The sequence below is a fragment of the Etheostoma cragini genome, chromosome 7, assembly GCF_013103735.1.
Source record: "Etheostoma cragini isolate CJK2018 chromosome 7, CSU_Ecrag_1.0, whole genome shotgun sequence".
Taxonomy (NCBI): domain Eukaryota; kingdom Metazoa; phylum Chordata; class Actinopteri; order Perciformes; family Percidae; genus Etheostoma; species Etheostoma cragini.
In genome coordinates, this window is record NC_048413.1 from 22,934,278 (window position 1) to 23,056,564 (window position 122,287).

General features: G+C 40.1%; 6 protein-coding genes across 12 annotated transcripts in view; 1 reads left to right on the plus strand and 5 right to left on the minus strand.

The window, feature by feature from the left end:
* ctnnbl1 (catenin, beta like 1) overlaps positions 1–27,932 on the minus strand; it is an 87,043-nt gene extending 59,111 nt beyond the window's left edge. For 3 of the 4 annotated variants that reach the window (XM_034877113.1, XM_034877111.1, XM_034877114.1), the window contains exons 1-7: positions 15,808–16,006; positions 14,261–14,494; positions 12,165–12,271; positions 11,178–11,317; positions 10,354–10,451; positions 5,889–5,982; positions 230–321 (exon numbers count right to left, since the gene is read on the minus strand). In XM_034877113.1, coding sequence (XP_034733004.1) covers positions 230–321; positions 5,889–5,982; positions 10,354–10,451; positions 11,178–11,317; positions 12,165–12,271; positions 14,261–14,494; positions 15,808–15,837 — 795 coding nt within the window. In that variant the 5' untranslated portion in view covers positions 15,838–16,006. Of the gene's footprint in view, positions 1–229; positions 322–5,888; positions 5,983–10,353; positions 10,452–11,177; positions 11,318–12,164; positions 12,272–14,260; positions 14,495–15,807; positions 16,007–27,919 lie in introns of those variants that run through there. The other variant, XM_034877112.1, reaches the window with a different exon arrangement.
* A 6,891-nt stretch (positions 27,933–34,823) lies between these two features.
* Positions 34,824–35,590, minus strand: LOC117947823 (WW domain-binding protein 11-like). Its single transcript, XM_034877120.1, has 2 exons — positions 35,279–35,590; positions 34,824–35,183 (listed from the first exon to the last, which is right to left on the minus strand). The coding sequence occupies exons 1-2, from the start codon at positions 35,453–35,455 to the stop codon at positions 34,863–34,865; spliced, it is 498 nt and encodes a 165-aa protein (XP_034733011.1). The 5' UTR covers positions 35,456–35,590; the 3' UTR covers positions 34,824–34,862.
* A 23,191-nt stretch (positions 35,591–58,781) lies between these two features.
* LOC117948156 (protein-glutamine gamma-glutamyltransferase 5-like) lies at positions 58,782–70,082 on the minus strand. Its single transcript, XM_034877668.1, has 15 exons — positions 69,947–70,082; positions 67,226–67,420; positions 66,529–66,765; positions 66,313–66,431; positions 66,083–66,211; positions 65,307–65,484; positions 63,999–64,137; positions 63,566–63,669; positions 63,098–63,337; positions 62,520–62,576; positions 62,328–62,381; positions 61,563–61,775; positions 61,193–61,353; positions 60,410–60,549; positions 58,782–59,045 (listed from the first exon to the last, which is right to left on the minus strand). The coding sequence occupies exons 1-15, from the start codon at positions 69,972–69,974 to the stop codon at positions 58,889–58,891; spliced, it is 2,151 nt and encodes a 716-aa protein (XP_034733559.1). The 5' UTR covers positions 69,975–70,082; the 3' UTR covers positions 58,782–58,888.
* A 1,577-nt stretch (positions 70,083–71,659) lies between these two features.
* On the minus strand, positions 71,660–81,497 carry e2f1 (E2F transcription factor 1). Its single transcript, XM_034877478.1, has 7 exons — positions 80,073–81,497; positions 79,679–79,778; positions 78,047–78,266; positions 77,571–77,723; positions 77,349–77,463; positions 76,772–77,054; positions 71,660–75,449 (listed from the first exon to the last, which is right to left on the minus strand). Exons 1-7 carry the CDS (start codon positions 80,322–80,324, stop codon positions 75,208–75,210), a joined length of 1,365 nt encoding a protein of 454 aa, XP_034733369.1. The 5' UTR covers positions 80,325–81,497; the 3' UTR covers positions 71,660–75,207.
* A 391-nt stretch (positions 81,498–81,888) lies between these two features.
* On the plus strand, positions 81,889–94,078 carry znf341 (zinc finger protein 341). 2 transcript variants are annotated; one of them, XM_034875631.1, is made up of 16 exons: positions 81,889–82,111; positions 82,938–83,066; positions 83,777–83,967; positions 84,522–84,671; positions 85,357–85,797; positions 86,604–86,787; positions 87,205–87,298; positions 87,407–87,497; positions 88,210–88,387; positions 89,446–89,678; positions 89,978–90,186; positions 90,432–90,528; positions 91,418–91,550; positions 92,172–92,283; positions 92,506–92,576; positions 93,211–94,078. In XM_034875631.1, exons 1-16 carry the CDS (start codon positions 82,081–82,083, stop codon positions 93,798–93,800), a joined length of 2,934 nt encoding a protein of 977 aa, XP_034731522.1. In that variant the 5' UTR covers positions 81,889–82,080; the 3' UTR covers positions 93,801–94,078. The 2 variants fall into 2 exon arrangements, with proteins under 2 accessions (XP_034731522.1, XP_034731524.1); XM_034875633.1 differs by having other exon boundaries at positions 81,890–82,111; positions 82,938–83,048.
* A 629-nt stretch (positions 94,079–94,707) lies between these two features.
* On the minus strand, positions 94,708–120,220 carry itchb (itchy E3 ubiquitin protein ligase b). 3 transcript variants are annotated; one of them, XM_034875634.1, is made up of 25 exons: positions 120,051–120,220; positions 115,701–115,792; positions 115,020–115,161; positions 113,136–113,260; positions 110,660–110,794; positions 110,474–110,522; positions 110,174–110,355; positions 109,527–109,773; positions 108,511–108,606; positions 107,194–107,368; positions 106,737–106,806; positions 106,021–106,105; positions 105,745–105,873; positions 104,722–104,794; positions 104,525–104,596; positions 103,698–103,786; positions 103,037–103,196; positions 102,789–102,922; positions 101,300–101,440; positions 100,269–100,389; positions 100,023–100,127; positions 99,511–99,607; positions 99,187–99,259; positions 96,817–98,587; positions 94,708–96,364 (listed from the first exon to the last, which is right to left on the minus strand). In XM_034875634.1, the coding sequence occupies exons 2-24, from the start codon at positions 115,768–115,770 to the stop codon at positions 98,488–98,490; spliced, it is 2,670 nt and encodes an 889-aa protein (XP_034731525.1). In that variant the 5' UTR covers positions 115,771–115,792; positions 120,051–120,220; the 3' UTR covers positions 94,708–96,364; positions 96,817–98,487. The 3 variants fall into 3 exon arrangements, with proteins under 3 accessions (XP_034731525.1, XP_034731526.1, XP_034731527.1); XM_034875635.1 differs by lacking the exon at positions 108,511–108,606; XM_034875636.1 differs by lacking the exon at positions 115,020–115,161 and having other exon boundaries at positions 120,051–120,206.
* Between the last annotated feature and the right edge of the window lie 2,067 nt (positions 120,221–122,287).

Genomic DNA, 122,287 nt, shown 5'->3' on the forward strand with positions numbered 1-122,287 from the left:
ATCTTTTGATCTTGGGGATATTTGACATCAGAAAAAATCCAATTACAATTTCTTACAGTCCATGAAATCTCGTTTTGCCTGACTGCAAGGAAGAAAAAATAATTAAATACTGTATTTAAATAATTTCCCTATTTATCAGGTTAATTTTCTGTCACTTGGAATATTGATTGACTGATTTATCATTGCAGCTCTAAAAATAATATCATCCAATACAATGCCACATTCTCACCTTGATTCTCTTGAGCAGCCACTGCATGAGTCCCTGCTGAGCTGCCTCTGTGCACAGGCCTGGTCGGAACTCTGCCATGTTTTCTACGATAGCTGTGGAAGATGTAAATCAAAAACAAATAAAAATTTCAGCCTTCACATTTGGTGTCTGCCCTGCTTAAGTATCCTCACGCAAGTCACTAGAAACTTACCGGCTCCAGGGACAGCGCTACTGCTGACACCTTGAATTTCCTGACAGAGATCAAATAAGTTGGGATGCCCAAATCTAAAACGGTGGATCGATATTGGAACCGATACTGATCTCCTAAGTGGACAGGTTATCAGGAAGACATGACTAATCCCTATTAAATGCAGTTCTTTTCTCACTGTCACGGAAAACAGGAGCACTGATAATGAATTAGTAGCAGCAAATGCATTCAGCTGAGGTATTGGACAGAAAATGTATTCGCTCAAACACACTACTAATTAGGTGACGGACAAATACTGTACGTTAGTCTCCGGCTGTCACACATGACATCTCAACTAAAACACAGGTGGTCGGATGTTAGGGCATTTTCAGCATTAGTGACACACTGATTGATCCAAAGGGGAAAGTCAAATGACAGGTTGAATTGACATTTGTTAATTACCCAAAAGCAGATCAGAAGAAAATTAAAGTCTAAGGCGCATGCTTTCTCTATGTTGGTGTGTCTGCCTCAGTACATACTAGCATTTTTGTGTAGTCTATAATCAATGTTAACGCCACACTTTGAAGGACAGTGAAATACAAGTTTGCTTTTTATAGAATCATCTCTCATATTTAAGCCCGCCTCTGCCAAATGATATCTCTATCAGAGCAGACTGTAGCAGAAGGGGTCAGAGAGAGAAAGAGATTGTGGGGTGGTGATGAATGGAGGGAATAGACGAAAACTAAAGGGAATGGAGGGGAGGAAAAGGAACGGAGACAAATGAATGGAGAGGAAAAGCAGAAGAGGGGCAAAGGGGTGGGAGTACAAGTCAAAGATGAGGGATGGACAGCAGAGGGAATTAGGGAATATAAAAAGAGCACAACAAACATGGTAGAAAGAGTTGGGAGTAGGGGTGGAACGGTACATGTATTTGTATTGAACCTAAGTGGTACGGGTGTCACGGTTCGGAGCATGACCTTACACGGAGAATGTATGGTATCAAAAAATTTGCTTGCAAATTAATTAAAGTAATGCAGAACTAATGTAAGGCGGAACTACTGTTACATACGCAGGTTCTATAGGGACACCTAACCTGCAGCCCCGCATTAGCTCTGAAGCTAGTATCCAAGCTTCGCCTATGTATGGCGACTGCCAGAGAGTGGTGGATAAGAAGTGAGTGGAAACACATCTAACATGCTAACGGATATCCAACACCACCACCAGAGAATAAACAACAAACTTTGTATCCAAGAACACTTAAATCAGTGTTAATTACGTTGTACAGGACACAGACCGCTGTTGTGGATTAGTGTTACATTTCCAGCATCACAGCTCCAAACCATAACGATAGTTGGGACAGATGCATTGTTTCTTCAGGCTAACTATATTAGCTTTAGCCAGTCAGGGAGCAGCTTTCATCGATGAAAAATAGCCGGGAGACAAAATAACGTTGCATTAATGAGGTAATTTAGTTTGTCGTTGCAGAGAACAGAGATGCTTCAGTTTTATAGCTGATTGTCTTAATTTGTACAGATAATTAAAGATACAGATGGAGTCTGGAGATGATATGGGGTACTTATTGTTTACTAATAACATCTAACTTTACACACTTCAGGGTGTTGCAGCTATCTCAGCCGAGAGACTGGATAACACTAGCTGGTCCAGCCTGAGATATGCAAAAAAAATAAAAATTCCTTCTGCATTTTTGTTTTGCTCATACCAAACTGAGGTATAAACCGAACCGTGACTTCTGGGATATAAAGGACACAAGACAAACAAAATTACAAAAAAAAACAACAACTGGAGAGAGGGGCAGCTGATGATAGAGAAATGGAGAAATGGATGGAGAGGGAGGGTGCTGAGGGAGAGAGAGAGAGAGGGCCTTTATCAGTAATTCAAACAGAGCAGACAGACAGCATCCTGGTGGACAGCAGGCTCAGAGCAGAGCAGCCAAGGCAGACAAAAGGCTTATTCAAGCTTGGAGAGCTCCCTTGATAACATAAAACACACACACACAAACTTGAATAGAAGACGCACAGACACTGCTCCCTTGATATAACCCACACTCGCACACAAAGCCAAATACACACACCTAAACAGCCCTCCTGACACTAGGCCTCAATTTGGCAAGAAAAAAAATCATCTCAGTGGACTCATTCAACACAAAAAGAGCTGAGAGGCAGAAAAGTCTGATTCGTGTGAGGCTAAATACAGAGACCATGACTTCTCAAAGTATCTGTTGGCCCATGCAATATCCTCACCCTGATGTCTACATTTAATGACACCAACACAGATTTTGAATCTCCATAACTAAGAGTTTATACCTCAGATTACAACAAAACGGCTTTCTCTTTGTCCAAACATTAAAACGAGACACTGAAAAATGGGTTCAAATATCCAATTTTGTGTCTCTGGTGCTTCCACAAGCATACAAACTTGAAAAAAAAACAACAACATCCACGCTGTTTTAAGTGAGATACAGGTTACTTAATGTAGGGCTACAAAATTAATCAAATTTAAATAACGACCAAATCTGCATGATCGAGCAATAATTTAAATGCGTCATTGCATTCTTGGAATGCACCGTTTTTTGTATTTTGCCAAAAAAAAGCCAATCTACTGCTCTGTAAACTACTGTCTGATCATGCACCAGTCAGAGTTTTTCCCTGCAACGCGCACCCGCTAGATTCTAGATTAGACAGTCACGGAGGACAGAGTAACTTGAGGAAAATTCCACAACATTGCAGTCGGTCAGACGTTGGTCATAATGTTTACCAGTTTACCCTTTTGCCCTGTCTGTGTTGTTTTTCAGACAACAGCAGTGACCAGTGCTAGTTTGTGTCTGTTAACTCACAGGGCTCTAGGGTGCAACAAACATTTTTCCTAGGTCCCTCCGGTGCACCTAATGTCCTCGCATCCGCAGCCTCTCAACAAATGAAGCAATGTTGATTATATCGACTTGGTCTAATGTTGCGTTACAGGACCCATTTCTTCTGTAATGCCGTACCTGTGTTTGGATATCTCCTCTTACTCTCCACACAGACCCGCCCCCATTCACACACACCCGGCAACATGGAGAAACACAGCAAAGACAGCGGCGCTCCACACTTCTGACATTTGGCTACAGTTTTAATTGTTATTAACACTGCTATATATTGTTAAGCATGAGAGACAAACCTGTATTTATACCAGTGTTTCCGCTGGTAACTCTGCTATTGCGGCCGCCACAATGAAAAACATGGAAAAAGTTATTGAATGAAACTAACTTCAGGTCGTTGAGTAATAGCGTGTGAGATGGAGCCTGCTGGAACTGGGCGAGAGATGTGACCCATGGCTAGAATATCATAGTTCCTAAAAATGCAGCGCAGTGACGATACAGACATTTCATACACACCACGTTTGTAACTCCGCTGACCTGCCATTCAACCTGTGCAGACCCATTCATAATGAGTCAGACATCACTCTGTGAGTAGCACACGCTTCAGTCCATCACACTCCCCCTACCTTGTTTAATCAGTCTGTTCTTATTGTTAAAAAAGTGAAGGAGCTTTCTCAGAGAAATATATTTTTAGATATATCCTAGGCTATTTATTTCAGATACTCTTCTAATGTAAACAGCTGTATACTGTAATTTCAATCTGGAAAGGAAACCGTGCTTTTGCATTTAATTTTAATCCCAGTCTATTGTGAAAAGTGGCTTTGACCTTAAACTGAACATTTAGCTTACTTTGTAAAAAACAGAGGAATATATTGTTCATTGCCATTCAGCCGCAAAATCCAGAGATTTGAATATTATGATTTTTACTCTTGGACTAGCCAAGACTAAATCTCTAGCATAATATTTATGCACAGCATGGATGTGAAAGTAGTTATTAATAGCCTATGTGACAATAAAAAATGTTTTGGTTAAAATCAACAAATAATCGTGATAATAAATCGTGATCTTAATATTGATAAAAAATAATCGTGATTATCATTTTGGCCATAATCGTGTAGCCCTAGCTGAATGTATCCTGCCAACACACATTTTGTTACTTGGTCAGTACAAGGCAAAATTAGCCGGAAGAATTCTTCTAAACGAAGTCGCACCTCTAATTTTGCGTGGAATACCTGCAGACGAGTAAGTAGTTCTATACAATTTCTTTTGTAGATTAGGGTGAACTGGTGTGTGTTAGAGCAGTGTTTTGCCATTGAGAACAAGGTGGCTAACCTCTAGCAGTATTAGCTTCTACCTAATCCCTAGCTACTGCACATTTGCGACTTGCAGCATAGATGGAATAGAAGTGTGATGCCTCACTCTGTAGCTGAAACAGAGAACTCAACACACAGGGTGAAATGAGGAACTGCAGCAATGTGCAGTACAACAAAAATATGTTTTTTTCTAAACGTATCCTGGGACAACCTCAAAACATAATTATGAATCTGAAAATTAGCATAAAATGGGCGCTTTAAATCTAATTTAGTGATGTTGAAAAAAGGCCAGTGATGTTAACATGTGTGATGTTTTTACCATAGCTACAATAAGCTACTGCACTAAGCATGGTAAATCAAATCTCTGTGGTGGATGTGGTGGTGTCAGGTTATATGACCTTCTCAAAAATTTGAACGTGTTCCTAACTTTGAGAAATGTATAGCAGGCCATGTGAACCGATCATGAACCAAGACTTTTGACTTCTGTTTACCATAGCCGACAACAGCAACGAGAACACAAGACAGAAATTGAAAACAAAAAGAATGTAAAAATAGATGGGCGCGATAAGACTTAGAAGAACTGTGAATACAGTTGTCAATACCAAACTCTGATACTATTGTGGATTTGTACTTGTGTTCTTTGATGGCTAACACAGAACAGACACAAAACTGCTGTGATGCTTTCTTTTCTACACCGACTAACTTAATATACTTTTAAACCTTGCAAAGTATGTACAATATGTCAGTCTCCATATTTCATTTCTAGCACCTGCATTGTTTGTTAGTATAACTGGTCTTGGATTCTCCTCAAAACATAATGCATTTTTGAAAGCAGTATGCCAAGTTTTCATCTGTGTGATTCAGATGTATTTTAGCGCACATTGGGCAGGTGACAGTGGAATGACTGTAGCTCTGTGTCGGTCCTACACCCTTACGTTTCTGGTCAAAGACTCAGTTTGGTAGTATAGGGTGAAAAATTAAGCTCATTTTTATGAAAAGCCAATAGCTGAAAATGTACTGCGAAATAGTCCACAATACATTTGCTGTAGTTCAGTCCAGCCAACCTGGTCAAATCTGGTTACAGGTTAAAATAAATAACTATGTCACTTAAACAGATATGATATGAAATTATGGAGTGCTGCTTTTATTATGTCTATAATGAGTCCAGTATATGGCAATCAAATTGTGGGATGATGAAATTATAAACTCAAATCAACATTAACTGAAATACAATTTCTGTTTATGTCGATGGCAGTTTGCTTTTGGCAACATATGTCAAGGCTATTGTGTACATCTCCTTACCCAGTGTGTTATAGATGCCATCAGCCTCCTCCTTCACCTGTTCATCCAGCCGCTCCATATTCTGCACCAGCAAGGCCACCACCTGACCCTCCAACTACAGACACAGAAAGATCAAGTTCAGTCTTCTGACACATTTTTACTAGTCCGACGTGGTCATACTCAAGATTTAAGTCAGAATATGAGTCTGATACTGCTCCATTGGGGTGTGATTATGGGGCGTGTTTCAAACAAAAGAGATTCTGTACCCAATTGGATAGACCTACAACCAATCAGAGTAACGGAATTCAACTTAACTGTCAAGACCGAGACAGTGTACCGTCTCCATTGCAACCACTCTTTGCACAAAGCACTTCCATCAAAAAGTCTGACTTTTAGACTTGTTTGTAGTTGGATATATCATTTATTTTGTGTAAACATAAATGTGGATAACATTAGTGATAGTGAGATGCTTGCTACAGTTTCATTTCTAAAGATGATAACACATTTTATTTCTCTGATTCGCGGCTTTGTTCTAATGCCACTGGGCGCTCCCTCTCTACAGTCACTCTCTCTCTTCAAAATATAACGTCATCGTGCTTTTAAGCAGTTGTTGAGGCTCCCTCTAAAACTCTGCCAGTTCATACAGCATACATACATTTATATAGTTTATAGCTGACTTTACCAGCTGACTTCTCTATTGGCCGTTGAAACAGGTAAAGTCTCTAATACCGGCCTCTGTGACTTGACAGCTAAGTCGCAGCGACACCATCAGCTGCTTTGAGTCGAGCTGTGACAGGCCAGTTAAGGATTTTAAAATGAATGTGCTGTTGATATCTTCTACAGGTAGGTCCAGAAATATTTGGACAGTGACACAATTTTCACAAATTTGTCTCTGTGCCCTAGCACAATGGGTTTGAAAAAAATCATTGAGATGAAATTGCAGTGAAGAGGGTTATATATCACAATTGGAGGAAGGGTTTAGGAATTACACATAGTCCACTCATTTCAGGGGACCTAAAGTAATTGGACAAATTAATATAATCATAAATTAAATTTTAATTCTTAATACAATGCAGGTGATGACTGCCATAAGTCTGGAACCCATAGGCATCACCAAGCATTTGGTTTTCTCCTTTGTGATGCTTTGCAGTTCTTTCTGCCTTGAGTTTTGTCTTAAACAAGTGGAACGAACGCTCAATTGTATTGAAAACAGGTGAGTGACTCGCCCATTGTAGAATATCCCACTTCTCTGTATTGAAAAACTCCTGGGTTGCTTTTGCAGTATTTTTGGGGTCATTGTCCATCTGTACTGTGAAGTGCAGTCCAATCAACTTTGTTGAATTTGGCTGAATATGAACAGACAGAAGGTTTCTATAGACTTCAGAATTCATGCAGCTGCTTCCATCTTCTGTCATTTCATCAATAAACACTAGTGACCCAGTGCCACCGGAAGCCATGCGGGTCCACGCCATTACGCTGTCTCCACCATGTTTTATAGATGAGTTGCTGGGCTTTGGATCAAGAGGCGTCCCAAGCCTTCTCCATACTTTTCTCATCCCATCCTTCTGCTACAGGATGATCTTAGTTTCATTGGTCCAAAGAATGCTATTCCAGAACTGGGCTGGCTTTTTTAGATGTCTTCTGGCAAACTCCAATCTGGCTTTTCTATTCTTGAGGCTTATGAATGGTTTGCACCTTGTGGTGAACCCTCTATATTTGCTCTCGTGAAGTCTTCTCTTTATGGTAGACTTGGATAATGATACGCCTACTCCCTGGAGAGTCTTCTTCACTTCACTAGATGTTGTGAAGGGGTTCTTCTTTACCATGGAAGAGGACCTGCAATCATAAACCAATGTTGTCTTCCGTGGAGTTCCGATCATTTTTATTCTCAGAATGTACCCAACTGTTGATTTGGCCAGTCCTAATGTTTCTGCTATCTCTCTGATGTATCTTTTACCACAGCCTAAGGATGGCCTGCTTTACTATCATTGAGAGCTTCTTTGACCGCACGGATTTGCAGCCACAGCTTCCAAACTTTTTTTTTTTTTTTTTCCCGGCTCTATCTAACACATTACTGCACTTTTAAAGCTCATCTTGCATTAAAACGAAACCTGACATCAGTCAACCCACAAACATGTTTCCCCATCTCATCTCATCTCATCATGGCTACTGTGTACTATGAAGTATATTGGAGTTGGGCATATGGATAAATACAATCATTTTATTATCTTTATAAAAGGAGAACAGAACACTTTTCAATTGTCTCAAGTTTCAATGTTTTCCAATGCCTTGGAAGTATGTCAACTGAATACTTATCTTTATATTTTGCAACATTATGTGATGATTGAGAAGAAAAATGAGAAGTTTGTTTCACAAAGATAACACAATGCAGAGGCAGGGATGGCAAAGTGAATGTTCACTTTCAAGCTTGAATCTTGGCAGAAGAAACTTGGTTCCTGCTTCTAAACGTGTCTAAGTGTTATCAGTCAAGTCAAGATTGGAGAATCATAGCCTAACAGAGCTTGCGGGGTGCCGACTGGCTGAATAAAAGTACTATTACGGATGGAAGAGGACAACAGTCAACACAGATTTATGAGCCACAAGAGACCATTGTGGATCATTTTAATTCATCTTATCAAGGATAACACCTGGCCTTCTGGCAACAAGGACAGAGGAGCTGGCGCTTACAGCAAAGAGGAGAGAGAAATGGATTCAACCAAGCCCTGCTGCCCTGAAACCGTTTCCCTTGGAAGCAGCTGTAAAGAAGAGTGTGGTGGCGCTCCATTGCATGGTAAATGGTATCCATTTATATAATACCTTTATCCTGTGAGCACTATGGTGCCACCTGAGCTACTATCTCACCCACTATCACATCACAGCCGAATTCACACACACACACGCACGCACACGCCAGGGGATTTGACACTTATGCAATTGTCCCTACAATTGCTCCTGTCAGATACTTACCAGCCAACTAGTTAACAAAAAGAAAAAAACCTTATGATGTGCTTAGAAAGATTTGTTTTTTGAGCCCTTATTCCATCTTTTAAGTCAAAATTGACATTAACTTATTTCAACTAACGACATATTATACTATAATGGAAAGGCAAATCTAATTAGGTGCAATGTCATTGCCACTACAATGTCAGATGGTCTACTGCGCTAGCTACATTCAGAGTTTTGCTTGCATCCTAAAGCACATTTAGGTTGAACAGTCCAACAATAAAGCGGTGTATAGATGTGTTTTTGGAACTGGTGACAATTAGTGGAGTGCTGTGGTTTGGAGCAAACAACTGCCTACACAGCAATACACTATGCCTCTTCTTTTCTGTGTCATTTAGTCCAGGTCACAACTGCTAAACTAAAAGGCAGAGATTTTCTCAGCTCTGACAACGCTCTGCTCAGTCTTAAAAGAAGCCAGCCATTATTATACAGGTTATTGGTTGCGGTTAACGGTTAAATAATGTGTCACCTGACATACAAATCGTTATTTTTCTTATTCATATAATCACTCTGTGCCTCAATGTATTGTCTCTACTATGGAATTAAAGAGTAAAATATATATAATTACACTGCTTAAAGATCCTTGAAACATCATGTAAAACAGATCAGTCATTGTAGCGAGAAACAACTGCCCTGATGAATGCCACTGGGATGTGGCCTGGCTCAAAAACGTTCTACGTTCAAGCCAACAGATTCTTTGATGAAGTGTCATAATGATGGCAATGAAGGAGCCGCTGCACACAGTTCTGTCCTCTATTAAAGGAATATCTGCACATTATTGCAGTTTGACCTTTGTCTGTGTCACTCTAAATGTCAGCTCACATAGTGGGGTATCAAATATAGTCCCTGGTTCATAGACAGCACGACAGGCTCATCGACAAAACAAAATACAGAATATGGCTAGAAGTACAGAGAGGACAGACAAAGAATATGTCAAACAAAGAGCTGATGCCAACAGACACAGTTGGCGGGGGGGGGGCTAAAGATAGATAACTAAAGAGCATAAAGAGGAGATGCTATAAGTATATGGTTGACATTCCAAATTTAAAAAAACTTTTTTCTCCCTTTGACCATTTCCTTGTGACTTTGTAAAATCTCAAATCTATTTTATTGCCACAACAACTCACACTGGTATATAGCTAAAAAGAGTGTCAAAGATACATTAACAAGAATGTAACCATGACAGAAAGCACAAAGTTAGTTAAGTTACAGTAAGTTCCCAATGTCTAACAATTTTATTTTAAATTATCATAATTCTCCATTTAATGATCTGTTAGTGATGTCTTCGGCAGAGAGAAAACAATGATTATACTACATCAATCAATATATCAAAAAACAGACAGACGCTGGCCTTAAATGATTAATAGCATTAATCTATACCTTCTTTCTGGTTTGGATGCCTGAGCCCAGGAACTTTAGTATTGACTACACAAATAGCTGCTTCATCAATACCATCAAAGAATGATGTAAATCCTGAACTCACCAGAGCATCTATGAGTACCTCAGCTCCCTCCTCGCTCTCTTGGAGCGTGTCGATATCTGTCAGCTCCTGCAGTAGGTCCACCACTGCTATGGCAACATGTAGTTCAGGCTAAGGACAATAAGCTTGTGTTGGAATATTCCACCGGATATCCAAAAATCGCCGGCAAAGATTAACAGGCCAGTGTTTTCCCTGCCAACATAAAGTTTGGGTGCAGCACCCAAGCAGTAATAATTGTATTTTGTTCCTAATGGACTTTCTTAGCAAGTTTAGCCTTTAAGATTTTTGAGTGATTTTTGTATTATCTGCTCTAGCTTTTACAATGTTAAGACACAGATCTGGTGATAACAACTGTCTAACATGATGTGAAAAAAAGAAGCAAAACTACCACAAAAGGGACACAAACCGACACCAAATGACCAGGGACTCAAACTAACTCCACAGGAAACAAAAATGACCAAAAAGAGACACAACACACCAACAAAAAGACGCAAAAGCCCACAAAAAGACTAAATTACCCAAAGAGACACAACAATTATTTTTTGAGAATGAGAATTATGTTTTGAGGAAGGACACCTAAATCCACCAGCCAAATATGTGCACTTAAGTCTTCCACAAAGCTTGGGAAAACTCTGTACGCTATTTCAGGCTTTGTCTGCACAGGCACTACTTTGTGGTCATTGTTGGTCTCTCATGGAATTTGTCTACAAGAAAACAACAGAATATCACCAGACCTATTTTTTGAAGGCCGGTGTGTAATACCAAACGCTATTTTAATTGTTTAAAATTGACGGACTGTCTGAATCCATCCACAACTGAAAGGATATCTGTGTTTTCATGACTGAGAAGGCCCAGCAGTGAGTGGACGGAATTAAGCTCCACCAGCAGGTGGTAGAGGTCTGGCATTGTGGCGATCACGTGCATTTCCTGGATGATGTCATTCAGATCCAGCTCCGACTCCATGAACCTGGTTTAAGGAGCAAGACATTTTGGTTAGTATCTCAGAGTTGTATGTAACCATTCATCTTAAACCATTAAGTGCAATAGAGCTTTGGTTATTATATAATAAGACATTAGGGCTGATACTAATGATTATTTTGGTAGTTGACTAATCTGTAGATTTTTTTTGTTCCGATTAGTCAATTAGTCAACAATTATTTTTGCCACGCCCTCAATCTCTGCTTCCTTTGGGCAGGGCTCCTGTACCGGGATCCAGTGCATGTCTTACCTCACCTGCTCAAGTCTGTGCACCTGTGAATATCACCTAGTTGTCCTGTCTATGCCTTAACATAACTTCAGCTTCCATAGCAAATTAGATGTTTTGTTTACAATGAAATAGCCATAACTATGTAATTAGACATCCAAGGAAAGGGGGTCTCTAACTATCTAACAGTATGATGTTACCTACCCAGGCAGTAACTAATCAGTGACCCTCTCCCTCGCACACACATTAGCCAACTGTGGCAGACTCGCTAACTCCTCCTTTTCAACATAAAATAAAAAAAGTTTGCAGGTCGCTCAAGTCCAAGTAGTTTTAAAAATTACTCGCAAAAATGGTCGTTTGGTTGCAGTCCAAAGCCTGCCCCTTAAGAACAAATCTGGAACAACAAGTCGAAAATTACATTTTGCATCCACAAATTTTGTCAACCAAGCGTTGCAGCCCTTTGAGACACACAGTATAAATTTACCAGACGTGTTAAAGCATCTGAGAAAAAATGTAATAAACATAGTTAAATCCTCATGAAAAGCTGTCTTAATTCATTCAATATGTCAATCCTCAGCAAAACATTGTGAACTGTCAGTAATGGGCTTACTTCTCTGGGTTGTCCGGAAACTTAATCCTTAGTTCCTGATTTTTGTACGACCTTTTCTCAAAGGTCAGGATCATTTTCTTCACTGAACTCTCATCCACCGGCTCCGCCTGTTTGATTAGTGGAAGGAGAGAGAAGAGAGGAAAACATGTATGGGAAGACAGAGAGAAAGAAAGAAAAGGATTTAATTGAGGCGAATGCTGAAATAAAGAGACATATGGGTCACCCTAATTACATGGGGGTGCAGTGGAATAGCCAGAAGTTTCCTACAGTCAGGGTGAATGTGAGAGGTTTTTAATGGAAAGGGAATGTATTTGACCTGTTGATGGCTTAAAAGCCTGTAAAGTGTTGGGACACATAATGGCAGGTTAGGAAGTTACAATTGCCTGAAATTATGGAAAAGTGCAGCACTTTGCTCTGAGTAACGCTTGACACAGTGAATACTTGAAAAGGCTGCAGTCTCAGGATAATGAGAACATGATAAAAAATGTTCAATTTTCTAATGGTATTAATAATATAGCAAGACTGGTACTGACAACGGGTTCGTTTTCCCCTGAAACAATCACAGTGGAACTTTCCTGGTACAGGCGTGTGTCATGAATCTTCCATGACCTTTTCCCTATCTCACAATAAAACAGACAAAAGGTATTTATGTTAAGGGTGGGAATCACCAGAGGCCTCACAGTATGTCACGATATGATTTTATTGCAATATAAAATGCCATGTATTCTCGAAACTTGGGAAAACAGGCATTGCATTTTGTTCAAAAGGCTGTCTATAAGCAGTGATTGCCAAGAGTGCGTGTTGGAGAATAGTGCTGACACACGCTTCACACCACGAGTGGGCACGTGCGCCATCCGACAGAAAAGTGAGAGAAAGAAAAAAATTAAAATAAAAAGACTTAGAGGGATAACTAACCAGTGGAGATTGTGTGTGTGTACATCCGTGTTAGCTGCTAGCCTGCTGCTACTTAGGTTGGACGTGGCTGTTGATTTAATAGAATGGCGATTGCTGAACACCCTTGCTCACATTTGTATTTTATGTGCATTATTTACAACATGCTAGAGTAGTTACACTGCATTAACATAATGTAATTTATAGTGTTTTTTTATATTATTGGCTAGCCTATATCTAATTACTTTGTATTGTGTGTGGTGGCCTTAACAATGGTATTTTTTTACAGAATTTGACCGGCCTAAAATCAGCAAATGTCAGACTGACAGGCCAGTCATGGCTGATCAAGTGAAAATCAGCCATTTCCGGTCACCAGCCAATCAATCGGTGCATCTCTACCTCTAACTGCGTGTTTCGCCGTCAAAATGGACGCAAATCTCCCGAGACGACATTTAAGGTAAGCACAAATTAGCTGAATTGAGGTTAGAGAGACACTGGAGTAAAACTTAACTACTTGCTTTTATCAGTATTTGTGGTAGTCATTTCTGAAAAGCAGCACATTAGATAATAACACAAAGTTCTCTGGCATTCATTCTCTATATGTTTATGTTTTCATGTTTCACAAAGGGTTTAACTTAAGCCAGGCAACATAACTATGATAGCAAAACACACTGGTATTGGATTGGTACTCCTTATTGGTCGATACAAGAGTTGAAGTATCGAAATTGGTATTGGGAAGGAAAAATATATATATATATATATATAAAATATTGCTAACATATTCCTACATAAAGGTGCAAAAGTAGCCCAGTGCTGCATTAGATTTGGTGATATTTCCTCACTAATGAATTCAACATTTTGGACAGTGTCAACAAAATACACAGTGACATATAATATCCAGTATGTAATATATTATCAACAACACCTGTAGAACAACACCTGCAGACGCATTATAAAAGTAGTTATAATTGTATAAATGCTACTTATAGCTATAATATACATTACTAAGACATAATCAGAGTGAAAATAATGTCAATAGTGTGTGCTCATGTTCATTTTTTGTAAGATGACAGTGACAAGTAATTCCTGTAACAAATTGTGCTGCTCTTCAATCGTGAAATACAGTGGTTTACAACTATGAATAAAAGAGGAAGACATTTGCAAATAAAGGCTTGAGATAGTATCATTTAAAAATGTGTACCCACCTCAGGTTCTTCTTCATCCTGGTCCATCAGTTTCTCCAGGATCTTCTTCTTGTCCAACACAAGATCCTCCGACTCTCTCATGTCACCCCCTACTTCCAGTCCTAATCCTGCTTCCCGGTATCTGGCCAACTCCCTGGCACTTAGCCCTTTCTGCTGCTTCCCTCCTCTGGAGTCCTCATCTCCGCCCGCTGCCCCTTTATCCTCCTCCTTGGGACGCTTTGCTCCTCTATCAGGCTGAGAAGAAAGGAGATGAAATGATTGTACACAGGAATTTGGTCTGTTTGGAAAAGTATATCATTTACATAGAGCTATGCTGTGAGTTCTTGAAATGTCTAAGCTCATGTAAAATGATGTGGAACTTTAAAGGACAGAAGCTCAGTCGGCAGGGAGTTGGGTTGGGAACCGGAGGGTTGCTGGTTGAAGTCTACATATGGACCAAAGTATGGTGGTGGACTGGTAGTTGGAGAGATGCCAGTGCAACTCCTGGGCACTGCCAATGTGCTCTTGAGCAAGGTACCAAACCCCTAACTGCTCGGGGCGCCTTTCAATGGGCAGCCCCCTCACTTGGACATCTCTCCATTAGTGCATGTATAGGTACTGAGCTTGTAGGTGTAATTCAGGCCTGTGTGTAATAACAAAAGAGGGTTAATTGTAATTTTCCCTTGTGGGACTATTAAATAATAGATACATAAATGTAATGTATATTATTTAAAATTTTCAACCACTATTATAGAATGCCTATTGACAACAGGCTGGGACTAGCTAAAGTTGCTCCATTTACTGTACAGTTAATTGAAGCGGACTGTCCACGACATTGTGAACTTATAACTAAACTACACATTTCATACATAAAGGTTAAGTCGAGATAAGTAATAAGATGCATCGTTGTATCCCACAAGTATTTCCATGAACCTGAAATGACCGAACATATCAAACAAGACCACCAAAACTCAATAAGGTAATTGCATCCGGACCTTTTCAATAAATCATTTTGTGTTAAGTTTGTAGCTAGGTCTAGTATGTTAATAAAAAAAACTGCATCAATTACGAGAATGGTTTTTGGCACACAAGAAGGGACGTAACCGAACTGACCCCCCCCCCCCCCCCCCCCCCCCCCCCCCCCCCAGACAGTGTACAAATGCATAACGTTACGTGTTTGTCTTATGATTCTGTATATAAACTTAATGTATGCAATAATAGCTAGCACCAGTGTAACTTAGTGTTGAAGCCTCTTTATTCATTATTTCCTGCCACACAACTTAGCTATCAAACTGTCCAGCTAGCACGCTAATTGCTAACGTTATTTATCGATAAACGAAAACTAGAATTACTTTGCACAAAGGTAACTTTATGCAATTCACCGGCGGTTAACTAACGCTAACTGACGTATACAGACACAACAATGTAAATAATGGGACTAACTAAAGCCTGCTAACAGCAACCGGTAACGTTAACTGCTAGCATTGCTATCCCTAGCTAGCAAACCAAGAATGAGACAAGTTAGAGTTCCCCAACATCGGTAAGCGGACTAAGATGTCTAACCTTACCTGATAATTTAGGAGCTCTCCAACATCCATGTCTCCGGGTTAAAAACCTAAACGTTAGAATGTTTTTCTTAAGTTTACGAAGTAAAATCAGAGTGTACAATAGAGCAGTTTGCTTCACGGATAACACAACAAGCTTTCCACCATACACATGCTTGCCGTAAACCAGTAAACCAGCAACAAGGTTTCCTGTCGTCGCAAGATACTGCCGTAAATGTGTGATCATAATTTACAAACTATTACCGTCATTTATTTTTGCAAAGCTAAAAAAAAACATAAAGTGATCCACCTAATAACGAGTTCATCTTTTCATCCTATACATTTTAATAAAAATGTTGCAACATATGCACAGAGGAGCTTCAGCAAGATTTCAAATCAGAAATGTTGGTGAATTATCAAAAATATGTGTAGGTAAGGAAGTAGCCTAAGTAAGTAAATAAAGTGTATTTAGTATAGCAACTTTCACAGAGCAAGGTCACAAAGTGCTTCACAAAAGCTACTTTAAACAAAATTACTAAAAAACAGAAAAAACAAGACCTGAATACACACAAGCATATTTGTGAACAAATAACAATGTAATTAATTTGGGCTTTCTTCAGATTTTCCGGTCCAATTTTGCTTCAGAGGATACCAGCTGTTACAACTCAAAAGTCTGTGACACAAGGACGCACACAAGTATGGACAACAACAGCTCACATTTGCATTTGTTTCCAATAGTAATTAAGTGTTATACAAACCACAAGTCTGTGGGTCAAGTCACAATAGCAGGTAAAACAGATGTGCACAGATGTATCTGATGCAGGCAGGGGAGAAGAGGTTCCTCATGTGTTAAAATGATTCATACTACACAGTACAGGTGTGTAATGTTATTGTGTCCAATCTCTGTATTGGTTAACACTTTCAGAAATCCCATATGTCTATGTATTGACATACTATTTAATTTGTCTGCAGTATAAATAAATTAGTTTGACACAGCATGTTGTGCTCAAAGTATTACAACCGGACAAAAAAAGTGTTTTTTCCTGCAACAAAATCAGCTTATTTGCCAATCCTGAAACAACCCCCCTTAGTGATACAATCCAAATTAGACCTCGTATATAACATCCTGGTCTTAAGGGCTCAGTTTTGCTGTATTCATTTCAGGAGAGCTTTATGTGCCGAGCTGTCTTATTCTTCCAGACAGGCAGAAAATCACCTTTTCAATGAGCATCATTGGGAAATGTATGAGTGGTGCGTGGTGTAGAAGCCTCCGTTCCCGGTCCAGTCTCTGGCCATTGATCTGTGACAGTAGAGGAATAGAAACACCATTTAAAAAGAAGGCCACTGCCAAAGAGTCAAGCTTGACATCCCAGAAAACACAAGGGGATAAAACACTTGATCAAAGAAAAGAGAGAGAAACAGAGTGAAATGGAATAAAAGGGTAAGAGGGGTAAAAAAAGAAATGTATATGGAAATCATAGACAGGGAGGCTGCTACAGATTAATACAAATCCTTGAATGTGCAAACCGGAGAGAGCTCTTTTTGATGACTTTGACAACTTAATTTGGATTAAAAATAATAACTTTGTCATGTCTTAAAGGTGCGCAGCCACACACCACCCTTTTTAATTGCATTTTTTGAAATAGTCCATATGTGTTGGTGTTATGTCGTGAATGTGAAAAAATGAACTGCTACCTCTGTTGAAAAAAACAAGTGGAGAAATCAGGCCAATCACAACAACTGGTCAGTCTGGCGTCATTTTGCCTGAGCTCATTGCTAATCATGAGCTTGCCCAGTTGCGCTTGGTAAAGGACACTGATAGCCAGGCTCTCATTGGCTAGCTGTTAGCCAATCAGAGTAAGCAGCTTAGCTTGTTGAATATTAATGAGAACTGGCACAAATTGAATTAAGTCTTCTTGCAGGCTTTCTATACAACACTAGAATGGCTTGAAACAAGGTAATCAAGGCATTTTTTCCATTTAAAACGTCACAGAGTCCATGGTAGAACTTCAGACATTACCACAAAGTAATGATACATGTGTGGCAGGGCGTCTATAACTTTGAAGTAGAGCAACTAAAATTAAACTAGGTAAATGTCATCATTTTACAGTGGATTGTGGTTGTTAAGGAGAAATATGTAACATATTGGCTGTCTTAAATCATAAAATGACCATGATATGTTTTAAGATATTAAGGGAAACATGGTTATACTTATAAATCTGACAAGAATGCTAAAGCCAATGTATCCATGGAAGCCATATGAGCACCAACCAAACAAACTGGATCAACAGAGATAGATTATACCTGACCAAATAAACCTTGGCATCATTTTTAACAGTTGCATATGGTAAACGTAGGTATACATAGCAGACGGACACACAAAGTATTGTATATTTTCATACAAATATGTCAAACAGCAACCTGGGAATCCATTATGATTTCCTCTTTCCTTCTGCTGCAACTGCATTGAAGCCTTCATTATTACAAATCCTTTTTGTTCTACACAATGATTAACACACTCCACATCCCTGAAGGAGCCAAACGCTTTTCATACACAACCGTCTGCTTAATGACATCGCCTCATCATTTCCCTGCAGAATTATTCTGGGGCGACGCTGTAGGATCATTTCCACAGAATTATACCCCATTTCCTTAGAAACAGAACTAAATAATTTTACACAAGCTGTGAGGGCTGATTGCATTAAATCACATGAGGTCAGTGTGATTATATCATGCTGCGGAGGCCAACATAACTGCGCTCAAAGTGAGTGGCATCATTAAAAAAACAGATAGAAAGAGATGATGAGGACCGATTGCACTTATCATTCCCCTCATGTCAAGTGGGGCAATCAAATGATTTTCTCTCCTCTAAACCACATTTCCTCGGCATGGTACTCACTCTTCATTGGTTTTTGATTATCAAACGTTGTCAATATTACCTGGTTCCTTTTTTTGGTACAAACGCAGTCAAAGTTCCAACCGAGCTGAGCCGATACTAAAAGGTGGAATTAGAACACTGCCGGCAACTGATTGTGAATGAAGAATCGTCACTTGCACTTTTTTTCTTTCACTCAATCTAGATTAAAAAAAGAAAAATAGAAAGGCAGACTGCAAAACTACATCATAATCCATGGCGTACAATTGACAAAGTCCAGACGTTCCTCTGTTTGGTAGCCAATGAAGGGATGGAGCCAGTGTTGAGTTAAAGATGATGTTACAGCAGTTCACGCATTTCTATGGCAATCATCTGATAATCCCATCTACAATGGAAAACAGTGCAAAACCAAAATAAAGAAAAGTACCTGGTACCAAAAATGGGCTGAGTTTAATCAAGCCGAAATATTATTATTATTATTGTGATTATACATGTGATTTGAGTTTAAATCCCATTTGAGCCATGTCCCCCAACAACACACAACTCAAGATAAAGCACTTTACTTTGTGGGATTAATAAAGTATACATTATTATTAGTATTATTATTGCTATTATTATTTTTACCTGTATTTCCAAAACAATAAAGAGCCAATAAGTTGTGTTGGCCATTGAATATAATGGCATTCTGTAGATAAACATGCAACCTCACCTGCTTGATAAACATCTGATTTGGAAAAAGTTTAAAGTAACAAAAAAAAAGATTTAATCCGTCAGAGAAAAGTTAAAACCTTGGCACTTGACTCCTTTTTTTCTGCCTAGTCTTTCCACAAAGGTTTAACTATCTCTTTTTTCCCTATTGCAACAAAAAGTATACACGGAGGAAGTATTAATGAAGGAAGTTGATTCCACCGGCTTTTTACTTTATTTGGTCAAGTCGTTCTGAGGCGGTATGACATTAAAGCAGCATTATATATCTGCAGCTTAGAAAGGTCCAACATTTTTAGTGACCGTTGGGTTAACTCCGGCTTTTTTAAGGACCTAAAGGACTATTTGGCAATTCAAATTCCTAATAACTGTAATATATTGTCTCATTCTTATTCAGCTCTTCCTATACCTTAAATGTTAAACACATAATTGGCAAGCATTTTGGATAGTTTGCATAAGGAAAATTCACCTTTTTACGTTGTGCTAACAGAATGTAATGGATAAATGGATACTGTACGTGGTAGCATGGTGCTCTCCAAGAACACAGACAAGATCACAAATGTTTTCTGTAGATGCTTTCAAGGAAGCCAGCAAGTGTTCATTTCAGAGTTTGCTGCTTTAACATTGCAACTCAGACAAGCAAGAAAAAAAGAGTAAGAGAGAAAGTGGCAAGAGGTAGGATACACAGAAGACTTAAGCTCTAAATGCACGTAGGAACAGTGTAGGAGGGGAGAGAAGAAGATAGAGAGAACAAGAGATAAAGGAGGTGGAGAGTGGCAGGCAGAGATAGAGGAGGGGAAAGCACATTAATATTATCTCCATTATGAAAATGATGGCTGTGGTGTACTGGCAAACCAGGGGTGGCTAATAGGAGCAGCCTGCACACACACACAAACACACACACACACACACACACACACACACACACTCCTCTGAAACATAATTTAGAACAAGATGTAATACAAAAACTCTCCAATGAAACCAATACTGATAAAAGTGTGTTAGGTGGATTAGCAGCTCCTTAAAGGCATGAAAAATGATTAACTTTAATAATTAATTTGCTGACCCTCGTGTATAGTAAATGGAAACCCGGTTTATAGTCACGTCCACCAAACAGGAAGCGTCCATTTTTAATTGCATCTTCAGAATGTTTATGGTCTTGAAGAGTTCAGAATTCACAAGTGAATCCTGCTGTGTACTTGTTAGATTCCCATTGGACAATAAGACGTTGTCATATTAATATACACAAATCTTACAATTCAGAGGAACTGTGCTTGCACTAAGAGAAGCTTTCTGTAATCTGCCTTCAATCAATTAGTCACGTAGGAGTTTTTCCTTCTGATCTGAATCAGGGGTCTAAGAATAGAAATGGTCATAATTATTCATTGTCACACACAAACACCCTTTTAAATCCCTGCATTCACATATAACTCTGCTCTTGAAGGTGTCTTATGGAGTTTTCTTGTACAAACCAAAGTTGACGTTTACATTCAGTGTTATTAACCAAAACACACTGGCCTTCATTTATCAACCTTACGTAGAAACCAGCGCAGATGTGAGCGCAGAAATCCTCTTGCAGTCAACATTGTTTCCGTAAAAAAACGGATTCCAGCTGAAGTTTATTTAATTTATACATCTTTGACATATGTATACTCCTAATAGTATTATATAGGCTTGTATTGCAATCTCTTAGGGCAACATGGAGGTGTACCTATAAGTAAATAAACACAGGCTAGCAAAGTTAATGCAGTGTTTTTTTGTTTCACTCGTGATTTTTTGAGTCAGAGCCAGGCAACAGCTGTGAGGGAGAGCTCGTGTCCTCCGTCCCCCATGCTGGACCACAACCCTGACCCTGTCTCCTAACAGCAGAGGGCCTGTAAAAACAAGCCCAAATAGGTCACTCAAAGGCAGAAAGAAATCGTTCATTTGTGGCCATTAACGACACTTTAAAAGACAAATCTGAATCTGAATGAAAAAATCTGAAGAATAAATAAAAATGTTGTTGTGCATGTTTCCTGTATTAAATATCATTACCAAACATAACACTATACCTTTTGAAAGCGAGAAGTAATATCCTGTCTGTCCCTTTGGTATAGCCAAAGGGCTGTGCTCTCTGGGCATTGGGTCAGCTGGCATTCTGTTCTTTTCAATGTGTTATAAGTTAATAGAAGTGTGAGTTGGGCTCATGGAAACAGATGTGAGATGTCAGCATGAGCACTGAGCTAACAGCTGGGAGTTTGCACTGGAGTGGGGAAAACACAGTGTTAGTGTATTTCTAATCCACCTTGAAGGTGTGACAACAGTAGGGCCAATAATAACCTGCACCGGACACACTGAAGTGCGTTGCTCGAGGACACTTGACTGGCAGATGTGGTGGAAGCAGAGCGCTCGCCATCTACCCTCCACTAGAGGTTTGAGCCATTAGTACCCATGTAGCGTCTAAGCATGTTGAGATATTCAGCATTTGATCACAAGCTCCACTGCTTATCAGCTTTATTGCTATCAGCATACCACTGCACCAATGCATTTCGTCTATTTCTCTGAGCAAGGGTGTGTGCGTGATGTCACCTCCCGCATCCCAGCGGCCTGAGGTGGCCTAAATATTAATGTAAAGCAACTCCAATCCACATAAAGCCAACTAAAGACAGAAATGAAACAAATCAAACTGGCAACAGATGGCTCTGATTGTAAAATACTTTAAAATAAAGGGGGGGGGGGTATTCTGGTTGAACAACAAGCAAGATGAGATGTTTACTGTCAGTTTTGAAGGACGTAAAGGGCACAATCTGCATTTGAGCGAGGGAAAGAGAAATCCAATTTCACTGTGTATACCGCAGTCCCATTTTAATGTCAGGCATAAATGTACTCTAGCTGAATCATATCCAGAAGCCAACTGGATGTGAGATGAATGTTAAAGGGGCTATAAGTAAAAATGTTACTGCCTCGTAACACAAAACAACCCTAATATATCTGCACAGCTTTCAGAAAGGCCTCTGTTGTAATTAGTGAGTTTATTTGTCTCTTTAGTGACACTTACAGGCCACCGTATCTCAAACGGACAGGAGATAGGGTCAGACACTTGTGCTACAGTCCATGGGATTTCTTCTTGCAGTTACTTATGTATCTGACAACACAGATCATTTAAGGTCAAAGTTTATATAACTACAGGTATAAGGAGAATTGGTGTCCGTCAACATGCCATTCTGTCAGTCTGTCTCTTTGTCCAAGTAATCCTTACGTACAGTCCTCTGCAGTGGCGAGCCCCAGGAGGTTGGCCTCTCTCTGTAGGAGTCTGATCCTCACCGCCTGTGGAGTCAAATGTTGACAGAGAATCACAAACCCCATCAGAATATTAAAGAGGCCAGAGAATGTCTTTATGTGAAAGAGCAAGAGAGACAAAGAGAGCAGCAGGTTGTGTGTGTGTGTGTGTGTGTGTGACCTCATATTTCTGCACTGTAAAAATGAAAAGCTTGGTAAGAGCTTGTAATGTGTAGCAAGAATTATCACCCTCACTTCTGGATATTTTTGTGAAACTATACTGCTGCTCATTCGCTTGAATACCACTAGTTTCACTTCAAATGACCTCTTTCAGGGAATAATCATAAAGGCTCCAGACAAAGAACTCCAAGACAGTATCTATTTTTTTTAAATATTTTTTGAAGCAAATGTACTGAAACGATTCGCGTTATGCCAGGAGTCTGCAGTAGAGTGAGTTGACTGAAATTATCTTAAAATGAGGTTGATAAGAATTGATAGCAAATCCAATCTCTTGCCAAGCTTGTTATTTTTCTTTGCAGTGTGTGCCTATTATTCTTTTGTGCCTGGCAGAGCAAGTGTGCCCGTGTGATGAAAGAGAATAGGAGAGTAAAGCAGATAGAGATAGAGATGAAAGGCCAGTGTTGACTATAGCGGCCGGCCTGCACGGCTCTGTGGTTTCTGAAGGGTGTCTTGGCCTTTCATGCAAATGAGCATTGCATCTTATCAGCTCTTCATGACACCAAAGTCCAAATAATGAATACTGGCAACAGTGGTCGGGTGCGCCTGGTTTAGTCTGTCAAGCACATTGAAACCTCCAGTATAAAAAACACTAATCTGGAGTCGCAATAAGAGTCAGGCTCAATGAAGTGTGTGCACCATCAACTGAAAAGATGTAATCTTTGTCCCTAAGGATTTAGCATAGATTTACAGTTTTTTCAGTTCATTTTCATCTTCTTCGGTGTAAATTTAATGAACCGTCAAGTGAACGCTGCAATGTGATCATGTGAATTACTAACAGCACAGCATTAGACCAACTGTATATACTCTATGTCCAAGTTGTTCCCTCTGTAAATCTGATAAGGATGAAGTGCTAATCATGCACACACGTACATCTGTTCTGCTGCAATTACTGCATTTATACTTAGGATTCATATTTTTGTTTATTTTATACAATAAAGGAAATTTGTTCTCATCTATTTCGACTATTAAAAAATGGAGATAACCAGATTTTAAAATTCAGTTATCTTACTTTGCAGTTGAATTATGTATTTTTATTTTTTGTTATTTAGGGAGACTCTAGTGGACAATATAATTAGCAGCTCATTTACATTTTTCTACTCACATTCTAACAGGAATCGGAGCTGTTCTTGTCACAAGAGGACCTAGTTTACTGTGAACTACAGCAATCAGCATGTTTCTGCAGCGGAAAACACAACACAGCTGTGTCTGGAGACAGTATATCTGAGGGAACCTGAGTTGCACCTTCAAAAGAACATCACTTTGTTGTTGTTTTAGCAGCAGTGAAATCAAAAATAATTACTGTTGTGCTTGTTCATCAATGTATATATATATATATATATATATATATATATATATATATATATATATATATATATATATATATATATATATATATATATATATATATATGTATATATACAGCTTAGCCTGCTGGCTAATTGACTTGTTGTCCTACGTGTTTTTCTTGTCAACTCTTGTTAAACTGGAGAATTTTGTCTGATGCAGAGTGATTTAGCTGAACATCACAGCCGTTGAAAAGACACCAGATATGTGTCATGGATTGAAAATACATCTCAACAAAGAAAGTGTGGACATAGTACAGAGCCTTTACTCTTAGTTAGTCTGACGAAGACACTTATGTCTTGTTGTTTTTTCCTGTTGTTTAATCTTCAGCACCATTGTTTGCATTATGTTATATAGCATGCCCTTTTCATTGTACTTTCTATGTTCTGCTGTCTTCCTGCTGTAATCATACATTAAGGCAATCATTTAACCTTAACCTTATCATGAGACCACCTTGATTTTTTTTCCGGTGTTAATTACTATTGAAACACTACTATCTGAGGACACTGAGTCAATGCCAGAATCCTTTTTGATATGAAAGGATGTTTGTGTGTTTTCCCTCCCGGCACCTCTTCTCCTGTGACATTATCCAAATTCAGGAGTTTGTTTACCGACAGAAGAAGCGTGGGTTTGAAAATGACTGAGTCGTTGCTTTGCCCTGCTGATGAAGTGAGCAGATTGGAAATAGGAAGGTTAATGAGATTTTTACAAAATGTCTGTCTAGCGGTTTGAACTCAGATTAAATTGACACACTCTGATTAAAATTAATTGACCTGTGAAATGAGTGTGTCCCTCAACAGTTAAGGATTGATGGGTATCGCAGAGGGGTCGAAAGGGAAGAAGACAGTAATGAAAAAAAGGGAAAATATACTTAGTTTGGGTGGATGTTAAGGAGAGATATGTGGCAAGACGACAGCTCCTACGCTTGACTAATGATTAAAGAGGAGAGTACTGGCATGCAGTTCTGTGCATGATTTGAGCTAAACATCAGCATGCTAAATGATTCACAATGGCTATGCTAACGGGCTTTCTGTATGTTGAGCAGGCGTACTGTTCTCCATGTTCACCATCTTAGTTTAGTCTGTTAGCATGCTGACATTATTACCTGATGGAGGTGCTAGAGGAAACGTCAGAGCCTCAATAAAGTCCATGATTCCTTAGAGTTTTCGCTCCAAAAACTAACTTATTATGGGAATTATATATACACTAAACTACAAATTTTGCCCAAAAATGGAAAATACAACAAGTAACTGTTTTTGTGACTAAACTTTTACTACATTTTCAGCGCCTTTCAGTCCGTCTTTTCCGTTTTAGCGTGGCTCAAAATTGATACGGAACGCTAGACATGTAGCCGACGGTTATGCAACATGTCACAACAGAGTGCTCATGGCAAATGTAGGATTAGAACTACTTTAGAAAATTTCTGACTTGTAGCATCCTTTCTGCAGCCGGCTCATTCACACACACTCAGAGTTTTCTGTTTCATTCATTGCCGGCCAAACTGGCTCGTAACTTTAAAGTGTTACCTGGCCAAGTTAATTTATACCCACATTTGGGGGGTTGGCAGGTGTCAATTCTTTTCAGTACTAAACTGTGGAGCACAGTATGTGCACTGTAAAATAAAAGTTTCAAGCTGGCAAATGTAGCCGCCAGTAGTATTCATTTGCAATTGTTGCTAAATCTCCAGATACTGTACTGTGTTGCCAAAGTAGATAATATTTTTCATGAAACCTATGAATTTGAAAGTGACTACTTATACAAGGTTCACAAAATGTTCCACCTCTTTTCTAGCACGGACACTTGATGTAAATCCTTGGCTGGTAAAGCATTGTGGAGTCTACTTATACATAATTCCCTTAACATTCAGTTAATGTGAGGATGAAACTGAATCTTGTCTCTTATTATTGTAACAGCCCTATGATTTCTTCCCTCAGGTAAAATCCATTTTCACGGCCCGAATTGCCCCTTTATTCAAAGAGTTGACTGCAGTTCATAGACTGCAGCGTTGGGCTAATTCACTTTCAATTCAAAGTGATGGAAACTCTAATTGAACAGCCATTAAGTTAGCAATGAGAAAGTCTCTTCAGGAATTAACTGGACAGAAACAAAGTTGGGTATTTATTCTATGGAGGGGAAACGGTTTGTCATACTGCTGATCAAATGTTTATCAGAAAGATATTATGACTGCTTAATTATCCTATCCTATTCCTGTAAAGACACAAGGCCAGATAGGAAGACTAAAGATGCCACAAACCTTGCAGGGATATAAAAATCAATGTTCCTAGCATTTGGCAATGACATGCCTCACAAACATAACAAGGATGCTGATGGTAATAATGTGAGTCCGATGAGTGGGCATTATAGCTGCTAGGCCATAAGTGGGGTGTGGTAAATAGATGGTATTACAGAGAGAATGTCATGCTTGGGAAGGCTTCATTGTGTGTTTCATAAAGGGATGTACTGCTTGACTGGCAAAGGTTCAGAGAGGTTACTGTGATACAGCAGAGCTGTGACTGTAAGGGTCACAAAAACTCCAGAGTTCTTGATCTGTTCTACAAAGTCTGCTTTTATGTCTTTGTATAATTTGCAAAGTGGATGTGCACCACTTTCAAGGTACTAATCGTTGAATATCTCAAAATAAGGCAGGGGTACAACAAGTACTCAAAGTGTAAAAAACACTGTGGAGCGATTCGGAAAATCTGAAACTGTACAGTTTTCCCAACCTAATTATGACTTGTGATGCATAATTATTAAAAACTATGTATTAATTTATTTTATGAACTATTGTTGGTTTGATTTGAGGAAACACAAAACTAAACACAACAGTGATAAACTGTCCCTTCTTGTAATGGCTGATTGAGAGAAGGCCTATGTCTGTAGATTGATGTAGACCATAGAAATGACATCAGGCGTGATGGGATTGAAATGTTTCTACAAGTAGGAAATGGGACTCTTTGTCATGGCATGTGATTTCCTCTGCAGTGGGGGGCATGAGGAGGGTCAAGAAATACATGCCCAAGTCTGTTTGTGTATGTTTGTGTGTGTGTGTGTGTTGTTTTCACTCTGAAATGTTGTCCTTTCTTGTGGTGGCTGAAATAGAGAACGTCAACTTCTGTAGATTAATACTGACTGACTTTTAGCTCCAAATGGTAATGAGGAATGTTCAACAAAAAAAGTTAAAGTTGAACTCAAAATGGCTTTATTTCAACAAAGACCAGGCATTAAAATCTGTGAGGATCCACTCAGCAATGCCTGACCTTCTCTTTGCTAGGCTTTTATTCTGTATTGGCACAATCGGGGCATGAAGTGCAAAAACACATCGGCTTCAACAATGACTATCACCAAGTTGTTATTGCAAATGTGTTAGCAAAGGCTACAAACTGTTGACACAGAGCAACATATTTGGAGCCATGGTATTCATGGTTTTATTTGGAATATACCTTCATGAAATGGCCTAAAGAAATCAACAACAAAAAGCAACTCCTATTTAGTAAATAAGGACATGTGATAAATGCCATGGCTAAAGACTTGACTGGAGTCTGTCACCTTTTTCAGTTATATCCATTTATTTTTTGGGTCACTTGGGTGCGCTAACTGAAAACAATTCAACTAACTAACATTTAAAGTGCCCATATTATGCTAATTTTCCGGTTCATAATTGTATTTTGAGGTTGGAACAGAATAGGCTTACATGGTTAAATTTTCAAAAAATACATATAAAAAACAATATTTTTTGTTGTACAAAAGGAAGATTGAACACTGATCAGACAACCCTGGACCAACCCTGGTCAGTAATGTAAAAAAGGTATTACATTCTCCTTCAAATACAGCTATACCACAGAGGCAATGATCTAGGAACAGTCATATACTTATACTATTATCCAACATTGTGGCACCATTACCCACAACGTAACTTGTTAATATGCAGATCAATTTCCTCCTCTTGCTTGGTGGTGACACTGCATAAAGGGAAACGTAGCATGGAAATACAATTACCATGCAAATAAGTCATGGAAATGACACCACTGTAGAAACCTGCAGTCTCTATTGCTGCTGTGCAATCTCCACAATCCATTCAGAGGCATAAAATAAATCAAACTGTTTTAAACTGTCTGAAAATACATATTCTTCACAATTATATAAAGTGTTATTTTAAAGGATTGTTTTTCTATGAAATATAGTGTGCTAAATTGATGGGTAGAATGAGAGCATGTAGACTTTATTTTTAAACATGTCTTCATTTTCCTCCCCCCTCACACCTCTCTAGTCTTCCATTTCTCTCATCACACCTTCCTTCTCTTTCCTTCACTGATCAACTTAACACTCTCCTCCTCAGCTGTATCTTCCTTCCTTTATCCTTCCTCAATCTCTTCTCTCTCTCTATTTCTCTCTCTCTTTACCCCTTTCCTTCCTACCTCTCTCCCTACTCTGCTTCCTCATTCCACTTCCCTCGCTTGTTTTCCCTCTCTCTCCATTCCTCCTTCAGTCTCTCCCAGGCCTGACTGATGGGGTGTTGAGGTGATGCAGACGGACGGTGGGTGAGGGATTGCCCCTGCCAGCCTCTGACATTGGGCCCCATTCAGGCTGGGGAAATGATCGATGTTAAATCTAATTTTAAACACCCCCAGTTTAACTCCGGCAGACAGGTGGGGAGTGGAGGCCAGCGGCTGGCAACACAGCTGGGGCAACCTGATAAGACCTACAGTTCAAGTCTACCTACGGGTGTGTTTGTGTGTGTTTGTGTGTGTTGCCTTCTCAGTTGAAACAGCTTACTTGACACCAGAGCCATCTTTCCTCCCCTTAAAGAGGAGCTGGAGGGTGTCACTCCCCAATGTAAGTCGAGTGCAGACTTGACTCGTGCATGTGTCACTTTGCGACAAGTAGCCTACAAGATGCGACAAGAGAGACTTCTGTAATGTAAAAACAGTAAAATGAAGTTAATGAAGTTTGTTAACTGCTGGCTACAAGTTAGCAATCAAACACAACAAAGGCTGTCAGTTGAATGGCGTTTTGAGCTAACGTTAGCAATCAAACTACCACATCTAAAACATTTTTGAAATGATTCCTCTTTTATGTTATTGTTTGTAATTAGAAAAGTTTATTATTTTATGGATTTCCCAAATCATAGTATGACACGATATGTTTAAATCTGAGAATGCACAACTAACATTGGCACTCAAACAGAGCCGGTCTGACTCGACTTTCATCGGGTATGACGCGTTATGCCGTAAATGGTTTAAATCTGAGATTGCGCGACTCAAATCTGCACTCAATGTACATTGGGGAGTAACAGAGGGTGTTAAACATGCGGTATACTAGTCGCAGCCAACCTGTGGAGCATCAGTTGTTCCCTGTTTTGAAGAAGAATTGAAGCATCAATTACTGGTGTAACAGAAAAATAAAAGCTTGTACAAGAAAAAAGTGACATACGGAATTTCCGACAATAACGGAGCAACCCCGGAAGTGGAAATTCGTGGAAATAGACTAATCATGGAGTGACATAAGGTGTGCAGAAGTCACAGGTGGGCACTGAGCAACAACTCAGTCCCCAAGTTGCAACACCAAACTATATACTGTATACACATTACGTATATAAATATATACTGATTTGTTAGATAAACATTTATTTTATTGCTAGTTTGACTTTAGGATGATTTTAAGTCTCAATGCTGTACTAAAGAAATGCACACAGATCTTGAGGACTACCACTCACCACACACCGGCTCGTGTGATTGTTCTATTCTGTCAGTCAGAGCGACAAGCTTTTCCTTTAGCGCCAGTGACGCCACTTATGGTGCTTGTTTTTCCTTTAAGCTTTTGTAACTCAGGCTGATGATGATTTATGACTGGCTGGGCGAGCGGATTAAATCACTGAACAGAATGCCAGGTAACATTACCACGGCCATCACCGCCCTACATGGCCAACCGCTACCTTCTTATCCCACTGTTTGTCGTATAAACTGCCTGACAGTCTCTCCTACTTCCTCCCTTGCCTTATAAATTCCCTCTTTTTCCTTTCTCCACACGCATAGAGATCTGAAAGAGAGAGAGAACGAGAGGGACCCAATGAATCTAATTAATCTCCATGGATACAGCACTACAGAGCAGGGTTTTAAATTGTATTCTGCTACTTTGCACTGCCCAACAAAAGGAATCAATGACACGTGAGGGCTCTCTAATGGAGTTTACATGCAGTTCTGGTGTAACATATCCATGCAGGCTTCAGTTCCAGGAGAATGTGTTAGCATTTCGGTTATTGTTTATCTTACATTCTTAATAGAAATGCCAGTGTCGTTTTACCTTGACCTTTTTGTCTTCATGACAATTCAAATACAATTCAAAGTTACAAATAGAACCTGCAACCAAAATCAGCTACATCTCAAAATATTTGAAGTACAATTTCAGGCTTAAATCTCTGAACATAGTTTGCTGCAGATCATTTGTGTTACAGACTTAATCCTCATCGATTGAATCTGCTCGGGTCCCAAAAGGCAGCATGTCAGCAAGTGGTGTAGATTATATGCAACTGTGCAAACACAACAAGGTTTTCCTGATATGTTGCACTCTTTGTGTTAAAAACAGAAACTATACCCGCTATAAACGCATGACTCATGTCAGACACCTAATATACCGGTTAAACAGCCTCCCAGCAGCCCCAGCAGTTGATGGCCTGTAAATTGTTGATCAGTGGCTTGGCACAGGCAGGGTAAATTGATTCCAGGAGAATCCTCCAGGAGCAAGGCTGTCTCTACAAAGGCCAAATATACAGCCATGCATAAGAATGAGATGGCGGAGAGGAGTGAAGAGAGAGGTTGGGTTAAGGTAGATGGACAGGGAGAGAGAGAAAGAAAGAAGGGCGAAAATGTCAGTGATTCTGTGTCTCAGAAAAAAGATATGCACAAGAGACACAGGACGGTTCACAAGGAAGAGAAAGAATACCGGTGAAGTGTGTGTGTGTGTCTGTGTGTGTGTGCGCAAGAGAGAGAGAGAGAGACAGAGAGAGAGAAAGAGAGAGACAGAGAGAGAGAGAGAGAGGCTGATCATAAGAGACAGAAGAAGAAAAGAAGAAATTAATTTATAAAGAAACAAAACAAAGGCAAACACATTTCCCCTGTAAATGAAGAGATCACCTTTTGGGCCAATTAGTGGGAAATTTGTTATTTAAAAATGTTAACATATACCATGCATTTTTTGAACCCATACAAAAGGCAACCTGCCAAAACAACAATTTGTGGTTGTAGAGGAAGTTACAGTGTGTAAATATCTATTGGGAAATACCCAAGGGTTAAAATGGGCCAGAACGATCTGGAACTGTGTTAATTGAACTGCAGCTACGGGGTGATTAAGAAGATGTCTGTTAGTTCACAGGTCTGTTATAACAGCTGGACAGTCAAGTGTTATCTAAACTGCTCAAGTCAGTTGATCAGGTCAAGTGAAGATATTGTAATGTTGTCGGGAGCCTACCGGTTACAAACAGGCTCGGTAGTGAATGCTGACGTTCTGACGGCTTCTGTGTTTTTGCTGAGCTAGACCAGAGAACATTCGGTTAAAACAGACCGGTAATGCTGTTTTACCCTCAGTCTTCTCTGTGAAGTACGGTATGCTGGAATTGATGTTATTTAGCCATATGGCATTGTATGTGAAGTGAGCACTGAACCGGACTCTGCCTACGACAACATTGTTTGTCAGCAACCAGTCATTCAGTAATTTAGGAGGCAATCTGGCCTTTTGTGCTCGGATTAATTTGGCATGCAGTTAACACACATGTCCCAACCCGGCTCCATATCTAACTCACAGACATGAGATCCCTTTCAATCTTCTTGTTTCACTTTTGGAAAGACGTGTGTATGCATTTCTCAAAATGTTCATCTACTGTACTTTTGTTTCGAAAATACTAGGTGATGGGCAATCACTGATCGGCAGTGTTTGGGATTACGTGTGCCAGTGCCAGATGGATGGATCAATAAAAACACGAATGTGAACCAATATATTTCCCCCAAAAAAATATATAGACAGAAGAGACAGACAGAAAGATATTAGCACTGCATACAATGGCCCGAGGAGCCAAGATGGCATTTGTGCTCAAAGCCAATTGAGGAAGTTGTGGGAGTGTTGCAAGTGCTAACCTTTACTGGCTGACTTCAGAAGATTTTGACCGTGTATGGAATGATGTGTGTTTTTGACATAGTTTATGTTTGTATGAGGCAGTGTATGTCTCTGTTTGCACGTTTCTTTTCCAATCGTAAATGATGAAATCAGGAAATCATTGAAGATTTGACAAAAGTCAGCCAAAAAACATCCAAAAACCTCAGCCTTGTGTCACTGTCACTTTATATTTAACCGTTGTGCTCTAAACAAACTCAAGTGTTATTGTGCATTTTGTGTCCAACACAATGGCCAAAACATGATTCTAATACTCAGTAACACAAAACAGGGAGGATGAGTAATCACAGAGGTTTACTTCCCAATTGAGGATGAACTGGACAGTACCTTGGCTGCCAAAATCAAATGGCCATTTCCAAGATTTACTGTATTGTTAAGTAACGTATCATGTCCAAACAGTGCAGCGTCTAACTGTGACATCCAGCACACACCCAACTCAGACCTTTCAGGGAAGTTGACAGACATCTTGATTACAATCCCACAAAGGAACACTGTAAAAAGTCTTCTTTTCTTCTCTTCTTGTGATAGTTTGCAAATAAATATGTAACCAACAGGTTAATTTGCCCTTGTCAGCGCCACACAATTGGCCAATGCAGCGAGGGCACAGATCAGTTCCCCTGGATTCAAATTCTGGTAGCATATCTTTCTCTTCTGCTCTGCAGTGTGTCTTCTGGGTGCAAGGTATGTGGCGGGCGCTTGTGTTGCTAGTGTTATCTTGTTCATTTTATGTAATTTAAGTTTGTGAAAATGTACTTCCAGAATGTATTTCAGACTGATATCTGCGTGTGCTGTGCCTGCGTCAGTAAGGATTAACTTGTTGTGGTCCAGCGTAAATGTTCCCTTGGGGCAAAGAGTTTACAGCTGAGGTTACACAATTAGTAAGTTCTGGTTGACTTGTATGCCATTTTAGATAGATAGATAGTTAGATAGATAGATAGTTAGATAGATAGATAGGTAGATAGAAATGAAATGAGATAAATAAATCGGTGTCACTAACACTCTCCCACACCCCTCAGAGAAAAGAATTCACAATGAAACACACCAATTAAAAGCTTGGGAGTTGTGGGACTTTGCTCATTATCTTGCAAAGTTTTGGAACACAACAGAGACTAAATTCATCAAACAAAAGTTTAGAATGTTATTTCTGCCCCGCCAGTGTAATTTATCACGTTTAGGGAAGCTGTCACGAGTTAAGTGGATTGCCAGTAATTGTGGCTGGCCCACCTCTAAGCAGAACCGACTAAACCGGCTCATCAGGGAGAGGCTTGTGAAATGGAGGGTAGCGATCTCTTTATCCCTGAGCAGAGAATCGAAGGTGGCAATCTCTCTATCGCTTAACTTACCTGTCTATCCCGTACAATGTTTTTCTTTATTCTCTGCTCTCTGCTTTAGCGACTTAAAGCACTATGCCATAGATGTAAAACAGATGTACAGTATTGATATTAATTATTTGTTTTGAAAATGCTTTATAGCAAGTGTGTCAAACTCAAGGCACGGGGGCCAAATCTGGCCCCTTGTAAATTTTGATCCGGACCACATTTCACTTTAGGCTCACAGCTAATTTTGTCCCGACTACTTTAACTAAAAATTTCAGGAACCTGTTTTTCATACTGTAATTACTAAAACTGCCATGCAGAATTTGACACATTTCTCTACTTTGAGACTTAGAATTCCCCGCAGAAGCAAAGAGGTTTTTAATATTGAGGTTGTTGTGAGTTGGCTGGGTGGGAGCTGCTTATAAAAATGTAATGTTTGTTTTGCATGACTTGCTAAATTCTACGATGGCTCCAGAACTTTTTTGCTGACTTTTTTAGGATTTTATGTTGACCAAACTGTATGGGAGAAAGCTATATGAGACATACAATGTTACAAAGTTAATTGACTTTTTTTGTTAAAAAAAAGCATGTCAATAAACTCAGCATGTCTGGCCCTTAGGGTGATCGTCATTTCAGTGTGTCCCTTAGGGAATATGAGTTTGACAACACTGCTTTACAGCATTATTAAATGCAGATGAATCTCTCTCAATATAGCTTGTAATTATTCCACATGAATTCTGATCAGCTGCTCATGATGCTGCAGCACATTTAATTTTTCCTCTTTGTGCTGTTATGCATACATATACTCTATATACAGTACTGTATATATTTTTTACATCAGAGGAAAATATTTTTACAACTAATTTCACTGCAAAATGTAAATAAGCAAATTCTCCAAAGGGCTTTATATCACTTCAATGTTTTTGAAAGTGGTTTTCTGAGGATTTGAAGTAGAACTGTGTGAAAATTAAGAATCCAAAGCATGTTGATCTTTTCACGCAGCAGGCAACTGCGATGTTGGATTTGCCCTAAACAAACCTTACAATGAAGACTGTCTGGGTGTCTAAAACAGATTCATTCATGTCCTCTGCAGTGGCTATTAACTCAATTCCCAACTGTTACATGAAGCTGAAGTGTTACGGGGAAGGACGGACCCAAACGCACAGCTCAAAGTAACGTTATTTATTAAGGGGAAGGAGAGGAAAAGGGGAGTGGGAGGACGGAGGTGCGAGACCCGGGGATGGGAGCCAGGGAACCAGTGAGGGCAGATGGATGGTGCGGGGAATGCCGGGGTTGAGTCCTGAGGGGGCCGGGAGCGAAGGCAGGGAAGGAGGATGGCGAAACGGGAGAGGCAGGAGGGCGAGTCCGGGGAGTAGGTGGCTGAGGAGAAGGCAGTGGGGGTCGGAGACCGACGCGTTGCAGCAGATAGGATGGATGAAGGGGGGCGCCGAGGGAGGAGGACCAGGAGGGGAGCCAGGAGCCAGCTGACCGGAGTGGAACTGAGGATGTAAAAGACAAGAGAGGTAAGTACAGGGAGTTAACATGCAAACAGACAAGATTCTACACCTTAAAGCAGTCGGTACTAGGAGTTCACCCAGGTAGTAGCGACAACGATCAGGTGAAGACTGGAGTGAAGAGCCGGAGTAGATATACTGGTAGTGATGATGATGGCAGACAGGTGTGGAAGGCGGGAGCGAGAGCAGGCTGGCAGGTGTGGAGAATGAGCCGGTTGATTGTACACAGGAAGCAGGTGTGGGCGGTCAGCTGGCATTGGAGATGAGGGAGAGGGAAAAAACAAAAACAAAAAACAGCAGGCAGAGAAGCGGGAACAAAAGGCAGAAAGAAAAAACAAAAACACAAAAATTAAATAAAAAGGACAGACTCACGGTCAGCCGGGCCCCACCACAACACTGAAGCATCTATACATTTTAAAGTGCATTTTAATTTCTATCTAAGGTGATTTTAAAAAGAGATAACCCGCTATACATTTGATTCTAATATGTCAACAAAATGAAACAATCATTTTTTCTTTACATTTAATTTTAATTTTAGACGAATACTGTATATAAACTAAATCTATTATCTATGTTTGGTATTTATGCCCACAGCATTATATGCTGGCAGCTGGGAAAAGGCTTTACGACAGCACTTCTACAGGGGATGTATATAATTTGGGTATTTCTAAAATCCTGTCTGTGACCCTGACCCAACGTTAATACAAACAAACACACACACACACACACACACACACACACACACACACACACACACGCACCTAACCCCCTCAGACACTCACAATTTCTCAGTGCCAACTGATTTTTAAGAGAGATGGATGAACCCAAGTCTTATCAGAAAAACAGATGTCCACCAGAGAACTATGGTTAATTCCACTAAGCCTACCACTCCCACTATTTCCATCAACCCCTGAATTGAAGAATTAACTAATATGTGTGTGTATGGGTGTGTGTGTGTGTGTGTGTGTGTGTGTGTGTGTGTGTGTGTGTGTGTGTGTGTGTGTGTGTGTGTGTGTGTGTGTGACTTACGGAGAGGGAAACTCTCCTGTTATGACAGATAAATCAATCCAAATAATTACCTCTGTATGAGTTATTTGTATTACTGTAACTTAACATTTTGTACGTTGTTCAAGCAATGTGGACTCTGAGGAACAGCTGGAAGTAAAACAAAGGGAAAGCTGCCAAGTGAGAAAAGACGTGTTATGTTAATGTTTGAGGGCAAACTGACCAGATTAATCGATAATGGGTTTACCATAATTCCAGTAATTTCATTCTTAGTTTTGAAGCAAAATTCTCTTCCAGTGATGTTCGCTGACTGTCAGGTATGTCCTGTATCTGGTGTGTATCAGTGCTGCAGCATCTTTTTCAGCAAGAAGTTAGAAAAAACTGTTCTTCCTGCATAGCAAAACGTGATGGCTACATTACCCACAATGCAACTTGTCTGCCGACAGTTGGGTTGGAGATTCAGGTTATACTAGCACTGGCTAACGGAGGAGCTACAAGTCGGGCTAGCTCACTTCTTTATAACTTCACCACCATTATTTACTTTCTCATTCTTAGTCTTCAGACCAAACCAACGCTGACTCATCTGTCATCACTTGGGACGATTGATCAAAAAGGCTTTTTACCGTTTTTTTTCACATAGGCAGTCATATTATCCTGTAATATGACTATTATCCTGCTTAAAGTCTGTAAGCAGACTTTGACGTGTGAAATCAAGGAAGTTCCCCTTTAACTTTAGCAGAGTAAGTATACTTTCCCATATTTTCGTAACTCCATGCTCCCAGTTTGTAATGCAGGCTTTCTGATAGAAACACGCGCTCCCTAGTTTCCAGTGTTTGAAATGAGCATCTTTTGGTTGTAAAGGTTTGAAAAGCTTGTGTAATGTGAATTTGTACTGCATCACGTCATCAACACCTGTTGCCATGTCCTCCAAGGCACTGCTCAGGTAATACTTGTCATGATACAAGTAGGTAAACATTGTTTGCTGCCTTTTGAAATACTGAACCGATCACCAGGCCAAAACTGAGCCAGTAAGACAAATTGCTGGCTTGTGTTAGGACTCAACACATCTGTCAGCACATTAGTCGCCTGCCAAGGGGGAATGAAAAGAAAAGATCAAAAAATGTTTTGACTCTGTGCCGTCAATTTAAATAGCAGTTTGTTGGTGTGTTTTTTGGAGTTAGCATTGGATGGTAATACCGGACTGCAGCTCTCTAAAGTGATTTCATTCCCAGTTGGCATTGACCGTTTTTTTGCGCTGTAGTTCTTTTTCAAAGACTTTTTTGTTCATCAGGTTCTCTTTAGCCAATTTTAAAAGAAAAATCAGCTTTCTTTGAGTTTTTGTGTGTGTGTGTGTGTGTGTGTGTGTGTGTGTTGCTGTTAACAATGTAACAGTTCCAGGTCTGAGTAAACTTTGAAGAGAGAAAAGAAAATCTTAATGACTTGGCTGCAGGCCATTATGTAAGACATCTTATTGCAGGTGTGTAAATGTTGCAGCATATAGAGTACCAGTCAAAAGTCTGGACATGGGTGCCCAGATAGCTCAGTTGGTAGAGCGGGCGTCCATATATAGAGGTTTACTCCTCGACGCAGCGGGCCTGGGTTTGACTCTGACCTGCAGCCCTTTGCTGCATGTCTTTCCCTCTCGCTCTCTCCCCTCTTGTCTTCAGCTGTTCTGTCAATATAAGGCCTAAAAGGCCCAAAAAATAGTCGCAAATGATCGCAAAAATGAGAAAATGTGTCCAAAACTTTGACGGATACTGTGTGTATCAAAAATCCGTTTGACTCTCAGGCACATCCGCAGAATATTCTATTATTGTTTATTTATATAGTTTAATTGTAAATGGACTGTATTTATACAATGCTTTTCTAGTCTTAACAACTGAGTCGACTGCTCTGACACTTAAGCCACAGCCACCTGGTGGCTTAGGTGTGCCATAAAAATCAGTGGAATGACAGATAAACTTGCAAAATGATTATAATTTAGACTCTTAGATTATAATTTATTATTTGGTATTATAATTTAATAATTTATCATTTCTTCCCTTTAGAAAAGCAAGATGTGCAGTCTCTAGATCCTGCTGATAAAGAGACAAGAGCTTGCTTTCAATGGACCCAACATACTTGATTTAGCTGAGGCCGTTTTTAAAGGGGGGCACGATATTCCCCCTAATGTGAATTGAAAAGCACTGGAGGAGAAAATGATTTCATCACTCTATCTGTGATGGTGTCAGCAGAGGGAGCAAGAATTGACTAATATATATGTGTGTGTGTGTATGTGTGTGTGAGACAGTCATTTCAGAGGATCCACAGAGGATAAATGATTACCTCTGTTAAGATGGAGCTTTGAGCTTAAGAGACTGTGTGATGGTGTGATATTGAAGGCCTGGTGCGAATCCTATCGAGCACAGTGCACCAACGCCCACACGGACTGCATTCATATAGACCTCCCAGCTATACACCGAATGCACAGTGCCACAGCAACACCTTCTTAATATTGAGTTGTGCTGCCTTATGCTCAATTCAAGGTTTTCATTGATTTGACATCTTTGCATTTGTCAGAGTGATGTATTTAAAGTGCCCATATTATGAAAAAAAAGATTCTGGGATTTGGCGTGTTATTTAGTGTCTCTGGTGGTTCCACACGCGTACAAACTTGGAAAAAAAAACTATCCATGCTGTTTTGAGTGAGATACGGCTTTCTGAATGTCCTCTGCTCCGGGTGAGCTGTTCAAAATCTCTGCGGCTTTCTACGTCACTAGCTGAGACGCGGTGGCTAACCATAGCCCATGCTACCGCTTGCATGCCAAAACACCGCTACAACACACACTAGTTCACCATAATCTACAAAAGAACTACTTACATGTCCCTGTTCTGCAGGTATTCCACAAGTTTGCCAGCATTTAGAAGAAGTCTCTAAACTAATCCTGCCTTGTACTGACCAAAGTTGGAGAAAGAGTTATCTAGCTGATCTGATCTTACCTAGCACATGTGCAACTTCCAGCAAAGATAGTATAGAAGTGAGATGTGTCACTCTGTAGATAAAACAAGTGAGATGTCTCACTCTGTAGCTAAAACAAAGACTTAAACATCAATGGAACCATGTAAACCTATTCTGGTACAACCTCAAATTACAATTATGAATCTGAAAATGAGCACAATATGTAAAATGTACAATGTGCAATAATAATCCATGCTTTTATAACCTGGGATTAGTTTGGTGTCTTTTTTTGGCCATCATTGCTATGGGTGCAGCTATATTGCTAGTAGAGAGTCCAACAATCAAGGCAAAGAACAGAAACGTTAGACAGATATTGAACAAATCCCCAGTTTTGCCTCCTTACTTAGAGAAGAGAAAACAAAGAAAAACCTTAATAAATGTGTGTGGGCCATCTTGGTTCATGCTGGTTAAGATAACAATGCCTCTGTGTTTTTTTTTATTAAACTGGCTTGTTTGTTAGACGCCTTCCTGTATCCGTACATCCGGACATCTTTATTTGGTTGGACAGAATAAGTGTCTTACAGAGAGTCCTGCCTTTGTAAGTAAGATGAGCAAACCACTGCTCTTTAATGTTATAAGAGTTGCCATCCTAACATGTTGTAGTACTTGAGATCGGTCTTGGTCTTAAGACCGGTCTAAAGAGCAGTATTTGAGGGTCTCTGTCTTGTCTCGGAATGAACCGCATTTACAGTCATTAACCCTGTCTCAGGATTTTATTCCAAGACCTGCAACAACTGCAGGGATGTCACTAAATTGCACGTGCATTGTCTACTTTTATGTGTTATCAATATGACTGTGGTTGGATGTAAAACTTCCTGCTTTAAATACAACCAATACACTCAATTACTCATTTCTAATTTGAAATGTGTTACTGTTAATACAGACTCCCAAGAAAGTGAATCTCACAGATAGAAGAAGAAGTTCTGGTTCTTGGTCTTGACTTGGTCTTGCGCTGCCTTAGTCTTTTTCTTGACTCTGTCTCAACCCCTCAAAGTCTTGTCTCAGTCTTGATACACTCTGGTCTTGGTGATAACTTGCTCTTGGTTAAGGTGGTCTTAATCACAACACTGGAGCACACTCAGACACAGAAGCAAAAATGTCTGTAAGTCTTTGTTGTAGAAGATGCCTTAAAGTCGATGTCTCTACCCAGCACTCTTATCTCCTCAGAAGAGTGTCTCAGGGGGCGACCATTTCAAAAAGGGCAGTGACCAAACAAGATGCTCTACGTATCTCTCTACTGATGTTCCTATAGCAACCCAGTCTTCTGCAGCGTGTGTGCATGTGAATGTCCCTGCAGTAGTGTGAGGAGTGTGCCTATGTAACAAGGCTTACATGGGTTCATACAGTGTGTTCACCTAGGTACAGTATACATTGCGTTTGTGTGTGTGTTTGTGTGTGTGTGTGTGTGTGTGTGTAGTGCTACTTTTGCAGGTGCAGTTTAATTAAACATCTCACAGCTGTCACAGCAGTTAGAAGTTACTGCTACTCTGTTAATTAGGATAGGATGAACACGGGGACACTTCTGAGATGGCGTTTTCCTGTTTAAACAACCAAAGTGACATTAGCAAGGACCAGGTTCACTTTACTGGCTGTGTCTCAATTGTTTTTGTGAGTAACCAACTTAGGTACTCTAGCTAAAGAATTCAATGTGGTGACGCAAATGTTGAAATTACATAAAACGCCCATCCCTAGTAGCCGTGACAAATTAGCCAGAAAGTAATGCTTACCTGCCAACTCTGCGTCTTTTTGGGCTCTAAACCGTCTCCATCTTTCAAATACATCTCCGATATTTACCCGGGGTTTGTTATGTCGTTGGTCACGCAACTATTAAAACATGCCAAGGTTTGTTTTAGATTGGGTAGAATCTATCTCCGTTGATTCTGTTTTACATTCTTATAGAAAATACTGGCTTTATAATTATTATCAAAAAAGATAGTATTTCAACTTAGCATGTTCCCTTAATATCTGATGATGCATTGGGGTCATTTTTGGATTTAATACCGTACATTATTACATATTTTGGCCTTTAAATACTAAATACTTAATACTGCTTTGGTTTCCTTGTCATAAAAAGATGTATCAAATTTCCAGCCTGCTTTAAATACACTGCAGCTCCACTAGTTCAAATATTTTAAGAAGTGACGGTAGCAAGGGAAACGGAGGAGGGAGTTAATATTTGTGTACATGTGAGAATGATCTCTGCTGTAATTGCTTTCTCGCTTGTGCATGTACAACATGTTTCTTGATGCTGGACTGGGTTGATAAAGTCATCCATCATTGTCCTTGTGTCATCACACAGTTTGTAGTACATATTACATTTTTAAATCAGCATGAGGTGAAGATGGATTCACATTATGTTCTGATGGCTACAATTTCCTCCTTTATGTGTCAGGATAGGATGGATACTCACACTTTAGTGTGCGTGTGTGTACATGTGTGTACTTGTGTGTGTGGTGTGTCAATGAACTTGTGCTGGCTAGAAGGTTGTGCTTTACATGTGCAAGCTGTGAATATGGGGGCGTGTTAAAGAGCAACACTTTTTCCCCAGAAGTTGGTGAAGGCTATGATGCTTCAGCCATGGGTTATGATATATTTTTATGATGGTAAACACACTGCTGTACTCAAACTTGTATTTTAATAAAAATGATTAAATACAACAAAGCAAACCTTACACAAATTAGAGATAATGTATGCATGGTGTAGTATGTTACTTTCCTGTGAGTGTTTGTGTGTGTGTGTGTGTGTATAGTGTTGTCTGTTTGTGTGTAGCCATGCCCTCTGCAGCCTGCTTACGTCTGCCTCGTACATGCATGTCCCACACAGAGCAGCAGAGCGGTGACTCAGCCATCACTGTGGAACAAGCTTCCTGTACTGTCATCATCTTTAGAGCACTTAAAAGCATATTGCTTCTGTCTAGACTCAGATAAAAACAGACAGGGTCAAGGGCTGATTTGAGGATTACACAAACATTTTGTCACATCAGATTTGATAAAAACCTATTGTTAGGCTTTTGTGTGTGTTTTTCACTCCAGCCAAGATTAGTGACTTCAAAAAACCAGTGCAAAACAAATGTATTTAATAAACTGCTAATTGTTGTAATTTGATGAAGATTGCTACTTACAAATAGTCTCTAATTTTTGTGACACTGAAACACACACTCATGCATACATCACATGCCATCTTCTATCTCATCCATCCTAGTAGTTCTCATACCTCTGTGTGGTGGGTGAGCTGATGAGGTAAAACATTACGTAGCCTACCAACAGCTCGGCCCACATGAAAAACAAACTGATGCTGGAACACAAAGCTGCTGTCAAAAGAGAAACCTTTACCACTGAAGTAAAAACAATAGCACATGACACCACAATTCCCTTTTTGCATGAAAATGTATACATATTCAGTACTTTTTTTTGGCATGGGCAAAGCGGGCAATGGCCCAGGGTGGCATTTTTTTATGACAGATGGGCACCTAAAAAAAAAAATCCTCGAAGCAGTTTTCTAGTGTATTATCTATCATTTCACTGTGTTGAATTGGCAAATTGACACTCCTGCTTGCTCAGAAGGTGCCGTGCACAGAGAAGAAGTGTGACAAGGGGAGGGGGAAGCAGGGGACAGTTCAACTCCGGGTCAGGGGAGTGCTCAAAGGGTGTATCGCCCTGGGTGTAATTCTATGAAGAACCGCCACTGCTTTGGAGCTTTTGGTGTTTATTCATGCACAAACTGAAACCTACAATGTACTTTCAAGACATCTTTGCTGCAAATTTACAGCACCTTAACAGCTGTCTGCTCTTTGCGCATCCACTGCCGTTCTCTCTCACCCGCTCAACCAAACATAAAACACATTACACGTGTGCATAAAATACATAAATAAAAATAAAGGACACACATAAATATAGATGTATAGAGAAGCCTTGTATGTACTGAGGAAGTGGATCAGAAGATTTATTGCGAAGGCAAAGATGTTACCAGTCAACACATTCTCACTCCAATCTCGTCAAAAAGCAACGCTTGATCAGGTGCCTTTGGCGTTTGTTATTGAAGCAAAAAGTCTCCTTTAGCGTCACATTTAGACACGCTTGGTCAGGACTCTAAGATCACTTTTTGATGCTCTGGGTCGGGATTGTTTAACTGACAATGCGGGATGAGAGAGGGACAGTTAGGTTTAGGAAAAGATGGGTGGGGTTACAAAATGTACGTTTCAGGGACATGTGGGACAAGAACGACGGGACCTGTGTTGTTTGACCCATCCACCCCCCCAACCAACCTCCTCATGCAGATTTCAGGTCTTTCATACAACTTGCTACTGATGTCGCTCCTTATACTACGTCATCTTACAGCGCTGCCCCGCCGCTGCTCTGCCCGATGTGTTCCATACAGATGCTAGAAGTTTTTTTTGAATCAGTATCCAACGCTGAGAGCCAACAACAGCACCAACACAGTGCTGTGTTCAAATCCTTTCTTTGACTTTGCTCCCAGAAATAAATTGAAGTTTTAAAATTATTCTTGACCAACACTTGCAAAAACCTGACGACATCAAACACTGAATGAATTCAAAAATCTCAACAAAACAAAATTCCAATTGCCTCCCCTGAATTTACACAACCTCAATATAAACCATTCCTCTTGATCCCTTATCTTACTTTCCCCTTTATTGCTCCTTTTTTTCGTAATTAACTTTAATTCTCTTTGGTGTGGTGACTTTTGGCAGAAAATTAAACTTTATACTTTCTGTCCCTTCCTCTTTGTTTCCCTCCCTGTTCCTCTCCTCTCTTTTTCCACCCTCTTGCTGGTAACAAAGTGCGTACAGCGTGAAATTAAAGGCAAAGCATTTCTGACTCTGAAATAAATTTGCCCCTGTGATGAGGTTGAAGTTGGTCCAAGGCTCAATGTACAAAACACGTTTTACACTTATTTTCCTTCATGGTGGAATTACCTGCTGCTTATTATTATTCGGCATACATGACTCTTTCCTCTGGGAATGTGGCAGCCATGCTAAAGAAAGCTCACTGTTTTCCCTGACAATTCATTAATTTTTCTGTTCTTGCATGCAGTCAGTGTCAAGGCATTCATATGTCAGGTGACTAGTAAGCATACAGTTCTGAGACAGCTAGAACAGGAGAGACTGAAGAGGGACATGAACACCAACAACACCAAGGACAACGATTCAGACTATTACAGGCAACAAAAACCTGTTTGAGGTTAAATCAGCAGATAAGCTTAAAGGTCCCACATAGTAAAAAGTGAGATTCCCATTTCTTTTTTTTAATACAAAGCAGGTTGACGTGCTGTATTAATACTGTGAAAGTATCAAAACTCTCAATCCACAGAAAATTGCACACAGCCAATATTCAAAATCTGTGTCTTAAAACATTCCAACTTCTGTTCAGTTGTGATGTCACAACTATACAGGTAGAAAGTGTGGCTACATTGCTGTTTCAGTCATTCCCCAGCTGCAATAACAGTGCAGAGATGCGGGGAGTGCAAATGCAGAAGACCCGGACACTCTGATCCATCAGAGCAGGCAGACTGGCCTTTTTTGGAGGGGGGGGCTTGAAGAGACATGCGCCCCAATGGAGCCTTTAGGACAGAGGGGGACTACAGATATATTCAGACATGTTATATATATTCAGCATGAGAAAAATTATATCTATCTTTTTCATTTTTATTAAAGCATGCAAACATGTTCTAGTACAAACCTAAAATACAAGTATTAACTTAAAAATATGCATGACAAGTACCCTCTAACACCGTATATGTTCATTTTGAACATTTCAACAGAGTCAGTTGCCAAGTCTGCCCGACTTCAAAGGACCGGCCACTGTCAGTATCCACAGCAGATGTGAGAAGAACCCTGCTGAGAGTGAATGGGAGTAAAACTGCTGGGCGGTCTGATATTTTTAAGATATTACTGTCACAGAAAAGTGTTCCCAGCTGCTTAAAGACAGCCACCCTCGTCCCTGTCAGCCTGCAGTGTGTAGTCTAGGGCCCTGTGGCACACCCCCCCCCCCCATTCTTATGAAGTGCTTTGAAAAACTAAAAAACACCTATCCCAGCCAGCCTGGACCTTCACCAGCAGATCCACAAAGGATGCCATCTCTCCACTGCCCCTAGTCTTCACACATCAGAATGCTGTTTGTTGATTACAGCTTAGCATTCAACACAATCACAACCATAAAACAGGTTGGCAAACTGAAGACTCGCTTTCACAGACCTTCATCCACAGCACTGCAGAGGAGGAGGGTCTGGCTAGTCCACACAGCACTTGTCAATCATCCTAGGCAATGCTGAGCACCAAACAGAGCCACAGTGCCGCTGCAAAATAGCCTCAGGAAGGAAAAGTTGTTTTACTCATGCAACAGAAAACTGAGATTGGACAGACTGTCAAGCTAGCTGTCTGGATTTACCCTGCAAAGATCTGAGGAGTGAGTGAACCACAGTGCTCATATATGGTCCGGAGTTTATAATTCCAACACCAAGACAGCAACAGGTAACGCGCATCTGGACGGAATTTCCAATGGCACACTAGCATTCGCAGTGGAACGTCGTGGATATAGACTAGCAGTACCACACCAAACTGGATGTTGGACTTCCTCACGAACAGAACCTAGACTGGTTGGCTTGGTGGCCACACCTCCTTTGGTCTATGACTGAACACCAGAGCTCCCTAGAGCACTTCACCCTGTGCACCAACAAATGCAACAAGATTGATCACTGATTTTAGAAAAAAAGAAGGCAAAGACACAAACCATCAGTGGAGGTGAAGTGGAGCGGATGAACAGTTTCATGTACCCGGGAACCAGCATCACAGAAAACCTGTGATCACACATCGCCACAAAGAAAGCTCAGCAACGGCTGTGAAGACAAAATCCCTGTGCCAAGTTTTTGTTAACATTTTATAAAGGAGAAACAGAAAGCATCCTGACTGGAAACATAAACTCCCTGTACCTGAGGGCTCCGCAGCAAGTGATTAAAACTTCCCAGAACATCATTGGTACCAAGCATCAGTGATATTGGTGTGGTGCCTGCATTAAGCCCAAAGGATCCTAAAAGAAAACACTCACCCCAGACATAGTCTGTTTACCCTGCTGCCGTCTGGGAGGCGATACAGAAGTAATCACTGTCGTACCACCTGACTACAGGGCAGGCCTCAGGCTGCGAGACATCCTCTGCACACCACTGTAACTAAACGACTCATGAACCTCAGCTGTACATATCACATTACACTGCATCTGTGAATTTTACTTTGAACTATTCAAACGGATATCGCCTATTAATAATAAAGGCAGTTTTATAGATGTGTTCCTTTTCTGATTTAAAGGATTTTAAACTTTTTCTCTGTGTGTGTGTGTGTGTGTGCGTGTGTGTGTGTGTGTGTGTGTGTGTGTGTGTACACATAGTGTGTACTATAAAAAAGGTCAAACTTTGAAAGATGGGTCCTTGTATTATGAAATGTGCTTAGTTGAAACATTGGAAATGAAAAATAAGCATAGAAGAATAAAGGTACTAGAGGGATTTTTATTACAATGTGAAAACAGGAACTATTCTGCCGGACCCATCCTACGTCTTCAGGAAATGTAATGAAAACCATTAATCAGGTTAAATAAGTTCTCTCTCTGTGTGTAGACATTTAAAGGAACTTGTTTATTAAGAGCTTAAATCACAGTCCACAAAGTCTTTCTGATTAGTCCTCTGTTCAGGTCGTCCCGCCCTAACATGGTGCAACAGCTGAGTGAGGGACATGTCACTCAAGCACAATCTATGCTGTGTTTTTATTTTATTCATCACTTTGTTTAACCCATTCTTGACAATCACAAAGCTAAAGACAAATGTTTAAAGGCACAGTTTCTGAACACGGGCTATAGACTGAGCATTTTGATACTCTCACGGTATTTATGTAGCACCTCAACCTGCTTTATAATCACTAAACAGCATGGAAATCTTGCTATTTACAATATGGGACATTTAAGATTGAGAAATGTCTGACAAAAGGAGCTTTGAGATTCCCCCCCTTCAACTCACCACTTATCCAGGCCTCTATGATTACAGAAATTACCCCAGCATTTATATGCTTGCTGAAGCAAATTTTATGCATATTTTGCTTAATATGTCTGATCCTGTCTTGCTTCATCTTGCATGTAATGTAATGCAAGTGACATAAGGAAACCTTCTGTAAAACAGCTGTATTGTTAACATTCACGCCCAGTACTATACTTTTTATGCTACATTGTTCTGGTTAACATTAGTGAGACAGTAGCACTGATCCTTAAATGTCACCAGTAATGCATGCTATTACAGCAAAACAAAAAAAAGTCATTTTTTAAAAGGTGTGAAAAGTCACAACTCTGAAAAAGAATAACTCTGTATCTCATAAAGTATTGATTATTAAAACAGAATTCCGTTTTCTTTGCTACTCAGGCTTTTGAATATGAATCCGGAGGGAGTCAAGATTTATAGCCAGTACCTTTTTATTCATTGCTTTGTTTCTTTGCCCCAAGAGGTATTCTTATTATTCAGTGGCAAATAACCGTCTTTAAACTTTTATCCGTCTCCAGTCATTCAGAAAAATTGTCCATGGATCATCATACTCAGGAGCTGAGTGCCAGGGCCATATTTAAAATCTGAGTTTATTTCCCCTTTAATCTTTGATGATTATAACTCACGCAGCAGTGCTTCAGCACTCTGGTGGTTATTATTCATTCACTGGCCCATTTCTCTCTTGGCTGAGGTTGCTCCCAGACCAGTCATACTAATCAACCGCTGCTCTAATTGAGTGATTAAGTCATGTTTCCAGAAACCAAAATGGCGACTCATTAAAGCATAACACATATACTGGTTGCAAAATGGATGACAATGTAATTTCCCTGACTATTATGTGCACTGTGTTTTATGGGTTCCATATTTTTTGTTTTCAAATCATGATGAAAAAGGATTGAGCACAGCTAGACACTTCTGTAGAACCTCACTGTCAGACAATCCTCTCGCAAATCATGCTACATTTTAATTTTTTTTTTAATTTCACAGATTGATGTAGTGAAAAAAAGCCCTTTAACATGAAGTCTTTTCACAATAGCTTGTGTATTAGCTATTTTGGAGTTTTCCATGAGTATAAAAAAATTAAATGTGTTGTGGTTTTTAAAATCAAGAAATACTTTGCAGCAGAAGAGGCCGTATATATAACAATTTGTGTGGTCCTGATCGTTTTTTCCTTGGTTTGTTTTTTTTTTTTACAAAGAAAAGTATTAAAGAAACATGTTCACAACATCAGTTGTTCTCCCATAAAGTGTGTATAGTCACAGAGTCCCAAGCCCCCCAGTTTTCACACGGTGTCCAATACAGACAACATGGTAATCACAAACTATATCACAACAAAGGCTGCTGAGGACTGCGGAGACTCTCCTCATAAAATATTCATACATCAGATTTACTCTGATTAATGAATGAACATGAATTACTGACACATGCATAGTTTTGTCATGTCAGGAAAGTCAGGTCATGCATTAAAGAGAAGTAATACAATGCTTAATAATGCAAAAACTAGTCACTACGTCAATATATCTGCAGGCATCCAGCAATAGTAAATCTATGATTCATTTCAGGTGCTATAACTTTAATACCCCTAACCCTGACAGGATTATGTAGAAACATATATTGACAACAGTTTTACATTTTACAACTCCCTATTTTCTCTTTACTGTGTATAAAATATGAGGAAACTCCAGATGACCTATGGCACTATGGCAAAATTAGCTATATGTTTTCATGAGCCTTGGTCCAACAATGAGGATGAATTGGTTATATGGCGGAAAATAAGGCCCGCAATAGAGAGAAAATGTGTTTCGGTGGGCTGCCAAGTGCTTGTGCAAGAACCTGCCGGAGATAATTCATTTATATTAGGATGCCCCATAGGCAGCAATAGCAAGAGTTTGTTTATGGGAAAATGCGGAGACCAAGGACATCAATCTGTGCAGAGCTAATGAGGCAGTGCTGGGTTCGTGAGTATCAGACATTTTAGAACACACTCACACATATTTCTTACTCAGGCGATCATGAACATACACACTTACACACAGGACACAGAAACAGGCCAAAATTACGGTGGTCCTAAAGTGCAAGACACAACAGCATTTCAGAGATGAAATATTCATGTCACATTTTTTTTTCCTCTTTCCTGAAATTCTTTGTGTTTGCTGAAATGTGTCTTCTGAAATGTTGCTTTCTAAAATGCATATCCTGTACTTTGTATTTCATGAAATGCATTGTTGGCTGTGTACACAGAAATATCATATTTAAAGAAATATTGTAATATTGTAAAATAAATTACAAAAATGATGTCCTTTTATATGCAAAACACTGTTTTGTGTTCTGTAATGCCTGTTGTTTTGTGAAACGTTTGATTTTCTGAAATATTTTTGGTGTGATGTCGCACACAGGACACAGAAATCGCCCAAATCAAATCTCAATGCCAAACACACATAAATAGATGCGCAGACATTCATGCACAGGTACAATAAATACAACAAACACAAACGCGCTAATACATAATTGCAAACAAACTCACGCACTTCCACTCAGCTGTAATGAAACCCTCATTGATCAGTGGTGAAAGACAGGTCAGTCAAGCAGCGATTCAGCCACTACAGCAAACAAATAGCCCTGGCTGACCGATGCACCTCCGGCAATTGTAGGCTACACCACAGAAGAGCATTAGCCAGCATTGCTAATGAGCTATTACAGCAGTGACCTTCGGGACAAACTCATTACCAGGTGACAATAGACGGCAGACAGAAGCCAGATTCATTATCATAATTATTGGCGCCACCTTTATTGCAGCTTGCTGGAGTTGCTGCTTGAGGTGCATGCTTGTGTGTGTGTGAGTGTGTGTGTGTGTGTGTTTGAATGAAAGCACAAGACAGAGAGCATTACGAACAGACATTACAATACTGTGAAAAATATCTCTGTGTCTATAACTATAATGTGGAGGCTTGTACTTTTAAATAACATTTGGACTCCATCCACTTTGCCCCTAGGAATATTGAATACATCTTTTTTTTTGGGGGGGGGGTTGTTTTAACCCTCACAGGTTGAAGCTCTAGCTCTAAATCTGTTGAATAGGCCCATTACAAATCCTGTCTCAGTTTGCGCACACAAGTTTGAGAATGGACGACCACTTCAGGGCTTTGCAGCTGTTCCATCTGTTCAGTGGCATCCATCTAATGCCCATCTATCAACCTGCTCCCTCACCGCTCCCTCTCTTGTCAAACTTTACAAACTTCTGCTTCTCAGGCTGCAAGATAGAGGGAGGAGTGGATCAGCAGCACTAAGGACATCAAAAATGTTACATGACACTTACTTTCACATCAATGATGTGTCTTGACAAAGGACTCCCCCTGGAAGCAATTCTTCCTGTTCTGCTCATTGTAAGGCTGTTGCTTAGTTTTACCCCACATCATTCCCACATCTAGATCAGTTTTAACTGCTGTTGACACTTTTAAGCCATTTCTCACAGGATAATAAATGAAGGTATGGATAGTTTTTGGAGAGCTGATTTTCAGAGGGGGTGACACCAATAGTTGTGACTCATATTTTTGGATTTGAAATGTTTAGGTAAATGAATGGTGGAGGAACAAGATAGGGAGAGGGAAAAGGGAGGGGAGGGATGGGCAGAGGAACAGAGAAAAAAATTATTGATGCAAAAATAGCTAGAGTCAAACAATTTCACTTCAGTGGTCGTATTTAGACCAGCTTTCATTTTCTGCATGTTGCAGTGCTGTGGGCTTAATAGTCGTTTTGGGTCACTGAAATAATGGTCTTGCACTGCTGGCTACACCACTACATCTACACCTACAACAGCTATTCTTATTTCTATAATTTCTGCACATGGCAACTGTGGTATGGTGAAAGTACGAAAAGATCATGGCCACAATAGTCTCGCATTGCCAGACCTTCCTTCACAGCAATGCAGAGGAAGGTCTGACTAGTACAAAAAGTATTCCAGGATGGCAGAAAAATGTGCTCTGGTTTATAGGCTAGACACCTAACGGAAATGGCGTTGGGAAGGAACTTGCCTTGATGTAACATGTGTGAAGGCGATGGACATTCAACCATAAAAAGTGACATTAGGCAGAATTTTCAGCGCCAATGGACCAATCCCAACTGGAACATTGTGGATTTAGATGATGGCCACAGTAAATGGAAAGGCATTGCTTGCCATGTGCAGGTCTGTGACAGGAGGAAAGTTTCTGTCTCCTGTATCAAAGTCAAACGTGGTACACACCAGTCCACCACCCGAAGCTCCACATCCTTAGTTTCCATATCCCTACATAACACACACACACTTCCTGCGTTGGCACGAAAACATTAGCATTGGACGTTCATCGTGAGGTGCAGATTTGTCCAATGTGAATGAAGTTCCTAGAAAACTGGGCTAGGCTGGAGGATCTTTGCTTATGGTCATGGTCTAAGTGTATATAATTTTAAACAAGCCTTAAGTAGCTTCAGCACCACAAATAAAAAGGCTTGCAAGCTAACTTTGGTATTGAGGAGTGGTTTCCCACAATAAATGACAAAGCCCCCTCTGAAGACAACAAGGGAGGCTTAACAAAGCAGTAGCAAAAAACAATGAGGAAACAGGAGGCAAGAAAGGGATAAAGAGAAGAAGGAAGCAATGAAAAAGGAAGGATTGAAATTAAAACGACGAAAAAGGACAACAGGATATGCAGATAACGAAAAAGTGATCAAGATTGAGGAGGGTAGAGGGAATGAAGAGCAGCTGGATGGGAGGGAGTAAAAAAGAAGGCAGGAAGGAGGGGGACAACAGAGGGAGGGAAGACAGATATGGGCTGAAGACAAAGGAGGGACGAAGGAGGGAAGAAAAGAGGAGGGGACTGGCGTAGATGAGGAAGGAAGGAAGGACTGAGGAAGAAGAACAAAGTGAGAAAAGGAATAAGCATGGTCAACATTGAGGAGAGAGGGATGGTTGAAACGAGTGAGGGATGAAGAGAGGGAGGCTGTGACGGGGAGCCATTAATAATTTATGATAGCCTCAGCTTTTCAAAGCAGCCCAGCGGTCCCGCTCCCTGCTTTCCCCTGACGTTTAATTTGTCTGAAAATCAGCAAGCGTGGAGTCTGATTATCGTCTCCGTCTGCCAACGCCTCTGCTTCAATCTCCCTGACACCGAGGTGAGATCACAAGCTGTTCGGTACACACATGTCAGCCTGGAATCCTTTAGGTCAAAACTATCTCGTCTAGAAGCTGCGTCCAGAAAGACATGAAGTATCTCTCTGTAAAACATCTCTGAACCCCTCAGTGCTACCTGAAATGAAACGCTCAAATACAGACCAAGATCTTATATCTCATTCCACGTATGAGCCCGTCATGTTGACAGGAAAAATTGCAGCAGCAGGCAAAGTGCCCTTGTCCTAGCTCACCCAGTATAGTTTTATGGGCTATTTGATGGGCCTATTTTTGAATGGGGGAAGAAATTACTTGGTCTCCTAGAGTAAAGTAGCTTCTCTTTTTAGTGTGTCTCATGTGCCAGAATATTTTATCAGCTGCTGTTGCATGCAGCAGACTCGGGATTAGACTTTTGGAAATCTTCCCTTATATTAGAAAGTAATGCATCTGCACTTTATCTGCAACGGAGCAATCCCGGAAGTGTAACGTTGTGGATATAGACCAGGTTCGAGGTTGTACCAGAATAGGTTTACATTGTTTAATTTTCAAAAAACACCATATTTTTGTTGTACTGCACATTGATACAAATCCTGTTTTCACCCTGTGTGTTTAGGTCTCTGTTTTAGCAACAGAGTGAGACTTTTCACTTCTTTACTGTCTTTGTTGGGAGACGCACACGTGCAGTAGCTAGGTAAGATAACATCCGCATTGCTAACTGTTTTTACAACTTTGGTAAGTACAAGGCAGGATCAGCTGGGATACTTCTTCTAAACAAGGGCACACTTGTGGTGTAAAAGTACCTGTATCTCACTAAAAACAGCATGGATGTGTTTCTTCCAAATTTGAATGCATGTGGAAGCACCAGAGTCATAAAATAACACCCCAAATCACAGAAAATTTGATTTTTTTTCATTATATAGGCCCTTTAAAACAGCTGCAGCACACACAAGACGGAATCGCATTACCATACAAAATGAAAAAATACAGAAACAGAAACAATCCACAGAAACAAGACCAAAAAAATAAACAGCCACACAGACGTTACAAAAAAGATGCCAAAAAAGGGGTGAGCAAGATGGTACATGACATTTGAATAATCATCAATGTGGTTGCAGGTCTGTCCTTTCATCAAATGGTGTTTATATGTCGGTTTGAAATGGGTAATTGAGGTTGAACCTCTGATGCAATGTGGGATCTCCTTCCAGATTGTGTGTATGTGTGGAAAAAAGGATGTCTGACTATAGCTGTTTTTTTAAACAAATGCAATGCGACATTGATCTCATGATGTGTTCTTGTCATGTGCATTTTGGAAGTAGAGCAGTATGTCTCAGAGGGGAGTTATCGTTTTGGATCTGAAAGTAAATTTGAATGGCTAGATTATGCATTCTGGAAAATCAAGGCATTTGAATGAAAAAGTGTAGTGGTCCAAAGATATCCTCTGTTTTATCATCTTGCTATTGGTTCAATGGTTTCCTCTGTGGTGAGGGGACGACAGTGGGATATTGTTAAATGAATGATTGCATTTGTCTACTTAACATAGTTGTGTTATTCTGATGTGTACATTTTTTCTTTTGAGCTGCTGCAGCACAGAAATTTTCCACAGTGCAGGATTAATGAAGTCTATCTTATCTTATCTCCATCCCTTTTCCTGAAGCTCTTTGAACTCAGCCTCACCTAACCTACCACCTGCATAGTTGATTCTAGGGTGAGCTAACCTGAGAAAGCAACATTCACACTCTGTTTCTGAAAATACCATCAGATAGACCAGTTACTGCTAACATTGCTATTTATACATATACTGCATGTGTACCCACAACAATAGGCACCCCAAATATTATAAAAATGTAACTCACTGCAGAATAATCTTACCTGTTGTTCTACACCTTAGGAGTGCAGCCCTTAATCCTTTATCAGACAAACCTGCACTCTCCCGTCCTGACTGTGAGTGGACGTGGGTTTTGCGGAGCTCGGGGTTGGTTGCTTCTACTTCTCCCACCATTTGCCTTTCACATGGATGACTCGGCTACCAAAGAAATTTGGCTTCTTTCAACCAGTTAGACTCTTTTTTTAGCTCAACTGCTCTTAGCCATCTTGAGGCGCAGTTGGCTGGGTTATTTTCGGAACTGACAAGTCACGATTGTTCAGGATTTGTGCTTGAGTTTATGCGTCGGATCCGGTTTGCTCTTGACGTCCTTGTTCACATAGGCGAGGAGCATCTTTGAGTCTGTCCAGTAACACTCTTACAGGTTTTTAATCTCAAAATCCTTTTTGGCAAAGTCACCATTTTGGACCAAAGTCACAGCTGATGACAATTTAAGTCTTGGGATAGTTGTGTGTTTGTCAGGGGCTACTCTGGCCATCCCAATGACGAGTGAGCAAATAATCTGTCCTGTTTCACTTTTGGCTCGAAGATACGAGCATGCATCATATCCACTGAGACTTGCATCTGAAAAGTTGTGCAGCTCATATCGCCTAACCTTACCAAAGCTGGAATGTAGCTTCTTGGAATCTTTAGAGCTGTGAAGTGAGGAAATCCTTGATCGTCCCAGCCTACTTTGTTTCTGAATAACGTTTTTTGGCAATTAGTATGAAAAGTAGCCACAAACCGCAATGGATCATAGACTGAGGCTACAGTAGCGAGAACCTCTCTCCTTGTCAGTGGATTTTCTTTGTTCGTCCCTGAATTCATCAGCTTCAACGCACCACTGAACTCCAAGTGCTCACTCGATGTGAAGATCTCCTAGTGCCATGTCTAAATACTTGGCTTAGGCACGTTCTGAAAGTGCTATTGCAGCAATCACTTCTTTTTTAGCCGGAGGTTTCCTGTTCTGCACAAGACTCTTAACTCTTCCACCAGATGTATGGCTTCAGCGGATGACCATACACTTAGCTTGTCCAGCTCCTCTGGATGAAATTGATGGACTCTTTGCTTAATCTTCCACAAGCCTGCGATGCCAGATGCTGAACTCCGAAGTCGGAGCAGCCAGGGGATGAGCTGCCCCAAACAGGTGCACCTTCATTCTGTACACTGACGGGTTAGAGTCCAGATCCCCTTTGTCCCACTAGAGAAACCGTGGGTAGTCTTGATTCTCCTTTGCAATATGAAACCGATGGAACATCTTCTCAACGTCACACATTATGGCAACTGGACCCTTTCCAAATTGACATAACACTCCAACTAATGTGTTGGTCAAGTTTGGCCCGGTCAAGAGGGAAGTTCGAAGTCGTTGCTCTAATGAAGTGAGTCTATGAACTGCACATTATTTATTGTCTGGTAGATTTGTTTTTTCCATCTTGAGAGGAAGTGGGCGCTCATGATGGCAGTCTTTCTTCTGCCTCATGCCTTCCTTTGTCTTAAGCAAGAAGAGAAGGTCTTCGTGAGAAACTGGGTCATCATCTGTAGTGTGATCTGTGAAGGACCTTGATTATGTCTGTTAATTTGATCTCTTTGACACGAGTTTTGCAGACAAAGTGTACTTCTTTCTTTAGCTCCATGGATGTTTGCTTGGCAGGTGTCACTTGTCGCATTATGATTCTTTGACTGAGTCCTATTGCGTTGCTGTAGTCACTTGCTGGATTCAAGCAGCCGACAACGCTCCAGCTGAGATCGGTTTGCTGTGCATATGGAATATTTTCTTCACCACACAGAATCTCTTGGAAGAAGGTCTTGATGACAATTGTAGCAGCAGACCTTCTTTGCAGTCCAGTGGTGGTGGATTCTTGTCCACCAATTGCTTCAGATGAGGCCATTTTAGAGCTGTTTCAGCGTTTGGAATGTGCGATCTGTTTGCAGGAATAAACTCTTGTGTGAAGAGTGGTAGCAATGGGGTCCTTTTTTCTAAGTTGTGCCCTCTCACTTGTAGATTTGTCAGTTTATGGCATGGTACGACATTGTGGACAGACGCAAGCTGACACTTTCCTTGTATGTGTTGAGCTCATGGGCCGCCTCGCCTGAATCCCTGTGAGTGTCTAGAACTTCTTGATCCAGCTATTTAATGGACGAAACCCAGATTGGCACAATTGGGGACATTTGTGTGTTCAGGCCTTTGCTGGAATTTTCATCATGCAAACATGTTGAATGTCTCTCCTGAGATATTTTACACAATCTTGAACAAACTTTCTGCGCTTAGCGAGGGCTTGTCCTGTTCTTTTGCAGAAGATGCCTGATGAGACGTTTCATTGCGTTATGTTTGTGGACAGTGTCTTTGCTTGAATAGTTTGACTTCACAGCTGCTTTGGTTTCCATACTCTTAAGAGCTTGTATTGAGGAAATAGGATCACAAGCAAAATTGGCTTCCTTCGATAGAGAGTCTACAAACACTTTGAATGGAGGGTACTGAGAAGTTGCTTGTCTGGCTTCCATGGCTTTGCAATTACAACTGGATACCAGCCATTCCGGCAACTTCAGCAGAATTTTTTGACTCTCACTGCAGTCATTAAGAACATTCAGTGACTTAATGTGAGGCATTGCAGCTTTGCAGCTCCGGAGAAAGTCTGCAAAATCTCTTAGCTCAACCATTCATAGAGTTTATTTTTGGCCGTCTGTGCAGCTTGTCTCTGAAGGACTTCACAATCATGAATGGGTCTCGGAAACGTTTTTCAAACAGCTGCCAGGCTGAGTCATGTGCTGCACCCGTACCTAGGAGGAAAAATACTTCAACAGCTTTCATAGCACCACCCCCTACAAACATTCTTAAGGAACACAGTTTTTCATTTTTTGGAATGTTTTTCCTGTTTATTAATGTTTCAACAGTCCAGTCTTTAAATTTCAAAGGATCTCCAGGGAATACTGCAGGCTCTGGTGTTGGGAGATAGATAGATAGATAACTTCATGCCATTACACATGTACAGGTACAAGGCAACGAAATATCGTTTGGAGAAATGCCTCCGGGCCGAGGCTAATTCAAGCGCCGCCACACGCACACTCTGAAAAGGATTCATGCAGACAGCAACATAATATACAATACAACATCACAACGCAACAGATGATTGGAACTAATGGCTTCTGCTAGCATGTTGACTAGATCAGAGATATTCTGCCTGTGTGACATTGATATTGAAGTTGGTAGGGCTTGTGGCGCAAATTATGGACTTGGAGCACCGGGAGCTTGGCTTGTAACTAGTAGGTTTTGAGGAATGATGGAGGGACTTGAGACGTGGAGGGCTTGTGTTGTGACTGGCAGTGGTTGAGGAATGACTGGGGGAATTGAGGAGGTAAGAACTTAAAGTTCTCCTGCTGGTTCAACTTCATGTAGAAAGTCAGTTGGCTCAAAGCATTCTTTGACTTGATTATAGACCTTTATTCGAGCTTCCGCAGCATTCAGCTTCTTTATTTCTTCCAGCCGTTCAAGCTTTCTAAGCATTTCTTGCATCGCTTGTTACTTTGCGTCGCCATCGCTTGGTACAATATCCACATTAATATCACAGAACCCAGGCAGTGCAAATAAAAAGGGATTAAAAGAACCACAGTAGAAACTTATTAAAACAGACTCAAATTCTTGGTCTCAACAGTGTAACAGCCAGAGGGAATTTCAGAGAGAAAACAGACACTCCAATGCTGCCACCTAGTAGTGTAATTGAATTACAGCAATCTAGGACAGTCCATCCTGAGAAATAAAGGGCCGATTCACAAATTGGACGTGTTAAAGACAATTTACAAATTCTCTGGAGCATGTGAAACAATGCCCGTACAATGTCTTTTTTGTTTGTTTTTTTAAAGAAGACTCAATTGACATCACTGACTTGGAGAATAACATTTTTGAAAAGAAAGTCTGAAAACATGGGGCAGTGCAATACAACATGGGAGTGTATGTTTAATTTGCTATTATATCTTAAGGTCACAGCTGTCAACACATTGGCAGGAATTCAAGAAGACCTGGGCATGTCGGAGGGCGTTGACAGGACAAGCAGCTACTTCTAACTTGCTAATTAAATGTTTTCAGTTACTGGTACGGGCAATTGTTTCAATTATAGCTATTAATCTTCATCGGAAAGAACCGGCAAGACCGGCAAGATTAGAATATCTGATCATTGTGATAGTACTCTAAACATAGGTTACATAAAATCACTAAAAAAATACTATAATACAATTTTAATAATTCTTTATATATACATACTTGTTGTTCTATTAAATATGTTATCGAGTTGCATTATGGGAAAAGTAGGAGCTTGACCCTTAATGAGGACTTAAAATCTGGATATCTGGGGCTCTGTATGCTGAAGCTTCTTTAAAAAAAATTTACCACTTACTGTCGTTTCCTGCGCTTTTCAACCTCATCTAACAGAGATGTATCATATGTTTTGTTTATAGCATAATATGCAGCAAGTACAAGTGTAATATTGTATTTAAAGTGTTCTTTTAAATGGATCACTGAATAGAGACTGAATGTGTAGACCTTTGTAAACAAATACCAAAATACAACATTGAAAGAATGAAAAAGCGTATTTCCTGCATGTCACAGTGCAAAGGATTTCATTTTTTGTTGTCTTCTTGGGTGGACAGACTCTTTACTGTCATGCAGTAATAACAGAGACTTTGTGGAAGCTCTTGGAAACCATATTTGCGCTGTGGCTGTGTGATAAAGTGGCCATCAGCAGTTTAGTGCCAGGTGAAGTTGCCATGATGGACACCATCTTCTCTATCTTCTCCTCTGGCTGCAGAGAAATCATTCTGGAGAAGAGAAAAGAAAAAACATATTCTTTCCTTAAAAAAAACATCATCTTTCCTTATAACAGCTCTCAAAAAGACCCACGCAGGATATGTCCAGAGCAGCCCTGGAATTCCATTGATGGGACAAGAGTTTGTGATAATATTGGACAATGAATATAAGGGTCAATTGGCAAGATATTTGATGTTTCACAGTGTGTGTGTGTGTGTGTGTGTGTGTGTGTGTGTGTGTGTGTGTGTGTGTGTGTGTGTGTGGACATGATGAGTGTTGATTAATACCACCAATTATTCAACAAATCCTTAGCCAAATTTTTTCTGGCTCCCAGAACTAAAGCTCTGCCCTTTTTCAAGCCAAAAAGCAGCAATTTTATTGTTCCAGTATTTAGCATGATGATATATTAGGCTATCTCTTACAGTAAGGCGATTTTTTTTGCTGAATCTTTTCTCCTAATTAGCAAGCTTAGTCCTCTCTTGGGTAAAACTTGTTCTTCATTGTCTGTGCCAACAAAACGCCACAAAGGCTCCAGGGGACGGAAATGAGAAAGATATAGGACCAAACCAGACAAAGATGATTATACATTTTTTGTAAACTTCCCTTGAAAAAGTTTGTCCAGTTAAAGCCATAGAGGAGGTAAAGCACCTAAACAGGAGATTAAGTCTTAACATCACAAATGATTTATTTGAGACTCCTGTTAAGTTTCAGCAACAAAAAAGATATAAAAGTAGAATACTACAAAAAATGTAGTGATGCTACATTGCATAACAGATTGATAAGAGTACTTTCCTGTTTTTGACCATGAGGCAATTCGTGTCTGACAGGCTACAGACACAACATGCATGTCTTTCAACCCTCATCAGGTTTAATAAGGAGTTGTTTTTGTTCCATTTAAATTAACTTAAATGCAATGTATCACTCCAATAACAAGAACTTGACACACTCTCAGACCAAATCAAAAATCAACATTCACATTTAAAATTCACCCGTAGTGAGCTGCAGTCTTGTGTGTTTCAATACAGGTCCAGTAAAGTTGATTGCAAAGTTTAATCATTGTTAGGACATGTGGGGAATGTTAGCCAATGTTGTGAGAAGGTTTCATGCTGGCTGGTTTTCTCAAACCTACGGAGTTACACACCCGCATTCGATGTAATGACATGTTTCTGTTTCTACAAAAACATTCCTGACAGCATTCCCAACCCGCCTTACTCTGGAATGGTTACACATGTCAACCTATTGTGTCTTTCTGTTGTTTAAGTTTTTACAAACAATGCTTCTGTTGTCTTATGGAGTAATGACTAAGCCAAGTATCAATTGAGAATGAGTGTTATTATTGTAGTGTATCTTAAGGTCCAATTGTAAATAGGCTTACCTGGCTTCCTGTTTGCCCTGTAACAAGCCAGATCCCTCTACAGTCAGCACAACTCCATTCAGAGTTTTGGAAAGTTTGTTGATAAAGGACACTTGGGCTTTGTGCTCTCTCTTTATCTGGATTCTGTCCCCTCCTTTGATCTGGGGAAAAGCCACAGTTACACGATGAGACGCTAGACAAAAAAATCCTCTATTCAGTTGATTTATGAGCTCTGGTGCTCAACACTAACACTTAAGTCCAGGTTGGGTTGATTGGTTGTCAATAGAGTATAAAATGGATGGTAGGTAGGTATGATAGATTACCTGTTGTTTTGGATGAGAGGAAACTGCACTGAACAGAGCAGCCAGATTAGTGCTTTATTGTTTATTACATGCAAATTTGTGTAAGACACAGAAATTATTATCATCGCTAATTATTATGAATAGAATTTGATCGAGATCAGTGATGTTTTCAATACCATAATCTTCTTCTTTGGAACGCAAACCAAACATTTTTCAGTTGAATAATGGCTATTGAGACCTCCTCAACTGTAAGAATTAGTGTGTGTGTGTGTGTGTGTGTGTGTGGGGCGGTAAGTAAATTGTCTAAATGACGCCATGTAGACATCATGATACGATTAAGTGAGTGTGAAAAGGTTTAGGTCAACAAACTATGGGGGGGGGGGGGGGCTGAAATAACGTTGTCTTGTCATGTACAGCACGTCTGACAGGAGACAGAAGAACAAAGTGAACAATGACCATGAGGAAGAAAAAGAAGCTGAAGAAAAGATGGATGCCGCGTTACCTCTATGGTTATATTTAGGGATCTCAAGTTGAACTCCTGCATGGCCAGGGCTCTTTCTTCAGTCCTCACGTCCTTTATCACCACTGCCATGTTCACAATGTCATCCGCTGCCAGGACCGACTCGTACTCAGAGGGGAGAATGGTGTGGTGGAGCAGCAGAACTGCAGAGAATGTAAAGAATGTGGACAAATGATCATGAGAGAAACAATAGAAGTTGCAAACAATCTCTTGTGTTTGTTTAACATTTCAGTAGAGGTTTCATTAATATAATTGTGACCAAGCTAACGTGTACTGAAATGAAATACTATTGAATAAGGTAATCCAACAATCATGCCAAAGACTGTACGCATTTTCCCTGTCCTCTCCTCACCTTCACCCGGCTTCATGTGCACTTTGTTGTGTGTTTTCCAGAAGCTGTCCTGTGGGTGGCTGTTGTACTCCTTTAGCTGAGCATTGAGGTGTTCCATCAGGACCCTGGGGCTGCTTGACTGGTTTTTGACCGTCACGCACATGACGATGCTCTCCCCCACTAATAGCACCCCATCTATCCTTAGGGAGACCTCCAAACCGGGTGACATTCCTCCTGCGTGGAGATTAAGGGGAGAGATGCGTTTCAAATAGCTACTGAGTAAACTGATGAAGAAAAGAAAAAGATTGGAAAAGGATGAGACTGCTTTTGTTACATGACTAACAATTAAGTATGGCTATCAGTGCACACTGCCATGTTTACATGACCGTTTTAGTCCTTAACCTGGTGCTTTTTGTGTTCATTCACACACTATAAGGACAAAAGTATGTTAACATGCCCTTAGTGGGATCAGCTGCCTCAATCACAGAAGAGGGAAAATAAAAATCAAGAAAATGCTTTGACGGTCGTCATGAGTAAAAAGTTAAGTAACAAAATATATAAATGTACATAAGATCTATAAATAAGAGCTAATCTTATATAAATAGGAGCTAACCATAAGTGCACGAGATGCGTCACAGCATCAAGGTTTGTTATTACCACATGGTTAGTTGCACAGTAGTGATCCAAAGTGGGATCGGATCACAGTAAAGATTTTAAAATCAGGGTTGGACTGGCGTCAGACAGAGTTTTCCGTAGCAAATATCAAAATATAGAACAAAAGCTTACGTGCGTCACCAACCACATGTCTGGACAGAGGAGTAGTATACCCAGTGTACCTGACTGTAAAAGTGTAAAAGAGGGATTTTGTCAAACACCTAAGTATACACAGTTGCACAGCGAAAATGAAGGCCAATGAGGAACGTATGTAGCTGAGTGTCACATGTTCTGAGATAGTATGAGAAGTATTAAGAAGAATACCTTTTCCATTTACCAACACAGTGGACTGCAAAGGAGAATCTGCACAAGTGACCTCAGCTGTAAAAGTGAGAGAGATCTTGTTATGAAAAGGCAACAGTATCAAATCTATGCTTTCACCAGACCACAGGAAGCAAACAATAAACTGAGCGATGGTATTTCTGGCTAACAGAAACCTCCAGTGATCATTTGCATCAGAATGTTCCCACATGACTTTACTTTTTGTCTTCCCAGTCTTGGGGCATTACCACCACCAGTAGATCAGTGGAATAGTGTAAAGCCATTGGCATTTTGGCGTGTTTGCATATGATACACAGAAAAGCCCACTTGTATAAAATAGGCCCCATAGCTACTACTAGAGGTCAAAAACTCCACAGGGGACCTTTAAGTTTCAAAATGACTTCCATTTTAAAGTATTTGTGTGCACAAAAAACGAAAAACGTCATCACTCATGTGAAGAACAAAGACAAAAAACACTGTACTACAGCTGTCTCTCTAAATTTGGCATTTGCATAATGCCGACTCACTACACAAATTAGCTTCTTGTTAAAGAAGATACACTACACTGTATCTGTTCTTACTTTTCTTGTTCTTATAAGTCTGCGTCAGATTCTCTGGACTGTCTGAGCCAATGCTCTTCGTGTAGATCAGCTTTCCCACGCACTCAGTGTCCACCTTCCTCTCCACCACCAGTCCATTGCGCACAATCATCCGTACGACGTTAGCATCAACCGAGGCATAGACGAACGAAGTGTCGTAAGGGGCGCGGAGGCAATGTTGCTGTATGGCAGCTACTGGGCAAGGGCCACAGCAGAATATCCCTGCAGAGAAAGATGTGTTTGTTGTTGCATACTAATTAGTTATCCTTCAAAAAATAAATCACATTATCCATCATGTTTCACTTCTTGTGACATTTACTCAAACAAGAAGCTCTCACATTAAGCTTTGAACAAGCTAAAGATTCCTGTCAAAATTGTAAAACATTGAATTGAAAAATTCAAATCTAAAGGACAGCTATGGAAACAAACACACTTTGGGCAGGGACCCACCTCCACTTGTCTCCTGGGGGGTCGGGTCCACTACTTGCCAGCCATCAAACCCTGCACCGAGGTCTGGTCTCCTCATCCAGCACTCCACCCACACATGGAAGTTCCTGCAGGAGGACACACAGGTACTGTATGGATGCACAAACACTCTCGACTAACACATACGCACACATCAATAAACATGGACATGCATGCACGGAGGAGTATTATACATGCACTAAGGTGACTAAGTGTTGATATTGATAACGTAGGATTATACATTTTTACATGGTCATGTAAAAAGTCACAAGGTAAATGTTAAAACAGACAACAATGCACTGAATTATTATTTTAACAAAATTCAATACACTGCCTCTTAAAAAAGTCAGTTTGAATGTAACTTTAACTGTGAAAGACCGACTGTTATCTTTGTGGGTTGACAGCAAGAAACACCAACCAAATGCTGTCCTTATTGTTGAAGTTGAGCTTTTCCCCTGTGCTGGAGTAACATTCTTCAATGTTTAGGTTGCCATCTCCATCATGGGCTGCATTAAAAACTGTCACCACCCTGGAGGGAATTCCCAGCACTCTCATCACTGGAGGAAAAAAAAGTCAGTCTTACATACAAAACAGACCAAGATTCTGAAATCATGTGTATTGACAAAATTAAGGCCTGAAATGTTAAGACTGTTTAGTAAAAGAAAAAGAAACAAGAGATAGTGATGATGGGGATTATGATGATATAATAAAGGTCAGTTTATCCGAAATAATGATTATAAAAAGACATTTTCTCTCTGACCTCTATTGGAATCTGGCCATGCACGTACAGTGTTAGTTTACTAGTCTTTACCGGAGACATACAGTAGTCTCTATGAAAACTGCTTACATCAAGGTTTATCTGAGGTCAGTGAGAAAATATATATTTGTCTGCAATTGAAGTGAACCATCCGTGGCTTTAACAATCAAATATTATTTGATTTAATAACACAGTATAAATTGAGCAAGCAACATCTCTATGCATCCCACAAGAAAGAGTTAAGAGAAAGAGTAAGAGTTGACATGATTTAAATTGATGACCAGCCAGTTCACAGAAAATCAGCATGTACTTGCCACTGTAATTATTACAGGGGTGAAGGTGAAAATCTAACTTCCAAAACATATTACGTACTCTCATTTGCCTCCTTTAAGTGTTCAATTAGTCTGACATTTGATGACAGTGAGGACCACAGCAGATGATTCACATGTTTTCCATACTCTAACCATTCAGTGGCCTTGCGTGCCCTCTATGGAATCATCTGCATTTGTAACATATTGTATGGAAGTATTTTGTTTTTGTATACGTTTGTATGTCTGTATTTTAAAATCTATTTTGTTATTAACATTATTTGTGTTAATTTAAAGTTATATTATTGTTTCTCTGGATAATTATTTTGAGCATGTGTCTGAAATATTGTAATGTAATGTTAATGTAAATAAAGTTGAGGAAGAAAATAGATTTCTGGAAGAATGAGCGATTATTAAAAAACTAAATGAAACTCATAAATATGAGACCATCACAAGAATAAATCTTTTAGTTTAAAACACTTTTAGGTGAGTTTAGCTTATCAGCAACATTGTAAGAAACGGAAACCTTTGATGACTTTCTGACTCCAATTCCATTTCAGTGAGTACTGTTGCACAGCTTGGGGTTGGAGATAACTCAGTAACACTTACATTTCATGGTTTTAGCAGAAATACACTTGTGGGTTCTAATTATTCAAAGTACCTGTGCAGAGGACAGATGCAAAGACCCAGCACTGTCCATAGCGCACGGGGCTGTAGTTAGACGACACCCATTGGTGAAGGATGTCGGCGCTACCGCTCCACTCGGTAGGCTCGAAACCATCTCTGTAGCTGCCCTGCCACTTCCCCTCCAAGATACCCAGGTCGTCATTACAGTTTACCTTGGACAGCAGGGACACATTACTGACCTTTGGTTTCTTCATTGTGAAAACTGCCCTTCAATAAATCTCAGCCATTAGTAAAGGAGGATGATGATGAATCATTTTATTTCAGTTAAAATACATATAACATAGAATTTTCCACCCTAATTGTTTTTGCCTATCCTATAATCCCCATGGAATCCCCCAGAAATCCAACAAACTAAATGAAACTAAATACTGTGTTATAAAAATTAATTAGAAAGTAATTTTCCATTTTAATCAAATTACTTCATAACCCTTAATTATTTTCAATTTTAAAGCTTTTTTTGAAACTCAACAGACGGACGCACTTTCAAGTCATTTTTAAGTTCATTCCATAATGTAACCCCTTTTTACTCATTAGTCCTCGCTTTACCAGTTTCAAAGATAGATGATCGTCTAAAAATATAATTAGCTTCTCTTAATTAAAAAAAAGAAGAAAAGAATACAGACAGGAAGGCCATCGTTCACAACTCGGTATAGTATTTACAAGATCTGGAAGGATGTGGCATGGGTGGGAATGCATGTGCATGTTTTTACATATTCATTACACACAGTATTTGGGGGAGTTGTATCTCACCATAGCACAGATCACCCTGCTGAGGTAAACAGGGTCTGCCCGAAGACTGAAGTCATTGTCTTTGTTCCTGAGGTGCTGTGGGCTGACCTGTAGGAGCGTCAGACATGCCTCTAAGACCCCAGGCTCATACTGCGCATGTGGAAACAACAGATTTAGCTGGTCTGCATTCCTACCTGCAAATAATGCTGTGATAACACGTGATCCATTCATGACAGCCGAGCGTCGCATACCTGACCAAAGGACCAGGGCCGCTTTCTCACATTTAGATGGGTGCCCATGAAAACCACCCCGTAATCACTCTTGACATACTCCTCAATCTGGGCATCCAGTGGCATGTACACTGGATCATCTGAAAGGCAAAAGCAGTGATGTTAATGGCTTCTACAACAAGTTAAGAGCAAAAACTGTAGACAACAACAGGAAGGAGTATTATCACATGGACCCACCTTTTAGCCAAGGGTTGCAGAGCAGCACAAATGATCCCACTGCATAGCTCCTTCTGTTCTGTATGGTCTCTATGTGGACCACAAGGTTATACAGTGCCACTGCGGATAGAACAGGGGAGCAGATGTGGATGGTGACCGACTGAGGATGTATGTCACCTGGGTAGATTTTGGCTGACCAGCTTTGTGGGTCGAATCGCTCGTCAGAGAACTGGACAGGGAAGCTCTCAAATAGGTGGCCTGTATGGTAAAAGAAAACACTTGCAGTTTACTTAAAGTCCGATTGTAACTTGTGAATGATGTAATAACATAATAAAAGTTGAATTCATAAGAAACAATTCCAAATTCAATTCATTGCTATACAGCCTTACTCGGTGTGGTATGACCTTTTTACATTTACTGGGTATAACCAGCAGCTTACGGTGTCTAATGCCTTTTGGACATTTCAGAGACAGCTGACTTGATGAATGACTGACTCTAACTTCTATTGCTACACTATTTTAGCAATTACCTTTATAACATAATAGTCAATTTTGGCCACAGTGGCCGGTAAGTTTAAGCAATAATGACATAGTTTCACTTTGATGGCATGTAAGGGACAACACCCCTGTGTGTATCGGATTGAGTGAGCATGCTTTTTATTTCTTATGAAGTTAGTATTCATTTTTTAAGACTAAGGCTAAAAAAAAAACTATGATACCCAGCGAAACCTCCAGCACCAGCCTCTCGGTGCGAGGGTTCAACGACCGGTTGCGAAACAGCAGGGTCACTTTGAAAGGCTTCCCACGTCGCACCACCAGGTGCTGATTGCTGAGCCCCTGTGTCTCATGGGAAATGTGGTTTTCATTAGCCTTAAAGTCAACTAACTTTAGTTGGCAGTGGCTATCGTGAGTGCCTGAAAAAAACAAATGATGGGTTATTAAAACCACATTAATCCGAAGTGGGTCAATACAACAATGCCTTCAATCACAGACAAGCAAACTGGGAAAACACGTAATGTGGGCTAGCAAGCAGGTTTGTCCACTGACTACTACTAGGCTAGGCCGTGTGTCCAGCAATGTTTTTTGAAGAAGTTAAACTGTGAGCTCGGTTTCATTTGATAAACTAGCAGCTAGATTCTAGCATTAGCTGCAGCCAGCCAAGTAGTTCAGGAATAATGATTTATTTAAAATTTAAACAAAAAATTAAATACTTAAAGAAAAAACTCTGACTACCATAACAATGTATCTTATTTAGGCCAATGTTTAATAGATTTAACAAAATATTCAACAAAATAATCAGTTCCCACAGATACTTTTAGTGTATTCATCAGGTTTATCACAAACAGCAAAGGAAACTCTGTCACAATGTGCTTTTATTTAGAATAAGTGACTTCACCAAGGTGAGCAAAAGAGATTAGTTTATATTGCAAATGGCAACATATAATTTTAAATCTTTTGGTGTTATTGGAATACATAAAACTTCAAAAAAAGAAAAAGAAAAATCTCAACAAAAATCTTCACACTAAACTGGAAAAGGCTGTTGTTGCAGTTTTGTTAATTTGACAGAAAAAGCACTGCAAAACTATTAAAAAAAGACACTGTAGAGCCCACAGTCAACATGATGAAGTTCCTGTTTAATGCACACGTTTTACACATTGTGGTCAATTTAGAGATTTTGGTCTATTCTATTGGGGAAGACACTTAAATAATTTACTGGGGAAGTTGTGTAGTGATATGTTTTAGTTATATGGTTTATACTGTTCGCCTGCAGTGCCTCGTCAAATGAATGCACATTAGCGCCTTTTATTCGAAATAGTAATTGCCGAATTTGCATATCAATGTAGCAACTGTAATGACATTATTAGACACAGACTTTGCTTTTCATCAAGACTGTAATTTTATGTATCTGAAATAGTAACTGATGCAGTGTTTGACGTTAAGAAAAAAGATGATAATAATTGGCAAAATTGTAACAATTGTATTGTAGATATCTGAAATGGGAGTTCTTCCTAGTAAGAATTATATTGCAGATATCTGAAATATTCCTTCTGGACAGGAAGAATGATGTTGTGGATTTCTGAATTGTTCTTTTTGACTAGGAAAAAGAAGGAGTGGATATATGCAATAATCTTTGAGTGACTCTTTATTTTACACATGCCACCATATGGGTGACTCAGGCACACCCTTGGCTTCGCGCCATGGCAGAATACATGACTATAATCTACCAAACCAGAGAAGATATCTGATCTGAGGTAGGTATGTTATAGACTGTCTTAACAAGTAGAAATATTAAATGAGACATTTATTATATAAGAAATGAAATCAATGCTGTATCAGACAAAAGTTACTTAAAGTGACTCTATGTAACTTTTAAATGTTTCTGAAACATTTTAATGTTCCATCTGATGATCATAAATTACCTGGTATAGCAAACAAGACTATCAGTGAAAAGAATGATATATTTTTTAAAATAGTTTTTAAAAATTCCTCTGCCCAGGTGCAATTTTCCCCGCAAAGTCACATGATGATTTACGGCAGGAAGACGGCGCACGCATTCTTAGGGGTCACAGACTTTGGTGTAACACCACAAAAAGCCAGTGTTAGTAAGTATGCAGGTAAAAGGTAGCAGGATATTTCTTTACATAGACCTAATTGTATTTTAATTTATTTTAGAAATGATCTGCATGTAGTTATGGCCGATACTGGGGCAGGGCCGTCACAGGAAAGAAGGAAATTAACAACTTAAAGCTAAAAGGGAATTTGAAAGACAACCTGCAAAAATCTGAGTCACACTTTTTTGGTCTTTCAGCAGATGGAGACGACTACAGGATTGTAAATGATTGAAAAACGTTCATGATTTGGCCCTCAGGTATGTATATGTCTATTTTATTCATAAAATAACTTTAGATTGCAGAATGTAGTTGTACGTTAGTAGCCAACATTAAATTAGGTCCCCCTTTCATTTAGCGCAGACGTGTAATTTCTTTTTGTCCATGTGTGTGTTGGCCTACTATTTTCTTTTCACTTGTCAACCTGGGCCTGTGTAAACTGTCCTTGGGTTTCATGAAATGCGCTAAAAACATAAGTTATCATGCTGGTTGCGATAATCTCTTATTGCTTTGGCTCCTGACACAGGGAGCCCAGGTTTAGCTCACAATACACCCAAAGTAAGGCTAAGTTACCATGTGCAATCCTTAAAATGCAATAATGCATCTGTAACGTATTCTCTTGTTTAAATAAAGGATTTTCTGTTGGAGCAAAACATTCATTGGAACGATATGACCTCCCCGTAATGCTAACTCCTAGACCTTTACAGCAGCGTGGTCAAAACACTACAGCTTTTGTCCATAGGGGCCTCTGAAGTTAACACAAATTGAAAGTCTCATATAGACTCTTTAATTAAAAGTTAATTAAAAGCATGATTTGCTGAATGAACTTACCCCAGGTGGTGTACGTCGTCTGTTGCATTCTGTCCAAGCTGTGACAACACGAGTTACAAGTGACTGAAGCAAGTGAAGGAATGACAAACAGACTCCTCCTTGCCACTGATAAGCATCTCACTCTCTCACTCTTTTGTTGTGGCCATCTCCCACTGGATGACTTTTTACATTTAGATACAGTTCATACCCACAGACAGATAGCATACTGATTGGCGGTCTGGCACTTTTCTTATGAAACAACACTCCGAGTGCACAGTCCACATCAACCATGACTTTTTTTTTCCCGAGAAAGATGTCGGTGGGTGTGTGCATCTTTCTGGAGAAGGATGTGGCAAGTGACTAACAAAATTGACAACCAGATCCATTGACACACTGAAAAGAGAGATGAAGATGAGGAAATCAAACCCACCCTAACAACAGGCAAAAGTGACATGCTACAGCTTGCTTTTACCTTATGGTTTTGTATTAAAAGGACTTTAAGGTGACTTAAGTACAATGTTCCACTGTTAGCTCCTTTTACCCACCAAGAGTAAACAGAAGGACATTTGAATTCCTTTAGGATTTATTAGCCATAAATACACTGAGTGACGGGAAAAATAGAAACACTTTTGCACTGTACACCAAATCAATCAAATCTACAAGGGGTAGAGTCATATATGAGAACCTTCCGATTGGCAGCCCCCCCGACGGTATGTGCGTCTTTCTAGAGAAAGATGTGGTAAGAGAAGACTAAGAGAATGACAACCAGGATTCATTGACGCGGTAAAAAGAGAGATGAAGATGAGAAGATAAGGAAAAAAATACCACCCTAACAACCGGTGAAAGTAACATGTTTGCAGCGTGCTTTTACCTAATGGTTTTTGTATTGCTTAACCAAACACCGTTACATAATGATGATTAAAGAGTTTTCAGGTGACTAAAGTTTAAGGTGACATGAGTACAACTGTGTAAGCTCTTTTTACCCCCCACAACTCAACAAACGACATTTAAATTCCTTAGGATCAATAAGCTAAGTAATACACTGAGTGACTAAAAAATAGAAGCACATGTACAATGTACAACAAATCAAACTAATCAATAAGGAGTAATGACATATTTTAAAAACCTTTTACACCATATAAGGCTAATGTCTAAAATCACATTTTAAAGAGACTCTGTATAATACCACATATTAGGAACGACTGACTGGGTTGCTCTACTTGTTTTTCTGGCCCCTATATGCAGTGCTGGATGAAGGGCTCCCTCTGGCTGCCCAGGTGAGATTGCATTAACTAGGATATGATGACTACCACTGGAAAAAGAGTTTCTGATCTCTAAATGCATTTTTGTTCTGGTTATTTCTTTGAATTATAATCTCAGTCTCAGCACTTCATTTTTTTCAAATAATGATAATTATAAGATAGTGTGTAGTATGGTTCCTGAAATACAATTGTTTTAACTATAGAAGTGAAGTGGTGCAATAATGTTCAAAGTAAGTAACCCTGGTGCTAACGGCTCCTGGTGGTTTCTTTGCAACAATAAACATCAACCTGCAGTGTAAAAATCCCTTTAGTGCATTTACACTGCAAACATTTCTTAGAGCCCCTACACTGTTTAATTACAAAAAACATTCCTACGTTATGACAAATTAATGCAAATGACTAAATGGGATACTACACGTTTGGTGTTAGATTCACTTTTGTAAAACAGAAAGACGAGATTGGTGCAAATGGCTCAAACCAAAATATGTATTTTTTTATTTTTGTCAAAGAAAATTTGATACAAAAGGGCATATTTGGGGTCCATTAATAATTCACAAGTACAAATCTGTATTTGTTTTACCCAGTATGTAGAGACAAACATGTTTTTGTAGAAAACTGATTGTTAAGTTGCCAGATAAGCTAGAGTTTCTCTTAAAAGCACTTTGAACAGCAACTGGATCAGGGTTGAAGTCAGTTCACTTAAGGTGTGTTAAACCCCTGTCCTGTAGCAGAATGCACTTTTTGTGTACCCCACAGTGACTTCAACACATGAGAAGTCATCTTTGTATAAAATGTAATTAATTTGTGCATTGATTCTAACAATTCTCAATCTTATATAGTTTTCTTATGAGTTAAAAAATGAATAAATTGAACTGAAGGAGATTTGATTTCAACCCTGGTGCTTATCTTCACTTAAACCTTTTCAAACATAACACCACAAAGACCGCACAAAACACCTCAAAACTTTGCATTCCTTCACCATGGCTGCACATAAAACAAAATCCGGATTTGAAATTGAATTCATAATTAAGATTCTACCTTAACAAGGCACTGCATTTGTCCTGCGGAGAACAAAAACACGGAGAGACATATGACAGGTTCACAACATGAACCGCCGACATTCAACACCAATGTCGCTCAGTTTGGAAGATAAATGCGGAGAAAGACTAAAAAAAAAAAAATTATATAAAAAAATGAGCCATTTACATTTGTAACACCGCTGTCAGTTGAAAATTGTTCAGAAGCTGTTGAAATTATGCAATGTCATGGTTTCCACAGACCTGAAGATAAAGGAAATAAAAGAATGCTATAGTTATAAGGTTTTCACACACTCACATGACAGATTGAGGCACCCAAAAGTTCACACTACAAGACACGTACAACCTTAGATTAGCTAGGCTGCCTGCGACACGGAGACATCCGTCATCTTAACTGATATGGCCGAGAAGGCCGTGACTAAAAGAAGGTATGAAGAATTACACACATTAGTCGGATCAGTCAAAATGACAAATAAATGTATTCCTGAATTTTAAGGTAAAACGGGGTAAATAAATTCTCTATAAGGGAAATAAAAATAGAAAAATCTCTAAATATAAATGTGCTACCGACAACAAGCTCATTTACAAATAAAACACTTCTTTTCACCACTTAAGGACACATTTATCAACAAATTATTTGCTTGGATTTACCAAGTAAAAGCAAAGAGGTTATAATAGTAAGAGGCGACACTCCAAAAACGTGAGTTTTGCCTCTTATCATTATTATTATTATCACAACCTCTTTGGTAATGGACTAGGTATAAAGTCACTGCCATGAAATTACTGACAAATGTACCATTTCTTTTCCATTGAACCCCTTTTTTTCTTAAATAAATATGAAATTCAACAAAACAATTTGTATTTTCAACACACATGCAACCCCCCCCCCACACACACACACACACACACACACACACTAACATCCAATACTTTAGCTTACATAACTTAGTAAAAGAAAAAAAGTTTGACGCAGACATTGCTAACTGAGACAAGACAGGACACGTAGCAGGACAGTTTTTCATCTCATACTCTAAGTGCATGATGTAAAAACGTCTGTTATTGCTGCTTATTTAAACTGAAAATCAATAGTAGTTCCCAAAGGACCGAGGCATGTACGTTTGTAGAACGTGAAGAGCCTGATCTGACAATCGTAGAAAAACAAGAAGGAATTGATCTTTTTGGGGCTGAGATAAGATATCCCAAGTCCCTCCCTTTACCTGGTAGAGGTCATTGATTTAAGGCATGAACATTAACTTTCTCAACCGATCTGAAGTGCATATAATGAACAACAACAGCATGTCGCTGTTTTGAATTCCTATCAAAGCATTCGTCACTTCCACTTAAAACCTTTCTTCATCACTGCTCCACACCGATTTGACTTCTAAAAGAAAAGAAGCACCTTTAAAAAACAACAACACTGAATGCTTTTAAAAACATGCAATTAAGAGTGTATGGTCCGTGAGGATCTATTGAACTTCTTTAACTGTGAGTCAGGGCTTTGGACCTGCTTGGAGCGTCTCTGCATGACAATAACAGTCGGGTGGTTTTGGGAGCGATAGTCTACGTGCATCTTTTCTCACTTGGACTATTGGCTAAAAACAAAAAACAGAAAGCATGTACTCTCTTCAAGAACTTTCTAAACCTGTAAATACCTATAACCCACCTACACAAGACCCACAAAATGCATCAAAAACAGTTCCACTCCCATATATGTTTGCATCAAAAACATTGACTTAAGACTTTCCTCTGCTCCGAACACCTGAGACTATGGCTAAGCGCCTAGCTAACTAATAGAGAACATATTCAGTATTAGTTGTTTATCACTAGCAAACCTGTAGCAGACTATCATCACCTGGTTTCCTGCACACCACCAAACCCCATCTGGACCTTTCAAATATGAACTGCTTATTTGTCCTTCAAACCCACATTACTGGTCACACCGTGAAGTCTCTACTTTTGGAAATGTCTTTCGAAGAACAGTTTGAAAATTCAAAATATTATGGTAACCCGTTATCCTACCATATATTTGAAGAGAGATGAGAGTCAAGCTCGCCAAAAGCATCTAAGTTCTTGTTTGTTTTCATTTTTCACATCAATATTTACAGCCATGTAAAGACAGCCCATCTGTTGGTCGGTGGGTTTCCGGGGCAATTAAAAATGGCTAATTGGCTATTTACTACAAATCCTTGTTGCTCCACTGTCGGAGACTGTAAAACATGTGCAAATCTACAAATCTAGTCATTAGGTTGGGGCAAAGATACCTAGAGTGTAACTGTCAGACATAGAGACATTAGAGAAACCATTCTGTTAGGACCCCCGTGTTTTAGATAAAAGAAATTATTAATGAAGAAGCCTTTACTTTGTGCTTATAATGACCTCCGCCATTGTAGAAAAAGAGACTATTCAAAGTGTGAAACTGCGCCGCAGCTTCGAGACGCTTTTGGACGGCTCAGCACTGAATCTACACTCCTCATAAGGCCGGTTTTATTGACGCAGCACAGCAGTTTGGAGAAAAAACTGCACAGGACTCTAAAAACCAGCATTATGAATTAGTAGCATGTAAGCTAATCAGTGTTAAGGAAACCAGCCCCATAATCCATACTCTACACACAAACACCTGCACAATCCACCTGGATAAAACATTATCAATAACAAAAAACGCACTTCATACAAAATATCAAAATAACAATCATATAAATAATTTAAATAGCTATACTATAGCTAAAGCCTGGATCTAAAACTGAAATGGCCAAAGAGAAGTGCTAATCATGTGCTGTACAATTTCGGGGACTGAGATGTTGCAGTGGGGTGGCATTTGACCATCACAGGCAATTACTACACAAAACATTATCCCACACTGCACAAGTAAAACACTAAAATAGTTTTTTGCCCACAAAATGTTGATTCTTCTTTTAGAAGCCCCAGAGAACAGAGAAAATCTAGACTCCCAGACATGCTTCTTGTCTCCCCTCCTCGTCTTCATCTAACTGTCCCCCAAAACATGCGACAGGTCACCAAAGTCACAATCAAACAGTTCACTGATCCCTTCGTGGTCCTCCAGTCCAAAGTGGTAGTCATGACTATGGGGGGGAGACAGATTGATAAAACCATGCAATGGGAGAGGAAGGCCTTCTCCACTCAGGAAGTCCGCTGAAGAGAGGGGTGAGAGGTCAAAATCGGGCATGTCTCCGAGGTTGGAGAATGGGTCGCCTCCCAGGAGCGATTCTGTTTTAGAAAGTAAAATTAGTGGAGCACAGTACCATTTGGGGTTTGCTGGATTTTGAGCAATAACTGATCAGCAAATTAAACACACAAATATCAACAGATTGGCATCCTCCAGTTTGTGTTTGGGACAGTACCTATCATGTCTGTACCGTGGCAACACATTTTGTTTTAAAGAATTCTTTTTGGGCGTTTTAGGCCTTTATTTTGAGAGGACAGCTGAAGACGTGAAAGGGTACAGCGAGTGGGAACAACATGCAGCAATAAGCCGCAGGTAAGAGACAAACCTGTGGCAGCTGCGTTGAGAATAAACCTCTATGTATGAGCGCGCGCTCTGCAAACTCTAAGTTACCCCGGGCGCCTAGCAACACATTTTTGACACGTCATAGCAGGAAGAGCGTAAGTAGAAGTAAAACCATTCATGATGGCTGTATGCCATTCAGGTGTATGTGTTCCATAGGTGTCAGTTCCCAGGAATTTAGGCCTGGATTAATACACACACATATTGTGTAGACTTTGCATTTTTATTTTAAATGTAGTTAAGGACGATCAAAATAAAGACCCTATTTGGCCCATTAGAAACATCAAAAACTTGGGTCACATCTGTCCAATTAGCTGCTGCAGGATCAAATCATGTCAATCATTTATCTTCACGTCAATGCTATTGCTAGACGGCATTGTGGCAGAAAGTATGAAAGCTGAGCACAAAAATGCAAACTACAGTGGTTAAAAGAACAACGTGACCAAGATATCCCAAAAGAATCTGATGGGGGAACAGGTCCTCGCAGAGATAATCATTTAAATTAAAGTGGCAAAGTACTTTTTGATCGGTGTTGATTCCACTCCTTGACACTAATCCACCCCTGTGTTGTGTTGTGCAAGCTCACTCCCGGGTTACGGCCTGAGGCGTATCTGAATGGTCGTGACCAGGAACCAACCTGTGTTGACTGTTAAATGTACTAACTGTACGTAACCAACACTATTGGAGCTTGTTTGAAAAACAGGGGCAGTCTCTCATTGTCCTTTGTTGCCGTTTTTAGCTTGTACCCAACAGGGGTGGAATGAGCACATCTACCTCCTTTTTGATTTTAATATGATGACATTTCACTCAGGGCTGCATTGCTCCCATTTCAGCAGAAAACTGCCAACTCTTTCGTGTTTCTAAGTGTATTTATTGGCATTCTGGTGGATTATGCAGCAAGAGTTGTCTCTATTGATACGTTTTAGATCATGAATTCATTGTAACAGAATTGAATTCAAGCTGACTTGAAAACATTTTTAAATGAGGAGTTTCAATACGTTTACTGACTAATGTGAGCACTCACCTGTGTCCCCACCTAACCCCAGTGATGAGGGGTCCTGCTGGGAGGTTGCTGTCACTGTGGATGATGTGGACACTGGCGATGATAAACCCACTTCCAGGGGTGTTGTGGATGTTGTGGCTTGTGATTGGTCTGTGGGTTTTGTGGGAGGAAGCACCAAGGAGGGGTCAGCATTGGGTTTAGAGGGACTACTTCCTGTCACGGGGCTGCAGACGCCGGAGCTGTCCTCTGGACAGAGGAAGACGTCAATTGGACCCCGCGTGCTCTTCAACGACACCTGGTAACCCTGGGAGATGCAGATAAATACACACTGTCAATGGCAGCACGGTGGCTCAGTGGTTTGCACTTCTGCCTCACAGCAAGAAGGCTCTGGCTTTGAATCCAGGATGTTCTGGGCCTTTCTGTGTGGAGTTTGCATGTTCATGCATGCTAGGTAACTAGCGGCTAACACTGGTCCATTTACAGAAATGTTGATTAATATGCATTGTCCTAATCAAAGAAATAAAATACTGTCAGGTGAAAACTTCACAATGTTGCATTAAACACGTTTCAAAACGCTGATAAGATTCAAGGGTTGTACCTGGCTGGGTTCTGAAACTTGCATCTGGGTCTCTGGTGGAGCTTGGATCACCATGACCAGCTGGTCCGGGGAATCAAATGAATTTCTTAAATCCTGGCAGCGCACATAGCCCAACGTGATGGACACAACCATTAAGGAACTCAACAGAGCAGCAAGTGGTGTCTTTCTAAGACTGGCAGAGTCCAGGACTAGGTCAGTTACCAAAAAGGGTCAAAAGGATATTTCTTGTTCTGTGGGTCTTCTGTAAGCAGTCTGAGCTGTAGGTTGCATTTGGAAAGGAGCTCGTCAAGCTGCTCCTCCGCCTCTGTGAGGTCACACACCTCTCTCTGCAACTCCTTATGGCGGGTAACCAATGCCGCATCTACCCGGTTACCACTGCGGGGGGGGGGGGGGGGGGGGGGGGGGGGGGCAACACCAAAACATTAAATACATTTCATGTTCATGGACTCCAAACACTTTTGATATTTGACTGCTGTGATAAGGAACATCCTGCAGATGGACTGTGATTCAGGTTTTCAGATTTTTCAAATTTACAGTGATATATTGTGCTTAATATGTTTTTAGTGTTGCTACTGTTTATGTTGTCATGTTTATTCTTTATCTATACTCTTCTGCTTTGCTGCTGCAACCATTCACTGGTTTCCCCACGATAGTATCAGTCAGTCTGGTAACACATATCTAGGTTTTCTTATACACACAGCCATTGGATGTTGTTCTTGGACTTCTTGGAGATGAGCTGGATTCCCTCCAGCACGTTGGTTATGTCGTAGATGCGTCTCTTCTGGACCTCCAGGACCTGCGAAGCCCAGTTCAGATCCACCACGCCATCAGCCGACTGGGACAACAGGTCCAGAAAGCGCTTGGTGGTCAGGTTCAAGGAAGTGTCATACCGTGACTTCTCCGTCGTAGTTCGAGGAACTGGAGAGAAGGTGAAAGTGGAACACATGGGTTTAAATATTCTGCTCTTAACCACACTGGACGGTTTATTTTCTTGTAAAACTACACCCTTGTTGGCCTACAGCAAAGACTGAGGCAGCAGGGGAAAAGAGCATCACATCTCTCCTAACTGAAGGATTATCGATTTGTCCTCTTTAACCAATGAAATTCTTCAATACTTCAAACCAGCTTAATCCAAAATAATTTAAAAATCCCACAAAAACAATTCACTTTCTCTCTTAAACCAACATGTCACAACAGTAATGTCCTGTAACATCCTGTTTTGAAGGAGTTCAAATTACTCAAGCATGATGCTCATTCACTCATGACTTAAACCAAATACCTTGTTCTGTGTTGGGGTGTCTCTGTCATTTTGACTTCTTTTTTTTCAAATGTTATTATGGGAGAAATTATGTGAGCTCTGATGCCGGTTTACGGCTTAATTACACATTTTATTTCTGTCTGCCGCCAAATGGACATATAACATCAGACTGGAGTTGCTTTTCTGAGATACAGCTTCAAGTTTGCTGAGAAACAAGCATTTTCTACTGGTACAGTGTCCTACTGGTATAGTGTTGTCCTGCTCCAGGTGTGTCTCAGCACCTGTGATGTCTTTTAAGCCGTTTCACAGAGGACTAACATACAGCCTGTCTCACTTCAGTCCTGCACTAATCTGATAAAATTGTTAAGTTTTCAAATATTCCACAAATTACACTTTTTCTGGTGAACTGAACACGGCGGTCTCTTTATTTGTGGCAGCTGAACTCTGTTTGCACTAGTTTTCAAAACATTTTACCCTTTATTTATCCCATTTAAGATGTGACATTTGCAGTTTGTTACGCAGCGACAGTACAATGACTGCACCAACGGTGTTTAGTCAATTAAGACATACAAAACTTGTGACCTTGTCCATCTTTTACACTCCAAGTACATTTAATGTTTCCGTTTGTTGTGCGTGAAGTGAACACGACTCCCATAAGCAACCATTTAAAGCTCTTTCCTTATGTTTGAAGCCCAACGACGGATCAAGTACAATAGGAGTGTACAACAACATAAATCAATCAAACAAATAAATAACAATTGTAAATTGTTTTCCCATTTGAATCTTTTGTCCTTTTAGCAGAATAGTTAAAAAAAAGTCTGATAATGGTCCGTCCGGTAAAGACAAAGACAGGTTGGCAGGCTGTTTTCTGTGCTTATAAAAGGACAGCTGTTTTTAGGACAATGACGGCCACAGCAAAAGTCAGAGTTTGCATGGATTGGATGGATTGGAAGGCTGTAGGTTGTGTTCAGCTGACGTGTTGCTTCTGCTGGGAATTTTGGGCAACAATGAAAGAAAAATCAGCAGAATGGGTTTGTTGTTTTTGTGCTAGTGTGTGTGTGTGTGTGTGTACCTCTGGGAGGGGCAGGTGTGGAGGGTGGTGCTTGGCCTATGGACGGTCGAGTGGTGCTGACATACTGATGGTCACTATCCAGGTCCAACTTTCTCTTTACCTGAAGAAATGGTTGTAGAAAAACCCACACGTTGTCAAAACTACCATAATTATACTGTACATGTTGTTACAATTGTGTACCAATTACGTATTAAGAGGAAAGTAAAGGCTACTGAATGAAAGGCTAAATGTTGTAAAGCAACAGGTGGATGGGCTTGTAGTTTTGTAATGCAGGCAGAAGCATGTTTAAGTAAACATATTAACATAATATGTTAAAGGTTAACTCGTTTTGCTAACCACCTTCTTTCACCCTTGTCTCTCCCCTTTTTCCCCCACAGCTCCCCCCTCTCCTCACCGGAGGTCTCCCAAGAGCAGGTCGTCTCTTGTCCTGGACCCCCACGTCAATAGGGCCCTGTGGCGTGGCAAACAGCAGGATTTCTCCTGTGCTGGTGGGGACCTCGGCCGGGTGGAGTCCCTCATTGCTGGGACTGGTGATGATCACTATCTGATGGTCCCCACCCAGGTCAATAGTCCCGGAGTTCAGCAAAGTCTCAAAGTCAGCCAACAGATCCTCCGATGTCTGCCCTGTTATCAGAGTCTCTGACATTGCAGTGTCACTGAGTACCCCTTCAGTGGACTTTAGGGGCCGCAAACTAAGAGGTTGCAGTTTAAGTATCAACACCCACTTGGATTTGATGTACACTGTAATTTAATGAACATTTATGAAACCTTGTAAAAGTTTGCTTGTAGCGGTTTATAGACAGCTTGAACATCTCTTTAAAAAGTTCCCCTTTCTCTATCGTCCATCTTATTGCTCATAAACAACTACTGCAAATGCATTGTAACGATCAACCTTACTTAAACATACATGATAACCTATTGTTAGCGAACTGCTGAAACATTATTTTAGGCTGGTGGAGACATTGCAAGACAGGCTGTTCTGCCAAACGGCAAATTTGGCAGAGAAAACAATTTTACCGCATACCAACTCTGCGCTTTGAGCCTCAGCCGCTGATATATCATCAAAGAAGAGTCGCCAATTGGCCGTGGCAGCAATAAACGCTGTTGGTTAGCGAGCTAGCAAGGGAGCAAGCTAATCTTTTGTTTTCATCTCTCCTAGTAGTACAGTACAGCCGCGAGGCCTGTTCACACTGCCCTTAACACAACTACCAACACTGCTAACGAGCTAGCATATGTCCTGACAACAAAGACAGACACAAGTTAACAAACAACCCGGTGCAGCCGAGAAACCTGCTGTTTAAGTGTATAAAACAATATTATTTCTATTTATACCTAAGACTGGGCTCAGTTTAATGGCTATTACAACTTTATAGCAGCCTTTCCAGGAGTGAACTATCGAAATAAAATATCCGTAATGCAATATACATGACCAAAACTTAAAAGCATTTTTGAGAGTACATGTAATAAAGCGACTGTTAGTTTAGCGCGTATAACCCGATATAGTTACATGTACAAAAAAATATAGGGCAGATTAGCATGCTAGCTGAGTTATTAGCCGCAATTCTTCAACCCCTTCGTTGTGTTGGGGCACGCAGGAAGCACTCCGACAAAACTGAAAACATAAGAAAATAAACCGGTAAAATCACGTGAATCCTTTAAAACAGTAGTTGCTGAGCCGTCAGTTGCTCACACCGGGCGCGGTCCATTTATAAAAGCCCCATTGCGACCCCGTCCGACCCAGTAATCGGCTATTATTGTTGTTATTGTCCCAGCTGATCTACATCTAAACAAGGCTCGGACGGTTTTCGCGCGAAATGTTTTTTGCCGCGAAACCGGCACGTGCTTCAAACCGACTCATACCATTGGTCGAAAAGCTGCACTTTCCGGAGGGCGGGACTGGACGGTCTCTGATTGGTGTAAACCATAGTCTGTCATTTTATCGAGGGCAGATTCATCGACCTGATGGTGCGTTCAGGTTCCACAAATAAAACGTACCAGCATCGCATTTGTTTTATTCTCTTGACGTAACGAGAAATGTTAACACTCTCTGAAATTAGAGTACCATTAATTACACTTCATCATCAAATTGTTCCCCATTAAAACTATTAGGCGTGGTATGGCTTAAAATTCAAGTACGTGATACTATGTATAATTTTGTGTCAAGTGGGAAAATGTCAACCGTAATGTCTTGATGGCTTCAGACAAACAAACAAACTGTAGTTCCAGTCTATACCAAATGTTAAATCCCCCGTCAGTCTTATTGTGAACATCAATAAGGAAACGTTTGCCTCACTATTTTGGGTTTTAAGGATTTCATTGTACTTTCCTGAGTTGAGGAGAGCATACCTCAACAGGCAGCCCTGGCGAGTCGAGCGCCTATTGCGCAAAAGAGGAGCTACAAGATGGCGCAAGCAATATTTGAAGTGCTTGAAGGTAGGACTTATGTGTTTATAACCACGTAATTGCAACCAGAATAAAACGTGAATGTGTATTTTAAACAACGTCAATATACCATGACCATTGCGATGTGCAGTAAACTCTAAAACGATGTAAATTCGTCTATTTTTCTTCCAACAATCAAATCATCCCATAGAGGGAAGAGTGACTGTGACTGTAAACAAACAAATCTTGATTATTGTTCAGACCTTATAGACATCTTACGACTGTGAGTCTTTCTCATCATATTGCAGTCAGGCAATACCATCATGTACTTTCCTTTTCCTGTTCAGACTGCATATGACATTTTGCAGCAGGCCCCTTAGATGACAGACTGAATTGTCGCTTTAGTACTCTAAGGGCTAATAGTGTGGTTGTGTTGGTCGATAGTCATTAGTCATCTCTAGTCATTTACAGCGACCCTTGTGTATATTATTTTCCTTAGGTATCAATTAGTTGATTTGTGTAAATTCTCCCCTCCCAAAAAACAAAATAAGATCAATATAGGGCAAGAAGAGCTGAATATGCCACGATATTAAGCTGCTGATGCCTTGCCTTAAAGCATGCACCATTTTTTATTTTTTTCATCTGAAGATTTACCAGACTGTGCACGTTTTAAAAAAAAAGTATTTAAAAAAAGACACAGGTACCCAACCATCTCCAGGGCCAAACACACTTCCCTTTTGCTTATTACCTAGAGCCTTTAACATTCAAACTTTCACATCTTAGGGAAACATAGAACCATTGGGTGCCCCGAATACAATAAAGCTTTACAGCATGCAACTTATTACATGTTTTCCCCCCTTCTCTTCTTCCTCTTAAGGCATGGACAACCAGACAGTGTTGGCGGTCCAGTCTCTGCTGGATGGCCAAGGTGGAGTTACTGACCCAAACAACCAGAATGTCTCTGGGACGTCCGCTATCCAGTCCATGGGTATGTACAGCAAATACAGTAAATACCAGCTGAGTGATATCCAAATGAAGATAAATAATTACAAAAAAAAATCCCTTTGTAATTGCCACCTCTTGTGGGGAAAGGGTTTGTGTCTCAATGTGACCGTGGGAGCTGTGTATCCATGTAGGTCCATGTAGGATCTCACTAGGCAAACTGGTCCCAGGTGAGTGGCAAGATTTGTGGGTTATTCAAAGACCTCCAGTGGAGAGCAAGGCCCCCTCCAGGAGCCATGTCAGTAAGGGGAGGTAACAGACGAGAGCCTTGTTGCAGGGCCTGGAGCCATCAGGTCTGGTCAGGCCCAGTCTGAGAGTAACACTGGCCACTCGCTGTGTGGGCTCTCTGCTGGAAAGTTTTGGTGCAGTGGGGGTCTGGTGCAGTAGCTCAGGCTATATGTTCAGTTGTGTTGAACCATGGCTATGAAAAACTGAATCATTTTTATGATTGATAATTTTGCGACATGAGGCCAGGCCAACATTAACTGTTGCCAGTTGCCTGTGACTGTGCGCCTGTGCTCTATGGATTTGTTGTGTTGTGTCCTGCTCACGATAATGACCTTGTTTGCTACTGCTTGAAATGTAAAATGTGCCGTCACCCCATCCTGAATGGCCAAAGTGCTCTTTTTATTAGTTTTATTAATAACAATAAAATGTACAGCGGTATACAGCCCTGGATCTGCTTCAAACGTCTTACGTTTGTCCTTCCTACAGATGACGAGGATGTGTTCCTGTGTGGAAAATGTAAGAAACAGTTCAATTCTTTGCCAGCCTTCATGACACACAAGAGGGAGCAGTGTGCATCTAGCGTCCCCTCCCTGTCCACAGTGTCCTTGGCCTCCACCAATGGCTACACATCAGTCCCCTCAATAAGCTCTGGACCACAGACTCCTGCCAACAGACAGGTGAAGTTATTTAGATTGTTTTATGGGGTAAATGATGAAGTGTTTGTTCCATATGTTGTTGTTTTCATCTGTAACAACCAGTATATAAAACGTGTCAAAAACACTACAAATGGACCCTGTAAGCTTGTAAATCTAGATGGCAGACAGAAGGAAGTGATTGATGTTCAAATAATAAGTACATGAATGTTTATGTGAAGACAAAGGAGCAGTAGAATACATAAAGGGAAACTGTAAGTATATCAAACCGAATAAAGTTGTTTTTAGAATAGAATTATATGTGAATATTTGTAAAAGAGGAACAGTAAGAGCAGGACTACATGAGCAAAAAAGAAAATACTAGAATTCTTAGATCTATGTTAAGATAAAATGTGCAGTAACATTCTTTTTGTCTTCTGATACTATGACAAATAGTTATTATTTTCCATTGTGATGAAGGTATTAAGCAAAGTAGTTAAAAGCGATACATTTTTACAAAATTGTGCATGCTTTCACACTTGTGTTTGTTTCTATTACTTATATAATGTTTTATGTAATACTCCCCACTTCTACATCAGGTATCCACCTACATCACTGTCCCTCCTTCCCCTTTGACACACACTCTGGTCCAAGGCAACGTGTTGGTCAGTGACGATGTCCTCATGTCGGCTATCTCAGCCTTCAGCTCCATCGACCAGCCTATGGCCTCGATGCAGACGCCTATACAGGTAACAGAGCACGCCATTACACAGTAGATGTTTGGCCTCCTGTCACTTTTGTGTGCCTTGTGCACAAAGCAGCACATTCTTTGCAGTCACTGTGTATCATGCTTTCAATTTAAAGTCACCAAAAGTGTGAGATGACTTAGAGAACATATACTCAAAAGTTTCCGTTTTGAGTAGGGCAGCATGATATGAGAAGAAATATGCAATACCGCTGTTCAATATTGCTTTAAAAAAAAATGACTTGCGAGAAATAAAGAGAACAGTTCTGCCTTTCTGCTGCTTTCAGTATTCTGCTAAAATACAATTGCTTGTTGAATTTAAAACAAATGAATTTGTCATTTTCAATGTTCTTTTATTGAACAAATTCAACCTTATATTGAATATAAAAGGCTCCACCAAAAAAGAGTGATGGTTACATTTTACAGTGCAGTTTTCTACTGTTATTTTCTTTTATCTAACACGTAAAAAATATGTCAGTTGAAAAAGTGTCTTTTGCTATACGTTATAACCTTTCCCGATGTGATTATTGTGCCAGTTGATATCGCAGTGACGATTGAAAACAAGATATGTTGTGAGCCCTAATTTTGAGTAAATCTGAACATACAATATATACAGTATATATACAGTACATTAAACCATTTTTGCTGCACTGCTAACAAATCAATATGCTATCTTTGTTGTGTTGCAGAGTAACCTGAGCATGCACACAGCTGGTCTATCTTACCTGCAGCACCATCACCACCACCACCATCATCATCACCATCACCAGCAGCAGCAACAACAACAGCAACAACAGCAACAACAGCAACAGCAGCAACAACAGCAACAACAGCAACAGCAGCAACAACAACAACAACAACAACAACAACAGCACCAGCAGCAACAACAGCAGCATCAACATCAACATCATCAGCATCAGCATCACCATCCCTCCCATTCGCTGCCCTCTGACCAGACACCGGTTCACCCTCTGCCAGCTGGACAGCCCACCCAGCAGCCGCTCTCCTCACAGGTCCCAGTGAGCCACAGCAACTCAGTAGTCCAGGTGTACAGCACACTGCCCCATATGGCTGGGGGTGGGGGTGCAGAGATCCACATGTTGGGTCTGCAGCCTTTCCATCCTGTACAAGTGAGTAGACCTGCCTGTTTGGTTACCATCTCAGTATTACATATACTATGCACCATTTAAATCTAGATATTCTGGTAAAAAAAAAACATGGAAACAGTTCTTGTCCGTACTGGCTGAAGTAAAAATATTAAAGCTGTAGTGTGCCGATATTTGATATTAATGGACGTCCGTTACATTAAAGCCATTGCCAAATAAGTTGATGCAATACTGGTCTCCGCTTCGGAGGAGGGTCTGGCTAGTCCACAGAACATTCTGGGATGGGACGAAAACGTACTCTGGTTGATTGGCTTTTTTTTTTAAACCAATCACAATCGAATTGGGTGGTGCAACACAAAGGACGGAGACACGGCGCCACTGCAAATATGCCAGGGGAAGGAACTTGCTTTGGTTGAACGTGTAAGAAGAAAGAGAATAAAGCGGAAGGTAACGGACATCTGGCCGAAAAGAGGGACATCCGGCAGAATTTACATCGTGGATATAGACTAATACAAAGTGAATTAATGAATTCTCTCATGCAGAAGCACGAGGGAAGATAATTACCTCTTCTGAAGAGTCCATCATGTTTTTTTTAATCCTCCTTGGCTACAAGAAACAGCGTGATCACAAAGGTTGGCAGCATGTGGATGCAACAACAGTGTTTCCTCATGGGGGGGAGACAGCATATATATGTCTTTTAAAGAAAACCCCAAATGAAATGAAACAAATACTAAATTTCTTGATCAGATAAGGTGTGTACTTGTATGCACAGAAGACCGAAACAGAAAAGCAGTCTCAGAAAAAGCACTGAGCCTGTGTGTCTCCCTCAGGTGCCCAGTCAGTGTGTGGAGAGCCAGTCATTCAACACCCCTCCTGTCTACAGCCCCGGGAAGCAGTGCACCAAAACAAAGACCTGCAGCATCACCACCAACCTGACAGAGCTGGGCGACTTTGAAAAGGTTATCATCCCCAAACGATCAAGGAGTAGCAAAAAAAGCTCTGAGGGAGCCGCAGGTATTTTGAGGGAAAAACATCAAGGGACATTGCATGGTTTTACTTTTTTTGCACCAATCATAGGTGATATTCTGTGCTGTTTTACAAACTCTTTACATTTGGCTAACTTCATACCGAATGGAGAAAAAAAAAACGACATGAAGGAAAATTTTCTGAATCAACATTTAGATTAGAGACACTTAACATCTCAATTTAAAGTTTTAATACTACCACTTCCACTGTAAAAGCTTCCACCACTGAAAAAAAAAAAACGTATTCCTACATACTTTTACTGTTAAATCCATTCAAAGCCAATCAATTATAAGACGTATAGGTTGCAGTTAATAATTAATCAAACGGCACATAAGGACCATGGATATGAAATGTACGATGATGACTTGAGGGTAAATATGCATGCACTTTATTTCTACTCCTTAGCAGAGCAGCTGAAGGGGAAAGTTCCAAAGCTGAAGTGTAATTTCTGTGAAAAAATCTTCTCGAAGAACTTTGATCTTCAGCAACACATTCGTAGGTGAGTTACAGGCCAGCAAGGTCGACTGTCCCCATCTAAAAATAGACTTTAACGAAACTGACTCAATTTCCTTTCTAGTAATGGCCTCTAACCTTCTTCTTCCTACAGCCACACAGGAGAGAAACCATTTCAGTGCATCGTCTGTGGCCGAGCTTTTGCCCAAAAGTCCAACGTGAAGAAACACATGCAGACACACAAGGTTCTGAATAGTTTGTGATAAATTCATACTTTTTTTCAAAAGTGTTTTACTCCCCACAGAAGAAAACATCCTCACTAGTCATCACAATGGGGTTGATGTCAAATGGATAAAAGTCTGGATAAAATTAAGCCTACAAATTCTTACAAACAATGTTAGCCCAAATATTTTCTAATTGACCATTTGCTAAGCCCTGCCCCTGTGTGGGTGTGTATAGACCGATTGATTGACATCTTCCTGAGCCTCTTGTTAGCTTTGTTGCACCTGGGCAGAACAAATAACATCATCTACCATTGTTTTTATTGGTAGATGAAACATAATAAACTGCCATTAAAGTTCCAGCCCACCTTCAACCTGAGCAGAGGTCTAATCAGCCAGAATAACCCAAAACATCTGGGTGGGTGTTCAGAGGCTTTAAAGGCCCAGATGTGTAATGTTTAACTTTTGCACATTTATTTTGCCGCGCTCCAAACCTTCTCTAAACTGTATGTACGCACTTTTAAAATCCAAAAGGTTGACAGACCTGCTGTGTCTAGTTATAGTTGCTTAGCTATGATTGGACAATGACAATGACTGTTTGGGCGAAGCATAAAATAGTAAATAAACCAATGCCGGTAAAATACCGTGAAGCACATCCTTTGATTATTCCCATAAGATGTGAATGCAACACAGTGCCAACCACACAGTCCAGATAATAACTTTCTTTTTCTTAAAGGTGTGGCCTATGGGTGTGGCCAGTACAGTGTCCAGATTACCAATCACAGTAGAGGTGGTGCCAGTGTCATCCAATGAGGTGGAGGGAGGCGGGGAGCAGCAGCAGCAAGGTGAACCAGAGGAGGAGGGGTCACAGCAGCAGAACTGTCAAACACAAACAGAAGAGGGAGTTCAAACAGGTAACATCTGTTTACATCCTACTGATACATTCCAATAATCATACATTGTATGTAAATTGTACTAATGAACACATATACTTGGTTGCCTCTTCATTAGGTACACCTTAGTCCAGGGAGCTTCGGGGGCCCCAAGGGGTTCTCAGAGTCAATGCAGGAGGGCCTCCAAATTAGTCTTAATTTGTGTAGTCTTAAATCTTAACATGAATCTGACATATTATTAGCAAAGAGAATCCCCACTGATGAGTGTCGGGGGTCACTAAGGTCGTCATCCACACACACAGGTATTTAAAATCATGCCAACAATTTTTCAGGGTAATGTTAATAGCTTAATATTCTATGAAAAAATGTATGTATAAAGGTTTAAGGCCATCCTACAAGTTATTTTAGGCCCAGTTTTATATGCAACTTCATTTAATACAATACTGTATATGTAGTAGGGGGTCCCTGCTCTATCTCTTTTTCAGTAAAAGGGGTCCTTGGCTTAAAAAAACGTTGAAGACCCCTTTGTGGTGTAATCTTAAACTATGGTGGATTCAAGAGGACTATGGTTAACTGCTCCTCAGATCTCTGCAGGGTAAATCCAGTCAGCTAGCTAGACTATCTGTCTAATCTGAGTTTTCTGTTGCACAACTAAAACAACACTTCACACATTTGCTCATTTGACACAATTACAGATATTGACACATTTTATAATCAAACCGCAAAAATTATTTGCTACATAACATCACATATCCATGATCCAGGGGCTGAATGAAGAGCTTGTTTTTCCCAGCCCCTTTCTCAGATAATACAACAAATAGAACCATATAGACTGTTTGTAAGTTATCAGTTAAATTTACAAAGGAAGAGCGAGAGAAGACCAAAAACGAAAAGATACTTATAATGATTTGGCAACTTTAATTGTCTAATTCTTTTTTTGTCTTACACATTTTCTTGAACTGGCTGATATTGGTTGATTACCCTCAAAATCATAATCGGATGAATGCCACAGTTTGACACCACATCCTGAAGTACATGTTTGCTTTAAAGTTGTTTGTGAATACACTGCCTGATTCCAGAAGCTCCAGGGGAGTTGGAGAAGAGTGCGGCTGAGGCTGATCCGGAGGGCAGCCAAGGGGAAGCCGAGCAGACCGGGCTTCCTCAGCTACGGTCCACCCAGGACCTACAGTGCCAAGCTCCGAGCAAACAGATAGTTGTAATAGACAGCTCCTACCAGTGCCAGTTCTGCGCCAGCAAGTTTAAGACTTACTTCCAGCTCAAGTCTCACATGACCCAGCACAAAGGGGAACAGGTGAGTAAAGAGTCCAAGTTTGCTTTATTTTTGTCTCATGGGAGTAATTATACCGTGGCGGTAGAAATTTTGCCATGGCTGGCCGCCACTACAAAATCAACATAGAGGAAACTGAGAAAGCTGTGCTACCTAGAGGTTGGGAAGCACTCATGCAAAAATACATGTAAGGGTATGCATTAGAAAATGGTGGGCAGGAATAATGTATACTTGATTTGGATCAAATGGGATAAAACATTGAAAACTGGACTTTTTTTTAAATTCTTACATGAATAGAATAATTAACCGTGTTTACTTCCCAGGTTTACAAGTGTGTGTTGAAGTCCTGCTCCCTGACCTTCCATAAGTTGGATCAGTTCCTGGAGCATATCAGGACGCACCAGGAGCAGCTGACCTACCGCTGCCACCTCTGCAACAAGGTGTTCCCATCACTGTTTGAACTGGGAGTCCACCAGTACTCCCACTGCTTCTGCCCACAGCAGAGCACACACAAGGAAACCACCATCTACAGGTAAGCTCAGTCACTCTTACATGTGCATTGATTACATCACAATTATAGCAGAACACGGGGAAGAAGACGGGCACCTCGAAGTCAGCTGAAATGGGCTCAGCGTCTTTGAGTTGGGACATGTGAGAGAAAGTCTCTCTCATAGATGAAGCTGTTGAAGAAGAGGAGACAACTGTTATGTTACTGTAGTTGGGTGTTACGTTATTTGAACAAAAACATGAAATTTTGGTTCTTGTGTTTCACCTTAGATGTGCGAAGTGTCAAAGCCGATATTCTACCCAAGAGGCATTGGAACAACATCTGCTGACTGCCACACACAACTTTCCCTGCCCACACTGTCAAAAGGTAGCCTACACACTGCTGTGGACACATTCAAACTATACGTCTTTGGAATCTGTTAAGCTGTCCTCATGTAAACAGCCAGCATGGTTAGCTATTTTTGTAAAGATATTTGGACTCTAGAAGTTACAGTAGTCATACAGTAGTCTCTCTGCACTCAGTCAGTCTCACCAACAAAGGACCCCCGCTGACACTGACTACGTTTACACGGACATAATATTCCGGTATTTGCCCCTGTTCCAAGAAAGACAATATTCCGACTAAGCTGCTTACATGGCTAATGAAAGAGCATATTCCATTTCATTCCTACAACCCGCTTCTGAAAAAGGTTGGTTCATATGTGATAGCTCATATCTAAAAAAACTGTCAATATCCAAGTCTTTGATAATGTTAAAAAGTAGCTGTGTTTCTCCTTCTTATCACGTCTGCAGCCTTGCATACTGTTGGCTGGTTGGATTGTGTACAGCAACCATAGCAACGCACAGGGCTGACCATAAGCCGTAAAATGAGCAAAACGTTGTAAAACTGCCGTAAAAACCCAGATTGAGACGCATACGCGCTGTATACATGTCCAAAGAATTCCTCTAACACCCTAATAACACCAGAATATCCCTTGTCTCGGAAAATGCCATATTCAGAAAAAGGCCCTTTTATAAATATCCGACCGGAATATGCTGTTTACACAACCTGTATCGAATTCGGAATATTCCATATTCAGAATAATAGTATAATATTGGTGTGCGTGTACATTTTGATAAGTCTATCATGTATATCTTTGCCTTAAAATGCACAGGTCACTAGTTCAGGTTTGAGATGTTCAGGGCTTTTGTTTTCATGTCACATGTTTAAGACCTCAGTGCCTGAATCTCAGATCTGCTCTCTTGCTGGCCATCAGGTTTTCCCATGTGAAAGGTACTTCAGACGCCACCTCCCCACTCATGGCGTTGGAGGAAGGTTCAAGTGTCAGATCTGCAAGAAAGCCTTCAAGACAGAGCACTACCTCAAACTGCACACACGCATTCACTCAGGTCTGAAAGACTTCCACAAAGCAGTCTTCTCGTCCGTCTGACATTTATTATTTCTATTTCTATTTTTTTTTATTAGAAGACAACTTTAAGCCTGACCACTAGACCAGTAGTTTTCAACCAGGGGCTCGGGACCCTCTGGGGGTCGCAGGACTTTCTGGGGGTCGCCACAGAGTAGGAGAGAAAAAGTCATAAAGTCCACACAGCCTGAAGCACAGTGGACAAGGCTAGGTACTAGGTACTGGGGGGCTGTTGAGAACCGGTGCACTAGACAATTGTAAATTATGTTGCGTAACTAAGTCATGGCCTGATCTGCTGACATTTATTAGTCTTCATTCCTATCACACCAGAAAGCGAAAGACGGAAGAACTTATTGTTAACATAAACCCTGCACAACGTCTGGGTAAACTACGGATTCAACAAGTTGATGTTGCTGTATCTCTGGCTAAAATGTTAGCATTTAAATGCCTCGATAGGCTACGCAATTGGAAGAATTTTGCCAGGGCAAAGATTTAGTTTGACTTAGAGCTACGTTTACCCCTACTTGTATATCACATAGTCAAATTGGGAACTGCACATTATGACGATCAAAGGTGTGAGTTTGATGCTGAATCCATTTTCCAGGTGAAAAGCCATACAAATGTTCCGTCTGTGAGGCGACGTTCAACAGGAAGGACAAAGTGAAGCGACACATGCTGATCCATGAACCCTTCAAGAAATACAAGTGTCCCTTTAGGTGAGGAAAAGCCATATTATCGTATTTAAATAATTCCTCTTCCTTCCCTACTTGATTCTTTCATTTTTCTTCATGATTCAAGCCTTTTCAGCTTTTCTTACTTCTGTGATTCTTTTCCTTGTGCTCTCCTGTCCCTTGTTGTTTTTTTGATTCTTTCCTTTTCAGACTGTTGAAGTTGTTCAATGTAATGCTATCTGTAATGTTTTCTGTTTTTGTCATCAGGACACATGTAGGCTGCACCAAAGAATTCAACAGACCAGACAAACTCAAGGCCCATATTCTGTCACATTCTGGTGAGTGAGAGCAATAAGAACTTTTGTCCCGATTTGATTTTTTCACCATACATGGGTGCTGAGTCGATTTGTATTGCAAGTTTTATTTATTGTGATTCCATAGTATTGGGATAGGACTTTCTTTCACCTTCTTTAACAAAAACTAAAGTTGAATAATACACTTCTAGGAACAATATATCTTGAGACATTTCTAAAAACTAATCATTTTCTAAAAAAGAATGCACATCACGTCAGTCAGTCAGATGTTTATTTCATTTGTAAAGAAGTACATCATTTAGTTTTTTCTGTATTTGCGGTGGATTGGATGTAGTCGCCGTCAACGGTACCATAAGAACAAGAAATAACTAGGTGATCATTAATAATAATAAAAAAATATAAATTTTAGGGAAAAAGGTCATTTTTAAAAATAGTGACCAAAATAAATCACGACACATATGATTTCCGATTTCTTCCCCCCCCCCCCCCACCCACCCCTGTAAGCCAGTTTCTACAAACAGAATTCTTTGTATCACTGAAATGTCACATAGTACATTTGACAAAAGACATGAACTGAAAGTGGTTAATACCTTTATTGGTATCTAAAATGACAAATGGCATTATTACATTGGTTCTTAGAATGTCCTCCTTCCTCCAGGTATCAAACCCTACAAGTGTCTCTTTTGCCAGAAGGCATTCAGCCGCAGGGCCCACATGCTGGAGCACCAGCAGTCCCACACAGATAACTACCGCTTCAGATGCTCCGCCTGCCACAAGGGATTCACCAGACAGAGCTATTACAGAGATCACAAATGTCCCGCGGCAGGGAACAGGACAGGAAGTGAAGGGGGGACTGGAGAGGCAGAGGGGGACCAGGTGGTGGGAGTGCCCATGGCAGAGGAGAAGGATGGAGGGGAGGACGGGAGAAGAAGATTCCTGAGTAAAGACAAAAGGCCAGGGGCTGAGGAAGATGACGAAGAGAATGATGACAGCTCAAAGGGCAGCCAAGAGCAGATGGAAACACATGGGGAGGAGGAGGGAGAGGATGAGGAGGATGAGGAGGAGGAAGGGATGACAGAGGGGGAGGACGGAGATGGGAGGAATGACGAGGGTTGTCAGGCTGCGAGGACTATCAGGACCATTGAAGGACAGACGGACAGAGAAGAGGACGGGACAGAACATGGTGGTGTAGCACTGGAGCAGCTTCAGAGCAACGACCAAAACTGTTTGCAGCAGCCATGTTTGTAGTGTTAAGCATTATCTTTGTAGGAAAGTTTCCTGGACATGGACCAAACAAACTATCCTTTATTTTTTTCCAATTCTGGGAAGCTTATTTGTTTTAAATTAAAACAGTATTTAAAATCATACTCACTCTTTTTACTGTAAAGTAAGAACAGTCTGTTACCTATTAGTATTCAGTATATTTTGCCAAAATAACCAAGGGACCATTTCTATGTTCTTGTTTACATATTTTGTGCAAGTTAAGCCACAGCGGTTCATTAAAAATGTCATATTGTCAAAAGCAATGCCAATATTTTCTTTACATTTCCATTATGTAGCAAAAACTGAATTATTTTAAATTTACCCATGCCTCGAAGTATATTTGTGTCCATTGAGATCTTCTTGCATTTTCCGTAAAATGCTCCCCCTCTGTTACTCTTTTTCTCTGTTTGCAATCGGTTATTATATTTATTGGTGTACCCAGTTTCCCTCAAATTTCCATATGTACTTCTACATCAGTTGCAGATTTAAGGTTTCTTTAACGACCCAGTGGGAGCACAAAGAAAAGGGATATTGGGCGTCTGGATAGCTCAGTTGGTACAGTGGGTGCCCATACATAGAAGTCTACTCCTGCATGTTGTTCTCACCTCCCACCTCCGCTTTCATGTCGTTAGCGGTCCTGTCAAAATAAAGGCCTAACATAAAAAAATTCTTCCAAAAATAAAAAGGTAAGAGCTATCTTCAAATGTGTATATAGTAATGTAGACATCATCAGGTGCTAAGTGGCTTGGGCTGCCCAATTTTAAAATCTATCAAGTACACAAAGGTGCTCTTGCAGATTTTTTTTTCCTGCTGCTGGAATCACCCAAATTTAGAAATTATAAATACATGGGAAAATAATCAAATGCTTCATTCATCAAGGCACAAACACATTTTTTTAATTTAATTTATTAAGGTGACAATTTCTATATTACACATCTTTCATGTACATCAGCAATTTAACGGAAAAGAAAATATAGTGTTACCATAAACCTCTTATTAAAACCTCTCTTTTACAAAAGAAAATTTGTTATTGACACCATTTACAACTTGTTTTCATATACAGGAGAGTGACAGTGGTTTAGTTGTACATGTAGACTTCTGAAGAACAGAAAAATAAAAAGATGTGATGAATTATGATATTCACATATTTGCTAAACTTCTATGTTCCTGGGATTTTAATATGCGGGTGACCCAAACAAGATTAAAAGACTCTGCATCCGGGATAACAATCTGAGGCAAAGATGTAAATAGGCAACTTTATCAATTTATTTCATTATGATACATTCGTAATATTACACTGACTTTGTCTCAGTAGTTGTTATCCCAGCTGAAGTCAAAATTTGCCAGCGAGACAGGGCGTGTGTCATCAGTTCAAGTCTTACAGCTTCTCCAAACAAGTGCAGTTTCTTAAAAAAGACCTTCTCAAACTCCTCTTGGTATGGTTAATTCTCCACAGCAGGGTCAAGAAGAACTGATTGGCGCCAGAGTCCAGACTATTGATTTGACAATAAAGCCTTTGTGGTCAATCATTTCTGCTGGCATCAAGGTGCTTAAAAGGTAGTCACGCTTGCAGACCTTCCTCCCCGGCACTGTGGAGGAGGGTCTGGCAAGTCCACACAGCATTCCAGGATGGGAGACAAACGTGCTCTGGTGTATTGGCATTTTTTAAAAAACCAATCATAATCGTATTGGGCGGCGCCAAGCACCGGGAAAAGCTGCGGTGCCGCTGCAAAAAAAAGCCTCGAGAAGGAACTTGTTTTGGTGGAACGTGTTTACGTTCAAAAGTTGTGGTAGATGTGCAACAGAAAACTTAGGTTGGGCAGATAGTCTAGCTAGCTGTCTGGACTTAGCCTGCAGAGATCTGAGGAGCAGGTTACCATGGTCCTCATAAATCCACCAGAGGTTAAAATTCCAACGCAAACAAAACTTAAGGCAACGGCTATCCGGCTGTGTGGCGGAATTTCTGACGGCAACGGAGCAGTCCTGGAAGTAGAACGTCATTTATAGAGACTACTAAAAAAAGGATACCTGATGCCTGAGGGTGGGAAAAAAAGGCTAGCTGGAAACTAATGGCAAGCACCATCTCTCCATGCATGTGGAGATAAAGAGCTTAGAGCAACTAATCCTAACAACCAGGACTGGATGCCCTACTGAAGAAAAGAAAGTTGTTTAAAAAAAAAAAAATGTTGATGTGCTTTGTCAGATCAACAACACCCAAATCCAATGTTCCTCAATCACCACACCTGTCTTTTTAGTGTGTAGGACACTTGAACATAAGCAACTGCACTATCTGGTGGGGTTTTTTCTCTGTAAAATGAGACCAAACATCTTTTAAAACTCTGCTACTGATCAGATGTTGTGTGACATCAACCAAACCAAAAACGTGTTTGTAGTTACAATACAATAACACACTCAATGTTGGATTCCACATTGGTAAAGCATCTGGAGGTTTCTTTGTGCACAAACATCTCTAATCAGTGAACGGTAATCTACCAACATTGGCTGTTCTTGGGATCCATTATCAACCCACTGGAAATCATATATTAATCCTTAAAGTGCTCATATTATGCTTTTTCTGCTTTCCTTTGTGTAATATATCTTTTTTTGTGCAGGTTTACAAAGTGAAAAAGCCCAAAGTCCCCCCCAAAGGGACTTACCATCTCCGACAGAATACACTGTTCACAAACTTCTCCAAACAGCTCTGTTGTAGTCCAGCCGTTACTTCTATGACAAACGCTCGTCACTTTGTAACACACGTTATAATGGCACTCTCTCACGCTCTGCTTCTGACTGTCCTCACCTAGCTACTGTGCATGTGTGACTCCCAACAAAGATAGTACAGAAGTGTGATGCCTCACTCTGTAGCTAAAACAGTGCACTCGACCCACAGGGTGAAAAGACAAACAAATGTTTTGTTTTTTTTTAAATGGACCATGTACACCTACTCGGAAATAATCTCTAAATACAATTATGAACCTGAAAGTGGGCATAATATGGGCACTTTAACATTTAACACCTACCCAAACACAGCTTCACTGTGTTTCAGACCCTAATTGTGAAGCAGTTTCTTTGTAAAACAAAATGAAAATGGATTTTGACTGCTACAAGGGGAAAATATAAAATGTTTCTTTAAGTTTAAAAGGGAAGACACAACTTTGAAATATCACACTGCATCTTTTTTGAAAGAGACTATTAAATTCCTAAAAGCGTTTTTTCCCCATTCCTTTTGTGGATGGCTGCAGGGCAAGACAAGTTAAAATATAGTAATTACCATAACTCACCTTTAAATGCTACATGTGTGTTAGGTGCTACAAGCATTTGTTTTTGCAAAGTAAGCATTCAAAATGTTATTAAAGGATTTCACCTAAACTTAAGATGTAGTTTGACTTGCATTTGGTGTTTTTCACTTGGTTTTTGCGTTTAGTCATCATTTTTAAAGTTCGGATACATTAAGTCAAGTACATCTTGAGTACTAAATACACAAATACCTTAAAATACTTCAGCCCAAATGGATATCTTCAGATCACCCAATTAATTAAAATTAAGGAAGGTGTTAAATAATTCTGAAGTCAATATTAAGATGAATAATTTATAAAGTAGTCCCAGAATACTCTAATCCAAGATTTCCCATACCCCATCACAGCGTCAATACTACGGCCCTATAAAACTAGGGTCATTCTCATTAACTTCCACTATAAATAATGGAGGTTACAACACTTTTCACAATTATTAGGTGATTTGTAGATCACATACTATAGAACTGGGAACACAAACACTTTCTTTCTTGTGTTCTATACCTGGCATGATGCCCAAATCTCTTTGAAGCACCAAGATCATCTGTTAGTTTAGCAATATTTTGGGGCACTCTTTATAAATTCACTCTGACAAAGCTATCATCTTATATTGTCACACGTTACTTAAAAAAAGAAGAAGAAAAACAAGATCCACTTTAGTCATGAGTAGATATGCAGATGAAAGTATGAGAGATATGAGGATATGATGGGGAATGACAATGTGGATGATGCTAAAAGCGGATGCAACAAACAATCTGAGAGCAACAAAGTTAGCTTTTTGGTGAAACTTAACCCTTAAAATAAGTGCACCCTCTTAATCTCACTATAAAATAAACACTGACAGATGCTTTAATGCAGAGCAACTTAATAAGAATAAATCAGCTAGTCAAAGACACCTTGAGGAGACGCTACCGTTACAACCTGTGACCCTTCTGGTGGAGATTTCAGGCCACCCTGTTGCCATTGCATGATGATGATGTGCGGGAAGGACAAACTATTGCAGTCCTATTAAAACAGATGGTCACGCAGGGTGAGTTTTCAGGATCCCATGCATGATTTGTCACACATTCTGAGAGATTCGGAGCACCTTCTGTGTTTTGGTTTAAAAGAATACTAAATTTCCACATACCAATAAAGCATTGAGAGGCCTGCTGCGAGCATGGCGTAGACGCAAATCCCAGCTCCTTTGCAACAACATGCAGGCAACAGTCTCACACACACGCACCCATAGAAGTACCATACAGGTGTGTGCATGCATGCATGAGCAGAACCAGATAAAACACCCGCTTTTTTTCTGAAGAGGCTCCCTGATTTGAACTCTGGTGGTCTATATTCCTTCAGACTGCTGCACCCACTATTCAAACTTCTCCTGGTTTCTCTCACTCCTGTCCGAAGCCTTCTGTCTCCTCGATGGCAAACATCAGCTTCTCCTTCAGTTGCTCATAGCTCTTGTAGGGTGGCAAGTCCAGTCTGTTGAAGCTGGGAAAGTAAAAAATAACAAATACAACATTTCAGCTTATCATAAGTCTCATTCTTCTCTGGCGTTTATTCAAGGCAATACCTCTTTTAGAATGAGCATCATAAAACCCCCATGAAGAACTACATTCTCCTGATACCCATAAATCCTTACTGCTATGAGGGCGTTTCTTGTACCTGAATGGAGTTATGTCCCCATGTACTAACTAACTAGCCAAGCCAACACACCAAACTAAACTAGGAAACACTACGGCTTCCTATAATGAACTGCTACAGGCTGGGTCGGATCAAAGCTTAGTTAAGTAACAATGTCAACTTTAGGGGTTTTCTCCGGATGCTAAGGTTTTCCCCGCCTCTAAAAATATGTTCCCCTTGCTCTCTACCAAGCTGATGTGTGGTGAGCATCTGGAGTTGTAAGGCTACCATGCATCACCCAGGTGGGTGCTACACATTGGTGGTGTTAGATGATAAAGCTTACTATGATAAAGCGCTATATAAAAGGTAATGCATTTATTATTATTATTATTATTATTATTATTATTATTATTATTATTATGTGGTTGATCCACTGAATCAATCTACTGTAGTTTGCATGAACTCACCACGTGTGGCTTCTGGGAAGCCAGTTTTCTTTCCCCACCTTCTCAAGGCAGAACTTCTGGGGACCATTGCTTCCTGTACAGAGAAGCACAGGTCAGTAGGAGCTTGAATGATCATGGTTAATTTAACTCCAACTCACCAGTGTGACAGTTCAAAGAAACTGGGACCGAAACAATCAGATCCCACAAATACATAGCCTACCAATGTTCCCACTCTTTCGGCTCCGTTTTTTAAACTGGCCATTTTTACTAAGTATCAAAACAAATAGTGTCTATTTCACATTCAGGGTAGTAAATAAACAGAATGACATGTGATGTAATTATTACCTAGCAGGTCGGCAAAGCCTCCTACAGGCAGGCGACAGGTACCGGTGACAAACTGCAGCAGCCTCATCCTCTTCTCATTGTCCATCTCCTTTATAAACTGCAGGACAGAGTGGCATGCTGTTTAAAACACTGAAATGTCACCAGACAAACGACACAAATATGCATTATGCATACATGAATCATGCACAATATAAACAAAGAGCCGCAGGGTGAAGTTGAGCCCGCGGCTGAGGAGTAAACCTCTTTATATGGGCACTTGCTCTACCAGGTAAGTTACCCAGGGGCCCACAAATGTCTATTTTTAAATAAAGTCCAAAAAACGTTGCCATATTTTCTTTTTGCATTTTAGCATCTGTATTTGAAGGTGCTGCATTACACAATTCACACATTTAAATTGGAAAATATTAAGGCTCACAACAGAATTGATTAATTTGGAGTTGTATTTATCATATCCTTACTGTACATTACAGTAAAATAAGTTAAACCGGTGACTGCAGCGGATGCATACCGACCTGCCAGAACCAGACGATCTGTTTGCTGCTTCGAGCATAGTGTCTGTAGATAGTGTTCCTCTGCCAGTCTGCAAGGTCGATCTCCTGCATACCACACAGCATCACCTGGAGATGGAGATTTTAAATATTAAAACACAAATTCAATTTACAGAGCAGTATGAGCATTGCAGATGTCATTCCAGTCTTCTGTCCCTCCTGTAGCACTTTGGGTATCACGTAAATGATGAGTTTCCAGCTCATCTATACCTCAAGCTCTTTAGCATCAAAGTACTGCAGGTACTGCTGAGGGAGGACTTCGTTGAAGCCTTCAAAGAAAGCCTGCGTCTGCTCTTCCACTCCTCTGGACATCCTCCACTCTGCTACCAGTCTGCGTGGCAAGAGACAGCAAGCAAGCACAAACACACACACACAAATATTACACTCAATCTCATTAAACTCACACCACAAAAACTACATTAAAGCTATAGTGCGTAGTTTCTGTCTCCCCATGAGGAATTCTAATTAATGACAACAACACTGTTGTTGCATCCACCTGACCCAAGTCATCGTACCTCCCCCACCCCCTTCTCCACGCTGTTGCTAGTAACCAAGGAAAACATGATAGACTCCTTAGAAGAGGTAGGGATCTTCAAGATTTAAGGTTATGCATACACCAAACAGTTCAGGCATATAAGAATTATTGTGCAGGCTCTTTAAGTCAAGCCCACTAGACAAGTAAAGAAATGACACAAACGCACACACGGACGCGCACACACACGCTCTCCTAAGGTAAATTTATCAGTGACAACTATGGGGGATATTGCATTTGTCACTAGAATAAACATTGCAAATATTGCACAGTAGATTGAAGCAGTGAAAATGCTCTCTGCTCTTTTCTGGCATCGCTGTGTGTATTTTGTGTCCATGAAAGAAAGCTTAGTCCCAATAATCCTGACTTTACTTAAGCACACAAAGTCGCCGGACTACAACGTTTTCTAAACATAGCCATACTGAGAAATACAAAGAGTTCTGTTGGGCCAATAGGCTTAATTGGATATGTATTAATAAGCTTTGTATCAACTCACATGGTAATGGCTTGAATGTAACAGATGTCTATTCATTTAAAATAGTGTTAAAGTTAGTGTGCGACTGAGGTTCACTATGTGCTTAATTTCAGGCAATAAAACTGCATTCTAACCTATGAACGTGCATAAAGAATTCAAACCAACCTGACATTATTGACCTGAATTAGTATATACCAAATTAAAAAGGCATTATTGAAAATGACAATAATCCACCTGATGTACTCCTCCTTGTTCTCCTCAGTGACTGGAAGGTCTCCTCCGTTAGGTTTCAGCTCGTGGGTGGAGATTTCCCCCAGGATCTCTTTGTCAACAGAGAAGTACATCTCCAGTCCACACTCCTCGATGTTGTTATCCCTAAAGAGTAGTACACACATTTACAGCACAACTCTTCCAGCACTGAACGTCATCCATTCATACTGTACATCTTACACTAAAAAAAAAAATGGTTGAAAACGACATGGCAGACTCACAGTGTGTTGGTTAAAATTTAACAAGTTGCGGAAATGTGAAGAATTGGAGCAGCGGGGGCAACCAAACTAAAGATATTGCTAGTGTTTAGTGGTATTCTACATACTACTGTAACATGATCTGCTATAGAAGTGATTGGAACTTAGGTCTTAAATACTTCTTTAACAATTGTAACCAGTTATGTTGAGTTCAGATTGGACTTACTGACAATGACTGTGCAATTAAAAACAGTTGGCCCACAAAGCAAAATCTAATATTTTTAGAGCATTTCAAAACATGTTTAAAGACCTAATCCTCTTAATGCTTTAAAGTGATCTATTGTGTGTGCTGTCATCATTGCGGACTCCTCTTACCGTGCCTCTTGTTTATTATAGCTGGCTTCTTGGAGGCACTACTGCTACTAGACATCCTTTTAAGAAAAGCTTCTTAGGGTTTTCCTGGGAAATTGGTTAGCATAGATGCTAAGCTCTAATCGCACCTAATTATTTTATCGGTGATTTTAGATAGTAAACAAGCTGACATTTGACAGAACTACAAAATTAGAGAGATATATTGTTTTTTAGTTAATTTTCTGGTTTTCTGGTAATTTCAGATTTATATGACCAGTCCCTGTATTCTGGAAGCTGGAGCCAAGAACTGTAAGCTTTTCTTTAAATGTCACACATTTAATTAATTTAGGGCCTACTTACATTAAAAATCAATGTCAGTCTAACTTAAAACTGACTTCAACTCAATGCAGACCATATTGGGTAGAAGTTGTGTCCAGTTGAAGACATCAAACTTAAACGATGATCTTCCCTGTTTTTGTTGCCGATGTGTACATTCCTCCTGATGCAAATTTAAAAACTTCACTACAGGAATGCATTACTGTTTTTGTTAAAGGGACTAACCAATGCATTTCATTGTGCAACCTTGCGTTGTACAATGACAACAAATGAAACTGGATTAAATAAAAAAGGTTTCCATAATAAAGTTTCGCTTTGCCAGACCCTTATCCAAAGCAAGCGGGAGGACAGTCTGGTGACTCCACATGGCATTCAAGAATGGAAGGAAGACTTGCTCTGGTTTATTGGCATTTCTTTAAACGTATCAGTGAAAAACGGCAGATTTTGTGGCGGCAATAGAGAATCCCGGATATGGAACATCAATAATATGGACTAATTTAATGTAACTTGCTCTTAAAGTTAACTAGCACATCTCTCAAACTGCTGTCCACGTAGCTCTGTATGCTTACTTGATCCACATAAGAGAATTGTAGAACTCCTCGTCTATCGACTCCAGATCTTTGAGGGCCAATGGCTTGTTTAGGATGCGCTTGTAAAAAGGCAATGAGAAACCAGTGTCGATGAACTTGCCATGGAAAAGAGCCTGAGGGACAGAAACAAACGCCGCTTACTTGTTGTACAGTGTACAGTGCAAAACCCTTACTACTCTTACAGTTGTCTTTCTGGCCATAATAACTGATATAAACAAACAACTAACCATGGCAATGAAGCGTCCTATGAACTTAAAATACTTGAGGTGGTCTGGGTTGATGTAGGAGGCAGGGTTGATCTGGAGACAGTAGTTATCTTTACCGGCATACTCAAACAGGCAGTACATGGGGTTCAGAACTTCATGGGACAACAGGAAGAACCACTCCCTGTAAAAAGAGGAAACCACAGAAATGAGACAAGAGCCACATAGCTAACCAGCCATCAGCTTGCTACCTAAAGATACATATTAAAAAGTAGGAAAAAAAAATGTAATTTAGTGTAGATTTACATAAACAGTGTAAACTTATACAAGAAATTCTGCAAATGGATCAGGTAAACTGCAAATATCAGACATCCGAAACATATTCAACAAAAGTCCACTAATGAGCCAAAAGTAGGAATACATTTCAGAAAAATCATTTAACAAAAATCCTCCTTAAAAAAAATATCTAATAGAGATTTCTGTTGTAGAGGTTGTGGTAAAGACAAACATTACCTAAGAATTTAGTAGCAAAAACACTCTAAATCAGTGGTTACAAAAATATCCAAATAATTAATGAGGACCAAAGCAACTACAATAAACACTTAGTTATTGAAACACAATAACACTTTATCTACTACGTGCACGTACACATTTACAACCATGTATGCTGAGCAATTTTAACTACCTGGCCACGCCTCCGTAGTCAAGGCCTTCTTCTCCAGGGAAGATGATCCATAGTCTCCTTCGCAGATCCTGAGCATTGAAGCTCATTATCTAAAATAGAAACAAGGTATTGATATATAGGTGGTGCTGTCACTGTATTACAACAGTAAAAAAGGTTTTATGCAGTCAGCCAAGTCACGCATGGTTGCCGCAAAACAGTCTGGTTGTTCAGACCGATTGATGGCGCAGCGGTCAGAGCAGCTCCAAGAATAGAGCTCCTCTCTTCTTCTAATCATCACAACGCAGAGTCCCTGTTTTACAATACCTTGGAGGTGCACAGCCACCCAGGCTGATTGGGAATCAAGATTTTCATTCAACGTTTGTGCCAAAGCAACGGAGAAAAACTGTAAAGTGCAAAATGGTGCACGCAACAGGTCTGGTTCATTACTGTGGTAAAGAAAATGTATCTGCTTCTTAATTCACTCCCTGCACTTCCCCTCTGTCATTGTGACAGTGTTAGCTAGACATTAGCTATGTTCAGCCCAGCCAAATAAGTAACTTTGAAAATATTGCACAACTACACCCCTATCCCTGTAGCATTAACTATGTACCATTCTAAAATGCAGTGTTATTGACAAAGGTTAAAACGTTGACATATTAACATTTTTTGGAGATAAAATACACAGATTATAAATTCCCCTATGAAAGTATAACGACAGAGACAACATCACTTTAACTACAGGTATAGTAGGCACATCGTCTAAATACTAGACAAGGGAATGATTGGAGTGGTAAAGCAAATTTTCCCAGAGTTCAGTGAGCTCTGTGTGACTGCGTGGGCCACTTTACCTGCTGGAAGGAGTCCTCAAACAAGGTTTTTCTGCTTACGGTGATCTTGATGTGTTGAGGCAATGACAGTTGCTGGAGAAAAGGGGCAAATGTCAGAAACATTAAGTGGTCAAATGTGCTTTCGGCTGTGACATGAAAACACATTGTTATCGCACAGGCACCTTGATCGGACTGGATTTGTGTGCCACAACTCTTACCTGGCACCAGAATCTGAAGTACTGTACTTTGGCTTTAAAGTCTCGAACGTAGGTGATCTGAGGTCCGTTTTCACTAGAGGGGGAAAAGAAGCACACACTCTCAGTGTGTAACAAGAATGGAATGCACCATTGGAACCAGAGCATAGAAATTACTCTCAAGTCACGTTATACACAAAATGATATTAACATGACTCAACTAAGGGTGTTTCACCTGTGGGAATGACAAACAAAACTGTAAGAACCTAGGTGGCCCATTAGTCATACCAGGATACTACGTCACGAGTTCTTACATAGAGAGGGATTTCAGAGTAAGTGACTCATTCTGCATAAACCTAGAAGAACAGAGCTAGCTAGTGCGGTATGTTCAATAAGGTTAGTGTCAAATAAGAAGCTAATACAAGTACAATTCTTTGGGTTGATTGAAATAATCTGAAAGAGAATTAAACCCCTATTTGCATCAACTAAATGTTTTGTCTTAACACCAGCTTTTAGTTCATTTTTAAAAGTTCATTCATAACAATGGCTCAAGCACTCTATGGTTTTCTCTGAGTGGAAACACACATCACTCATTCATCTCTGGCATGCAGAAGTGCAGGAATGACTAAAGCCAGAATGTTAGACACTCTGCCGCAACAAGATGTTTTCAAGGTCTAATAGTTACATGGTATGGAGCTAGTAGTATATGTGTTTTACAATTTTTTTCCCCCCCATCACCTAAAAAGAAAACTACAGTAATAATCCATTCAATTTATTCAATCATCCCAGTTATTTAGTGACACTGTAATAATTTAACTTTCTGTTTATGTACCCACTCCCTCTAAACTTGTCTGGATTATTCCAAAACCAGTGGTTGTAAACTGTGCTAGAACGTGGTTAATTATTATTTTTTTTATAATAGATGCTAGTTATTATCAACTTGTCAGCAAAGCTTACTTGATGCTCCTTTAAGTTACAAAGTAATGCTGCTGTGCGATTCTTGAGTCTCAACATTTTAAGAAAACTTAATGGTGTATGAGGACATACAGTGAGGATTTCCCAGAGCGAGGGTCAATGTAGGTGGTTGTTCTTCTGTTGTGGTCTACGAAGTAGGGAATGCCATCTACAGTGAACCTCATCTCCCAGCCCTCTGGAAGTGGCTTCTCATTCAGCACACTAAAACAATGAATAGGATTATTATTTTTTATTTCTAAAATCATACAGCAAACAAATGACTGGCATGTGCAAGTATAATGCTAAAGGCACAATTTTCATCTGATTAGCAGGTTATCTGAATGGACAGCAGTGAACATGCAAACTAACCCCTGTGTTCGTGGGTCCTCCCACTGTGTTGTACGTGTAGAATGATGTACAAAATAAACTCTGCCATTCGTGTCTGTTCTCTTCTCTGAAAAGACAGTAACAAAACAGATTAAAAAACAACAACAATTAGACAATTATGCAACTTGTATGCACAAAAAAAGTGTCAATTTAGGTTGCCCACTAAGTCATTTTACTTAAATAATTTGAGGTTTGGAGGGATTCTAGGATTTTCCCACAGCCCCTGTAGTAGCCTTACTTTATGTACTTAATTATCCCCACTGTGTATTGAAATAAAGTACTTCCTGTTGTATGTTTGTTATATTTTACCATTTAAAGTGAGACTGGACACCAACTACTCGATTTGTAAAACAAGGTACATTCTCCTGCGTTGCATGTTGTTATGAATATTCTATAACAGTTTAGCAGAATGATATTCAATGTCAAACATCTGGAGGTATCATTGTGTATTAACAGTAGACCGCTCTGAAGCAAACGGCAATTCTGAGTTACACAGTTGCTGGAACTCACTGTTGGAAGCTACTTATCTTAAAACACACAACAACTCCTTGACTAAGTTCTTAAAGGAAAGGTAATACGGTATTTTGGCCCAATTAGTAAACAGGAATACAATCTCAGTGAAGTCTTAGCAATCAAATAAATGGTGAATGTAAACTGTAGCAGGTTAAATGATGCCTGTGTATTTAAGACAGTCTTACCCCATCCATGTGGCAGAGGCCCAAGAGGATCAAAATCCTTATTCTGAGTGGCTGAGCCCTGGTCTTGTAGCTGCACAACAAAGAATCAGACTCATTTATGTGAATAAAAAGTACTTAAAGGACAACTACAATGTGTTGTGAGTTGATATACAAACAAATAAAATGGAGTTACTTTGGTTGTAGGAACATATGAGAGAGAAGTCAGATTTAATAACAAATATAACGGTTTAAATGCCCTTCTAGGGACGGGCATTGGAAATTATCAATAGCTATAAATGCTGTGAGGCTTTACATGGGAGATGTTTACCACAAATGCCTATGTTGCAGCATCTTTTCCTATTCAAAAATAAATACTTAACTTAAACTAGAACCGTGGTTAACTTATTAACAGTAACTCGGTTACACTGTGCATTGATAGCAGTACATGTATTCTCTCACAATAAAGCGGAAGTCTCACCCCGAATATGAACCTCTGGTTGAACTGCTGCATGGCGCCCTGTAGCTGGCTGCGCTGGTGCTGCCACTGCTCGTAGTTACGCACCGTCTCCATTGTGGGCCGCTGCCACGTGGTGGTTCGCGTCATGTGATCGACAAAGTAGACCCGCCCCATCTGGTCGACACGACGTTCCCAGCTGAAAACAAATGACACGAGGAGGGAACTGCGTGAGAGTGAGTAAGGGTAGACTTGCTAAAAACATAAGCATCTCAAAATCATTATGAAATATTTAAAGCAATTACTCCAGCTCAGTGATTTTAAATCTAAATAGTTACTGGAGTTAAAGAATCTAAATTTTGTATAAAACGTGTACAATACGTAGAACTAAGATATCTGATATTCAGTCATGTATAGAAAGAGAAAAAAAGAGCAAACATGTTAAAAAAAGTAGGGTTAAAATATGGTGCTATGGTAAACACAATCCATTGGATCTGCATTATCCAACTGGTTGGGAGAGAATAAAACAAAGCAAATGATCAATGTGGTAGATGAACAGGGCACAGGAGCCGACCGTGTGCTGCTCTTAGCAAATTACCCAAGGCAGACTGCCAAAGAAAGAAAAATACAGAGGCCTCAGTGATGGGACTTTTGCAGCATTTTAATATCTGCAGGGTTTGCACCTCACTCCTCTGTAGCATTTGAAGAGACTGTCCTAACACGACAAACTGCCTGTAGAATTATATTTGTAAAGCAGTTATAAAAAAGGTACCCTGTGGCATTTCCTTGTAGACAAACCATTAATGTTTGCATTTAGTTTCTTGGCATGTTACTGCCGCCAACTGCATGAACCTGTCACCCTCATGACATGTGCATCCTTGTGCTCGAGCAATTAGAGCACAAGATGCAAACAAGACTCCACAGGTAGTTACTCATCAGAGGCAATACTGTCTTTCTGCCAGTATCTTTGCCAATTCATTCGGATGAGGAGGTGTGGCAAAACTGCTAGTTAGATGATTTGTGTGGGAACATATCAGCAGTTACTGTAATTCATAAATGCAATGCAAACATTGACTTGACATAACATTGATGATGGGCTATAGGTAAGGTCCCCACCCACAGGTACAGTTAAGCTTAAGGATTCACAGTACCTTCCACATGTACATATGTTTAACATTTATAAATAGTGTACATCATAAATATACAGTAATTGTATTAGGGGGCCCCCTCTCTCTCTTACAGCTAAAATGTTTTTTGGGATAAAAAGGTTGAAGACCACTGCTTTCAACTAAAGCACTATGTGTCTTGTAAAAAATAAATCAAAAGCGAAGCACTTGTTACCCCGGGGGAAGTGGTTCAGGGCGTTCCCACGTTGTTCTCTTTTCCACGTGATCGACAAAATACAACCTGCCGTTCTGATCCACCCTCTGCTCCCACCTAGATAAAAGAACGGCAGTAGAAATGTAGGGCATTAGGTAATGGTGCTCGGCCCCAGCCATTTAGATGATGTATGGATTGAAAACAGCTATCACAACATGAGTCATGCCGCTACATGAGCTATTAAAAAGCCAGGGAAGGTCATGAAGTCACAATGACGTCCCTGAACCAGCTCAAAAGGTATTTAAGGAATAATAGCCTTACTGAAACCCAAGAGAGAGACAACAAGAAAAGGCTGAATTAGTCACTACCACAGTAATGTTCAGCCACATCGGTGTTGTTTTCTACAGACAAAAAAGGTAACATGTCACCTTTGTCTAGTAATAATAATATGCCATGTCTCAAAAGTCTCAAAGCCTCTCTCTTCCCTCACATTTTTCACTTGCCTGCTCCCACAGATGGTGCGTTTTGTCTTTAGATATTGTCCTACAGATCATTAGTGGTTTGATGTGATATCTAAACCAAACCAACATGTAGGCCCACAGTCTTCATTGCTGTCCTCGCACTCAAACACTCTATTGCTCTAAATGTGCACACACTCCATTTATCCATACATGGCTTCTAATTTTCTATTTTTTGCTCAAAGATGACCCATTTCTTTGCAACACACTAATCCTCCTTTGAGTGATTAATGAATTTGTTCACTTCTTGAACTTTCTGTTGATGAAATTTGTTTTTTGCCGCTTGTCCTCCTGTCTTTCTCCTGTGTTTCTTTGTCTCTACAAGGCTTGTTTGACTTTGGCACCGTAAGACTAATGGTCAGTGGAAGATTGGGAGATCAGATATTACTGATCAGTCATTTATGTTTATGACACAACAATATTGTATAAGTGACATTTGTGTCAAACATTTTAAGTATACTTTATCTAAAACAAGCTATCTCTCAGTTCTTCTGCAAATATTGCAAAAAGAGAGCTAACCCAGGGGGCAACGGCACAGCGTTGACAGCGGGGACTCTTGGGATGACAGCGGGGTTGATGCTGCTGGCCGGCTGTCTGGTTGCAGCAGCTCCAGAGCTGGAGGCCGGTGTGGAGTTTGTGTCTGAGCCTGTCGATGGATCTGATTCTGGGGCTGGTGAGGGTGCCGAGGCTGGTGTCCGTACTGGTGTATCAGAACCAGACTGACTATCGCTGCCATCAGCTGGTGCAGAGCCATTACTGGATGGTGCTGAGAAAATATGACATCACTGAGAGTTAACGAAGAAGAGCACTTTAAGTTGAAAAGTAGGCTTGTTTGAGATGAGCCGGGCCTGCACATAATCAATCACCGGCGATCGCCGCCCAATGCATGCTGGTTAGATATGCGTCAGACTTGCTGACATCTTTGATAACATCTTAATAAATTGGACCTTACAGGATAAAAGTGTTTCTTCGACTTCCTGTTTAGACTGAACGCTGATGGAAACAGATGTAAACTGTCATTCTTGACTGCGGATTTTTTGTCACCGGCCCCAGCTGCCGCTGCCTGCTCTCATCCACTTTACAGATGAGGCGCAGTTCATCTTGAACAAGCCTAGTGTCTAGAACAGATCTATGTGAAAAGAAACTTCCGGCAGTAAATGTCTGACCTGGTGAAGAGGTGGGTCTACGTGGGGTTGGAGGAGGAGGTCTGGAGGGCCTGGGTGGTCGCAGAGGCCTTGAGCCCCCTGATGACACTGAAGGAGAGCCTGTGCTGTTAGCTGACCTCTGGCCACTGGGAGAAGACCTGTGCTCTACAGCATCCACAGCTGGGGAGCTATCCCGACTCCGCCTGTGAGGAGGAAGGATCGACAGAGATAAGGTACCCAAAAAAAAAAAGAAAGAAAAAAAAGGAATGTGATGCTACTGAATCTGAATGAAGGAAACACAGAAAACAAAATCTACTGTACCTTATGACATGATCCCCATTGGGTTGCGATGACTCCCCATTTGATGTACCTAAAGTAAAAAACACACAACATAAATGAAGTATGTGAAGAATAACAATTTTTTACAGTTGAAATGACAAATAAACCACAACTTGCAATGCAAGATGATGTAAACTCAGTTTAGCTTGTGTTTCTTGTGAGACTCACTGTGATGGTCGGCTTCGGCCGCGGCAAACATCTCGGCGTTGACCGTCATGCCGTCCAGGCAGACAGACAGGTCTCCAACCACATCGGACATTTCTCTGTCTGCACACAGCTGCAAGGTCTGCACCACCTCCGAGACTACATTGAGACAACAAAAATATAAGATGGTCCGAGTAAGAGCATGATAACTGAAATACATTGTCTGGCCATTACAAAAACACAGGCATAGCTTGAGCCAATCAGTGACAGATGGATAAGCCCTTTAAACTTCAACAAAGTCAAACCATCGAAATAAAGTGGAAGCTCAAAAATAGTAGTTTCCTTTAGGAAACCAAATGGGGCCTTCGCCAAAACCATCCCCTATCTCCCAATGAAAATGACTGTGTGTATCAGCTCCGTGATTCCAATGTGCTCCAAATGTAAAGGGTTCTTCCTTGGCCAAATGCTACACCCTTCCACCAAGTTTCTTTAATTTGGGCAAGTAGATTTTACATAATTCTCCTGTCAAACCAAACCGAAAAAATAACCTCCTTGGTGGAGGTAACTTAAAGTGGTTATATGTAACTTCCAGTACGTGTTCCAGTGCTGACATATAACCACATCACGCAATCTGAAGTTTTTTTATGAATGAAAAACATACCTAAGGACTAAGGTATTGAATCAGTTACAATACCGTAGTTACAATACCGTAGCTATCTCTATCTGTTGAAAGCCTGACCAGGTGTGACTCGGATTTTGCCCGTTGTCTTTCACTTTTCCTCTGAGTTTTTAGTTGTTCCTCGTTTAATTTCCTTCTTTCCTGTGACAGCCCTGCCCCAGTATTGGCCATATCTACAGCAGATAACTTCTAAAATAAAATGTCCTTCTACCTACCGTAAATCATTTTGTGACTTTCCAGGACAAATTGGACCCAGGCAGAGGCATTGATAAAAACTATACAAAAATAGCATTCTTTTCAGTGTTAGTCTTGTTTGCTTTTGCAGATCATTTATAATCATTAGATGGAACATTACCGTTTCAGAAGTACAAGTTACATAAAGTCACTTTATGTCACATATTATTGGCCTATAATGTGTCACATCCTGCTAACTTAAGAATCACAGAAACTAAAAAGTTGATTGTATATTTTCCGTGTCACCAATGTACAACGATACCAGTAGTATTTTACGTGGCTCAGTGATTAGACGGTTTAAATTATGAAAATAAAAAGGAACACCACAATATTGTAAGATCTGCTGTTTTTTTTCAGGCTGAATGTTGTTCTTGTTTGGATAATCAAAAAAATCTCAGATCTAAAAAAAGTGATTTGTACCTAGAGTCCCTGGTCATTAGCACTGCAGGACAAGGTCCATGCATAAAAAATGATCAGACAGAGGACTGGATGGTCTTTATGAGAAACAAGCCAAAGATAATCAGCCCAAAAATCCCAAAAGGGCAAAAAACGGGATGACGAAAAACAGCAGCCTCTTTCAGGAATGTTAAATGGAGTGCCTTATGGATTCATTTTCTTATTACTCTGAAAACATCATGTAAACCACATCTATAACCACATCTGTAAATACTTTTTTAGGTTTGCAGGTTTAATACACTGTATTATAGGTTTGTCGGATTTTTAGGCCTTGACAGACCCAAACTGATTTATTATACCAAATATTTTTCATATGGCAGTTGCGACAGCAGTTTATAATAAATGTGTAGCTGGTGGTAATAAGCAGGACTAGTTATACAAAAATAAATAAATAATTTTAAAAAAGGGGAAGCTTTCAAGGGGAAAACCAAGGAAACCCCCCATACACTATGAAAGAAACCAAAACAAAATAAAGATCGTATTGGAAAAAGATTTTCCACAAACACTGTGAAAAAAACAATGTTTGAATTAATGTAACCTGGCCCTCCAGCTCTGAGTACTAATCTACCTACACAATTTCATAATGACACATGATGTCTTTGTACACACTGCAGGTCTCTGAGATCAAACTGAGTTTGGCCTTGTATCATTAATCTTGGTTTAGTTGGAAGTGGAGAAGAGTCAGCAAGGGTTGGGTTAGTCTTAACAACTGTACACATCCTCTGGACAGATTGTTGAAACTGGCCCACACTTATCCAGGAGAATTTCAAATAAAAATGCATTTCTAAAACATTGCTTGCAAAATGAAAATCCAGGATGAAAATGTATCTTAATACAATCAACAAGAGAGGAATGTTTGTACATTTCAGACGGCAGGTAACCAAATATTTCTGAAATAGTCTTTTAATGGATTTCATCTGGGACCAATGTTTGCCTTATTACACATCTCTAAACATACAGTAACACAGAGTGTGTATGTTAAGGAAAAGTCAGTGATTTCCAGCACAGATGCACACACACAGGTCATCCTGAGGGAATTGCTCAAATTGTTGTGAGAGAAAACAGTGAGGACAATAGTACAGATGTGTGTGTGTGTGTGTGTGTGTGTGTGTGTGTGTGAGATACACTCACTTGTCATGTCGTTGGACTTGAGCGTGTCACTGACGTCCAGCGTGGCCATGCCTAGCAACACGTCTGACTTCAGTGTCTGGTGGCTCCAGACGCGAAACACTAGTTTGCTGAATGGAGTCACAATCCTGTTGACGCAAACAATTCATTTGATACGCGCTAAGCATTGATACTTTTGAAAGACAGATGTCCACCAACGACTTCCAGGGTCAGTGGGCTTTCAGTGAGCACAACTTTCTCTTTTTCAGCAGGAAACTTTTTATCTGGTATTCTCTTAATAATTTACTAAAAACTTAAAAATAATAAGGTACTAGCTTGAAATCACGACTCCCACCACCCTCCAAATTCATGAGCATTTTGTTGAAATGATATTGTGAAACAAAGTAGTACTACTGATAGCAACCAGGATAAACAATGAACAGGTTTTGTCAAATGAAGCAATCATTTTAGTGGCTGACACACTTTTGCAGGCATAAAAGTGAAAGCAGCTGGTAGAGTGTAATCCTTTAGCCACTGTGGCTGTGTGAACAGCACGTCTTTGTCCTGTTGTAAAAGAGACGCGCAGACAAAGTTCAGGAGCTATTCAAGGACAAGTGTCTTTAACCATCACTATGGCCGTTGTTCAGCTAACACCCAGAAAAAAAAACAATTGTGGACACATGGGCTCAGGTCGATATATAATCCCATAGTAAACACTTGTTACATAATAACTAGGCCCCCATGGGTTCAAGGGAAACAGTAGAAGAACGCTATACTAAGGAAGTCACTGTGCACAGCAGACAATCCTGATTATGCTAAAGTTAAAAGGACATCTGATGTGTTAAAATGTTGGACTGCAGGAAGTCACGTTGTGCCAGCGCACTGAATGTACAGTAGACATTTAGAAACAGGATTCTGTAAATGAACCGGACACCCTCTCTTACCACTGTTTGCCATTTTCCTCTCAACTGCCTATCACTTGAAATGCTACACCTTTTTGTATGCTTATGAGAAGCTTCTCAAGGTCTGCACAGTCTTCTTAGGAAATTATGACACATACTGCAGTCATTTTTTACCAAGATAGGCTTCTTCCTTAAAACGGTGCCCTACCACACAAAACCGTTTTACTTGCATTTTTTTGAAATATGTTATGTCCACATTTGTTATGTCATGAGTGTGAAAATGAACTGCTACCTCCTCTGTCAGCTCTAGCCACTGAAAAGATATAAGAGGAGAAACCAGTCCAATTACAACAGCTGGTCAGTTTGACGTCATGTTGCCTGAGCTCATTACTAGTCATGAGCTCGCCCAGTTGTGCTGTGTAAAGGATAGCAATAGCCAATCAGAGTCAAGCAGCTTAGCTCGGTAACTATTAATGAGAATTGGCACAGGTCAAGCTGAGCCTTCTTGCAGGCTTTCAATACCATGCTAGAGTGGCTTGAAACAAGGTAACCAAGGTATGTTTTCAGTCCATGGTAGAACTTCAGACATTACCACGAAGTAATGGAATCTGTGTAGCCGGGCACCATTATAGCTGTATGCTCACATAAAAACTGTGCTGGAGACAAACATGAAAAAAATCCGCTTTTGTAAATAATGTTGGGTTGTTTTGAGCAGCCTGGACTAGCAGACTGGAACATTTAACACATGGGGTAAGATGTCTATCAAAGATGAATAAATCGCCTCCGAGATGTTTTCTGTGAACAATCAAACATTTACTCTGTGTCCTATGTGGCAAATTCCAGCACAACAGACCAAACATTTGTATTTTACATACTATTTGAACATAAGTCTAGCTGGAGCAAAAACTCTTTTATGAGTAGCAACAGAACAATTAAGTTCTGAAAATCAGAAATATGTGATCACATGTCATATGGGGCTGGTAATCCCGGCAAGACTTTGACTCACACAGTGAGCGGCTGCTTCCATTTGGGGCTGTGGGTGTTGTTGCATTTCTCTGTTTTCTTGGACTGGCCGTCGACTGTCACTTCCACATAAGGACTGGGACCAAACCAGTTTTTCTTGTTCTCTTTTAGTTTTGCTGATAGCACTGAAACAGGGAGACAGGGAGAAGGAACCGTGCAGTGGACAGTCAGTGTTGGTGCAGAAAGAAAGAGAAGAGGGAAAACAATAATTCAGGGAACAGGAAACAGTTTTAAATAAAAAGCAGAACAAGGGATTCATGACTGCTATGAAATCTGGATTTTACCCGTGCAAACTTTTTTTAGCTATTGAGGCAGCCTCAGTGACTAGATTGAGATGTCACTTAGGCAATGCAGTGATGGACAAACCTCACCACACAATTCAGACACACATAGCAGAAAGTTGAGGGTCTCACAATAGGCCATAGTCACAGCCGACATTTTGACTTGTCTTAGTAGGAGAAGCACAAGGTAAGCCATGACAGTGTAAAAGTGAGCCAGCATGTACAACAGCAGGACCCTGAAACGGACGCAGCTAAATAGAATTCAGCCATCATCAACTGTTTTACACGTGCTTTTCCTTAAAGAAGAAAAAAAACAGACGAGAAATAAAATTTGAAAACATATTTTTTAACCTGGACCTCTGTTCCTTTTGACAAAGACTTACCAATGATTTGCAGCTGTGCCTTCATAGGTAAACCATTGGAAGTGCTCGGCTTGGTGACTCCACTTGCCATGACATAGGGCTGGGGTGAAGGCCTGCAGCATAGACAGCACATCATTAGGGTGGTGACAAATCACTTTCACACTGCTGTAAATTTGCAGCGTACGGATGAGCTCATTTAGATCAAGTATATTAAGACAAAAATGGGAAACAGTTACTAGGGCAGCACAATATATACTGTTTTTTAATCATCATAGCGATATAAACTGTGGCAAATGCTGCAACATAAAAGCCATCCAGAGATTTCTTTTGTTGATTGAGAAAAACTGAAGAGAAAAGAAAAACAGAACTAAGTACACTTTACGGTCTGTCTATTGCTATTGCAACATTCAACAACGTTATCTCATATTTTCCTCATATCGTGCTGCCGTACGTCTTACTAATAACAGTTAAAAAAACGAGTGCATCCCTACAAATCCCCCCTAAGATTACTACTGCTTCCAGTAAAACTGTAAACAATATCATTGCTTTAGGCACAATGAAGTTTAAAATTAATTTAGTGAATGCAGTATTCACAGTATTGTTATCGATTCTTTAACTTTCTTTGGTCACCTATAACTTGTGTATACATTCAGCCAGTGACGTCACTAGGATTGCTACAGAAAAAAAACATTTTTTGCTTCTTTTTTTTATTATTTTCCTTATTATTTGGGGAGCTTAGGTACATTTTGGGCCCCCTAAAATAGGCCTCACAACGTTGATGCGTTCAGCTACAAAAAACCTTAAAATATCAAAATGCTTAGCTCTTTAGGTACAAGATAGGACTTCTTCAACTTTATCCCTGCTATTTATACTTTTTGAAATATTAAACTTTTCTCAAGCTTTATTTACATTAAAAGCAATGGAGTAACCTCCAAATACTATTTAGGCTTCTTACTCTGAGATGCTACTGCTGCCACATACTTTTACCTTTAGAGGGCATTCTAACTTTAAACTGTTTGCAAAACCTTTAGCTATGAGAAAGTGTTATAGCTTCATGATATCTCTTACAGTTTTTGTGTTATCATTGTTTAAGTTTAGTGTTTTAGTCAGGCTTTTTCTGTGCTTATAGAAGGAGTGTATATTGCAGGACTTGGAGTGGGTAATGTTTAGTTTTGGCAATTTAGCTTTCCAGCATTTTCTGCAGGAAATGCATTTTCTAGTTTATTCCGATAACCATCCGTTTTCCATTAAAGGTCCAATATGTAATACTGACAGCTAGTTTTAAATAGTTACTGCGTTACAAATTCAAAATACTTCCCTTCCCAAACATAGCTCACCGAGCCTCCATAGTTCCCCATGTAGCCCTCAGCTACTGACTTTCCCTTGGGAGGTCAAACACACTACTGTAACGTAACACTCATCTGAGGCATCAAACTTAATAGATGGGGAGGCAGCATTTATAAATTGTCTTCCTGGAATCCATCCACAACAGTCAAACTGTATTATTAACTGTTGTTGACATTTGCATTCAACACAGTAATAACAACAGACTGACAAAGAACTCAATATAAATTAGTAATTTGTCTAGTCAAACACGTCTGCCACTCTCTTGGAGTCAAATTGTTGCACCATCATGGAAAGTAATAAAGGAGACAAAGGTCAAGCCTCCGGTCCGTAAAATACTGCCTGTATTAACCAGACCTAAATACCGCCTGTGCCTATGCTCCTGCTCCATCTATGATTTTGAGTGCCAAACAGACTTGACTGCCACCTGAGCCACAACAGTGTACAACTGAATGCATAAAGATTACCTAGATGTCATTCTGAACAAAGATTCACTTTATACTGCAACTTGAATTTCTACGCATCAATCCATATCTAGATGCAGCAGGTGACCACAGCGGGCTACCATTTCCCCTCAAACCCTGTCATGTACTTCTACTTCAGTCACTGATTTCCCACATTTTCCAGCCTTTCAGCAACACACTTTGAAAAGGACCACAAATTAGAGCCCATGGTGTTATAACCAAATCCTTTCTAAACGGGGAAAAAAGCCTACATTTGTGGCTGCTTCACTTATTCACTGCTCAATACTGAAGATGAAACTTAGTAATTGTTATTATTACCTATTATTAGGGAGAATGATAAGGTATCTTTTTTATTAACAAAGGTTCTTTAGAAAGAAGCATTAAGGAACTGATACCAATACCTAATGTTTATGCTTTCAGTTTTTTTTTTTTTACAAAATCCACTGTAGCTGTAATGGAACTATTATTACAAGAAACAAGGATAGGCTACTTGGTTTCGGGAACAATTGTGTTTAAAAAATAGTAAACACCAGTCATAAAATGTTTGCTTTGACAGTAAACAGATGTGAACTCCTGCTAAGCTGCACCACTGACAAATGTGTCAATAGAATAAGAATAAGAAAGTAAAGGGATACAACGGCAGAGGAATTAGGTCCTGTAATCTTTCCTGGATCCTGGTCTGTGCATCACTGAATAATGCATGTTCCTCAGTCTGTCTTGTCCAGTATGCACATGGCAGAGCAGAAGAAAGTCAGGAGCTCCTGGGTTAACTTTCACTTTGCCTACTGCTTTAGGCGCTGTCAATAATTCATTGCAATTGCTGACTTTGCAGCCTCGAGAGCAGGCAGACTGCAATTGGTAGTAGGGGTATTCATTCGCTGAATATTAAACTCTACAATGGCTCGCCTTGACTTGGATATTTTAACCAGATAAATAGCATCATCCACAGGCCAGTTAATCGTGTTTGGAGAGTCTGTGAGGCATTATAAATTGAATTTGAGCTCAAATTGCACCATTTCCTCGGTTTTAAAGCTCCAAGTATGGTCTCGTATGTATAGGATGTCGTGCACTTGAACAGCCCACTTTGAACAATATCACCTGAACTCCTCTAAAGATCAGAAATATTAGCTCCTCGGACTGTATAACTCAAACTGTTACACCATGATTAATCACACAAAACAGTGGTGCGTATTTCCAAAACATGCCTTAACGATGACCTACTTTATCATATGTAAAAGAGACAAACAGGTTCTGCTGCTATAATGCCTCAAGGAAACAGCACTCAGAAGTCTCGGGTCTATTTGAAATTCTTCACCGTCCATACTTAACAGATTGTTATCTTTGGTTTTTCAACCAGGGTAATTCATGGGATGTTTGTTTTGTTCTGAAGTACACCACAAAAGCATATAAAAACCTAATGTGATCACAAACAAGGTCTCAGATGGAAAACAAACATGACTTATGTCATTCAGGTCAGGAGATGTTGGAGATATTGGGATGAATATTTATAGTGAAAACATTTCCCATAACACCAGAGGCCCAGCCCAAGAAAACAGAGAGGAAATCAACAGCCAGCCTTCCCGTTTGGTCACCAGATGGCTAAACATTCCATACTGCCTGTTTAAACAAAATAAATAAAATCATTCTCTTTTTCCTTATTTGATTTATCGGTTCGCCCCCCCCACATATCTAGAATGATCCAAGGATACAAAACTCTGCAGTCAGAACTGATGCTGTTAGAAGACACTGTTAAACTTCCATAATGACGACGAACTTCAAGGTTTAACTTCAATAATTACGTTTAGCAGCTGTAACAGCTCTAATTTCAGTTCACTTCTGCTTAGCCGCTTGATGTATAGAATGTCACATATGTTGTACTGAGGAGTGGCTACTAATATTTTCTTAAAGTCTCGAATTTTGTGTACAAAGCATACCGTTTTACTGAAGAGCTCAGCCAGACCATACTAATGTTAAAGTTGCCAGATATTACATTGAGTTTGGCGTACTGTTCTCGCCATGTGAAGACACGCAATTTAGCTAAGGAAAAACCACTCCAACTCCAATCCCTTTAATTCAAAGTGTAACTACTAACAGCATGTAGCTTTGTCAATAACTGACAACGGGCACTTATTTGTAATTATTATCCCTCCACATGTTGCCTTTATGGTACGATAAACTATGCTGGTAGAAGTTCATAATGTAACGTTTATCCAACTACGAATAACGTTAGATAACGAGCTAACGCTAACTCGGTTAACGTTAGCCGTAGAGTGAGGAACAGTATATCCTGGTTAGCTTTTAGACTGCAATGACGCTAAACAGTGTGAATATTTACAATGACGGTGTGGTCACAGGAGTTGCTGAGTAGCTAGCTAGCTAGCTACATGTTGAATGTCAACTGGTCACCAGTTATGACAGCCTGCTGCCATGTCAGACTGGCTAACTGCTAGCCTACTAGCTCGTGTCACCATCATGGCTGGCTGGTAATCCCAAAGTCCAACGGCTATAAAAAACAACAACCAAATATGCCCGGTGAGAGATCTAGTAATTGGTAATCACTTACCCAGATCGGAAGGGAGGCTGTAAAACCAAACTGGTAACGCTGCGGCGAACCCCCTTCCCTAGGTGTGCGGGATGTTAAGGTTTCACTCGGGGATTCACTTCAAGGAAGAGGAAACTTCCACCATCTTCGCAAGATCACGTCACGTGATCGAAACAAGGTGGGGCGCATGCTTCTCCTTTTTGCGCTGTGATTGGACCAGAGTTGGAGCAGGATGGACCAATGGGCAGTCAGTAAACATGCTGATGCATTTAGGGTCCTTGCTGGCAACAAGGATTTTAAATTCCTTAAATTCAACAAGTTGTTGCAAAAAAAACAACTGTAGTTTTTTCTTTATTCGTTTGTTGCAACAAAGAACAAGAAAACGGAATGGATTATGCATACAATTCATTTATCAAGTGCCATCACAGTATTTTTCGCTGTAGTGTTAAAGTGAATGAGATAAAATGCAGCATTATCATGAGCATGTGTGGTGGTCTAAAGCAGACAAAAACAAAATAAATAATATATGGATAGATTCAAACGTTGGTTTAATGAGACACATGGATATTACACATATTCTAACAATTGCTTCACTCATTAAGTTGAGGTGTAGATACGAGAGTCAGGATGGGAGGGAGGTCTCAAGGTCTGCTCACACAGATCGGATAACAGTGTTCCACTCTAGGATACATAACATGGATGAGAACAGCTTTCTTCAAACTTTTCACAGAATGGAATGTAACCTTATTCGCAACATTCCTAAAAAGGGCACTGCAACAGTGCATTGTTGTTTATTATGGAGTAGGCACAGCCCATGGTCTTTAGAAGTGCAAGTGCACTCATCCCAATTTACAAAGTAACACACTAGTCACAACTTTACCTCTCGGGTTACGTGTGTTATCTGATGCATTCCTGCTGACCACCAGGGGCGGCTGTGGCTCAGTGGTAGAGCGGTTGCCTGCCAATCGGAAGGGTGGTGGTTTAATCCCTGGCCCTGCAGTCCCATGTCGAAGTGTCCTTGGGCAAGACACTGAACCCCTAGTTGCGCATCGGAGTGTGTATCTGTGTGAGTGTATATCTGATGAGCAGGTGGCACCTTGTACGGCGTGTGTGAATGTTTCCTGTAGATGTAAAAGCGCTTTGAGTAGTTGTTAAGACTAGAAAAGCGCCATATAAATACAGCACATTTACCACTGAAGACGTTTCAGGAATATCAAACTCAAATTGACATGAATCGTACTGGACTTACTATTACATAATGTTAATTGAATTCTATATTCCTGATATGTTCTAATATTGTTAGATTTCTCCATTTACTGTGTCATTACACACGAATGGTCCAAATAATAACAGCAGATGGCATTGTTGTACTTCACAGCAAATGCTGAAGAATACTGTAAATCAATAATTTTTTCCTCTTCAATTGGGAATTTGAAAGCATACTATTTAATCTAGACCTAATCATTATACATGTTCTCTGTTTTTTAATAATTTATAAAGTAGCCTAGCCTATTATATTACACTAACTGGAAAAAGCAGTGCTCTCCCAGCTTTGGTTCCCATAACGTTCTGGGAACGTTTTTTTGGTTGCGGGAACGTTCCCTGAAGGTTAGGTTTGGTTGTGTTTTGGTTGATCAGAAAGTTTCCTTAACGTTCTGGGAACGTTAGTTTGTGGTGACAAAACAAAAGATATCATTTTGTTTTGTTTTGCTTTTTGTCGGAACGTAACATGGTGGCTGCTTTTTCCGTGACGGAGTTAAATAAAACAAATTCAGCACATATCTCATCTCTGATATGTTGTTGGTAGCCCACCATTGAAACGACTGCGCGACGTTGTCATAATATTATATGGAGGAGAGCAAGATGATACCGGAAGTTGTTATTTACCTTCAAAATAAAGGCTTAAAATTGGTCACTCGAAATAGACCAACTTATATTATTATTTCATTATCCCACATCACCTATCATGTTCTTTCTTGCCTTCAACAAATGATCGTAAATCCAATCCACGCTGCTGTTCATGTCCCACTCTCTCCCCTGGAACCCGCATCACCTGCAACGCAACCAGTAACCTTTCTACCACCGATGTGTTGCTCTTTTGATGTATACCCTCCTGTTTTTACCCCCTTATGAGTTTCTCCTAATGTCAGCAATTGATTGGCTATTGTTGATGGCTATTGTTGATACTTTGAATTAGACTATTGCCGTATATATATGTGAAAAACGTATCTGCATTGTGATAGGCATGATCTTAATAT

What these genes read in the sequence shown, in the direction of transcription:
- LOC117947823 (XM_034877120.1), bottom strand. Translation starts at nt 35,455, where the DNA reads ATGCCAGCTGACCGCCCACACCTGCTTCCTGTGTACAATCAACCGGCT. An exon ending in TCGTTGTCGCTACTACCTGG is followed by an intron (nt 35,184 to 35,278) that starts GTGAACTCCTAG and finishes TTACATCCTCAG; the next exon opens with TTCCACTCCGGTCAGCTGGC.
- LOC117948156 (XM_034877668.1), bottom strand. Translation starts at nt 69,974, where the DNA reads ATGCAACAGACGACGTACACCACCTGGG. An exon ending in GGTGCTGGAGGTTTCGCTGG is followed by an intron (nt 66,766 to 67,225) that starts GTATCATAGTTT and finishes TTTACCATACAG; the next exon opens with GCCACCTATTTGAGAGCTTC. An exon ending in GGCCCTGGTCCTTTGGTCAG is followed by an intron (nt 66,212 to 66,312) that starts GTATGCGACGCT and finishes CCACATGCGCAG; the next exon opens with TATGAGCCTGGGGTCTTAGA.
- e2f1 (XM_034877478.1), bottom strand. Translation starts at nt 80,324, where the DNA reads ATGTCAGAGACTCTGATAACAGGGCAGACATCGGAGGATCTGTTGGCT. An exon ending in GAAGACCCACAGAACAAGAA is followed by an intron (nt 77,464 to 77,570) that starts ATATCCTTTTGA and finishes TGTGTCCATCAC; the next exon opens with GTTGGGCTATGTGCGCTGCC. An exon ending in GGGGTTAGGTGGGGACACAG is followed by an intron (nt 75,450 to 76,771) that starts GTGAGTGCTCAC and finishes TTTCTAAAACAG; the next exon opens with AATCGCTCCTGGGAGGCGAC.
- znf341 (XM_034875631.1), top strand. Translation starts at nt 82,081, where the DNA reads ATGGCGCAAGCAATATTTGAAGTGCTTGAAG. An exon ending in AAGCTCTGAGGGAGCCGCAG is followed by an intron (nt 86,788 to 87,204) that starts GTATTTTGAGGG and finishes TCTACTCCTTAG; the next exon opens with CAGAGCAGCTGAAGGGGAAA. An exon ending in AAATACAAGTGTCCCTTTAG is followed by an intron (nt 92,284 to 92,505) that starts GTGAGGAAAAGC and finishes TTTTGTCATCAG; the next exon opens with GACACATGTAGGCTGCACCA.
- itchb (XM_034875634.1), bottom strand. Translation starts at nt 115,770, where the DNA reads ATGGCAAGTGGAGTCACCAAGCCGAGCACTTCCAATGGTTTACCTATG. An exon ending in TAGGACGCTTCATTGCCATG is followed by an intron (nt 102,923 to 103,036) that starts GTTAGTTGTTTG and finishes TCTGTCCCTCAG; the next exon opens with GCTCTTTTCCATGGCAAGTT. An exon ending in TTGATGCTAAAGAGCTTGAG is followed by an intron (nt 100,128 to 100,268) that starts GTATAGATGAGC and finishes CTCCATCTCCAG; the next exon opens with GTGATGCTGTGTGGTATGCA.